This window comes from Pleurodeles waltl, chromosome 3_1, assembly GCF_031143425.1.
Source record: "Pleurodeles waltl isolate 20211129_DDA chromosome 3_1, aPleWal1.hap1.20221129, whole genome shotgun sequence".
NCBI classification, from domain to species: Eukaryota; Metazoa; Chordata; class Amphibia; order Caudata; family Salamandridae; genus Pleurodeles; species Pleurodeles waltl.
The window spans coordinates 675,020,606-675,164,784 of record NC_090440.1 but is presented as its reverse complement, the minus strand read 5'-3'; the positions used below and the strand labels follow the sequence as shown (position 1 = coordinate 675,164,784).

Genomic DNA, 144,179 nt, shown 5'->3' with positions numbered 1-144,179 from the left:
TTATGGATTATCTGAATGTTGTCCAGCACCCTTAAATGGTGACCGCCTGTCCTGTATGTAGGGACAGGTGGAAGTGGGGGAACTCCACCGACGTTGGGCGACGTGGCAGAAGGCACACACTGCCGTGCAATTCCTCATTGGCTAATATGGGGCTCTATGGAGTACAGTAGCCAATGGGGGTCAGCAGTGGTGGTGATGGTGTACACCACCGCGGACGTAGCCGCCATTTCCTATCTAAATCCTCACTTGATTCCTGACTTTCCATAGGACAACACCTACACTATGTGTGCTGCTGTGACCTGTGCCTGGAACCTACCATGGCCCGTGTGACTGAGATAAGGGCCCCTGCCTTCACTTTGGAGGAGTTGGACTGTTTGGTGGAAGGGGTCCTACCCCAGTATGGATTGCTGTACGGGCCTCCAGACCAACAGGTGAGTACACCTTGGGTACGATGCATGTGCCAAGGTTGCATGGAGATGTGTGTGCAAGCATTGTGTAATTTGGGTGGGTGGTACATCTGTTGGCAGTGTACATGGTGGGCGTCGGGTGATGTGTGTGCCAATGGAGATGGAAATGTAATTTGTGTGACAGGCTGGATTGTATGTGTAATGGTGTCCTTCCGTCTGTATTACCTCTGCAGGTCTGCGCACGTCAGAAGAAGGGATTGTGGCGTGCCATAGCCAAGGACGTGTGGATCCTGGGGGTCTACAGCAGGTGGAGCACCCACTGTCGGAAAAGGTGGGGTGACCTGAGACGCTGGGCACGGAAGACCGGGGAGGCCCAGCTGGGGATGGCCTCCCAACAAGGAAGGGGTGCCCATCGGAACCTGACCCCCTGATGGTCCGCATACTGGCGGTGGCCTACCCAGAGCTGGATGAGAGCATCACAGCAGCCACTAGGGGGTGAGCACAGTGTGCATAACTACAATCATTGGTAGGTGGCATTGTGTCCGGGTGGTGGTTGTGAGCCAGTGGGTGCCCCTTAATGCCAGGTCAGACATTGCAGCGTGACCCAGCTCAAAGGTAATGGGTGTATAGCAAATTCAGGAAACCTAGCTAGGTTGTATTTCATGTCAGACAGGGCTTAGTGGGTCCCAGGAGGGCTGCAGTTGGCAGTGTTTGGCCCTCATCTTGCTGTGGCACCTAGCCAATTGATTGCCAGTGTGGTGCATAGTGCTCAATCCTGAACCCTGTGTGTGATGGTAATGTGTATGCCAACTGTGGTGTTGGTGCTGTAACTGACCCAGTGTTCCCTTTCTCTCTCTCCCCCCTTTTTTCTTCTGTCATCCTGTCCATGTGTGCATTAGCATCATCTGGCAGAGGAGCAGAGGCACTGGCGACTGAGGGAGCTGCATCCCACAGGACACAGGAAGCAGAGTCCACTGACGCCAAGGGAACCATTGGGACGGAGGGTGAGGGGAGCACCACGGTAGAGACAAGAGGTGACAACAGTGACTCTGATTCCTCCTCCGATGGGAGCTCCCTGGTGGTGGCAGACACCTCTGGGACCACCTCAGCTCCAGGTACATCCACTACCCCCTGTACCAGCACCGCCCTCCCAGTAGCCCCCCACTGAGTTGCCCGTGCCTGCTCACCCAGGAGGGTGGGCATCTCCTTCGCCTCAGGCACCTCAGGCCCTGCCTCAGTGAGCCCTGCTGCCCTGAGTGAGGAGGCTATTGACCTCCTGAGAACCATCTCTGTAGGGCAGTCAACCATAGTGAATGCCATCCAGGCGCTGGCATCCCAGATGCAGCAATGCAATGTATTCCTGGAGGGCATCAACCGTGGATTGGCAGCCCAACAGAGATCGTTCCAGGCTCTGGCCTCATCTCTGATGGCAGCCATTGTCCCTGTTCCTATCATCCCCCCTCCAACTACCACTTCCCATTCCCAGTCTCCTCAACCCCAACCCAACCCATCCCACACACACATACAGACAAGCATGCACACAAAACAGACAAGAGTAACACAGTTAAACACAGGCAACTCACTTCAGGCCACAAGCACTCACACAAACACCAGACAGTTGCACACACAAGAACATCCACTGTCTCCCCCTCCTCCTCCTCCCTCACAGTCACATCCACACTCACACCTGCATGCACTGCTTCAACAGCCAGCACCACCATCACCACACCACGCAGCACACACACCTCACTAGCAGACACCTCCACAACATCCATCCATGCGTCCCCTCGGTCCTCTCCCGCCCTGTCTGTCCTCCCCCAAAGGGACACAAACACACGCACTCAGACACCCAATAGCCATCCACCTCACATCAGCACACTGCCCATGCACCTGCACCCACGTCCAGCAGAAGTACTCCTCCAACAACCACTCTCTCAACTTCCACTCCCATGCCGCCACCCTCATCACACCCCACCGTCCCTAAGAAGCTTTTCCTTGCCCAACTTGACCCCTTCCCTCCCCCTCTGCCCCCTGTCCTGCACGTAAGAGCAGGGTCTAAATGACCCAGCTCAGCACCTCAGCCAAACAGTCCACAGGGACAGTGGAGGCACCCTCTAGTTATAGAGGCAAGAAAGGGAAAATCCCACTCCACCTGCCAGGAAAGTGAAGGATGCCAGTCCACGTGCCAGGAAAGTGAAGGATCCCACTCAACCAGCCAGGAAAGGGAAGGATTCCACTCCACCAGCCAGGAAAGGGAAGGATCCCACTCCACCAGCCAGGAAAGTAAAGGATCCCACTCCACCAGCCAGGAAAGGGAAGGATCCCACTCCACCAGCCAGGAACGGGAAGGATCCTACTCCATCAGCCAGGAACGGGAAGGATCCCACTCCACCAGCCAGGACGGGTAAGGTTCCCACTCAACCACCAATGACAGCAGCGGTTCCCACTCAACCGGCAATGACAGTAATGGTTCCCGTTCAACCAGCAATGACACTAATGGTTCCTACTAAACCACCAATGAAAGTCAAGAAGCCCTCACCTCCAGCAGAGGCTGCCCAGTGGACACCACCCCCAGCAGAGACAATGCAGCCCTCACCTCCAGCAGAGGCTGCCCAATATACACCTCCCCTAGCAGAGACAATGCAGCCCTCACCTCCAGCAGAGGCTGCCCAGGGGCCACCTCCTCCAGCAGAGGCAATGCAGCCCTCACCCCCAGCAGAGGCTGCCCCGGGGACACCTCCCCCAGCAGAGACAATGCAGCCCTCACCTCCAGCAGAGGCTGCCCAGGGAACACCTCCCCCAGCAGAGACAATGCAGCCCTCACCTCCAGCAGAGCGCATGTGGGCCACCCTCCAGGGACTGTTGTACAAGAAGCCCCCTCCAAAAGCAGTGGGTGAGTTCCCCAATTCAGAGACTGTGACCTCGCACTCCTCAGCATTGGGAAATTGGCATGGAGCCCCCTCCAGAAGCAGTGGGCGAGTTCTCCACTTCAGAGACTGTGGCCTTGCACTCCCCAGCAGTGGGAAATAGGCATGGAGCCCCCTCCAGAACCAGTGGGCGAGTTCCCTACTTCAGAGACTGTGACCTTGAACTCCCCAGCATTGGGAAATGGGCATGGAGCCCCCTCCAGAACCAGTGGGCGAGTTCCCCACTTCAGTTGAGGTGCCTCCCACCCCCGTTCCCCCTAAGGTGCCTGGCCACTTCCAACATGTTGCCCCTGCACAGTTTGGTGCAGTGAATGTCAGGATCAAGTTGAGGCTTGGACGCTGCCCTGTGGCCATGTGGGCATTTTGTACGTTGGACTGGGCATTGACCCTTTCTGAGCAAAGGTTCATGTATAATATTTGTCATTTCGGTACTAATGGTGGTTGTTGTCATGTGAATACAAATTAAATTCTGCCTTACTATTGTCCTTGCATTATTATGAGGTGTGTCCTGTGACATTGTTTTTTGTCTGTAGCTGGTTGTGTGTATGGTGTGTGTTGTGCGTGTGTGTGTCATTCTTCTTTTTCTCCCTTCCTCCCTTGTGTGTTAGGCGGCTGTACTCACCGTCGTCGTCTTCGTCGGCGTTGGTGTTCCAGGTGGAGCATGGCATAGAAAAGCATCGGGAAGACCTGCAGTTCTGCTTCCATGGTGGCATTGATCTTCTGTGTGTCTCTAATGGTGAGTCTTTGGTCTTCTGTGTTGTGTTTCCGCCAGGCTTTTGCTGGCGTTGGTACCGCCCCTGAAATCGTGGTTGTGTGCTGTGTCATAATATGGTGGGTGGTACCTTGTCTTTCGTCTGGCTGTTGATGGCTACCGCCGTGGTCAGTGGTATTAACAGTCTGGCGGTTGGTGTGGTACATTGGCTGTCTATGGGAGTTATCACCGCCATGGTCATAATTTGGCGGTAATTACCGTCAGCCTGCTGGCAGTCTTACAGCCACTTTATCACTCACCACCAATGTCATAATGACCATCATAATGTTGCAATATGTATATATTTACTTCTGGCAATAGCTAGTAGGTACTTAAAGTTAGGACATAGTTTCCATAGGAAAACATTTATTGTTTTGTCTATAACTTTGGTGCCATTTGACAAATCTCCATGAAATATTCAAAGCTATTTTGCCACTTAGGTGTGCTGCTGTTTGGAAAGTTTCAGGGTGATTTGTTAAGCAAGGGCCAAGAAAAAGAGGGGGATCCCAAAACGTGTTTTCCCCATGCAATTTCCCATAGGGATTTTAAACACAACTACAGCCCGAGCTGCTGGGTGGAATTACACCAGAAAGCTAGATATTGGTCCAGTAAAAGTGCTTTTTGTAATTTGGTGTAAATCCGTTCAGTAGTTTTGGAGTTATTAAAGGAAAAAGAAATATAGATATCTAGGGACGCGGATCCACTCACAGAGGACCTCCAAATCCTGGGGAAAAGCAAGGTCTTGATTGGAAACTTACAGCCACCGTTTTCTTTCTCCCATCGGGCCTGGTTGGGGGGGGGGACAATGAAAAACTGACATAAGGGGTCAACATACAGGTATCCTAACCCCATAGAACACATGGAGGGGTCTCTGAGGGAACCTCATGGAAAAGAATTGCCCCAATTATTTTTGTTGGCCTATCCACGGAACCTCTATGGCGATCAGCGTGACCCCCCCCAGTCTGAATTTGTGAGGGATCTGTGGATCCAAAATCCAATGAAAAAAATATACACCCAGTCACACACCAAAACCAGCAGTGCACGGCCAAAGGCTGTGTATGGCGTGGGGTTGGGTGCATGTAGGGGGGTTGTGCCAGTAAGTAACTTTAGGCTACGGGTTATAGTTTCTTAACATAAAAGTATAACTATAACTGCTGAATTTCTATGGTTTTCTATGACACTCTATTCCACTCTATGCCGCTCCACTCTAGGACACTTTACACTTCTCTCTACCACTGCACTCTAGGCCAGTCTACTCCACTCTACGCCACTCTAATCTATGACACTCCACTTTACTCTACTCCATGTGACTGTAGACCAGGCCACTCCATACCACGATATTCCACTATATGACACTCTACTCCTCTCTACGACACCTTACTATGCTCTATGCCACTCCACTCTATGACCCTGTCCTACTCTCTGCGCCACTCTGCGCCACTCCCCTTTATGCCACTTCCCTCTAGGCCACTCTACTTCACTATGTGCCATCCCGTCATACACTGCCACAACCTTCTATGCTAGGTGTCCCCAACCAGTCGCTCACGAGCTACCAGTAGCTTTCAGACACCTTCAGAGTAGCTTGTGGTCCTGAGTTAATTTTTAAATAAGCACAGGGTCACATTTTCCTTTTAAAGTTAGGGAACAGTTGTGATTATTTTGCATTATCATCAGGTTGCAGATAGCAAGGCGCCATAATGATCAGTTCTCAGTCAGATTTATGACCCATGCTGCAGCTGGGGCACACGGGTGAAAAAATGAAGCACTGAGATATTTAACTCTTAAACAAAACTACATTTCAACTCAGTATTGGAGGGTAAGAACAAAATGATGTTCCCAAATGTTAATGATTAAGTTAACTCTTCAATGTAATGTTCTGCCATTTCAAAGTGTCAAATTTATAAACAGCAGGCCTCTTCCTCCAAATGGCCGGTAGACACTGTGCAATATGTATAACTGAAAACTAAATGGGAGAAATTTAAAGTGCAGAAGAATGTTCCATATATTTAGCATTTTTGCTGAACGTTTTTCTGCACTTTAAATTTCTCTCATTTAAAAAACAATAGTTGAACGTTATACATGTAACGGTGTCACACATGGTGAAAGGAATGTCCTGTGCCACAAGAACATACAACACAGGCTCTCAGTCACCCATACACATATATCCCTTTCATACATCCTCCAAAGATCACACTCTCGCTGATATACATGGTCGCCCTGTCATAGTGCCCCTAGTCAAAGTATTTTGTTCAAACCATAGTATTTGGCTTTATGGACATTAGGGTTAAAGTCAATGAAGCAAGTTGTTTAGCCTTCAGTAGCTCACTATGATTTTTACTGATCAGAAGTAGCTCTCACTTCATAAAAGGGTGGAGATCACTGCCCTATGCCACTTCACTCTATGACACAGTATATGATACTCTATGCCACCCTACGACACTCTATGACACTCCACTCTACGGAACTTTACTCTACTATATGCTACGCAACTCCACTCTACGGCACTCCATTCCACCCTATCCCACTCTACTCCACCCTACATCACTCTACTCCACTTTATGCCACTCCACTACACTGCACAAATTTCCACTTCACTTCACTCCAATCCAGGCCACAAGACTGTATGTTGCTCTGCTCTGTGCCCCTCGACTCCTCTCTGCGCCACTCTATGCCACTTCACTCTACTTTATTCTACTCCACTCTACACCACTCCACTGTATGCCACCCTACTCCATGCCACTCCACTCTGCGCCCCTCCACTCTATGACCTCCACTCTACAACCCTTCACTTTACAGCACTGTACTCTATGAAACTCCGCTCTATGCCACTTCACTCTGCAACACTCTACAACACTCTACTCCACTATATGCTGCTCCATTCTATTCCAAAGTATGCCACTCCACTCTGCGGCCCTCCACTCTAAGACTTTGTGCCCATCCACTGTACAACTCTCTGCCCCTTCGCTCTATGACACTCTATTCCACTTTATAACACTCTACTCCCCTCTACAACACTCTAATAACTCAGTGCCACTACACTGACATTTTATACCCCTCTGTGTACCTTCACTTTATGCCTCTCTACTCTACATACCTCTATTCAAAGCCACTTTAATCCACTCTGCATCACTCCGCTCCACACCACTCACTTGGTTCCACTCCACTTCACTTTACTCCACGACACTCAGTGCCACTCTATGACACTCCACAACCCTCCACAACACTCCACTCTATGCCACTCTCTGCCACTCCATGCCACTCTACTCCACTCTTCTTCGCTCTGTACCACTCCACTCCATGTCACTGTCCTCTACTTCAATAACCTTTAGGCATGCTGAACACCAGCCATGCTAGTGTACAAAATGGCAAAAACATATAGATAAAGCGAACAGCTCTTGCATATGGAGACCTAATGGCTTTGCCAATGTTTGTCAATGCTAGGGAACAGGAATGACATGGAATAGGAAATTATTAAACAGGAAGTAACCCTCAACTGTGATAGAATGTGAATTGGATGAGCTTCTAATTCATTTTAAGGTTGTATTCCCAGTGTAATTTGAGACATGGATTCCAATTTTATAAGAGGAAAGATCTGGATTATTTTGTAACAATAAATGGAAAGTTCTGTAAGGGGAAGCCATTCCATGCATATTCCAGGTACCTCTCCTCAAAGTTGAATGATCGAATAAGCGAAGGCGAGGCACCCGATCAATACCTAAAGGTAATGTGTTTAACATGCATTCTGCATACATTCGAAATTTCATAACCTGTAGGTGGCTGCGAGAAAACGATCCTTGTACTGAGTGAGGAAATCCTCAACGCCTGAAAGTGACTGCTTTTAAGCACCAACAGACAGACCTTCCAACAGTACAAAGTGGTAAGGGAAATGTTTGACTAGAACATCTTTTATTCCCAAATTTCCTAACATGTGGTCTAATATTGCCATTGAGGTTTTCTAGAAACATCATAAAATACACGGCCAAGACCGAGTGGTTTGTGAATGTCATCAAAACCCTGAGAACCTATCATGGAAATGTGTACCTAACTGAAACTGCCAAAACACAGCATAGCAGTATGCACATGCTAGGGTGTGTGATACTCACAATGTGTTTTACAATGGGGCATCATGAAAGTTGCATAGTAATGGCTGCCTAATTGTTTCGTGATACTGGTTTGGACACCTAACTGGGGCATTTTGATAGTGACTTGAAAACATCTGTCTAGTTGGTTCAGTGTGATACTGGAAGGGCACATTAAGTAAAACTAGCATATTTCAGTAACTCTACTGATATATGTCTTCATTAAACATCATACTATTACTTGCACTCTTGCAATGACGTATAATATTTATGCACTAAATAACTATATATGGAAGTGACCTACCATATGGTGACAGGAGCACCCTCCTATAAAATAGCATTTGTGATGCCATTTTACATTTTGGCACATTGATTCTGGTAGTCTATTAACTGGCATATGAACATTGATGTGCAATACATCCACGTTCAAAGTCAGTGATCTGTGGTTATATTGATGTAGCAGTTTTTCTGAAATGTAATTTATTGCACTAATGAAAAACAAGCTCATGCTAATTTAGAGAGTATAAGTGACAGACTCCATCTTGGCTGTGACGTCTGTTGCCAATGTTTTGTATCATGTAGAGGAACTTGTACTTTCATGTCTCAGTAGAATAATGTTGAATTTATCTTACATAGACAAGACAATGATTTCCCAAGAACATTAACTTGTTGTTGCAGTGAAATTGTAAATGTTCAAGGTCTACCCTAGCTGTCTTGGTAGACTTTTGTAAAAATGTAATCTTATTAGTTTTTGAACAGGTAGAATTCATGAGAGTCTCCATGGTATAGAATTATGGGAGACTTTTGAAATTAATTCTTCTGCAACAGTTTCACTTTATTTAATTCTGACTTATCCATGAGGTGGGAACCATGTACAACTGTGTTGAATGTGTTAAATCCTTTGTTCAGAATCTTATAAAAAGTGCAATATTTTTGGATGTATTAGGGCTGTTCGCTCCCTGATCCTATGAGGCGAATCTGTGAGTGTTTGCTCTCCCATTTCATATTGTATATTATGCTTCCCTGAGCTTTAATAAGTTATTTGATTAATTTTGTATTCTGACGGAGCTATGTATTCAGATCTATTAAATAATAGATTTGGCTATAATATTTAATATATATGACTAAAAATCTGAAAACAAACCTTTCAGGTTTAAGCTGACTCGGGGCCTCAGTTAGACTTTGGCGGAGGGGTATTCTGTCACAATGGTGACAGATATCCTTCAGCCGGAATATAAATCCCATAGGATATAATGGGATTTATATATTTCAGTGGATGGGATATCCGTCACCGTTGTGACGGAGTAATCCCACTGCCAAACTCTAAGTCAGCCCTCTGTCGGTTTTGTCTGTGAGCCGAAATGAATTTAACAAGTTATTTTTACCTGTTGTTTTGAATGCCAAATACGAATCAGGTCCAGTCCTAAGTACCAAAATACTACAGGGATTAACACTGCTTCCAGTTCATCAGTCGCACAAATAGAACCAGGTAGAATGTGACAACAAATTCTGACTGGACCTGGTTAGGTAAATTGGTCTTAGAGAGTGGGAACTGTACCTTTATGGTTTAGCTGGTCTTGCTCCTAGATTTAAATTGACCTTGATCCTGTCTACATCCCTGATTCCCAAATGCTGTGTGGACATGTGGTATCTGTCCTCAAGTTCCTGGGACAGTATTGGTACGTATCAATAGGGAAAAGCATTGCGCATGCGTTAGATTGTGAGAGAAGCAAAAGCAAAGTGGGTCATGTTGGGACTTGTAGTTCAAGAGAATGTGGTGTCATAAATTAGTTGGATTGTGAGTCTATGTAATATGTGGCTTTGAGTTAGGGGCATGTAAGGATCACAGTTATTATCATGATTTCTGAGGACACTATCTGAGATGTGACACAGAGGGCTTGCTCTGCATGTTTTGCTTGTGCTTCATGAGCCACTTAATGCAGTTGTGATATGAAGCTGTGGTTTAAGTTGGTGGATTAGTTGAAGTCTGTGGTTTTGAGATCCAGTAGTTTTGTTGAATTGTCTATTAAAAGTTGAGGTATGTGCTGTGACAATTAGCAACATCAGTATAAGGACATGATATCGAACTATTGTGTGATTGTACTAACCTGGATCAGTGTTCGTTTATTCTTTGGTGCATAGGAGTAGACCCACCAGATCAAAGTAAACTCCCACAGATTGAGAGTTTGTAGCTGTGAGATTCAAACTGCAGTAAAAAGCACACTCTGCATCTTTGAACTGGGGTTTTCCTTTTCTATTTAGGGGAAGCAGACAATAGTTGTTTATTTAAGTTCATTAAACGTTTTCTCCATTAAAAGTACATAGCATGCTGTGCTGATTGCATAATAAGGAGCCACACTGGGATAGATTTGTAAGTGTTCAGTGTTTTTCTGTAATTAATTGAACTTTGCACTTGTTGTGTTAGAATTGGCTGAAAGGTTGTAGAGGATGTACTGTAATTGGTCCATAGTTGTAAAGGTTTGCATGAGGATTGGGTGCCTCTTCTGTTTACATACCAGAAGAAAATATATATTTGTATTTTGTATTTGTAAAGTGCATTCCGGCCGTGGCATCGAAGTGCTAAGCAGCAACCAGTGGAAAAATGACAGAGAACTCGAAAGAGGAGACAGGAAGCAACTAAAGAAATAGTGAGTGTTACTGTGGAAAGAGCTACGTTTTTCAGCTGCCTCCTAAAGGCCATTAAGTTATATTCCTTCCTAATAGACAAAGGAAGAGTGTTCCAGCATTTGGCGGCTGTCACTGTAAAAGCTTTGTCACCCCATCTGGCCATCTGGACAGAGATCAAATGGAGTCCTGCTGACCTAAGCAGCCGTCCCGGCACATACCACCGTAAGGAGGAACAAAGATATCCAGACCCTATCGAGTGAAGAGCCTTGTGTGCCAGACAGAGAGCCTTAAAAGTGATACGCTTCCTGACCGATAAACAATGTAATTGCTTCAGACTACCGCTGGCCAAAGCTGAGCGAGAGAGATCTAATATCAGGCGGTTGGCAGAGTTCTGAATCAGCTGCAATTTGTCTAGTGAGTCTTTGTCAATGTTTAGCATCAGGGCGTTGCAGTAATCCAGTTTGGAGATCACCAAGGCAAGGGTCACAGTAATTCTAAGCTCCTTCTGAAGGTAAGGGAACATTTTCTTCAGGGTTTTGAGAATCCAAAAGCATACTTTCTTTGGTGGTGGAATTTACTTGGGACTTGAAGGACAAAGAGTTGTCGAACATAATCCCCAGATTTATGATAGCGGCAACGGGACAGGCAGTTCACCGCAAGATGGCAGTCACCAACGTGAACTCCACAGATCCCTACAAGAACCAAAAAAAAGGATCTCCGTTTTATCGCCATTCATTTTGAGCCAGTTGAAGCCTATCCAATTATTAATCTCACTCATGCAGCAATAGAATATGCCTGCAACTTCCTCCCAGTCCATATGGATGGGAATAATCAACTGAGTGTCATCCGCATAGGAGGTGGCTAGAATGACCGGATAAGTCTGGCTAATGGGGCAACATAAAGATTAAACAAAGTAGGGTTGGGGGAAGAGCCCTGTGGGACTCCACATGGTAATTGATATGGAAGAGCCCTGAAATCACCACAGCTTACTATGGTAGATCTGTCACCAATGAAGGATTTCAAAATGCTCAGAGCTTATCCTCTGACACCTGCTTAGTGGAGGCATTGTGCCATTAAATGAGATGAGATGGTATCAAAAGAGGCTGATAAATCCAATAGCACTAGAATAGGTCCATCCCCATTATCAACTAGTCTACGAATAGGATCCGATGTGGTGATGAGGGCGGATTCAGTATTGTGGGCTTTCCTAAAGCCGTGCTAGGGGGGATACAGGCAGCCTGAGTCTTGTAAAAATTGGGCTAATTCGGTATTAAGATGCTTTTAAAAAATGTTAGCCTGGAAAGGAAGCAGGGTTGTGGGCCTAAGATTTTTAAGGTCATTCGCCTCTCCACCAGGTTCAGGGTCTCCTGATACACAGGCTCAAAGGCTGATGACACCAACTCTGGAGCAAGCTGCAATACGTAATGAGGCCAGGGATCAATGGGAGAGCCTGACTTAACACTCATCAGAAGCTCTTTAATCCTCTCCATCCGTAGAGGCTAAAAATCGGAAGAATAGGAGAGTGACTGCTGACTGAGCTATTTAAGTGCTCATAGGTGTCAGGCGCCCCCCAAAATTGAGCAAAACTGGCTTGAATTTGAGTAACTTTGTTTTCAAAGAAAATTGGCGACCTTATTACAAAAATCTTGGGAGTTTTCCAGTTCTGGGGGGGGGCAGCTGGAACCGTAAGAGACCGTACCACTCTAAATAGTTCTCTAGGGGTGTTCTTCGCTTCCTTAATTTTACGTGAGTAGAACTTGGTTTTAGCTTTATTTATGTCTTCTTTATACACCCTGAGACCAGATCTAATCTTCTCCTTTTCCTTCAGATTAGGATTTTAATTTCCACCTCTGTTTCTGTTGACGGTATATTCTTTGTAGGCTCTTAAGGTCTTAAGGTACCAGGGAGAGCCAGCTTTGGGGAATAGTTCTTTGAAACCTGTAGATTCTATGTGCAAGACATACAAGTTGCTGCCCTGGGGTTCACCTGCCAGAAAGATGGGTGATTTGGACCTGCAGTTCTCCTTGCATGGCAGTTTTCATATAGGGAGACTAAAGTTTGCAATTGGATAGAACCAAAATGTAATGAGAGGCAATGAATCTGGTGTGAAGATGTCATTGATTTAGTAGATGCCTACCCTGCAATTGTGAGTGAAACTTCAGAATAGAACACATCCCCTACCAAGAAAAAGCAGGAGAATGATACTGGGACTGAAAGTGATGAGGATGATGCCTTTTTGAATGGCTTGTTTAGATCAAGACTGCCCCCTTACAATTTACTACAGCCTGCAGGGCAAAAACAACAAAGATCCCATTAGGAAGGGGCAACAACAACAGATCCCCTGTAAGTTTAAGTGCACCCCTGATATATACAGATACCAGGGCTTCACAGTCACCAGTAGTTCAAAGTGCCCTCCTGATATCGGCAACCCCAAGCACTCCCAAGATTTCAGCAAGAGCAAGTTTACCCCTGATGCAGGTCATTACAAGTTTTTTTCTAGGTACAAGCAATTGCCAGAACACCAAGATTTCAGCATGTGTAGGCGTTCACCCCATGCTAGGTTCCCCAGAGAAAGAATCTATGGATCCACTTGTCAGATAGGGCCAGGGCAGTTGCAACACCTGAAGAGTCACCTCAGCCTAAAGAGTCCCGCAAAAGATTAAGATGATGCAGTTCAAAACTCAGCTTGAGGAGATCCTGGAAAGACATTTTAGTATATACTCCCTGAAGCACTATGATGAGATGAGTTGGTGTACATAAGTCAGGAAGCTGCTAGAATTCCGTGGGAAACATGTGTAAGAATTGATATTTGGATGATGAGCTAGGGTTTGATTTGTAACAAAGAAAGAGGTTGCAAAAGATTTTTAGAATGACTATGAGTGACAATGATTTAAGTGTGATGAAAGTGAGAAGTTTGAAGATTCATGTATAAGAATCAGTGGATATTATCAAGAGTGGAGTGATTTGGAAAGATTTAGAGAGCAATGGTGGAAGAAGGAAGGGTTAAGGTAAAAAAAGAAAAGTGCTTTGTGAGTAGACAGGAGTGTCAGTGAGACAGCAACTAGAGAGTTCCATTTGAGAGAAGTACAGGTAGGAGCATATGTACATGTTCTGTGTTGACTTGAGCAGATCTTTTCCATTTCACAAATACCCATCCAAAGTCTATAGAGAACCTAGACAAATTGTACTCACAGATGGGTAGAACTGAGACCATCTCAAAGGTCTTGTGGGAGGATTTTGACATGTTCTTGGAAGCTATGGCTCCAAGGGATTTGTGGATGGTGTGCAAGAGAGCAGCAGATTGGCCTACCCTAGAGTATGCAAGAGTCATGAATACCACTGCCCCTTCACCTATGGCTCAGGCAAAGTCTGATGCTATAATTGTGGAATTAAAAACAAAAGTACCTCAGAAGGAAATAAACTGGCCAAAGACTTTGAGTATGGCCCATGAACTTAAAGAGTCTGTTCATGCTTTCTTTGAGTGACTAATATAAATGTATCGGAAGCACAGTGAAATTGATGACCCTATTGATGAGAACTTGAGTGGGTTAATTTGGACTTTTATTCATGGTTTGCATCTGGAGATTAGCTTACACATAAACCAAAGTGTGAGTGCAAAATACAGCAGCTGTACTCAAGATGAAAAACAGAGGAAATTAAAGTACATTATAGCGCAGACAAAATTGGCACGGAATGGTGGTTTGAGAGGCTCAATAACTGTGGATTCAGATCATAATACTGCACTTGGTGTGAATGCAAGCATACAAAGAGTCACTATTCATTCTGCACAAGCAGGAAATGTGGTCTCATGAGGGAAGGCAGAGACAATGTTGATGGTGCAAATATTAGCATAAGGTTGGCTACTGGAGGAGAGAATGTAGACTAATTCCTGATAGAGTGCAGTTTAATGCTCAAATACTGAATGCCATGCAACAAGGTGGAGCGGTGCATGTAGAAACGCTGATGCCAAAAGCCCAGTAAGATGCAAAACCAGAGATACATGGGATCAAACATGTCCCAAGTTGCTGCGAAACAGCCACAATTGCAAAATGGGGATTTCAACTTCCAGCCCTGTCCCAGAGTTCAACAGCATGTGTTCATGATCAACTATCATGTTTCCCAGGTTTACATGGTTTTTTAACTTCCTATCAGACAAGACAAGTCGCAACAACAGTACCAGAGGGGGGGGGAGGAGAATTGCATGCTTAGTGCAATTCTGGAGATAGACCAGAGTGGGCCATATCATTCTTGATCGATACAGGAGCTACTCTCTCAACTGTTAAACTGGTTGAGGTCCCAAACCTGCCCCTGTCGGGAAAAAAGTCACAGGTATCACCAATCAGAAAAGCACAAAGTTTCAGCCCTCACCCAAGTAAAAATATGTTTAATCAGAGGCAGTCACCTTATTTGTGATTTGCGATTCGAGTCCCATGAACCTATTTGGAAGGAATTTGCTCTGCCATCTCAATTGTGTGATTTACTGCATGCCAGAACATCTGGAGATGGAAACTCAGGCAGCTGATGCAGCATTCACAATAAGCCCCATGAGTCTATAACCCTTTTATACCCAGTCCTAACAAAGGAGAATTTGCCCCTTTATTTAAAGGAGGCAGTGAAGCAAGAAGTGTGAAATTATACAGGAAAATAAATTGAGCTGATTGAAAAAGCAAATCCCTTAAAAATCGAATTGAGACAAAACACAGTCTTTCTAAAATCACCCTAGTACAAACTCTCTCTAAAAGCAGTAACTGTCATAACACCTATTATTGAAGGCATGATAGAAAAGGGTGTTGTAAAGGAAGTTATCTGGAGTCCATGTAACTCTCTGATAATGATTCTTCAGAAACTGAATAAACAATGGAGAATGAGTATGATGATGAGGAAGATCTTAAAAGAACAAGCTGTCATGTGGATACAGAGGCAGAAGAGGGCACAAACGAAAGGCCCATTAGACAAAAAACTGAGTGCCACGATCATAAGGATCTGATGCATATGTCGGGCCAAAATCAAGATAAAGCACGTGGACTAATGGAGCTGCCAAAAGGGAAGTGGAAGCGTGCAAGAAAGGGGAGGAATTGTTACGCTGCTGGTCAGTAATCCGCCCGCAGTGCCCCATTCTCGCCCCGCGGTCCGCTTTTGGGCACGTCATGCCTGCTGCGGGCCGGTTGTTTTTCCACAGTGTCCAACTCTTGCGCAGCGGCAGGATCGGACCGCGGATCCTGCCACGGTCGCAGTGTGCTCTGCCTTTGAGTCGCGGGTGGCCCCTGCAACGCCTACATAATACTTATCTGTTTTCTTGGCTTTTGGCTGTCTGCCCTTTTGGTCATGGGGGCCATGCTTTCTTGGTCCCAGAATGCTTGTCTATCCTAGCATGCACGGCTCTTTCCTTTTACTAATACCTTTCCAAGATGGTGTTTCTCCTATTTTGTCCTATGATACTTTTGCAACTTAATATGGCGTTTTCCTTTTCCTGTTTGTTCACTTCCTGTTTTACTGGTAGATAAGGGGCTTGAGTTTTTTTCTACTTTGCGTTGCAACACTCTCGTTTGGTGGTCCTCGCTCCTCTTTGTTCCTGGTGTGGATTGCTGTCTGCTTGATTTTCCTTACAGACTCCTGATGTTCCAGTTCTTCGAGTCCTGAGTTCTGCTGTGCCTTTTCTGATTTTCTGGAGCTCCTTACTAGAAGTACTCCAACTACATCTGACAGAGGCGGTAAGGGAAAGGTGAATTGTGACAGGAATAGGGTCTGCACCAGATGCGTTGGACTCGCAAGTGGGTTCACTAGCGGCTATTGTGCACCATGCCATGCAAGTAAAACCCACAAGCCAGAAACCCCCTTAGAGATGAACGTAGTGTCGCACAAATCAGTTTTATTACCGAAAGCCCCAGTTGTGACTATGTAACATCTTTAAATCAGCAGCAATTAAACAAGGAGGGCATTCCTGAATCAGTTACAGCAAGAGGCAGATCTACGTCGTTCTCAACGGCTGGTCACGATTCATTAGATGAGGATAGTGTTTCAATTGCCACTAATCCGATCCTAACAAAACTTAGCGTGGATGCAAGTGGTGCAATATTAGCTGCAAGGGGCTCCAAACATGACACGGAGGAGCAAAATTTAAAGGAAGCATCAACTCAAACCATGTTATTAGCTGAGCAGAGTTCACCGGGAACATGACTGTAGCCAGATAAAAACAGGAATAGTACATGTGATGAAGGAGCATGCAAAGGGCAAATAGGCATAGCCCCCGGAACCTTATTTTGGGAAAGGGCCGGAAGGGCTCTGGCATCAGTGAAAATGGGCAGATTGTTGTCGGTGTCATAATGACCTGGGCCGTCGGCTTTTAAGGGTCCCAGAGTTCAAATCAAGGGGTCCACATGATATTCTAAATCGCTCAAGCATATTAAAATTCATAAAGGCTGTACCAGGGTTAGAACATGTGGTATCAGACGATATCTTACCCACAAGAGGGCAGCAGCATTCGGACCCCCACCCTTGTCCCCTTTGCATCCTCACAACTTGTGACCTCGATTTTGAAGAGGAACAAGCTGATTAAATCATGGGGCTTCAAACTAATAGCATATGAGGGGGATAGATACGCCCACCCATTAGTAGATGAACAGCAGCCAGACAAAAAGCCCGGCATTACTGCATCGATATTAAGAGGGGCAGTATAGGGTGTTCCCGTCTCAGGCCACACAGGTACCAAAACAACATTCTGTAAAAATTGAAGTAATAGAAGCTGAGGGGTTATCCCAACAGCGGTAGGTCTCGATAAATCATGTCATTCACATCAATTGGTGCTAGTTGCCTTCAGCGTTTTCTCAAAGGCGTAATTGTGGAGAATGAGCATTGGAACTCCCCGTTTGTTCTTGGAACATAGGTGGGTTATCATCAAAGGCTGGGGATCCAGATGTCTTGCATTTTTGGAAATGTTCGACATAATAATGTTACAGGAGACCTGGTCGCAAGACAGTGTACCACTAATTGGGTACGAGGAATTCAGAAACCGGCAGGGGAAAGTAGCATCTGTGACGGAGCGAAAGGTGGCTTTGCAACTTATATCAATATCAATCTGCAAATAGAAAAAAACAGAAATCTACACGGACGATCCAGGCCTTCTCGTTGTGTGACTGGATGGGTGGTCCCAGCATTTGAAACAATCCCTGATTCTTGCAAACATATATATTATTCTCGGGAGGAAAGTCGTAACAGCAGAAAGACTAGTAGCGAATGAGCAGTGCATAAAAAACATGTATGTTATACATTATACTGGTTCATTTCTTGAGATTTCAATCTGAACCTTTCCATAACCCAAGCGAGGAGCATGGGCAGTTGTGGGGGCCCTGCTGGAACAGAGTTTGCCCCTTTATAGCTGAAAGGATAACATAGGAGATGAATTAATTAAAATGTGCAAACTATATGGTCTACTCACCTTGAATGGATGCAACTCAGGTGACACTCCTCCTGTATGGACCAGAGCATCTGGAAAGACAGTCTCTTATTTTGATTACATTTTGGTGACACTTCTCTTGTATGGACTAGTGCAGGACTTCATAATATTGCAATTTAAGGAGAGTGATCACCATCCTCAGGTAGCCACGGTAGACACACCCACCCGCAAACATAATGTCTCGCAGGTCCTCCAGGATGAGATTCTAACTGATAATCTGAAGCGCCTGAAATGGACTGCAAGATCGGTTAAATCTCTGGCAGAAGAATCCATGGCTTATGTTGAGGGTATGGCTGGAGAGGACCTTAATAGGGTTTAAATATGGGAAGCTTTTGCCTAATAAGCAAAAGCCCACATAATAAGGTTAACAGAGGGATTAAGGGGGCCTAGCTCAGGCAACGCAAAATTATAGTGATGCCATGGTCTATTCATCCAAAAAAATTAACTATAAGTAGGTTTCTTAGGTAGCTGCGAAGAACACCGTAGGACAAAAATTTACTAAAAAGTTTGCGCAAAGGGAGACCAGGACCATCAGGAAATCTAAGCACGAGGAGTTGTGTGCCAAATTTTTATGTGCTTCAAAATCAAACAATTTGAAAAGCTTTTGGAAAATAATTAATGAAATGAAGAGGGGCCCAAGAGATGCCAACAATGCAAACATAACCGAATCAGACTGGGCTGAGCATCTGAAATTACATTTTAAAGGGAGTTCGTACAATGCAATTGGCCAAGATCAGCTCAAAAAGGAGGATGTCCAACCTGACTTTTTGGCGCACCAAGTGTAGACTCTCAGTGACGTAAGGAAGATTATCAAAAATTCATGCGCAGATTGCACCCCAAGACCGAATGGGCTGCGACAGACCTTGTTTAAATATTCAACCCTGAGATGGGCAGCCTTTCTGGTGGACATGTTTGAGTAGGTTTTGGTAAAAGTAGTAATATCTGAATCCTGGAAAGGCTCTCTAATCCACCCTATTTATAAAGGAGTTGCAGCTTCTTCTCCAAATAACTTTTGGATGTCGACCTTAAAATGTTTTCCACTCTGCTCCTACACAATCTGAAGTCTTGGGCGCTAGACTCTCGTAGACTCCTGTTTAACTAGGCTGGCTTCACAAGAAGCCAGGGTAATTTAACCAATGTAATGGCATTGGGACTGCTACTTAGCAGAGCAAAAGCCCTAAGCGTACCTCTCTATATGTGTTTTTGTCAATTTTAAGGCAGCATTCAGCTGTGTTCCCCGCAATAGGCCCTGGGCCAAACTACAACAATGGGGAGTAACCCCCTCTCTCCTGAGTGAAATCAGGCTGTTATACACAGATACGTGGGTCAAGATGAAGATTGGAGATGGCACACATTTGTCAAGGAAGATCAACACATCATCTGGCCTAAAACAAGGCTGTGTTCTAGTACCCTTATTATTTAATCTATATATTTCACACTTTTCTGCAGATCTAGATGCTCAGGTATCCCATGCCCAAGCCTAGGCGGTCAACATTTGTCAAATATTTTGTATGCAGTAACACAAGAATAGGCCTACAGAGACTGCCTAGAAGCATATACAGTGGATAATGAGCTGGAAATACAAACAAAAGTGATTCTGTTTAATTGCCGACCATCAAGCAAATGCAAGTGGAGCCTTAGTGGAAATACAATTGAAGAGTCACAAATGTATACATATTTGAGGCTAATAATAGACGCACGTGCTACGTTTGAACCCCAAAGAGAGGCTATCAAGGGGAAGGCACAGACAATCATGCCTTCTCCACACTAGCTAGGTTTGTTTACGGTCATAATTTGAAACCATTAGCTGAGGTAATAAAGGCCAAACTGTTACCCATGCTGTCCTATGGAGCTGAAGTAATGCTAGAAGCTAAGGCCGTACTTCTGGATAAAACGCCGAGTACAAAAATCTGAAGAAGGTATTGCGATGCTTGAGCTGGGTAACCTATGGAATACCAGTGTATCTGCCACAGCTTTTAAAATGGCAGTCAATAAATCTGTAAAACATGGTAGACGATAAACAACATGTGGCGAAGTGATCCCACAGGTGGCTAGTTTTGAAATCCTATACCTTTGCGAAAGAATCACCTCTCCTGGAAGCCACTTATCATTGGATAATAAAACTGAGTTTCCTTGCTCTAAGACTGGGGGATATCGCCACATTTGATTTCTGCTCGAAATGGAAGCAAGAGGGTCCAAGTATTGATAAGAAATGTTGTTTATGTCAACTGGCAGACAAAACGTTACAGCATATCATCTGTAACTGCCCTGCCTTGGCCACTCAACAAAGAGGACTGCTGAAAAAAGAAAAAGAATGTAATAACTTACGGATCAGGTCGTGCCGATCAGCTTTGGTGGAGTCATTAAATCCAAGGAAAACAATGCTGAACATTAGACTGACTCAGTTCCTGGAAATATTTAAATCACTCACTGAGGCCGTTGCATGCTCCTGTTCCTATTCCATCAGGGTGAGCATAAGTTAGTACCTCACCATCACTCTTTAGCCAGCAGTCGATTGAATGGAATATTATATGACTATTATTTGTCCAAGACAGTGCATGGTAATTTAAGATGGGCTGCTAGGGCCAATGCTGGTTTTGTGGTCCCCTACCCCACCAGGCCGAGTTATATAACACCTTATGAATATTCACCGGGCACCATCTCTAAGAATGACGTTACTTAATTTGCACTATCTGCACCATTTGCACAAGTTAAAAGTTAACGAATTAATTAGCTTGAATTATCAACACATTAAAAGGTTTTATTTCATGTACCTTGGGCGCTATTTGCATAAAATGAAATATCGAGATTGTTTGGCCTATCTTTAACTGCAACATTTTTATGCAAGTTCTACATTTATCAGACAAATTTAGGTTGATTTAAAAATTTGTATTTTTAACTCAAATTGATTTTGTTGTATGTCTGTTTTAATAGATGTTTATGGCTTACTTTACTAATAAATGAATTTACTTACTTATTTGTATAGCGAATAAACAGTTGAGAATAGTGTGGGACCTCAAAAAAGTTAATAGAATTGTCATTTCATGCAGTCCAACCGTACCGAATCCTGCTGTAATTCTCTTCCAAATTCCGCCACATGCTGAGTGGTTTACTGTTATTGATCTATGTCAGACATTCTTGTGCATGCCTTTATATGAGGACAGTTAATATATTTTTGCAGATTCAAAGACAAAAACCTTTTATGGTGTACAACTCCTCAAGGGTAAACCGAAACCCCCTCATTCTTTAATCAGATACAATAGAAAAATCTAGAGACCCCACAGTTGCTAGTAGGTCAACATCGGTGCAATAGTTCGATGATCTGCTAGTGGATCTGTGACCAAAGAGGTCTGTAGACAGGACTCCATTGCTCTGCTTAAGCATCTCGCTGAAAATCGGCACATAGTTTCCCCTGACAAATTGCAGTACTGTCAGAAGGAAGTTTTTTATTTAGGGCACTAGATTTAGAAAGCAGCGAGGAAAGTGTCTCATGGTCGCATTTCCGCCATCTTAAGGATTAAATGCCCTTCCACAGAGAGAGAGGTGAGAATACTTCTTGGAGTGGTGGGTTTCTTCGTTGTGATTGGATTTCCAACATTCCCCTTGCGGAGAAACCCATACAGAGGCTTATGCACAATCATGTCAGTGACCCGGTACCGTTTGACGCTACCTTCCAAGAGATCAAGAACTTACTATGCAGTGCACCAGCGCTCGGAAAGCTAGACAACCACAAGGTGTTTGTGTTGTATTGTCACAAACATGACGGGTGTACTCTACCTGTATTGACGAAGGCACACAGGGACGCGAAATGGCCAGTGGCGTACTTTTCCAGCTACGCTTGATCCCATGGCTACAGTACTCCCTTGGTGCCTGAAGGCAGTTCTTGCTAATAGTTTGAGCATATAGCAGATTGAGGGCATTGTGATGAGGTATCTCCTCATCGTAATGGTCCAGCATTCAATCGATATACTTCTGACAGCACTCAAACTCAAAACATGATGAGCACCCACCCTACTAGATACAAACTGTTAATTTTGTCACTGGAAAATGTTTCTTTGACATTTTTTTTATCTTTTAATTGTAGTGGGCACAACCCTGCCACTCTTTTGCCCGTGCCTATCAGCGATTTTGAAGATGAAGAATTTGATTATAGCTGTTTTGATATAATGAACTAAGATGAGACCAAACATGCTGGATGTGTGTCTCGAAGTATCTGATCACACACTATTTGTTGATGCCTCTTTTTTGAGAGACAGATGCAATATATTTAGAGCAGCATATGTTGTTTATACAGTAAATGGGGTCATGGAAGCCTCCTACTTGTGTCATGTAACATCTACACAAGTGGCCGAATTAATAGCTCTGACAAGCGCATGCTGTGAAACTGATGGGCTGAGATTTACCATTTATACTTATAGCCAATATGAATTCTGCATGGTGCACCACTTTCAGCTGCTGTGGTCATTGAGAGTTTTCGGGCCAGCTTCTGGTTCCTCTATTAGTAATCGCCTTTACATGATAAATTTGCTGAGTGCACTCTAGTTACCCAATAAATTGCAGTTGTGAAGAGTGCTACCCCCAAGAGTGGCAATGGTTTTGTCACCACTGAAAATACGTATGCTATTGAGATTGACAGGTATTGAGTTCTTCAGTCCAGCACATTTCACTTAGATGAACCATTTAATTATGAGAATGAGAGCCTATTCCTACAATGCTGTTAATGTGTAAGCAATAAGTGAGCTTCGAGAGATCCAATATGAGACACCTGGGATTGAGAAAGACAAATGGGAAAGGGCAGGCTGTGTGAAGATGCCAGTGACATCTGGGTGCCTATTCATGAGAAACCAGTTATTTCCTATTCCATACTGCCAGTCATGGTCCACCATTGGCATAGCCTGACTCTACTGGTTCAATGGACATTTCCATGCCATAGCTGAAAGTGTATGTCAAAGATTTGTGCGTCAGAAAGTCAATACAGGAAGACAAACTGTTGTGACCATGAGTCATGTAGGGAAATCAGATGGCTCATTCAATTGTGTCCAAATAATTTACTTTGAAATACCCAGCTGTAACCAGCTGCATTATATCCTGGTAGTTGTGTGCCTGTTTTCACCTTGGGTGGAGGTCTATCCAACTAAGAGGTGTGACAGTCTGACCATGACCGAATTTCTTCTGAGGGGGTTGATCCCGAGGTTTGGCACATCTGCTTATCTTGAATCATATCAAGGCAGTCATTTCAAGAATGAAGAGATGCGGCTGTTGCGTTCAGCTTTGAAAATTGATCAGAAATTACATTGCAGTTAAAGGCTGGAAGTGTCAGAAGTTGATGAGAGGGTAAATGGCACAATTAAAGCTAAGTTGGCAAAAGCATGTACCTCCACATCTCTCAAATGACCTGATATCAATCAATCAATCAGAGTTTATAAAGCGCAGCTTATCACCTGTTAGAGTCTGAAGGCACTGGGGGGGACAGCGGAGGCTGGGTGTAGCAAGTACCGAAGGTGGATTAAAAAAGCCATGTCTTCAGTTCATTCGTGAAGCTGGGGAGAGAGGCGGTTTGTCTGATAAGTATGGGTAGAGCGTTCCAGGTGGTGGCGACGAGGTAGGAGAAGGAACGTCCTCCTGTTCTGGTTTTCCAGATGCGGGGTACTTCTGCGAGAAAGAGCTAGGCTGAGCGTAGGGTCCTGTGGGATACGTGGAAGTTGAGTCACTGGTTAAGGTAGGCAGATCCGGTGTTGTGGAGGGCTTTGTGTGTGTAGGTGAGGATTTTGATTCTTTTCTCAATAGGGAGCCAGTGCAGTGTGCATAGGTCAGGGATCAATAATATGGCGGCAGCTTTCTGGATGTTTTGTAATTTGCAGGTGAGTTTTTTGTTGATTCCAGCATAGAGTGCGTTGCCGTAGTCCAGTCTGCTGGTGATGAAGGCATGTGTGACGGTCTTTCTATGCTCGAGGGGGATCCATTTGAAGGTCTTGCACAGGAGGCGGAGGGTACGGAAGCAGGTGTAGGTGACTGAGTTGATCTGATGGTTCATGCTGAAGTCGGGGTCCAGGATGATTCCGAGGTTGCGGGCTTGGCTGGCGGAGGTGGGTGGGTTTCCGAGGGTGGGTGGCCACCAGGAGTCGCTCCAATGCGTTGGGTTGAGGGCCCAGGATGAGTACCTCGGTCTTGTTTGTGTTGAGTTGAAGGCAGCTATCTCTCATCCAGTTGGCTACTGCTTTCATGCACTCGTGGAAGTTGTGTCTGGCCTTGTCTGGTTTGTTGGAGAGGGAGAGGATGACTTGGGTTTCGTCGGCATAGGAGATTATGTTTATTCCGTAGCTTCTGGCGATGGTGGCTAGTGGGGCCATATAGACGTTGAACAGCATGCGGCTTAGGAGGATCCTTGGGGCACTCCCCAGGTGGTGGGTGTGGGTTCTGCGAGGAAGGGGGCGAGTCTCACTCGTTGCGTTCTGCCGGAGAGGAAGGATTGGATCCAGTCGAGGTCCTCGTCTCTAATGCCCGCTTAGTGGAGTCTTCTTATCAGGGTGTGATGGGAGACTGTGTCGAACGCTGCCGAGAGGTCAAGTAGGATGAGTGCTGTCGTCTCTCCCTTGTCCAGTAGGGAGCGGATGTCATCTGTTGCAGACAGAAGGGCCGTTTCAGTGCTGTGGTTTGACCTGAATCCGGATTTTGAGATGTCGAGGATTTTGTGGCTTTCTAAAAACGTGGTGAGCTGGCTGTTGACTGCTTTTTCTATGACTTTCACAGGAAATGGAAGTAGGGAGATGGGCCTGAAGTTTTCGAGGTTGGTGGGGTCATCTGAGGGTTTCTTGAGGAGGGGTTGATCTCGGCGTATTTCCAGTCATCGGGGAAGGTGGCGGCAGCTAGTGAGCAGTTGATGGTGAGGTGGAGCTTGGGGGTGATGGTGTCTGCAGTTCCGTTGAAGACGTGATGGGGGCATGGGTCGATCAGGGCCCCAGAGTGTGTGGACTTCATAGTTTTCAGTGTATCTTCGGTAGCGAGGGGTGTCCAGGTGGAGATTGTGGGTTTGTTGGCATCAGTGGTTTGACGGGGGGTTCTGCGCAAGGGTTGTCCTTGTTGAAACTGTCGTAGATGGTCTTGATTTTGTGGTGGTGTTGAGTCTGTCGCATAGGTCCTGTGAGGGTGGGATGTCCATTGTTTCACTGTTGGATTGGGCGAACTCCTTGATGATGTTGAAGAGTTTCTTACTATTGTATGCTTGTGAGGAGATCCTGTCTTGTATAGCCTTCTTTCTGTTTTTTCTGATGAGTTGGTGGTGTGCGGTGGTGGCAGCTTTGAAGTTGCTGTGGGCTTCTGGGGATTTAGTGTTTCTCCAGATTTTCTCAAGGCAGTAGGGTTTCTCAAGGCGGAAGGTGTGCGGGGTCCGGGAGGGCTGTAGATGATGGTTCCCCTAATGGTGGATGTTGTGCTGGTGTGTAACTTGCAGTGGAGGTGTTCCATAAGGTTAGTGGCTTCTTTGGAGTCTTCAGAGTGTGTGTTCAGGCGGAGGTTAGAACTGTGGACGATTTCCCCCCCAGAGCGGCTGGTGTGATCTTTCCGGGCGATCTTGTACCACTGGGGGATGGTGATGGCGATGTTTGGGCCTGTGGTGTTGTTGGGCCAGGTCTCGGTGAGGAATGTGACGTCTGGGGGGGTGCATGGTCTTGATGGGGGTGCAGGTTTGATGGCAGCGGAGGCAGCTAAAGGGACCGTGTGTGTTGCCTGGAGGTGCTTGCTTGCAGTTGTTGTTGCGTCCTGGGTTGAGTACGATGAGTTCATCTGCTGTGTAGAGTTGGCGGTGGCAGGACCAGGGGTCCTGGCGCTGGTCGCTTATGGGTTGTGGACACGACCAGCACCAGATAATACACTCCTTCTGGTAGTTATGAAGATCCAGAGAACCCCCTGCAAAAGAACAGGACTCTCCCTCCATGCCATGAGATTATGATGGAGCGAGACATGCAAATCCTTCCCTTTCCTACAGCTGCACTTGTGAATACTACAGGTGACATAGTACTTGGCTACTGCAAGCGACTGACTGACGTGGTGTGTTCTATCTCTCATCAGGCAGACTTGGTAACTCCAGCTGTCAGACTTGAACATTGCTGCAACCAGAACCCAGGTGTTTGGGGCCTTGTTAAGTAGCATGTGTGCAGTCGTGTTTGGCAGAGCACGGAAGAGGGCCCCATCATTAAGTAATCCTTGTGACCATCACTGCAGTTACTTTCCAAACTGGATGCATGCCTCACAAATGAAAACAGTGGGATGAGTTGAAGAAGTGAGTCCAACTCAATTCAAAGTTACTAAGGCACCAGAGGAAGAAGAAGGCATTCTAGCTGAGAATCTAGAGCTCTACCTTCCTGAACAGCAGTCAGAGCAAAGCCCAGGAGAAGCACAAAGCCCTCCAGTTCTGAGAGACACACAGAGACAGTGATGAAACTTCACATCTGCCGAATCCCTGGTGAATTTTGGAGAGCAAAGAGCAATCAAACAGAAACAAGTGCACAGCCAATTGAAGATGATGCAGGAGAAGCGGAAGGCTTAAAATTGATGTTCCATGAATTAGAGGTGACAGGTTCCTCAAAGAAAAGAGTGCATTACAAAGACAAATGGCCGAAGAATGAAAATTCTAAAAGGAAAGTGTTGACAAGATCTAGAAAATCAGAGACCACCAAAGGTGAAAGAGAACTGGAAAAGCAAGAAGACACAGAACACATAGGGCTTGGTGACAGCAGCCAGCCCTAAAGAGGCCAACAAGATTGAGAAAACTGAGCAATAAGTATTCAGGCCCTGACTGGACCTACTTTGTGAAAGGTGACATTGACTTTGAGGGCTATCAGATCGTCCTTGAAGAACCCCCATGAAATGCATAGACTAGTTTATGTTAAAAAATGAAGACCCTCATTATGACATTGGTGGTAAATCCCACTTACCGCCACGCTGACGGCTGCCAACTTACCGCTGCAGCGGGGGATATCCGTTCACCCTATTATGACACACACACTCAATCCGTCAGTATTCAGCCACATACACAAATCCTCCAGACCAAAGGTCAGTGATAAACTGGCGGTCCCAAAACCCACACCGTTACGCCAACAGAACTACGCCCACCACATTATGACCCACGAATACGTACCGCTGCGCTCACAATGGACACCCACATACAAAACAACACCACATTGGACAATTCAAACAACACACACCTGACCCCCACACACACACCACACCCACACCACTATAAAACACCCACCCACATTACCCACAACCCTTTACGAAAACAAACCATTGCCAACAGAGAGACACCAAGACGACTGACACAGCTAGACCCACACACTACTCACATCTATACACCACTCACGCACTCCACATCACACACCCCAACACGTTACCAAACACACCCTCACCAACACACATCACTCAATACCCATGGCACCACAAAGACAAGCCTGTTTCACAGAGGAGGAGCTAAGGGTCATGGTGGAGGAAATTGTCAGGGTAGAGCCACAGCTATTTGGAGCACAGGTGCAGCAGATATATATAGCTAGGAAGATAGAGCTATGGCGGAGAATCATGGACAGGGTCAACGCCGTGGGACAGCACCCCAGAACTAGGGATGACATCAGGAAGAGGTGGAACGACCTACGGGGGAAGATACGTTCCATTGCAGCAAGACACCAGTTCGCTTTACAGAGGACTGACGGGGGACCAACACAACTCACAGCATGGAAGGAGCAAGTCTTGGCAATACTGCATCCTGAGGGCCTGCCCGGAGTCAGAGGAGGACTGGACTCTGGTAAGTCAACTCTCTACTATTATCACCCCCCTACTTGCATGCCGTCACATACCCTCACCCTCACTCCCATCACTCCACTACTTCCCAGACACCCCACCATCACATCTCACTCATCCCAATGCCAAACCCTGCATGCTCTACCAATGCATGGACACCACTCACAGCCCTGCATGAACACTCATCACAAAAGCATGCACACTAAAGAGAATTAACTATCCCACCACAAACTAACATACACAAGGGAAAGCTGGCAGGGCAAAACCAACCAAAGAGGGGAAGCCACGAATGTACAATATGTCAGACACAGAAACCATAACACATCATTTACATCCAACAGGTACCCCAGCCAATGTCAGCAGAGAGGAGGTGCCAGCACTATCCAGTCCCACAACTGAAGAGGCCCACATGGATGACAGCAACTCCGGTCTTCTGGATCTTCATGACCTACCTGGCCCATCAGGGACCACTGGACCGCCGGAAACCCAGGCCCAGTCACACACCACCACAAAGCCTCCCGCATCAGGAAACACCACCACAGCACCCACCAAGCGTACCCATACCTCTGTCCCCAGGACACATCAATCAGCAGTGTGTCCACCTCTACAGGAACCCCAGGGCACACCTTGCCCCCAAGACAATTAGGGACCTGGGGTCAGTGGCAGTGTGCACACGGTTCAGGGGACAGAGGCACAGGCCAACAGGGACACTGGGAGGACTGCTGTGCGCCGGGGGAGGAAAGGCCCAGGCAACCGACTCTCCAGGAGGCACTCTACGAGATCCTGGAAGCCTATCAACATTCGCAGGACACGATGGGCCAGATCCTGGACAATGTGCAGGAGAACAGGTGGCTGCAGGAAGGACAGTACCAGGGGATTAGGGAGGACTTGCAGGCCATTAACAACACCCTGATCTCCATAGCAGGGGTGCTGGCAGACATGGTCAACACTATGAGGGAGGCAGTGTCACACCAGCGGGCCCCTGCCACTAGCCAGACATCTGAAGTCTTCCACCTCCGCTGCCGCTAGTGGCCAGGAGGCCCCGCCACAGGACTCACAGGCCACCAGCACCCCTTCCCCTGCAGAAGGAGAACCACCCTGCAAATGTTCTGTGCGATCCAGACCGAAGCCAGAGACACTTGCCAAGAACCCTGCCAGGAAATGAGACTCTCCTGATTGTCACCCTTGTGTCCCACCCTGTCACCCTGTCCACCTTGAACTGCCATTGCTCCACTTCCTATGTCCCCTTGGATAATGCACCTGTGCTCCAAATAGACTGTCATGTATATCAAAATATGTATTCATTGTAACAGGTACAAACATTGCAAATCAAGTGTACAGAGAATGAGCATAGATTAATGACCTGCAGCTGGCTGTAGTGATCACACCAGGAGTACATATCAGGTCACCAACATCTGCAAAATGAATTGCCAGAGGGAACAGTAAGTGAGCTTAGAAGTTGAAAGTATCAGCATGCCATTGCCACACAAATTTAAACAAAAGTCATTGAAATGTGAAGTAACACTGTCCTACCTGTGTGTCTTTGGAAGTATTGCCGGATCACATATGTTCTGTTGTTCTCATCCTCTGCCTCTTCATCCTCACTGTCCACAGGCTCTACTGCTGCCACACAGGCATGTCCAGCCTCCTCTTCCTGCAGCAATGGGACATGACGTCTGAGGGCCAGGTTATGCAACATGCAGCATGCCACCACTATCTGGCAGACCTTCTTGCGTGACTAGCACAGGGATCTACCTGTTAGATGGAGGCACTGCAACCTGGCCTTCAGGAGGCCCAAGGTCCTTTCAATTATCCTTCTGGTTCACCCATGTGCCTCATTATAACGTTCTTCTGCCCTTGTCCTGGCATTCCTCACAGGGGTCAGCAGCCATGCTAGGTTTGGATAACCAGAGTCATCTGCAAATATTGAGGGACAATATTTAGCCACACACTATGCTACATGGTCTACACCATACCCATACACCAACATACACTGGGTAGGATCCAGGGCTCACTTTTAGCCACACCCTGTGCCTCTGTAGTTGGGCCATCACATTTGGGATGCTGCTATTCCTTAGGACAAAGGCATCATGCACCGACCCTGGATACTCAGCCTTGACGTGGGAGATGTACTGGTCCGCCAAGCCCACATCTGAACATTCATGGAGTGAAAACTCCTACGATTCCTGAACACTTATTCATTCTGTCGGGGGCGGGGGGACAAATGGAATACGTGTTCCATCAATCGCCCCAATTATGTTGGGGATATGTTCCAATGCATAAAACTAGGCATTCACTGTGGTCAAATCTTCAACCTGGGGGAAAACAATGTAGCTGCACATGTGTTTTATCAGGGCGGACAACACTCTTGTCAGCACGTTTGAGAACATTGGCTGTGACATTCCTGCTGCCAAGCCCACTGTCACTTGGAAAGAACCAGTTGCCAGGAAATGGAGTACAGATAGAACTTGCACAAGAGGGGGTATTCCAATGGGGTGACGGATAGCAGATATCAGGTCAGGCTCCAACTGGGCACACAGCTCTGTGATTGTGGCCCTGTCAAATGTATAGGTGAGGATAATGTGCCTCTCCTCCAGTGTCGCCAAGTCCACCAGGGGTCTGTACAAGGGGGTAGGTCTCCATCTCCTGTTCATCCACAGCCGTAGGAATCTAGGGACAAAAGTGAGAGGAGCCGGTCACAAACAATGGAGCTACAACAGTACTTTGCATCCTGTAAAAATGTAATGTGTCTTTGTGATTTGTCCAGTATGTGCTAATATCTCGTGTGACACAGCATTATTCCAGGGCCTGTCCCCACCCTCAGAAATGACGTCCGCCTGTCCTGTTTGGAGGGACAAGTGGATGTGAGGTAATTCTGCTGACATTGTGCGCTGTTGCGGGAGGCAGTCGGGAACCGCCGTGCAACTCCTCATTTGCTAACATTGGGCCCTCTGGGGTACAGTGGCCATTGGTGACCTACGCCAGCAGTGACGGTATGCACCGCTGCGGATGTGACCGCCATTTTCTATCAGATTCCTCACTTGCTACCAGACCTTCCATAGGAGAGGACCTACACTGCATGTTCTGCTGTGACCTGTGTCTGGAACCTACCATGGCCCATGTGACTGGGGAAAGGGCTCCAGCCTTCACTTCGGAGGAGTTGGAGAAACTGGTGGAAGGGGTCCTACCCCAGTACGGACTGCTGTATGGGCCTCCAGACCAACAGGTGAGTACACTGTGAGCACGATGCATGTGGCATGAAGGCATGGAGTTGTGTGTGTGAAGGCCTCGTGTAAGGGGGTAGGTAGATGTCCTCTTGGCGGTGTACAGGTTGTGTGCTGGGCAATGGGTGTGGAAATGGTGATGGAAAGTGGTATGGTGGGCCATATGTGGAACAGACAGGACTGTTTGACTAATTCTATTTTCCTTTGTGTATTGCCTCTGCAGGTCAGCGCCCATCAAAAGAAGGGTGTATGGTGTGCCATCGCCAAGGAGGTGCAGACCCTGGGGGTCTATGGCAGGCGGAGCACCCACTGTCCTAAACGGTGAGAGGACCTGAGACACTGGGCACAGAAGACGGCGGAGGCCAAGCTGGGGATGGCCTCCCAAAGAGGAAGGGGTGCCTGTTGAGCCCTGACCCCCATGATGGCCCGCATACAGGCGGTGGCTTATCCAGAGCTGGATGGGCGCTTGAGGGCATCACAGCAGTCACAAGGGGGTGAGTACAGTGCCCATCCATACAACTTATGCATGGTAGGGTGGTATCTGGGTGGGGTATGTGTGTCAGTGGGTGCCCCAAGGCCAGGCCTGACATTGCAGCGTAGGTCCCCTGATGGCTAGGGTTCTGAAGGGCTAATCTTGCTACCTAGCTCGTAGGCATCCACTACTGGTCAGGGCTACGTGGGTCCCAGGTGTGCTGCATTTGGCGGTGTGTGCCCCTACCCATGCCGTGGTGGCAAGCTATTTCTCTGGTAGTGCAACACATATTGCGTAGGCCTGTCCCCTCTGTGTGAGGGTGCTGTGTACACCAACGGTGGTGTTGGTGCAGCCATTGACCCAGTGTATCCTTTGTCTCTTCCCCCCTTTTTTATTTTGTCATCCTGTCTTTATGTGCTGTAGCATCATCTGGCAGAGGAGCAGAGGCACCGGCGACGGAGGGAGCAGCATCCCTCAGGACCCAGGAAGCAGAGCCCACCGACGGTGAGGGCACCAGTGGGACAGATGGGGAAGGGAGCACCACGGCGGAGACTGGAGGAGGACAGTTCAGAAACAGATACCTCCTCCGATGGAAGCTCCTTGGTGGCGGTGGACACTTCTGTGACCACCTCAGCTACAGGTACAGCCGCCACCCCGTACCAGCACTGCCCTCCCAGCAGCTCCTCATTGAGTTGCCCGTGCCCGCTCACCCAGGAGGGTGGGCATCTCCTTCGCCCCAGGCACCTCAGGCCCTCCCCCAGTTAGCCCTGCTGCCCTGAGTGAGGAGGCTCTTGACCTCCTGAGATCCATCTCTGTAGGGCAGTCAACCTTTGTGAATGCCATCCAGGGGCTGGCAGCCCAGATGCACCAATACAATGTATTCCTGGAGGACATTCACACTGGATTGGCAGCCCAACAGAGATTGATTCAGGTTCCGGCCTCCTCTCTGATGGCAGATATTGTCCCCCTCCAACTTCCACTGCCCAATCCCATTCCCCTTAACCCCAACCTATCCCAGGCACACAAGACAACACCCAAGAGTGTCACAGGCAAACACAAGCACTACACTTCATCCCACAGGCACCAACACAAACACCATCCAGTTGCAGACACAACAGCATCCACTATTTACACTGTCTCCCCCGCCTCCTCCTCCACCACCTCCCTCCCAGCCACGTCTTCACTCACACCTGCATGCACTACATCATAATCCACTACCAGCATCATCACCACACCCAGCAGAACACACACCTCACTGGCAGACACCTCCACAACAGCCATGCACATGTCCCCTGTGTCCTCTCCCATTGTATCTGCCCCCCCCCCCTAAAGTACACAAGTGCAGCACTCAGGCACCCAACAGCCATCCACCTCACAGCATACAGCCCATGCACCTGCACCCAAAAGCAGCAGACAGACACCTGCAACAACTACTCCCTCATCCTCCACCCTCATTACTTCTCCCTCTTCCCGCCCCAATGTCCCTAAATAAATGTTCCTATCCACTATTGACCTCTTACCTCCCCTTCCCCCCGTCCTGCACGTATGGCCAGGGTATCACAAACCCAGCCAAGCACCTCAGCCACACAGTCCACTGGCCAAGTCCTAACCGCATCCACTGGATGTGGAAAGGGATCCAGGCCACATGTACTGAACGGGAAGGAGCCTACACCAGCCAGCCTAAAGGGGAAACAGCCTGCCCCAGCAGGCAAGAAGGGCAAGGAGCCTGCACCTGCCACCCGAAAGGCCAAGGAGCCTGCACCAGCAGGCAGGAAGAGCAAGGAGACTGCACCAGCAGGCAGGAAGAGCAAGAATCCTGCACCAGCAGGCAGGATGGGCAAGGAGCCTGGACCAGGAACTGTTACTGAGCCCCCACCACCAACCATGGTTGTGCATCCTTCCGAGGGTGCAGGGAATGAGCAGGAGCCTCCCCTCACCTGCAGCACCACCACTGTGCATCCATCCAAGGGTGCAGGGGATATGCAGGAGCCTCCCCTTACCAGCAGCACCACCACTGTGCAGCCGTCAACTCCGGTGGACGCTATGTAATCCTGCCTCCATGGGCTGCTGTGCGGCCTGCCCCTTCCAGAACCAGTGGGTAAGACACCCACCTGAGAGACTGGGCCCAACACTCCCCAGGATCCAGCACAGAGCATGTTCCCTATGCAGAACCAGTGGGCAAGACACCGACATGAGAGACTGTGGCCCATCACTCCCCAGGATCAAGCACAGGGCATGTTGCCCCCTCCAGAACCAGTGGGCAAGACACCCACATGAGAGACTGTGGCTCATCACTCCCCAGGATCAAGCACAGGGCATGTTGCCCCCTCCAGAACCTGTGGTCTTGTTTAATCTCCCGGCTGAGGTGCCCCCCGTCCTCCTGAGGTGCCTACCTATTTACCATCTGATGCCCCTGCAGTGTTTTCTCCGTGTTGAAGCAGGTGACAAGTGTGGCCTTGGACTTTGGCCTTAGGCCATGTGGCCCATGCAAATTGAGGACTGGGCTGTGTCCCTTTTTCTGTAAATATGTATATTTCTATTATCTTGCCTGACTTATTATTTCTACTCTGTGTTGATCTTATTACAAACACTTTGGCAACATTGTTTTGTCCTTGCAGTATTCAGCCAAGTTACGGGGTCAAATTGTTTTGTAGTGCATCTAGTGTGTATGGTGTGTGCGTGTGGGGTGTGTGTTGTGCGTGTGTGTCACTCTCTTTTTCCTCCCCCTCCCTTGTGTGCTAGGCGGCTGTACTCACCGTCGTCGTCTTCTCTGGCCTTGGTGTTCGTGGTGGAGCAGAACGTAGAATATCATCGGAAAAACATGCAATTCGGGTTCCATGGCGGCGTGGTTCTTCCCTGTGTCTCCAATGGTGAGTCCTTCCACTTCTGAGCTCTGTTTCCGCCAGGCTTTTGATATCATTGGTACCGCCCTGGAAAAGGTGGTGGTTTGCAGAGTCTTAATATGATGGCCAGAACATTGACTTCCACCTGGCTGTTTGCGGCTACCTCCGTGGTGCCTTTGTTTCCACCCTTGCGGTCGGTGTGGTACATTGGCTGTCTTTCGGAGATCTTTCCACCATGGTCATAATTTGGCGGCAGTTACGGCCAGCCTGTTGGCGGTATTACCACCACTTTATCGCTGACTGCCAGGGTCATAATGAGGGCCTAAGTCTAGCAATTTTTGAGCTTGCAAAACCTCACTGAAAGAGGAATCATTACATTTAGGCTGAATGAGGGCTCCCTTAGGTTTCCAACTAAAGAAGATGACAACCACTTTAGATTGTTCCAGATAGGGTAGCAACTGCAGCACAGAGCGTGTAGCAAACTAAAACAAAGATCTGAGCTGATACTGAACGCTGACTGGACAGATTTTTCTATTTCACTGCCTTCAGCTGTATAGAGATTAACATGGCACTTAAGGCACAAGCATGCTGTAAAATTGTTTTAGTATTCTTGATTATTAGCTTTTTGATTTGTGTATTTGGTTTGTTATTAGACGTATACCTCCTGGATGTATATGCTACACCAAATCTTAAGGTAGACCAGACACACCCAAGTAATAAAGAGAATCTAGAAAGACTAGCATAGATCAAAATCTGATATTATTTTTAGGTATAGCGTTTATTATCAAATGTTAGCTGTACATATAAAGCTTGAAAGTGGAAAATTGTTTAATCTGTTTTTATTTGCCTGCCTCTGCAAATTTTATTTTCACTTTCCACTGTCCTATGCTTTTTCCTGCATCTTGTTTGTTAGACCTGACAGCTTTAGGGTGATCTCCCCCCATCTTTTTGCTTGTTTGCCTTACATTTTTGCTGTATTTTTTTGTTGGCATTAGGACTCTGAGCACTTTACCACTGCTGACCAGTGCTAAAGTGCATGTGCTTCTCCCCTAAAACCTGGTAACATTGGTGTATACACAATTGGCATATTTGATTTGCTAGTACGTCCCTTGTAGAATGGTATACCATATACCCAGGGCCTGCGAATTAAATGCTATTAGTGGGCCTGCAGCACTGATTGTACCATCCACACTAGTAGCATCTCAAACCAGTTTCAGGCCTGCCATTGCAGGGCCTGTGTGTGCAGCTCGCTGCAACTTTCACTTGGCACTCAAACCCTCATGCCAACCCTTAAACTCCCCTTCTATTACATTTAGGTCACCTCTAAGTTAGGTCCTAGGTAGCCTAAAGGGCAGAGTGCTACGTAAGTAAAATACAGGACATGTAGTTTAATGTTTTACATGCCCTGGTAGTGAAAAACTCACATTGTCGTCTTTTACTACTGTGAGGCTTACTCCTCTCAGAGGCCAGCATTGGGAATTCCTTAATATAGTTTTAAGCTGTAATTCCTGATGAGAAAGGAGTAGCCTGCTCATGTTTCATATCTTTGGAATGGTAATGATAAATCCTCTTTAATGGTAAAGTCGGATTTAACATTACTATTTTAGAATTGCCACTTTTAGAAAGTGTGCATTTCTCTGCCTTTAGTGTTCTGCTTGCAGCCTCTCTCAAATAAACGTCTGGGCTAGGTGACAGCCTTTGTGCATTCCCTCTAGACAGCCATAAACACAAGAAGGGTAGGTGTGACAAAGGCTCATCTGCATTCTGATGGGACTTCCTCAGCAGGAAGGGTGAAGGTGAGATGACACTTATACATGAATAGGAAAGTGTCTGCCCCACCACAAAGGGCTGATTACACCCTCCTGATAGTCTTGAGCCAGGGCTGGGATGAAAGGGGGGACCTGTGCACTTCAAGGAGCTGCTTTGAAGTCATCCCCACTTCAAAGGCACATTTGAATATTAGTACTAGGGCATGACGCTACCAAATCAGTACATTATGGAAAGAACTCTGCTGAAGTAACAGCTGCTGTGCTGTGAGGACTGTTACTCTGCCTGGAATGACTGTTCTAAGGAAATGCTTCTCTGCTTTGCTGAGCTGCCCTGCTGACTACTGATCTCTGCCCTGCTGAGGACAAGGACTGGATCCATCTCACTTGAACCCAGAGTGACTCCAAGGGCTTGCTGGCTTGATCACTTTTCTTCTGCAGTCTCAGGGACATCAAAGACTGCCTGCAATTGCCCTGGTGCTTCTGGACTCTGCCATCTGTGAGTCCTACCCTTGCCTGAGGTGCCTTCTCCAGCCTTGGGCCTCAGAAGTGGGTTTTGCAACTGCTTTCTGCTAAAACCCAATACATCGTCACCATTGCTGCTGTCGGAACTGACACATCACCCCTTCGACGCTGATGCAGAGGCTGTTCAACTACAGTGAATTCACAACCTTGGTGCCCGACGATGAGACAATACATTCAGCTCTACAGAGTGCGACGCCAACACGGAACCCGACTGCATGGAAAATATCACTCCATTGCCTTCGTATTTGTTCCTTGACATCAACGCTTGCTGCATTCAAAGTACTTTTTCAGAGGTCCCTCCGTGGGTTCTGTAGCTGGCCTACCTTCTACTGCAGTCAGCCTGAACTTTGGATTTGCACCAGTCCCTCACGACCTCAAGTATCTTTTTCACTGCTAGTGACTTCTGAGCATTATAGTTTAATCTTTAAAAAACCATATATCAACTTCTACTGTTTGGATTTTTGTCATTTTGGTCTTGTTTTATTCAAATAAATATTCTATATTTTTCTAAACACGTGTGGAGTCTTTTTGTGGTGTTTTCACCATGTTACTGTGTGTGTGTTGCACAAATACTTTACACATTGCCTCTTAAGTTAAGCCTGTCTGCTCTGTGCTAAGCTACCAGATGGTAAGCACAGGATATTTTAAAGTGTGTGTCTGACTTACCCTAACTAGGCTTGTGGTGCCTACTTGAACAGGGTGGAAACCTCTGCCAATGAGAGACCCAGTTTCTAACATCGGTGATCGGCGGTGAGAACAGGACTTGCGTTTGTACAATACCATATAGTAACTCAGCGTTCACTACAACTCTTTACTTCAGTCCAATTTGAACCTTTTTCAATTCTCCCTGATTGACATCTTTGATTTTCTCAAAAGTATTTTTGTCACATATTCATTTTCCCTACAATGACTGTGGCGTTATCTGGTAATATGGAAATTGAGCTGGTCAATCTGGAAGCTTACACAGTGGCCCAGATCATGGGCTTCTGCCAGGAGAGAAGGGTGTTCCATTAGGGAAGAGCCAAGAAGTCAGAGCTTCAGAAAGTCTCAAGAGCATGGGCAGCAGCTCTCCCAGACAGAGAAATAAATGAGGATGAGGGTTCAGAGTCTGAGGAGGAATTGGAGCAGGACCTGTCTGGAGGCCCAGTCATGCAGCCTACTGATTTGGGGGGGTAACATACTCCTAAGATTGGAAGTCAGCAGCAGACAAGGCAGCAGTGTGTCTTCAAGGAACCTGTCCCCAGAGGAGCTAGAGGATAGGAGGGAGGACAGAAAGCTAAAGCTAGAGCTGGCAAAATTGAAATTGGAACAGGCTCTTGCCAAACTAGAGGTGAAAAAGCTATCCATGGAGGAGAGAAAAACGACCCATGAGCTCAGCATGAGAGAGCTGGACATCAGAGCCCTGAGCAATAGTGGCAGCATACCTGCAGTGTCCACTGGTGAGTCCAGTGTCAGGAAACCCAAGGATTTTGTGCCCAGTCATGTGATGGGGGAATGACATAGACAAATGGTTTGCAGCTTTTCAAGAGAGTGCAAAAGGTTCTAGAGGAGTTGTGGAGTAGTGGTCTATAGAGGTATATGCCCACGGTGTGGAGGGACACATTCCTCACACTAGAGGTAGAGGACCATACATGCTACACTGCAATGAAGGCCATCCCCATCAGTAAGTTTGGACTGACCCCTGAGAAGTTCGGGCTCCGATTCAGGGGCAGCCACAAAATGTCATAATAAACATGGGTGGATTTCTTGGATTACACCAGTAAGGCACTGAAGGGCTGGGTGAGGGTCAGCAAGGTTGATGATTATTCAGTGCTGTACAACTTAATTTTAAAGGAGTACATACTTGATACTTGTTTTCAGGCCTTGCATCAATGCCTGGTTGATAGAAAGCTTACTGACCCCAGGAAGCTTGCTGACGAGGCAGACATCTGGGTCAGCACCAGAGTGTCCAAAAAGGCACTGGGGGAAATCCCAAAAGGGTGGTCATGGTTCCCACCAGAAGAAGGAGGGGGTGATAAAAGACAGGGTTCTCTAAGTGCAAACAAAACAGCTCACAGGGTAAAGGGTCTGGTTCTCATTCCCAATATTGCCACCAGAAGCACAACTACCCTCACAAACATCAGCAGCCAAAAAAGATCCCAAGTGCTCTGAATGCTACGAGTATGGACACTACAAAGGGGATCCCAAGTGTCCAAAAAGAGCACCAGCTCCCACTGGAGAGAAAACCCCAGGGGTGGTTAGTGACAGGGCAGGAGAAGTTTGTCCCATTTAATGGGGCGGGGGTTTAGTGGGGTTACCCTAGTGTCCATGGCTGACAGTGAGGTGGTTCCTAAACTCCATGTGACCTCACATACTACAAAGTGTTGGCAGCAGGTCACCATCAATGGCCAAGGTGTTGAGGCTCTAAGGGACACAGATGCCAGCATGACTATGGAAAGGAGTCAACTGGTAGCCCCAGAGAAGGTGATTCACCATGCATTCTACCAAGTTATGGTGGCTGACAACAGAGATGGTCAATATCCTGTGGCCCTTGTGCCATTTGAGTTGCGGAGTCAGGACTTCTGAAGGTTGCTGTGAGCCCTGCCATGCCTGTGGACTGTTTATTGGGCAATGTCCTTAAGTCTACTATCTCGAAATAAGTGCAGCTCAAGGCTCATGGAGAGATGTTGGGGTTACCTGAGTGGATATGTGCTAGCATAAGTTCCATGGCTACCTGGGAAGTGAGTCAGAAAGGCCTGGAGCCTGGAAGAAAGGCTCATACAACTGATAAAAAGGGGAAAGGCAGGGGCATGGGAAACCAGCCCCTGAGTGTACCCCTAGTAAGATGGATAGGGCACCTGCGGTGGCACTGCTTCCCTTGGTGACACTTGCTGGATGGCATGGAGAAGGAGGCCCCACCAAGGAGGAGTTCTGTAGGGCACAGTAGGAGTGTCCAACCCGTGAAAGCATGAGGCACCAGGCTGAAGACCAAGCAGCAGGTAATGTGTCTTGGGATTACCACATTTACTGGGAGGACAACCTCCTTTACAGTGAGCCTAAGGTTCCTGTGCATGGGACAGCAAGGGTCCTGGTGGTCTCCTAATGCCACAGGGCCTTCCTACTGGAGCTGGCTCATGAGATTTCCCTTGCAGAACACTTGGGCCAGGACAAGACCTTTGCAAGGCTTGCCCACCACTTTTACTGGCTCAAGATCAGAAATTCCTCAGATACCTTCTGTAGGATGCATGTTACCTGCCAGGCCAGTTGGATGACAGGGCAGAGGCTAAAGGCCCCCCTTTAATCCCTTTCCCATCGCTAGCACACCCTTTGAGTGGGTAGGCCTCTACATTGTTGGGTCTATGGATCCCTAGACTACCTCCAGTCACAGGTTTATCCTGGTCTTGGTGGATCATGCCACTAGGTACCCAGAGGCAATCCCTCTCAGGACCACAACTGCACCTGTAGTGGCAAAAGCCCTAATAGGGATTTTTACCTGGGTGGGGTTCCCAAAGGAAGTTGTGTCTGACAGGGGCACAAACTTCATGTCTGCTTACACGCAGTCAATGTAAAAGGAGTGTGGGGTAACCTACAAGTTCTCCACTCCTTGCCACCCACAAACCAACGGGCTTGTTGAGATATTCAACAAGAACCTGCAAAGGTGGCATAATGGGGGGGGGGGGGGGTTGGTTTTTCTCATGCCCCAAACTGATCAGAGGCCTTCCTGAGGCCTTGAGGAAAAAGTGAATATCCGCTTACCATGCATATTGTTTGCCTACAGGGAGGTGCCACAGAAGGGTGTGGGCTTTAGCTCCTTTGAGCTTCTGTATGGACACCCTGTCTGAGGGCCTCTGAATTTGGTCAAGGAAGGCTGGGAGCAAACTCCCAGGAAAATCACCTAGGATGTTGTAAGCTACATGCTGGCCTTTAAGAGCCAAATGGCTAAGCCGTGGAAGCAAGCTTATGATAACTTAGAAGCCAGCCAGCTGGTGATGAAAGAGTGGTAAGACCAGAATTCTACCACTGTGGAATTCCAGCCTGGGCAGAAAGTGAGGACTGCTAGATTGGGCCATGTGAGGTGACTGAGAGGAAGGGCGAGGACACCTACCTGTTGGACCCTAAGGCCCCTACGCAAACCCTCAGGGTGCTTCACATCAATCGCCTCAAACCCTCTTTGAAAGGTCTGAGATTTCCATGCTGTTGGTGACGGATGGAGGAGAGAAAGAGGCGAGTCAACTTCTCACTGACCTCTTAGCCTCCAAGGAGAAAGATGGGCCTGTGGAAGGAGTAATCCTTTCCCGCACTCTAATTTCTGAACAACAGAGCAACTGCCTTCAAGTGTTGGGACAGTTTACCTCTGTGTTCTCCCTTATACCTGGGATTACCCACCTGTGTACCCATTATGTGGACACAGAGGACTACCTCCTTGTCAAGAATAAGTCCTACAGGTTGTCGGATAAGGTGAGGGTCAGCATTATAAGTGAAGTCTCTAAAATGCTGGAATTGGGGGTGATAGAACCCTCCAGTAGCCTCTGGTCCAGTCCGGTAGTTCTGGTACCAAAAGCTGTCCCACGGGGCACCACACCTCAAATGAGGTTTTGTGTAGAATACAGAGGGCTCAATTCTATGACCAAAGCAAATGCTCATCCCATTCCCCAGGCTGATGAGCTGATTGACTGGTTAGGGGCTGCCTAGCACTTAAGAACCTTTGATCTTACATCAGGGTACTAGCAGTTTACCTTACAGTTGGTTCCAAGGGGAGGTCAGCCTTCTCTACAGCAAAGGTCGTTTACCAATTATGGGTAATATCAGTTGGACTCATAAATGCTCCTGCCACCTTCCAGAGGTTGGTGAGCCAGGTACTTTCTGGTATGTAAGCCTTCTCAGCTGCCTTTCTGGGTGGCATAGCTGTCTTCAGGAGCACCTGGAAGGACCACCTCTTTCACCTCCATGAAGTGCTTCAGGCTCTGCAAGAGACAGTCCTGAATATCAAGCCAGTAAGTACCAGATAGGGCAGGGGTCTGTGGTGTACTTGGGATACCTGGTGGGCAGGGGAAAGTGCAGCCCCTTTAGGCCAAGATGAAACTATCATGGCCTGGGAGACCCCCCCAAAACCCAGATTGAGGTCAGAGCATTCTTGGGCCTTAAAGGGTACCACAGGAGATTTGTCAAGGGATATGGCACCATTGTTACCCCCTTGACAGAGCTGACCTTGAAGAAGCAGCCCAGAAATGTGATTTGGATAGAGGCATGCCAAATAGCATTTGACTCTCGGAAATAAGCCATATGCACAGCCCCTGGACTCATGGCCCCTGACTTTTCCAAGGAGTTTATTGTTTAGACAGATGCCCTAGAGCATGGTATAGGGACAGTTTTATCACAACCTTATGAAAAAGGCCTGGACCAACCTCTAGCCTTCATCTCTAGGATGTTACTTCCCCGGTAACAGAGGTACAGTGCCATAGAAAGAGGAGCTTTTGTTGTGGTTTAGGCCCTGGAGAAGTTGAGGCCATAGCTGTTTGGCATTCACTTTCTGATACAGACTGATCCCTGGCCCCTCAAGTGGTTCATGCAAACAAGGGATAAAAGTTTGAATTTGCTGAGGTAGTCCATTTCTCTACAGGGTATGGACATCAGCGTGGAACATACTGTAGAACTGGGGTAGACCAAGCCAATCCAGTACTGATGAGAACTCCCTGGAAGTTAGGTAGCTCTCCCCACTTTCAGCTGGGGGACACATGGTAGACCTGACAGCCTTAGGTTGGTCTTTCCCCCACTTTTTTGCCTCACATTTTTGCTGTATCTTTTTATTGGCCTTCTGACTCTGAGTACTTTACCATTGCGACTAGTGCTAAAGTGCATGTGCTTCTCCCCTACAACTTGGTAACATTGGTGTATACACAATTGGCATATTTAATTTACTTGTTAAGTCTCTTGTAAAGTGGTATACCACATACCCAGGGCCTGTAAATTAAATGCAACAAGTGGGCCTGCAGCACCAATTGTGCTACCCACACCAGCAGCCTGTAAAAAACAGTTCACCACCACTATGACTTGGCACTTAAAACCTCTTGCCAAGCCTTAAATTCCCCTTTTATGACATGCAAGTCACTCATAAGGTAGGCCTAGGTAGCCCAAAGGGCAGGGTGCTATGTAAGTAAACTGCAGGGTATGTACCTTTAAGCTTCACATGTCCTGGTAGTGAAAAACTCCCAAAGTAATTTTTCTCTACTGTGAGGCCTACTCCTCTCATAGACCAGCATTCGGAATTCCTTAATGTACTTTTCAGCTGTAATTCCTGATCAGAAAGGAATAGCATGGACATGTTTCATGTCTTTGGAATGGTAATGGTAAATCCTGTTTAATGGTAAAATCGGATTTAACATTACTATTTTAGAAAGTGGCCATTTCTCTGCCTTACTACTCTGTGTGCCTCGCAGCCTGTCTGCAATACACGTCTGGGCTAGGTGACAGCTACACTTTGTGCTTTCCCTCTAGACAGCCATAGACACAGGAAGGGTGGGTGTGACAACGGACTCATCTGCATTCTAATGGACCTTCCTGGGTAGGAAGGGTGGAGGGGAGCTGACACTTACACTTGAATAGTGAAGTGCCTGTCCCCACGCAAAGGGCTGATTACACCCTACTGATAGTCTGGAGCCAGGACTTGGATGAAAGGGGGCCTGTGCACGTCAAGGAGCTGCTTTGAAGTCACCCCCACGTCAAAGGCACATCTGGGTATAAGTACAGGAGCTCTGACCCTACCAAGTAAGTAGACTACTGGATCTGGGAAGAACTCTACTGGAGTAAAGACTGTTGTGCTGTAAGGACTGCCACTCTGCCTGGACTGACTGTTCTAAGGAACTGCTTCTCTGCTTTGCTGAGCTGCCCTGCTGCATGCTGATCTCGGCAAGGACAAGGACTGGACCCATCTCACTTGAACCCAGAGTGAATCCGGGGGCTTGCTGGCTTGCCCCCTGTTCTCCTGCGGTCTCAGGGATATCAAAGACTGCCTGCAACTCTCCTGGTGTTGCTGGACTCTTCCATATGTGAGTCCTACCCTTGCTGAAGTGACCCCTCCAGTCCTTGGCCTCAGAAGAGGGTTTTGCAGCTGCTTTCTGCTAACATCCTATACATCGTCACTACTACGCCAGTTGGAACCAATGCATCGCCCCATCTATGCAAACGTAGAGGCTGTTCAACAACAGCGGATTCGCAGCCTGCCTGACCCGACGATGACACTCTATGATCAGTACTTCAATCTTGTCTGTGTTCAGCTTCAGCCAGTAGTTCTTCATCCAGTCAGCAATGTTAGTCATGCATCTGTGGAAGCTGGTCCTAGTGGTGGTAGGGTCATCGGTAACAGAGAGGATGACATGGGTGTCATCTGCTTAGTATATTATGTTGAGACCTCCCCCCAACGAACCCACATAACACCACACCTCAGGGAACTCCACTGGCCTCCCATACAGAAGAAATGCCAATTCAAGTTGCTGACCCACGTAAACAACCAAGGACCCACCTACATTAACCACTGCCTGAACTTTCACCAACCGTTGAGAAGACTATGCTCTGCCTCCTGTTCACTTGCCAAAACTCCCCGCATTCTCCTTAGCAGAAGAGAAGGATGCTCCTTCTCCCACATTGCTGCAAAGACCTGGAACTGCCTCCCCATGCAGGTCTAGACCATCACCTAATTTCCAGAATTCCGGCAGGCCATGAAGACCTGGCTGTTCGAATGAGCCTCACGGGACCTGCAAGTGTCTGAATACACTATTGGGTGATTAGCACCGCTATATAAATCTTGATTGATTGATTGCTTTTCATTGCTTGATTGATTGATTAATTGACAAGTGTAAGAAACTTACATTTGGTTGTAAAATTACATTTCGTGACCAAACCACTAAAATAAGCCTCGTTTTGATTGTAAGACAGGAGGGAGGGTACAGGGCCTGTGCCCAATTCCTGATGAGCTGTGCCCACCCCCTGCCAAAGGCCATGCACAGCTCAGGGTGTGTGGGAACTGTGGGTTGGGCTCTGGACCTCTCTCCAATGTGGACAGACCCCTGGGACAACCTTCGAGGTGCACAGCAGCAAGGAGTAGGCAACCACAATGGGTTGAAGTGCAGCTAGCCCATGCAGTATTCGGCCAAAGGCCATGCACAACGTGGGTTGAAAATTGGGTACAGCATTGAAAAAACACTATGAAATTGTGATGCTATTTAGATTTAGTCATCATTTGACCATCAACTCCATTTTGTGTGAGTGATTCCATTTTGTGCCCTGCTGCGGTTGCAGGGTAGCACAGGTGTTTTTCCATAAAGAACTTGTTTTTCTCTCCACGAGAACAGGGTCAGACAGTGCTGGAACAAACTATAGGGGATGCGGACTCACAAGGTTGAGACTATTTTATCAGAGGAATGTACCGTTCTGCCTCAAAATAAGCATGGGAGCCTGGCCAGCTCTTTTTCATGTTTTCAATGCAGAAGAAATACAGCCAGCGTTTAATTCCATAGCAGAGGGGAGGGGGTTCCTAGAATCTTCTTCTTGAGTTGGTTCAAGGTATAAAAGATGGGGAGATTTGGCACTAGAACAGGAACTCGCCTGTGGAGCAGACGCTCTGTCCAGGATCTCTTGATCCCAATCGGGGGACTCCTGCCTTGCCTGATCGAGGGTTCCCCAGTCTGGCTAGCCAGGATTATGTCTACCCCCATGGTGATGCATTTTAAATCTTGATTATTTAGCTTATGTATACATGCTCTGTTGATATATTGCATATTTCTTTTTAAATCATTACCACTTGATATATTTGTTTATCTTTGTTTATACACATGTTCTGCTGCATCTGAGTTATATGCTTATTCTCATATATTTGTGACTTTTATTTGATATTTGGGAAATGCCTTAATGAATTCATTATTTAGACTAAGAGTGCTGCATTCTTTTGGCATTGTGTCCTCTTAAATCAAGTAAGAGCAATACAGAAATCCACTGACAAAACAAAGGTGAAAACTGAGCTATGTTTCTGGCTCAAATGTGTAATAACAGTTAGTTTATGAACATAATTAACACATGACATAACTTGCGGTTGACCGCCATCCATAAACCAGCAATTTCCTAACTTCACAGATACACAACAACATAATAGTGGATGACCATGAGTTATGTGAAGTGTTTTGTGTGTTCATAAACATAACTGACAAATTTTGCTGTTTTTATTAATTGGAGCCAGAAACATATCTCAGTTTTTTACAGTTTTTTTCAGTGAACATATGATGGTAGAGTCTTTTGGGCCAATGTCTCTCTTTTTTTTTAAAAATAAAACTTACAAAAAAGTTTTAACTGTTTTTAATTTGTGAGAGCCTTGCAGCTCCACACTGTAGCAGGTCCCTCACTTGTAGTGTGCTACATTCAGTATGCACACTGCAATCGCTGACCATCTTTGAGTGGGCCTCAAAACCATTAAAATATGTCCATCTACGAATGTGCATGCACAGACGGCCAATGTTTTTTACTTTGGTAAAATAATTGAAGATGGCTAGCAGTATGTGATCATGCACCCACCTAAGCACTGTGTTTTAGTGTTTTTTGTTCAACTTTATTACAAAAACCATTTCAAGATGGCTGTCTGTACAGTATGTGCATGCTTTTGTGAATGTTTTTTAAATAGTTTAAAAAATGTAAACAAAAAGCACGCATTGGCAAAGCCAAAAGGTTAGCAGCCAATGGCAGGTATATTGGCATAGCCAATGCTTGTTGATCCTTTGAAATAAGCACTTAAAACAGGAAATACAAGAAATTATTTGAGCAGTATTTTAGAGTTGAACAAAGTATTCCTAAAATATTGTCAAAGAGAACATCGGAAGAATTGTCACATAACAAGTATGCAGAGGATTTTTTATAATTTCTAAAGTAGCAGTTCTATGAAGCTTTCTGATGCCAAAACATAGCAAACGGCCAGCATTTTTTCTTGTGAGAGGTTGGCTGTACTGCAAAAGCATTATTACTATTTGAGCATTACCACATTAAATAAATTGTGCACACAATAAAAACCCTTGTTGAGGTAATTGGTATTTATCAGGACAATAATTATCACCTGGCAGGAGTGCTTATATGTGGAATCATGGAAATTTGGGTACTTTTCACTCCAAAATCCACGCGTTCTGGTATTTGTTGGGCAGGTTCACCCTGATAAATGCTGACTGGACTGCACTGCTGAAATTTATCATATGAATACTTAAGTGCAAAATTCATGATTCCAATATGTGTGATAACAAGAGCTACTGCACATAACTGAGAATATTGCCCTAATTGTAGGCAGGGCACAAGTCCTAAAAAAAGAAGTGGGGGGACTAACCAAGTTAGGCCGTATACAAGTGACATCATAATGCATGTCATTACAGTGTGACATCACAGGAAGTAACATCACAACCCATGACCTCACAGGAACTGACATCTCAAGAAGTGACATCACATCTTAACACTTCACACACGTTTTGCAGGTCTATCGTGGGTACATTTGAGTAAATTATGAGATTTAATAGATGAGATATTGCATCTGGGTTGTGCCAAAAAAGTAAAGCAACCCGATACTAAATGTGGGCCTCAATTTATATATATATATTTTTTTAACTCTGTCACTAAAAAGTTGGCAACAATGAAGAAGATAGCACTAAATCTAGTCTGCAAAATTAGTTGCAAAATCTACATTTTCGAATATCTCATGGAGTTAAGGCACCTGTTGCGTCGATCTTGTAAGCCCAGTAAATCTTGGGTAATAATAATAAGATAACCTTCGAGGGTAACACATTTGCTGGAGAGACCTGTGTTTTCTCTTGTCGCAGTTTTGAATCAAAGTAGAGTAGAGGGTTAAATTGTGTCCTGCAAAGCACATCATGCAGATGACCGATTTTTAGGTTGAGCTTAGGCAGCGCGCATTCGCTGTCTCTCGGACTGTTGTAATTGCTCTGTGGGCTCTATGCCCACCTACTGGCTTTTTATTGGCTGTCTGCTTTTTCTTTGTTTGCTATTGGTTTGTGGCATGCATTTGTCATGCCTCCTTTCGTGTTTATCCCTCCCAAAGCTCAGCGACCAAGTACAATCTTCTTACACAGGTTTCCTTAATATTATGTTAGTGGAACTTTTTTTTTACTCTTTGTAGTTGCACTGTAGCGATCAGTATGTTTTGCGCTGGTTTCACTTTTTTTTTGTGATTTGCGCATGTTGCTTTTAACGTGTGTTTGCTCTGTTTTGGTTATTTTTTAAACGTGCTTAAATATAGCAGTGCGCACGTTGCTTTTATGTAATGTTTGCACAAATTTATCTTGTGTTTTCAATGTTACTTTGGTTTGTAATTTTCTAAACGTGCTTGTTTTGTTTTTCTTTCACACACACACACACATACGCAGTTTTAACCATACAAGCTCTCACGCACATATATACATCCTTTATTACATACACATGCGTTTTCTGTTACACACACGTATTCAGTGTCACACACAGCACTCACAGAGACATTCATATACATTTTATTTTTTAAGTTTTGACCATTTTAGGACAATACCGCTGCACGCGCTTTACCTATCATGTTGTATTTGCTCAGTTTCGGTTAACAATTACATCGCAGCCATATTATTCCGAGCTTACGTGTTGTTAATTCACAGATCTCAACTCTGCCAGCACAGTTTTAATTATACACTGACCTAATTGACCTAATTTTAAACCTTAATAGTACAGGCTTCTATTGCACAGTTTTTGTTAAACTTCGTTATTACAAAAAAAAACAGTTAAAGGATGTGATCCTTAAAGGCATTTGTCGCTATATTTTTCCCAGGAACAAAAGCAATTTAGTCACGAAGAGTCTGCAGTTGCCAGACAGGGTCCATTAGTTGGGTACTAATTTTATATATATTCATAACAGAACCAGTGTATGCGTTGTGTTTTACTTCGTCTTTGAACAGTTTTGTGACCCCATAGCGAGTCCCTGCATTCACAGGGATGGTGGCCTGCTGAAGACAGCAGACCTCCATGTCTGTGACTGCTTTTTAAATAAAGCAGTTTTTTTTTGTTTGTATTGCAGCCCGTTTTCCTTAAAGGAAAACGAGTTGCAAAACAAAAAAAATAACGAAACCATTTGGTTTCATTTTTTCAGACTAGGCAGTGGTCCAGTGGACCACTGCCTGCTCTGAAAAAACATTTTTGGCAACATTCACAAAGGGGAAGGGGTCCCATGGGGACCCCTTCCCTTTTGCAAATGGGTTACCACCAGTGTGACACTGGTGGTAACTGCGAATTGCTTTGTGACCTTGCAAAATGTGAATGAGCATCGCAATGAGCATTTTGCATGGCGCAAACTGCGATTTTCGCAGTTTGCACCATGCTAAATGCTTCCTACATCTGGCCCTTACTCTTTTTCTTACTTCAGCCTCCCTCTCTCTTTTAATCACACACACGCTTTCTAAAACATACTACCTTTCAGACACATACACACATCCTTTCTCCCACACAAACGCGCTCTCTATTGCACACACATCATTTACAAAGACTTGCACATAGATTTCATTGTAAGGTTGGACCATTTTGTATCAACACTGCAGTGTGCGCTTTGTCTTTATCTCGTGTTTGCACCGATATTTAGCTTAGAATTTTTTTAGACGTGTTTAAAGGTACAAGTGCGTGCATTGCCTTTTATCTTATGTTTACACACTCTCAAATATTAATTACATTACAGCAATATCAAGCACAGTTTTCGTACCGTTACATTAGTCATTATAACACATACATGCTCTCTCACACATATAAGCTCTCACAAACATACACTCATTCTCTCTCTAACACATACAGTTTTCCTCATTCTAAAACACATATACTCTTTGTTTTTCTTTCTATTTATCTCTTTGTATCGCTGTTATTCACACAGCACTCTCTCTCTTTCTTTCTCTCTCCCTCCCTCACACACAGCACTATTGATCTCACACACACACTGTCTCTCTTTATCATCTTCTCCTCCCTCTTACCTTTACAAATACACACAGGCTCTCTCACAAATACAAGCTCACATGCACATACACACATGTTTTGTTCCATACAAAAGCACACACTTTTACACACACGTACTCTCTCTCACAGACATTACTTACAAAAACATTTACAAAGATGTTATTTGGAGTTTTCGCCATGTATTTCAACACTACAGTGTGCAGTTTTCATTTTATCTCACCTTTGCACAGATATTTCGCTACGTAAATTTTCTTAATATGATTACATATAGCAGTGCGCTCATTGTTAACGATGTCCTGTTTGCACACCTTTGCTTAGTAATTTTCAAAACATTATTACATCTAGCAGTGAACACATTAGCTTTCAGATCATGTTTACACTGCTTTGAATAATAATTACCATGCAGCAATATTATGCAAAAATTTCGTGTTGTTGCATGCTGTCACACACATACACACATCCTTTGTTCGACACTTACGTTTTTTCTCTTTCTTTATAACACGTACACAATCTATTTCTCTTTCTTTCTGTCTCTCTCAATCAGTCTCATTTACACAGCACTCTCTCTCTTTCTGTCTCTCACTCTCCCTCCTTCATACACAGCACTATTTCACTCACACAGACACTGTCACAATTTTTTTATCTCAACTATCTCTTTTTATAACACATACACACAGTTTTCTCACACATACAAGTTCTCACGCACATACACACATCCTTTCTCCCATACACACGTGCTCTCTTTTAGACACAAGTACTGTGTCTCACAAAAATCACTAACAGAGACCGTTCTATAATCACAATACCATTTGTATTCTAATACAATAACATAAACAAGACCAATAGCTCTAATGATCACAAATGTGAGACCTATTGCATTGCAAATGCTTGTTGTTTTATGTAGCTAGGTAAGTGAGTTACTGCTTTTAACACAGAGATCTTTTTGTTACTTGCAGTTCATAAATTGTAATCCTAACATAGCACAGTGAGCTACAAAGGACATGAGACTCCTACACCTTGTAACCCTCAGTCTTATGTAACACATTTTGTAAATGTATTTACACATTTATATGATTTATTGTCAATATATATTATGTATGTGTGCTGTAAAGCACTTTGACCCTGTGCATTCGGATGAGTAGTGCTGTAAAAAAAAAAATATATATATAGTGGTATTTATATTGTTAATTGTGCAAAGACTGGAACAGACCAACACATCTGACATCCTTACAGTGCACGCATATCTCATATATGGGGATTGAACAAACTAAAAAGCATGCCCCTCAAGTACTTGTGAAGTGATAACAACAAGCTGTGTGCGTTTGTTTTCTTCCCTTGCATTTGCATCTAGGTGCGAGGCTCAGATAGCTCCCAGTCAGGATAGTGAAACAAAAGGAGGCCTAATGGCACCTTAAATTCGGCCCCAGCTGGAGTCTAAAATATGAAAGCTTCCTTGCTGCCTGCATGTTGCTGCTCGAAACAAAAGCAGACAATGTGCAGGTGCTGCTGAATGAAACCTGGTGACTCAAAATGACACCAGGGCAAGTTCAGCATATTTCAGTGGGGCCCGCTTCCTGCAGGGTGTGCACTGTCCACTGTGTGAAAATAGTGGGTGGACGCTGTGTCCCCCCCGACTTGTGCCATGCTTGTAGGACACTGTGCCTCAAGAACAAGAGGTCCCATTCAGTTTATTCAGTCTTGAAATGTTCTTTAAAATTCTGGAACTTGTAGTCAAAAGGGACTAGAGATTCTTGCAGGCAACAACAAAAATCTGGACCAGAGAGCCACTTAAGCATAGAATTCAGTAAATTCAAAGCCCTGCCCTGATAGTAGAAATGTGCTAATTCTATGTCAGGACTGGAGGCTTCGGATTATGCTTTCTCTTATCTTTACTAACAAACAGCAGCCAATCAAATACAGTCAAAACTTTAAACTACATATGCCATGACCATATGCTGTCCAATCATGGGCCATCTCCTGACCCTATGTAAGGCTCCAGCAATAATGTTGGTTCTCTTTCTTTGCTGCAGCCGGATCAGTGCTTTATGTTTGTTCTTTCTATATATCTTTCCTGAAGGGCGCACGTTTAAAACCTGCTTGTGTGGCAGCGTGTAGAGTTACAGGGATCGGCTAATCCTTGGCTCTGTTACAGCGGGGAGCGAGGCCAGCCGAGTTCTCTGCATTTCAGTTGATGTTCTATTGTGCTGCACGTGCATGCATGATGAGCCGTTTAGGAAATTCTTTCATTTCCGATTGGCTCTTCGCGTGCGTCTCTCGCAGCACAGATTCAGTGGCCTCAGGGAGTGTCCGACGGGGCTATAATAAACATTTTAGGGCTGTGCCCTAGGGGAATTTCATATTTATATTTCATACTTTTTTGTGGGCAGGTGCTCCCTCCCCTATCCGATAATCTGTGCTGGTCAGGCAGTTGTATTGCCGCCTTATTAAAATATTTGCATACCTGCCACAGGGTCCCCCTCTTCAAACTCTTCCACACCTTATCCTAAGTATGATAATGGCGTATTACACCGATGAGGAGGAGCAGTTTCAAGAATTCCATGAGGTGCCCATGGAAGATCAGATGGAGGAGAGATTAGTGGAGGCACTTGGTCAACATGTGCAAGACTTGGTGAATTGGGCCTTAATAAAAGCCTTGACGCATTCCACACAATCACTGACCAATTTTGGCAGGAGAGAATTTATAGACGAAGGCAGTCAGCAGACTCGCTCACAATATTTTGATGCCAGGGAAATATCAGGACTACCTATGTGACACTCAGGGGGGAGCATCTTCATCTGATATTTTGGCACAAATGGCAGCTTCAGTGCTGCGGGATCATGAGTTTGGAGGGTTATTACTCACTCCGCCTCAGGAAGAGGCATAGGAATGTTCGTATTCTAATTCAGAAACTGACAACTCACAAAAAGATTCCCCTCCACAAAAGAAAAAGCGTAAAACCCACCATGCTTCATCAGAGACTCCAGTTCCAGGTGGGCGCAATCTCCTTTTTGCCCCAGAGGACATTATACATCCCGGCTCCACAGAGTGGATCCCTGGTGCTGAGGTGGCTCATTATGTCCAAAATAACCAGCATGGTGACATTTCTTAAAAGATTCGCCAAAGACCCGAAGAAAGGGCTAGACCTCGCTTGGCGCAGCTGCCAGGATAAACTCCTTGCTGTCTCTGTACTATTAACAAAAATATTCGATTTAGCAATCCAGGCAAAAGAATCCAACACTGCCCTGAATCCGGAAGTAGTTCTGGAGCGGGCTGAGTACGTATTTGCCTTCTGGGCAACGCGAACAGCACCATGTCCACTGAACGTCGTCACTCATTCCTTATGCGCTTGGACCTTAAGTTAGCAGATTTGGCAACTAACGAAGCAGGATCCCTGGCTAATGGGATGCTATTTGGTGATAAATTTGTCAAAGACCTGGGCAAATACTTGGCAACCTTCAATGCACTTGACAAAGCCCAAATGTCTATTAAAAGGGTCTTCAATAATGCTTTTTATGCACAAGCTGGGTGCTTCAGGGGGCGAGTGCAAGGCCGAGGTTATCAGACCTCACGAATTGTACAACAGAGAGGCAGAGGGGTTAACTACGGTTCCGCAAATTTCTATCCCATCCAAAGCAGAGGTCCAGGCAGGGCCCCCAGAGGCTTCTGCTGTGACGGTTCTGGACAAGGGACCATTGCAACAGGTAAGGATTATTCACTTTTCAGAAGTGATTTTGGGGGGAAGAATTCCACTTTTTCCTTTAGTATGGCAAGGGATCACACAAGACCCGTGGGTGTTACAGACTATCCAGGGTTTTCACCTAGAGTTCTATGCACCGCCAGTTCAAAAGGTCTTTCCCCTCTCTCTGCAGAAAGGAGCTGTGGTAGAGTCCTCTCCTCATCCTCAAGGGTTCGTGAGCATGATTTTTCTGGTACAAAAGAAAGGGGGTGGTTCCCAACTAGTATTGAACCTCAAACAATTCAATTCTTGGATTGAATACCGCCATTTCAAGATGGAGGGCATACATTTCCTCAGGGATTTATTGAGAAACAGTGATTGGCTGGTCAAATTAGATCTAAAAGACGCATACCTATCGGTATACATTTTTGGACCCCACAGATGCTTCCTTCAATTCCAATGGGGGTCCAGTTGGTTCGAGTTCACAGCACTACCCTTCGGCCTGTCCTCGGTGTCTTAGTGCTTCACAAAGATTCTGCGTCCGGTAGTTCAGTATCTGAGGGAAAGAGGTGTAAGACTTATTGTTTACCTCAACAACATCCTGATTATGGCACAAGAAAGGGGACACGGTCATTTGTCATCTCAATTGGACAATCCAGTGATTACACGATCTCGGGTTCATCATCAACGCCGAGAAATCATGCATTGTGCCATCATAGAATATTGAATTCTTAGGTTTTCAAATAGATTCAGTCAAGGCCCTACTTTTGCTCCCTTTAGCCAAATGAATAACGATCAAGAGAGAGTTGAGGAGAGTCCTTGTCTCTCTGACTATATCACTGAAGATGTTAGCACGTTTAGTGGGGCTTCTGGCATCTTCGATTCAGGCCATTTTTCCAGGGCCTCTACATCACAGAGCTCTTCAGAGGCTAAACGTTTTGCACCTTCAGAAGGGCCTTCAGTACCCGGGGATGATTTTGATTTCAGAAGAAGCCAAGACCGAGATTTCTTGGTGGCTCTCCCACATGGGTGCATGGAATGGAGGGCAATTCGCTCCTCAGTTCTGGACGTAGTGATAGAGTCGGATGCCAGCTGTTGGGGCTGGGGAGCACATTGTGGCTCGGTGGAGATGGGCGTTTGTTTGTCCCCGGGATAGTTGAATTATCACATCAATTGTCTAGAACCCTTGGCATAGGCGTTCGCAATCAGATAGCTCTCTCCCCGCAGAACACATTGTGTATTCTCCTCAGGATGGACAACGTGTCGGCGGTCCGATATATCAACCGCCTTAGAAGGACCAGATCTCGCCTTTTGGCAGAGATCGCAAAGGATTTTTGGCATTATTGACTGAATCACCAAATTTCTGTGACAGCGGAATATATATTCCAGGTCGGTCCAATATGACAGCAGATTGGAATTCTCACTTCCTGCGAGATTTAAGAGATTGGAAACTCAATCCGAAGATTTACCAAGCACTTCAGAGGCAATGGGTGCCTTGTCAAATAGACTTGTTTGCCTCCCGGTTGAACAATCAAGTTCTGATTTATTACAGTTGGAGACCAGACCCTCTTGCAGCAGGGACGGATGGGTTTCTTCAACCTTTATATGCCTTCCCAGCATTTGCCATGATTCCGCGGGTCATTGTTCACATAATCTGTCAATCAGCTGAGGTAATCTTGGTGACTCCGTTTTGGAGAGCACAGCCTTGGTTCCCTTTGGCAATGACACTATTGTGCGATTTCCTGGTGATATTGCCAGGGAGAGAGGATCTTCTGTTGGATCCCTCTGGTAGAGCGCATCCTCTGATCCTGCAGGGCCAATTGTCCCTCACGGCGTGGAGACTTTCAGGAGACGATGGCAGGTGCCTAAAGCTTTGGAATCAGCACTGTTTTTCCTATCTCAATCCTGGGCCCCCTCCACTCATAAGAGATATGAGCAAGCCTAGAGGAAGTGGCTATGTTGGTGTGGTAAAAGGAGTATGGGTCCGTGGGATCAGAGATTCACATTATAGTAAATTTTTTATCTGACTTGGCCTCACAAGGTTTAGCTTACAGAACGATTAATAATTGTCGTTTGGCTATTTGAGCCAGTCATCCTCATATTCAGGGTAAACCGGTGGGGGAACATCCATTAGTGTGTAAACTTCTCAGAGGTATTTGCATGGTTGAACCTCCTCAACCGAGGTATTCTTTCATATGGGATGTTAATGTGGTCCTACGTTTTCTCAAAGCTTGGCCTTGTAATGAGGATCTTTCCCTTAAGCAAATTTCGGCAAAACTTACAATGTTACTCTGCTTACTTTTATGTAGACGTGTTTCAGATGTTAAAGCACTGGATTTAGGGGGTAGAGTAGTTAACTCCCTCATGAGTTTCCTTTTCCATTGCAAGACATACAAAAACATTGTCATGATGTATTACATACCCATCTTTTCCCTATGACAAAAAGTTGTGTGTGGTGCAATGCATAAAAGCTTATGAAGATTGTACAAGAGAATTTAGGCAAGAGGTTTCTGGTCAGTTAGTTATTTCTTTACAGAGGCCTTTTAGACCAGTTTCATCAGCAACATTGACTGGTTGGGTCTGCTGGTTATTAACTGAAGCGGGTATAGATACCTGTATATTTGGTGCTCATTCTGTTAGGGGAGCCATGGCTTTTAAGGACTTTTTAACTGGGGTGAGATTAGAAGATATCATGGCCGTGGCTGATTGGTCGAGTGATTCTACTTTTAAAGTATCACAAACCAATTGTAGATGTGGTGTAAGAGGTGGTGAATAAACTTTAAACTAGCGTAATCCGAAGCCTCCGGTCCTGATATAGAATTAAAAAATTTCTAGCTAGCGCGTCAAGAATTTTAGATTCTATTAAGGACACGGAGACGAGGATTATCCCACCTTAGATATTGATGTTACATGTAAAATGTATTTATGGTGTACAATGCAATTGTATTATTGATGAATTGCCAGTCCCTATAGGAGTTTGGATATCAGTTTTTTTGTTTCTTACTCTCATTAGGAGTGAACACTTCTACTTCTTGAATGATCTAGATGGATCGTTTGTGTGAATTCTATGTCAGGACCGGAGGTTCAGATTATGCTTCTCTTTCTATCCTTTATTATCAACAGCAGCCAATAGGAGAAGATTTTATTCAAAGAAAACATATCCCAGCATTCATGGGATTAACGTCATAACCATAGAGAACACAGCATATATAAACCTCTGAGGCAATAACACACCCTCTTTCTTTGCTGCTTCCGCAGCCATTTAAGTGCCTCTTATTTTACTATCACCGTATTCCTATTGTGCCTTTATTTTGTATCGTGACGCTAGCGCTTGCCGTGCTTCGCGCTTTTATTGTGGAGTGGGAGCCGGAGCCTTTATATTTATGGGGCTTCGCCCGTACTGTCAATTACGAGGCTTTCTGCCTTGAAGAGTAGAGCCCAGTGTAACACGCTCATATGCGCGAGCGCACTCCCACACGCTTTTTTCTTCTGCCGCCCGTTTTCCCCATTACTCTGGAGGATTGCAACGGTGCTGTGGGAAAGTTTAGCAAGCACGAGTGAACCCAGCCTTTTCAACCCTTCTAGACTGGCTCTACCTTGGCTTCTGACGCCCTGAGTCCACTGGTTTGGCTCAGGGTTGGAAAATTAATGCATAGACTTTGCCTAGAGTGCTGCAGGCTTCTCCCTCCACGCTTTACATATAAATTTTAATTTCACTAAGCCTGCTGAGGTTTTTACACTCCCCCTGACTGTAGCGTTGACTACCCCTGAATTTTACGCTCCTTGTGACGTACCCTGTATTATTATGGCCCAACCTTACTCCTATGAGAAGGATGAATATTTTGAGGATGAGTCCCCCTCTTTTTAAGAAAATCTGGTGGGTGCATTGGACAATAGCGTTCAGCTATCTGTGAATAAGGCGTTAGCGAATGCTCTCGGCCCGCTCACTCACCATTTTGAGAACTTTGCGCGCCATAAAGGTTGGCTTTCGCCCATTACTCCCTCGGAGGAAGCGCAAACGGCCCAACCCTCTACCTCCAAGGGTAACTGAAAGGCCAAGAAGTGGGCTCACACTGATATTTTTGACAAACTATCTGCCTCCATTCAAAAGGAACATGGATATAGTTCCTCGCATTTGCAGGACGTTTATGATACTGATCAGTCTTCTGACCATTCTTCCTCCAAACATTCATCTGATTCAGACTCGGATGTGTTACTCGGGGACCGTCCAGGCCCGAGCAAACGGAAGAAAGCAGAGAAAAACAAAAATCCTGTCTCCAAGGCCCCACGGGTGTTGACATTCAATCCAGAGGATATCATCCATCCTCGATCCTCAAGCTGGCCTCCACCCCCGGAGGTAGCTTCTTACCTCCAGGATCACATCAGGGCCGGGTTTGACAAGGATGTGAGGGCCAGATTACGTGCAGAGTGCCCTAGACCAGATCTTGAGGGTAAAGTCTCCGATACCTCAGACATTGATCCGACAATGGTTACCTTTATCAAAAAGTGGGCTAAGGATCCCAAAAAAGGGCTTGACCATACTTGGAGGTCATGCCAAGACAAGCTTCTTGACCTTTACAGGCCCTTAGCAAAAATCCTAGAACTGGCTTTTGTAGCAAAAGAGTTGAATACTCTTATTGACGCAGATGTCTTGATGGGCTGGGCTCAGCGAGCCATTTGTCACCTTGGGAATGCTAACGTAGCTATATCCACCGAGAGAAGGCACTCCATTCTCATGCGCATAGACCCTCAACTTACTGAACTCGGTACCTCTGAAGCAGGACAGGTAGCTCAGGGCCTCCTTTTTGGAGCCTCCTTCATTGAAGATCTTTCAAGTTCGCTGCTACTTTCAATTCCATGGACAAAGCCCAATTATCCCTTAAGAAGGTATTCATAGAGACTCTTTTTTGGGGGCCGGACATTTGCGAGGTCGCTCGTCAGGCCGCTCCTACTATCAAGGCAACAGATGTGATTCCTTTGCCCGCAGACGTGGGTATAACAGGGAACAACTTTAAGTTCTACCCCTCACGGCCTCAAGGAGGTAGGGGCCGTTATCGAAAGAACTTCCACAAGGGACAACAGGGAACTTCCCAGGACTCCTCCAACTCAGGTGAGACTCATTCATCCTTCAGATGTGATTCCTGGGGGCAGGGTTCAGACTTGTTTAGCAAAATGGCAAAAACCAACCAGAGATCCCTGGGTGTTAGAAACAGTTCAAGGTTTCAGATTAGAGCTTTATCAGTCCCTCCTTCAGCACTCCTCCACCCCCCCTTCTCCATTTTTCCTGTCACGTTCAAAACACCATAAGTCTGGAGGTTCATGCTCTGCTCAAAAAAGGGGCGATTTGTCATGCCCCATCCAAGGGGCTTTTAAAACCCTATTTTTCTGGTAGACAAGAAAGGCGGAGGCTCAAGGCTGGTTCTCAATCTAAAAGAATTCAATGCCTGGATAGTCTACAGGCATTTGAAAATGGAAGGTATTCAACTCCTGAGAGATATTCCTCAGGAAGCAGATTGGTTGGTACGTCTAGACCTAAAGGACGCTTATTTGAGCATCCCTGTCTTCCCTCCCTATCGTTGTTTTCTTCAATTTCTTCGGTGAGACCAATGTTTTGAGTTTCAAGTCCTACCCTTTGGGCTTTCCTCTGCACCTTGGTGCTTTACCAAGGTGATGAGACCAGTAGTGGAATCTCTTCGCGCCCGAGGGGTGCGCCTGATCGTTTACCTCGATGATCTGATCCTGATGGCTCAAGATCCCCAGCTCCTTCAAATTCACCTGACATGGACAATTCAGCTCCTGCAGAATCTAGGTTTCTTAATCAACCAACCCAACTCGTGCCTTCAACCATCTCAACAGATCGATTTTCTAGGTTTCCGGATAGATTCTGTGAAAGCTCAGCTGATTCTCCCTCTTCAGAAGGTTTGCAATATCAAGAAGGAATTGCGCCTTCTCTTATCCAGACAGAGTGTCCTTGGGGAACTTAGCCAGGATGGTGGGGCTTTTATCCTCTTCGATTCAGGCAATTTTTTCAGGCCCCCTTCACTACAGGGCACTCCAACGCCTCAAGACATCCCACCTGCAGAAGGGCCTGTCTTATACGGACATGCTCTGTCCGCAGAGGCCCGCTCGGTGGCTAGAGCATATGGAGGCCTGGAACGGGCGGGAGATTTTCGGCACTTCCCCGGATGTGATTTTGTAATCAGATGCCAGCAGATGGGGCAGGGGAGCCCGGTCCGGGGATCTGACCACAGGAGGTCGTTGGTCAGAGGAGGAACTCCACCTTCACATCAACTGCCTGGAACTTCTAGCTGGATCCTTTGCGATACGGAATGTCTCACCTCTGAAGTCGGATTGTTGCATTCTTCTGAGAATGGACAACGTTTCAGCGGTCAGATAATTGAACAAACTTGGGGGCACGAAGTCTCAGACCTTGGCTCGAATTGCCATGGATTTCTAGCAGTATTGCCTATGCCACCACATTTCAGTGATTGCAGAGTATCTACCAGGAACGAACAATACAGTAGCGGATTGGAATTCCAGATTCCTCCGTGATGGCAGCGATTGGAAGCTCCTCCCAGAAGTGTTTTCGGTTCTGAATCAGAAGTGGGGTATGTTCTCGATAGACCTTTTTGCTTTGAAACTGAATCGCCAGCTTCCCCTGTTCTTCAGCTGGAGACCGGATCCGGAAGCAGTGGCCACGGATGCTTTCCTTCAAGACTGGTCACCCCATCGGGGATATGCCTTTCCCCCCTTCAGCATGATCCCTCGGGTTTTGACTGGGAACCGAGATTGTGTTAATAACCCCCCTTTCGAGAGCTCAAGCCTGGTTCCACTTGGCTCTAGAGATGTTGTGCGATTTTCCCCTTCTGATTCCTCCGCAGTGCAAGCTTCTGCTGGACCCTCTAGGGATTCCTCATCCCTTAATTGTGGCAGACAAATTACGTCTGGTGGTTTGGAGAATTTCGGACAACAATGGCTCTTGCTAGGCATTTCTGAACAGGCTTCCAACTTCATCCATCAGGCCTGGTCTACCATCACTCATAAACGATATACCTCTGCTTGGAAGCGATGGGTTCATTGGTGTGCGGAACGGGACGCAGATACCTTTAAGGCTGATGTAAGTCTAGTGGTTAATTTTCTAGCATCTCTTGCTGCTTCTGGTCTGGCTTACAGATCTGTTAATAATTATAGGTCCTCTAAATCGGCTGGTCATCTACCAGTTATAGGTAAACCGGTTGGTGAACATTTAGTACTTTGCAAATTGAGGAAAGGCATTCGTATGACTAATCCTCCTCTTCCTCGATATTCATCTCTTTGGGACGTTAATGTGGTACTTTCATTTATTTCCTTCTGGACAGAAAATAGATTTTTGTCACACAAGCAGCTTTCAGCTAAACTTACTCTGTTGTTATGCCTCATTTCCTGCAAAAGAGTATCAGATGTTCGATCTCTCGACCTGGCAGGTAGGATTTTTTCCCCTACGGGAGTTTCTTTTTCTATTTCCAGGTGTACTAAGACAGGCACCAAGTCAGTGTCTTATCCTGCTTTTCCTCACAACTCCAAGTTGTGTGTGGTTCAATGTTTAAAAGCTTATGAAGCGCCTACAGAGGAATTTCGTAGAGAACCTAGGGGTCAATTATTAATTGCACTTCGGTAACCTTTCAATCCAGTCTCAGCGGCTACTTTAGCCAGATGGATCAGATGGCTTCTGGCTGAAGCAGGAATTGATGTGTCCATCTTCGGAGCTCATTCCGTTCGCGGAGCTATGGCCTCAAAATATTTTAACTTGGGAATGAGATTGGAGGACATTATGAAAGCAGCAGACTGGTCCTCAGAATCTACTTTTAAGGCTTTCTACTATAAAACTATTTTAGACACTGCATCGATTGTGGTTAACCAGCTTTGAACTAGCATAATCTGAGCCTCCGGTCCTGACATAGAATGAAAAATATTCGAGCTTCCGCGTCAAGAATTTTCAATTCTATTAAGGACACGGAGGCGAGGATTATCCCTCCCTAGTTTAGCATTAAGACACCGGCTTACGAGTTAAGCATCTTGTTTTGGTGGTTATGTCTCATTGCTTTACCCACCCAAATGTTATGGCATTATTAGCAACTTTACTGTTACCAGATATTTCTGGCCATATCCTATGATTAGTTTCTTGTTTCTCAACTTTTTTCATAGGTTTCGACCAGAAATGATGTGCCTTCATTCGAGGGATCCTTGATTACTCCTTCTCCCTGGAGTTGCTGTTTTTTCCTTCGATTTGGACTGTACTGGTTCGATCTTTAATAGACTTCACTGACTTTTATTGATTGAGTTTCTGTTACGCTCAGACATATAGTTTTGTAGATGAGCTTTATTAGATACCACCAACCCACAGCAAGCATAAACACGTCTTCACCCTCCACAACTGTCAGCTTCTCTCTCAAGATCCAGTGACATCATCTGGAAATTGGATAACCTATAAATTCTAGACAGTGCCCAACATTCCAGGTATCCACAACACATCCCCTTTACATACAAAAAGAAAAGAAAAGAAATCAGAAGGATAAAAGATTATAACATGGCAATAACTGTAAAGTGAAAACAACAATGCCTGTAATGCACAAAGGTAAATAATAACAAAGTTACAAAAAATTAGTAAAATACATAATCTCTCAACCACACTGGTCTGGAGCGTAATCTAGAAGGTGATCATCTCCCGAGTCAGGAAAATCTGCCACCCGGTTATTCCATTTCACTATTCTGGACATACTCCACACATCTCCATTGTCAAGGACCACCACATTCTTCCTGACTTCTTTAATGCAGAAAGGACCTTTGAAGTTTGACCTGCCCTTCGTCCTGAACCCAGGATCCTTCAGCAACACCATGTCACCAACCTTCCATTTAACACCTGAAACACCATATTTGTCATCATACCGCAATTTGTACTTATATTGATAACTCTCTCTACAACTAGACGCCTTACTAAGTTTCTCTTGATCAAGATCTCCTTGACCAAACTTATTTCTAAACCAGGCAGGAGACATTTTGGTACATCCAGACCTCCCCCTCATATATTCAAAAGGGGCGATACCAGTGATACAATTGGGGGTATTACGATATGCCCACCATAGGTCCCCCCAGAAGATCCGCCAGGGAAACTCTGGTATCAATTGCTTCTTGGACACAGGATTTTACCAATCTATTCATGCGTTCAGCAAGGCCATTGGCCTGAGGTAAATACAAGGCTGTTTTCAGGTGTACAACGGCTAGGGAATCCAAAAAGAACTTCATATCCTGAGAAGTTAACTGTGCACCATTATCTGTGATTAAATGACTTGGTACACCCACCCGCGAAAATTCTTCCTTTAAGAACTCAATCACAGTTCTAGTGTCCACAACATTCACACATTTAGTCACTACCCACTTCGAGGTATAATCTACTAAGAGCATGACATATCACTCATTAGCTGGTAAGAGATGGAATGGACCCATAAAGTCAAGACCTAATTTCACCCAAGGTTTCTCTGGAACTGCAACAGGAGAGAGTGGAGATTTAGACACAACTTTGCTTTTATCATTTCTTGCACAGGTCAAACAATCCTTGACCACCGCTTCAACATCTCGATCTAAACCTGGCCACCAATAAACTGTTCTTAGCCTAGATTTAGTCAAATTCCTGCCTAAGTGACCCTCATGAGCCAAATTGACAATTTTACTCCTCAGACTTATTGGAGGTATGGACTTGGTACCACAAAATAATTCACCCCCACTTAGTGACAGTTCATTCCTTACATTCCACTACCCCGTTAGAGAATCAGAAACGTTCTTGAACTCAGGCCAACCACTTACAATGAATCCAGTAAGATCACGTCTATTGGAATCCTGAGTGGCTGCAGTCTTCCATTCATCTTCACATGTGGCCATCTCCCTCACTCAATTAACTTCCACCTCATCTTCAGACTCATCATCACCATCAACCGATGTTCGGGACAAGAAATCAGCCACCATATTTTTTGGGCCAGGCACATATTCAACAGAGAAATTATATTCCATTAATCCTTCAACCCACCTTTTTATCCTGGGAGTCAATTCTTCCCCTTTCTTAGAAGAAAATATTTGAACAAGGGGTCTGTGATCTGTTCTTACAATAAAAGGTAAGCACCACAAATAGAATCTGAAATGCTTAACTGCCCACATGCACGCAAGTGCCTCTCTTTCTATCACAGAATACTGTTGTTCTGCCCCTTTGAGGGATCGGGATGCAAAGTCAATTACCTTCTCCTCTTGATTAGCCCTTTGGATCAAAACTGCTCCCAGCCCCTTAATACTGGCATCTGTGTACAAGAAGGTTTTGGCATGCGTATTAAAATGTCCTAAAGTGGGCATCTTCCCAATACAATCCTTCACAAAAGTGAAAGCGGCTGTACACTCATCTGTCCAAACAAATTCACAACCTTTCTTTAGGAGGGATCTAAGGGGTTGCGTCACACTCGAGAAGTTGGCAATAAATTTAGAGTAGTACTCTGCTAGACCTAAAAAGGATCTTACTCCATCCCTGTCTCTGGGTTGAGATGCCCGAATAATGGAATCAACCAACTCCAACTTGGGCTTAATTCCCTCACTGGAGATGGTATGGCCCAAGTAAGTTACCGAAGAGACTCTAAACTTACACTTCTCCCTCTTAACAGTAAGACCCGAATGGGCCAGCTTACCCAACACCTCTCTAAGAACTTTGTTGTGTCCTTCTACAGTACTGCCATGGACTAAGATATCATCTTGGAAAAATAGGAAACCAGAGACTCCCCCTAAGATCTTCTTCATAATTTGTTGAAAACAGGCGGCTGCAGAGGCCAACCCAAAGGGCATTCTTAAAAATTGGTAGGCTCCCAGAGGCGTCACAAATGACGTGAGATGCCTGGAATCTGGATGTAAAACGATTTGGTGATAGACTGAAGATAGGTCTAACACGCTAAACACCTTTGATCCACCCAGGCCTGACAACTCTTCAGAAACGTTAGGTAAGGGTTGACGATCTACCCATATATGTTTGTTAAGATCTCTCAGATCCACACACATGCGGATCTGTTTTCCACTGTCTTTTGGTGCAAGAACAATGGGAGACAACCTCTCAGATGATTCTATCTCTTCAATCACACCTTCGCTCAAAAGCTTGTTCAATTCTGCTCTGAGAGGTTCTAGCATTAACTTAGGAATTCTCCTCACCCTGTGCACAGATGGAATAGCAATCTTCTTAAGGATAATCTTGTGTTCAAAGTTAGCTAGACATCCTAATCTGTCACTAAATACTTGGGGAAACTCCTTAAGAATTTTAAGATCTTCATTCACCACCATAACCTGACACTGAGAATTGGGATCTAACTTAATTCCCATGTCACGCTGGTGGTGCCAACCTAGCAAATTGTTGCCACGCTTCGCTACATAAACCTTCCCCAAAGTGGTTTTATCCTGAAATTGAATCCTCATGACCTTGTACCCAATTACATCTATCTTAGTGCCACCATAACTAACAGGATTAATATCAGGTTCAATTAGAGACTGGAAATCCTCCCCAAAAATAGCTCGACAGTTCTTTTCTCCCACCATGGTGTAAGGAGATCCCGATTCCGCTAAGACTGTAATTGTTTTGCCATCAAGCTTAATGGCACACTCAGGCATGACGACAGGCCCAATATCCACCATGTTACCATTGTTCTCAATTTGGTTAATATCAGGTTCGATACACAAAACCATTTTGCTAACATTGTCAGTTACAGAATCTATGTTACATTTGTCACTATTGCAGACCCTGGCATAGTGGCCCTTTTTTCCACACTTCCTACAAAGGGAATTCCGTGCAAAACAATTTGAGCTGTTTGCCGTGTGTCCAGAGTTGCCACAACGATAACAACTCTGATGTTTAATTTCTCTTTTTTTCTCCAGAGTGGGTACTGGGGCTCTGCTGTCGTTGTTGACCCTCGAAATCTCTTCCTGAATCTGAGGTGCTTGGACCATGCACAATTTGTCCTCTTCATGGTCATTCATCTCCTTAATCCAATTGCTGGTACTTTCCATTCCCTCGACAATTGCAATGGCTTCTTTCAAATCAGGGTTCTTCGTCAATAACTTTTCCTGAACCCTCTTATTGTTTGTACAACGGACTAATTGATTGCGAATAAGGGAATCTGTGATATCGCCAAAGTCACATGTACGTGCTAATGTGCGTAATGCTGCAACAAAGTTTCCCACACTCTCAGATTTCCCTAGGGATCTTGCAAAAAATTTGTGCCTTTCCAAAACGACATTGAGCTTGGATTCAAAATGTGCAGCTAAAGTCGCTACTGACATTTCATAAATATCTCTGGGCTCTCCCTCTGCTCCTCCTACAGGTAGGGTTTCAAGGCTATTGTAAATATTCCTACCTTCGATTCCCAAGTTGTGCAACAAAATAGCCTATTTTCTGGCTGAAGAGAATTTTCCCCCCCCCAATTGCTAATAGGTAAGAGTCAAAAAGATTCTTCCAACGTTTCCAAGGAAGAATGGGGTCCCCCTTATCAGACAAAAAGGGGGGGCGGTTGAGACATCATGGGAGTAGCCATCATGAGCTCACTATACAGCACAAATGAACTAAGGGTAACAATACCTAAAACAGATGGTACAGGCAAGATATGGAACAGGACACCAGTAGAAACAGAATGTCAGAATTCTAATATACATAAATATATTCACTTCCAGCTTGAAAGTAGAACAACTCAGTACCTGAAGTTAAACTGTGAATGAGCATCAGAAAATAGAAATGCTAATGTTCAAAACATCTTCTGCATTACAACTTCACATAAAAGTGAAAATTCTATAATAAAATCACACACAGGATGTGAACAAGATACAGTCCGCAGTCTAGTGCTCCAAAAGAAGTGCACGACGCGAAGCACAGGAAGAAGCTGTTGGCTCCTCGCGAAGCCTACGCGCCTCCCTTTTCCAGGAAGAGGAGACGCGTCGCTATGGCTGCGTGTGCAGCTTCTCGCGCTCCTTGCGCGCTGGAAGAAGCTGTTGGCCGTCGCTATGGCTGCGTGTGCAGCTTCTCGCGCTCTGGAAGAAAAAGAAGCCGTTGACAAGTTCGCGCGCCAGGAAACAAAAACACAGGGATCTAAAAAAAATTTTTTTTGTAAAAACAGATCCCTAAATAAGATGTTACCAGTGCCAACCACGAAGATAGCGCTGTACTCCTCCAGCGCAGGCCTCTAAGGATTCAGGTTTGCCGAGACATTACAGCAGCAGGGGTACTGCCATTAGTTTACATCTGCCGCCGGTGAAGAATAATGTCACAGGATGGAGAATCGGTGCCACCAGGATTTCACCACTGCGATACCCATCAAAGTTTCCAAGCCGGGAACCTCCAATCAGCCGACCTTGACCAGAGCAGATGTCAACAGGTAGGAAATTTGTGGGTTCTGGGTTGGTGGTGACGCCCTCGTCGCCAGTTTTACGCTCAGACATATAGTTTTGTAGATGAGCTTTATTAGATACCACCAACCCACAGCAAGCATAAACACGTCTTCACCCTCCACAACTGTCAGCTTCTCTCTCAAGATCCAGTGACATCATCTGGAACTTGGATAACCTATAAATTCTAGACAGTGCCCAACATTCCAGGTATCCACAACAGTTTTGCAAAGAAAGAGGAAGTGTTATTGCCTCAGAGGTTTATATGTGCTGTGTTCTCTATGGTTATGACGTTAATCCCATGAATGCTGGGATATGTTTTCTTTGAATAACATCTCCTATTGGCTGCTGTTAATAATAAAGCATAGCAGGAGAAGCATAATCCTCGCCTCCATGTCTTAATAGAATTGAAAATTCTTGACGCGGAACCTCGAAATGTTTTCATTCAAGGAGCCTGGATGTTGATGAAGTTCGAAAGAAGAACTGGGCTAAGCGAGGCCATCAATGTTCTGGAATTGGATGGCTGGATCAGTTGATTGCAAGTTCTTTACATTTGACTTTATGTTCTTACTGTTATGGCAAAGAAAGAGGAGGGACATTATTGCTGGAGCCTTATATAGGGTCTGGAGATGGACCGTGATTGGACAGCATATGGTCATTGGATATGTAGTTTAAAGTTTTTACTGTATTTGAGTCCCTGCTGTTTGTCAGTAAAGATATCAGAAAGCATAATCCTCGCCTCCGTGTCCTTAATATAATCTAACATTCTTGACGCGCTGGGTAGGAACATTTTAATATCACAGTTCAAACGGCTATTCTGCTCCCTCCGCCTCTCTCGCTGTAACCGTGATTAATATGCAGTCCCCTTTCTATATCCGTAGCCAGTGTATTTCTTTTAGCAAGTTGTCAGTCCTTTTTCCATGTTTACTGTTGACAGCAATACCGTTCTCTGGCTCCGACGCTGTATTGGTTCCCATGGACACTGAAGATGGCGCCTAGAGGTGAGTGTTATACAGTTAATGGGCACCAAAGAAAATGAGTCGGGAGAAAAGGAGAGACAGCAAGAGAGCGTGCAGAGAGGAAGGGAGGATGAGAGGCATACTGGCCACAGGAGGCGGCAGCTGGAGCGATCATTAGATGGGCTGGAGTAAATTGCACTGAGAAATGGACATGGAAAATGGATTTAGGGTGAGCTGTAGAGTTTGAGGGGTCGAGTGAAGGCCAGTGGGATAGTGTTTATGGAAAGTTGAACGGGTAACTATGGGGCAAAGGCTATTTAGAGGAAGAAAAGAACGGATGACAAATTGAGGATTGCCGGTAGAGGTGCGGCGTTAAGTAAAGAGGGGACGAAAACGTCTGAAGGGACTCGAATTTTGAAGGCCAGACCTTTATTTTTGCTTCACATTATTAATTTATTGGGGCGACCCTTGGGAATATCGTTTGAGCCTAAGGTATTTCAATTACATGTTGAAGTCGGACCGTCATTACCTGTCAGGGCTTTTGAGGAGTAATCCTTGCTCAGATGCTCGTCTCATAAAAGTCATATTGCTCTAGTGCACGCATAACTAGCGCGTCCAAACTCTTAGCCAATGGTGTTAAGTTATTTTAAACTTTTTTCCACGCACCCTATACAACGTGTTGGTAAGTGGGACTGTATTGATCAACTTTACATTATAAGTTCACAGGTCACTTTGTGCTTAACGAAACACTTTGCATTCGGAGCCATCATGATACATGTCCCTTCCTTTAACCCCCTCCCCTCATTTGTGCGAGGGACTCCCAACCCTTCCAATGACCATACTGTTTCTCAAGACCTGCTCCCCAGTTCCGCCTTTGTTCATAAATGCAAGGCAGCCTTTAGGATTGTAAAATGGCTGCAGTTTATCATAATATATTGAGAGAGGCTTTACATGGTGAATAAACCACATAAAATGGTCATAAAATGTCCCATTAAATCCTCCTTAAAATCAAGAACATCTTGAGCTCTTCTGTCTATCAGCCAGTCTGCTCTTGGCGCCGCTCAAGCACTGCCTCTTTTCATGATGGCCTTCGTGGTCTGACACACAGCGTTTGGCAGCCTCTATGCTCCCCCCCCCCTTTGTTACTGATTGGAGGTCAGGGACTACAAGTGCCTTGGCGCCCCCCTGCTGCTGTCCCCCCTGTGGCCCCTTTAGCCTTCTTTTCCATTCTTTTCCCTGTCCCTACCTCAATGCATCCCATGGACCTTTCCTGCTCCCCCTTGTCCCTGCCATAAAGCATCCCAAGCACCATTTCAGAGCAGGGCTCGTTTGTTTTTTGTGCTTCAGGCCAACTAAGCTTGTCTCTGCTGCTCCGTTCTCTAAGCAGCCTTGCTCTGCCCGATTCGTGTAGCACAGAGGTCTTCAAACTGGGGGGTGGGCCCCTAGGGAGGCCTCAAGTAATCCCAGGGGGGAGCGCCAGACTCTGGCCAAAACAAGCATTATACAGATAACAGGCCTTTGTTTTAAGCAGAGGCATGTTATTGCATTTTTAATAAGGTAACAGTACTTAACTGCAATTTTTAAACAGGTCTAGACATATTCAAACATTGTCATCTTTATAAAATAATTGTAAAAAATTCTGAGGGGGGCCCATTTTTCAACTAGAGGGGTGCGGCATTAAAAGGTTGGAGACCACTGGTCTAGCAGCTGTGACGCCATGCTGTTTAGGGGTGGGTGGGTAGCTGGGCAAAGCTACTGGTCCTGCTGTTCATGATGATGCCTTCTGTGGCCCCCCTTTTGCCTCCCATGGTGCACCCAGATCCGTGGGTTTAAAGGACGCTCGCCAATCCTGGTGCACCAGTTTATGCAGTCTTTTTTGTAATTGTAATCGTATTTATACTAAACAATAGCTTACTACCCCTGACGAGGCGTCGAAGCGCTTTTCGATGAGTAGCACGCTACTCCGGAACCCAACAAGAATTAGTGATGGATTAGTATCGTTAAATAATGGGTACAGTTTTAGTATTATTATGAGTTAATTTGAGCCGTGGATATGAGAGTTTGTTAGTTAGACTGGAGTAATGGAGGGGTGGAGGAGGAAATAAATCCAGAGGTGTTAATTGGGAGTATATCCTTCATTTGCTCAACCCAAAGGATTGGGATGAGTAAAGGGGGGTGGAGGGGGAAGAGTATGTGGAAGGGTTAGGGAGAGCATAGTAGCAGGGTGAGATGAATGCAGGAGAATTTAGTAGGGTTGTGTGGGAGGTCACAGAAGTAGAGTGAGGTTTGGTGAGTTAGATGTGGAGGGAAGAGTTTAGGCAGAGATATTTAGGAGATGAAAGTAGTAGAAGGGATTTGGGATGAGTCAGAGTGAAAATGGAGGATAGTTTGATAGAGACATGACATAAGAGTGATGAGTAGATAAGTGTGATAAGATGAGAGCAGGAATTCATAGTCTTTCCACCCTCCGTCAGCTTTCGTCCCCACCCAAGGGAGGCGTTGTGTGCGGGCCCCCATCTGGTCCGTCATGCGTACCGCCCCACCCTTAAAGGCAGAATAAAACATCCTCTTTCTGTTAAGCAGCTATAACATCCAACCCAGAAAGTCAGCGTTCTAAACACCTCGTTGGAGCCCTACACTGGTACACAGTAGCACATTGTTGTGGTGTTCTTTAGCTTAACAGGTGTTGGGAAAATTACAAAAAGCAGACTTGATGCATGGCTCCTGCTCCAAAACAATTACTGCTACAGGGGTGAAAGGTGCCTCTCTGCTGCTGCCTGCCAGGCTCTGAGACCACAATTTATCTTGTCCTAGGGCAGGAGGTCGGCTGTAGGGATAAAACAAACAACATGATGATCAATTAAAAATAGCTGCCATTGCGTGCCTCCCCAAATTTCTCTGGGGGTGGGGTGGGGTGCTTTCTACTCAAATACATAAAATTGCAGATTTCCTCTTTCCATTGCATATTCATTTGAAAGAGAGTGCTATCTGCTCAGATACATACAATTGCAGATTCCCTCTTTCCATTGTATATTAATTTGAAAGAGACAGAGCTTCAGTCCACCAACTAGACCACCCGCTACTCCGGTCCATCTCAAAGTAACTCGACAATCATGAAAATGCAGAACATGAAGTAATGCAGATAGCAACAGCTGCAATCCATACATGTATAGAAAGCCTTTTCTGCTTGGTCACCCCAGATTTTTTGCTTTTTTCTGGCCCCTATTTTGCTGGCCTTAAAGCTAGAAGTGGTTGAGCCAACAAATTTACAGGGAGAGCTGAGCTAACCGGTGGTTCTGGCTTTAAGAGCACGAGCAGAGTCCCGAAAATATTTGCCATAAAAACCATACAACGGACATGATATGAGAATATAATGAAGTGTGTTCAAACTTAAAAAAGTGTATATTATTTAAAAACGCAGAAGCAGTTCACCTTAGTACATCAGATGATATTTCTGCATTTAAAAAAGTATTTATTAAAGTTGGGATTGTTTAAATATGCTCTAAGAATCATTCCTGTCCTGCCCTGATGTCAGTGCTCTTAGTGAACTAAGAGGCAAGTTGTCACATGCACCTTATATGTGGGCTAGATTTTTATCATAGATGTAGCAACTGTATAGACTAATAAATCAAACACAAGGAAGATTTTGTATAGCACACACACACACACGCACATCTTCAACTCACATATTTGAAGGTGCTCTCATATGTGATAATGAACAAAAAGGAGACTCAGTAAAATAAAGTATTTGCCTAGAATCTCAAAATTTGGTTAGTCAGGGAAGCTGTGATTGATCCCAGATTTTGCAGTTTCATGCTGTGCAATTGAGCCACTTGATAGATAACTTTTTATGACGTTAAATGTTACTGCATCATCCTTCATATTTGAAAGTGAGATCAGAGTATGGTAACAGACAGAATCCACCTTTTTAGTTTTAGCAAATTTACATAGCGTGAACCATGACCAAGGTAACAAATGGGGTTCATAACAGACACTGACTACATGAAACATTTGTTTTGGTTTTTCAGCAGAGAGAAATTTGCTGGGATTCGAACCTAGTTCCCCATGTTGCCTTGTCAACAACTGTAGACCCTGGCCACATTTCCTCCTGTGAAAGCTCGGCTTGAGGCTCCAAGAGGACATTCAGCTGAGCCAGAGCCAGGCTTCTGGCTTGAGCTTTCATTAGTGTAGAGAGCCACTCGGGCTCTATAATACTTTGTTGCCCGAGAGGTCGCGAAGGTGGGCTTCGGGCTGTGTTAATAAAGGAGGGGAGCTGCGACACGGTAGTCTTCCCCTAGACCTAAAGCAAGTGACTGTGTCCACGAGTCTCTGCTGCCGCGCTGCGCACGCCTTACAGTGGCGATGAGGCGGGATTGGGACACCACAGCCCACGGTGTCCGTGTCGGAAATCTCCAACACAACAAAGCAGCGCTCGGCAGCACGAACAATAATCGGCGCTGGAGAGTGTTTGAAGGAAAAAAAAATATATAAACCATGAACACAGACACGAAGCCGGCGCGGCCTACCTCAAAGATGTGCACCGGTCCACTGGACAGAAAGAAAGAAGGACGCATTAGCCTGCTGTCGGGATTTATCTTGCCTCAACATGGCAGAAGTGTCCTCTCCCCCAGGAGGCACTGAGCACAAAGACCTGCTGAGGTGCCCACACAACTGCCTGTGGGAATACCGGCAACACGAGGTGAGAGACAGTAAAGGCCCTTATTCCCTGCACTATGCTTCAGCACCCCATACAACCTGACTCTTAGGCCACCAAAGACTGGAACTGCGCCAATTAAACCCAGAGTGAGCAAGATACAACGTGAGGGGTCTCTGATTTCGGGCTGTGTACTGGCTATCGCAAGATCCCTGGAAAGGTGAGATACCAGAGAGGGGCCGCCGGTATCATATTCCGTACCACAGAAAATAAAGCAAGTCACCTGCAACGATGAGCGTGCCAGAGCAACAAACCCCACCAGCGCCATCAGGAGCTTATTCGTCGGTGGCGGCATTGCCACCATTTAGTCAGCTTGCGGACGATGGCACCTGTGGCTTGGCCGTCTAGAGAACTACTTTGGCTCCACGCAAGAAAAAGATGGCGCTGTGTGCAGGTCGTTGATGCTACATATGGGAGGTGATGAGCTCCACGAGCTATTTGACTCTCTACCTGACGCAGGAGACCTGACGGATTTTGATGATGTGGTAACCGTGAAACAAGCTTTTTGATCCTCAACTTAATCGCAACTACGAGAGGTTCAAACTGCACTAGGCCCAGCAGACTGAGACGGAGTCGGTTGACATGTCCTATGCGAGACTGCGAAAGCTGGCCAGAACATGCGTAGGACTGAACCAGCATGAGAAAATAAGGGCGCAGATAATTCAAGGGTGCCGGTCAAACCTGTCATGAAAACTGATCATGCGGCAGCCGGGGATATCCCTCGACGAGATCCTCATGCTTGCGCGCTCACACAAACTATCTGCTGTACGGGCAGATGCCATGGCAGCAGTAAGGGGACAGACCATGGTGGCAAACCCATCCTCAAGGACTGTAGCTGTCAAAGAAGAGCAGGTAGACGCTATTCAGACTCGCCCAAGCCCAGGACGACAACTCAACACTCCCAGACATGGGGAAGAGGCCTGTGGCAGCTGTGGGTATGAACACAAGACTCTAGGTAACTGTCCCACAAAGGGCAAAGTATGTAACAAGTGCGGGAAGGCGAATCACTTTCCGAAAGTGTGCAGGATGGGGAAAGGCAGGCCCCGAGATCCCAGAGGGAAGACAGCAGCAGTCAAGCACATAGAAAAAGCAGTGTATGCAATCCAAGTACAAGAAGACACGAAACCACCAGTGTATGACGAAGAAGAAGAGGAAGACGTGTTCGTCATATCATTCACAGGAGGAAAGCAGCGTAAACAACGACCACCCCCATGAGTACGGTCAAGATCAACAACACCCAGGCCACGGTACTCATCGACACAGGGGCATCAGTCAATGTGATGGACAATAAGCTATATCAGCAACTGTCTCCAAAACCACCACTATCACCAAAATTTATACCTATGGAGGACAAGACCCCTTCCCACTGCAGGTACTAGTCGCGAATGATGGGCACAGCACCCAAGCCAAACTGTACGTGGTGAAGGGAGATCGTGGCACTTTGCTGGGGTGCCATACAGCAGAGGACCTTGAGCTCGTATTTTTTGCAAGACAAGTGTATGAGTAATATGCTGAATCCATCCTTCAGAATTTTCCCCAGGTACTCACCGGGCTAGGAAAACTCAGAGGCAAGAAGGTGAAGCTGCATATCGACAGAACTGTGACACCGGTAGCCTTTTCATCTGCACCCAGCTATGGAGAAGGAACTAATGATGCTGGAGAACCAAGGTGTGATTGAGAAAGTGGATGGGTCCACGCCCTGGGTCTTGCCACTGGTGATTGCGCCGAAGCCAAAACAACCAGGGGCTATCCGTCTCTGCCTGAACATGTGCCTACCCAATCGGGCGATCAAGCAGGAACTCCACGTCACACCCACAATGGACGACATCATCGCGGACCTCAATGGTGCACAGTGGTTCTCGAAGTTGGATCTCAATTTAGGCTACCACCAACTGGAACTGGAGCCTGACAGTCGGAATATCACCACCTTCTCCACCCATGTCGGACTCTGATGGTTCAAACTGCTAAATTTCAGAGTCTCGTCCGCAGCAGAAGTCTTCCAGAATGCCATCCGAGAGACGCTGTCTGGGCTGGTGGGGGTAATCAAACTAAGTGATGACATTCTGATCTACTCGGAGACAAAGGAAGAGCATCACCTCTGCCTTAAAGCCACCCTGCAGAGACTCTCAGAAGCGGGCCTGACTTTACACAAGAACAAGTGTGCCTTCTATCGCTCATCCATTGATTTCTTCGGATATATCTTCTCAAAAGATGGGCTACAGGTAGATCCAAAGAAAGTGGAAGCTATCCGCCAAGCAACAACTCCACAAAACGCCACAGAAGTAAGGAGTTTCCTGGGTATGGCCACTTACTGTGGCAGGTTCATTCCCCAACTGGCCACGATAGCTGACCCGCTACGACAATTGACAAAGGTCAATCACAGATGGGAATGGACTGCTAAAGCAGACAAAGTCTTCCAGGACATCAAAGGAGCATTGCTAGATAAAGTAACCATGGCGTACTGCCACCCAGAGAAAAGGACGGAAGTGGTGGTGGATGCAAGCCCAGTAGGGTTGGGAGAAGTCCTCATGCAAGAGCAGAACCCCCAGAAATGGACCCCAGTTGCATACGCCAGCAGAGCTCTGTCAGCAGTAGAGATGCGGTATGCCCAGGTGGAACGAGAGGCGCTGGACATCAGATGGGCGTGGAAACACTTCCATCTCTATCTATATGGCCAGGGATTCCAAGTCATCACAGACCACAAGCCACTAGTGTCTCTGTTCACCAGCTCAATGAGATTGGCTCCCCCAGGAATAGAGAGGTGGGCGGTCCTGCTACAGCCGTACCGCCTCACAATCATCTACCGCCCAGGGGCAAGTAACCCCGTGGATTATCTGACGAGGCATCCACAGACAACTTCCAGGGGAATTCTGGAGAGCTAAGATGAAGAAAAGATAGAAACCTTCACCATTTTGTTAATACAGGTGGCGTGTCCAGTGGCCTTGACCGTGGCAGAGCTGGCGAAGGAGTCGAACAAAGACCGTGTCATCACCCGGGCAAAGGACGCCATGGAGCAAAATAGGTGGAAGCATTTCCTGGAAGGGCTGAAAACATATGATCCAGAAGAAAAGGTGGCAATGCAAGGATTGTGGAAAGTCCGGGAGGAGTTGTCTGTCGGCGGCGATGGTCTTCTTCTATGGGGGCAGAAGATAGTAATTCCCCACAGTCTGTGGGACAGAGTGGTGAAATTAGCTCATCAAGGAGCAGCAAAAAAAAAAAAAAGCGAGACTGCGAGCGAAGGTATGATCCCCGGCCATGGACACAAGAGTAGACTCCTTTGTGGGGAACTGCCACTCGTGTATCATAACATCCATCAACCCTCCCGTCACCCCAGTGATTACTGAATCACCCTGCCGCCACCCCTGGTCAAAAGTGAGCATGGATTTTGGAAGTTTTCCAGATGGGAAGCTCACAGTGGTATTGGTTGACTCATTTACAAAATTCCCTGTAGTAGAGACGGTGTCATCCACCTCGTTCGAGACTATGAGGCCAGTACTGGAGAGAGCCTTCGCCACATTTGGCCTTCTGGATGAGATCAGCACTAATAATGGGCCCCATTCCAAGGGCAAGACTTTAAGACTTTTATAGATGAACTAGCCATACGCCATCATAAAATAATGCCATACTGGCCGCAGGCCATTGGCAACATGGAAAGGTTAATGCGCACTTTGAATCGAGCATTGAGAATCTCCGTAGAAAGGGGTGATGGCCTCAAATGTAGTCTCCAACAAGTCCTGCGTGCCTATTGGCAAACAACACACAGCACCACAGGGTGTGCTCCCGCCGCCCTGCTGTTCATAGTTGCCCCGCGGGACTGCATCCAAGCAGGAGCTTGCTGGGAACCGCCAGCACTGGATGTGGCCATCACTCAACAATGGCAAAGAAAACTCAATTCCCGGGCCACGGCCCGAAGAAGAACACAGTCCCGGAGCTTCCAGGTGGGTGACAAGGTGTTGGTGAGAATACGACAACTAGGAGGCAAGTTCTTAACTCCGTTTGAACCTAAGGTGTGGAGAGTGGTGCAAACCCAAGGGTCCATGGTGACCGCCAGACGTGGTGACAGACAGGTGACAAGGAACATTTTGCATTTCAAATGAGCGGGAGTGCCTGCGGAGAACTATCCAGAAACCGAAGAAGAAGATACTGTTTGAGAATTTGAGGAAGGAGTCAATGAGGGGTCAGGAGACCAAGCAGCGCCCAGCCGGATGGTACCTCAGCCCGCTGAAGAAGACCAGGAGATAAGGTTGAGTAGTCGGAGTGAGAAGTATCATCTTCGGCCCAACCTGGCTCCCAGTCAGCGGCTTCTTGATTGTGTGTGCTGAAGGACACTGCAGTATAAGGTGACGTGTGCTCCTGCATGGTTGATGACCTGAAGAGATTGTGAAGTGCGTTGTCTACAACCGAGTTAGCATGGAGCTTGGCAAGCCATCGTGATGGCCCGGACGCAAGATGTGCAAAGAACATTTATCATCTCGTAGATATACCTCGGTCTATCTCTTTTCCTTTTTCCCCCCTTGCTATACTTTTCTATCTATCCCTCTCTCCACCCCTCTGTCCCTGTTGGTTGCTCCTTCCCATACACTAATCTCTCCAGCCTGATTTGACCTATTCTTCTGTCTCTATTCGTTATGCTTATATTATTGTGACAGTTGTAGTTGAGACTAGTTCAATTATGTTGGTTGTGCTGTGGAATAAAGTCCTGGAGAGATGTAGAGAGCCACTTGGGCTCTATAATACTTTGTTGCCCGAGAGGTAGCGAAGGCGGGCTTCGGGCCGTGTTAATAAAGGAGGGGAGCTGCGACCCAGCAGTCTTCCCCTAGATTTAAAGCAAGTGACTGTGTCCGCAAGTCTCTCTGCCGCTGCGCTGCACTCACCTTACAATTAGCTCGCCCACTTCTGCCTATAACTGTGCACTATCACCCTGCTAAACAGGAGTAAAGTGTGTGTGCTCCCCTTTAAATAGGGTTTAATTTGCTTATCCTCGTTTCACATATTTAACTTGCCTATAAGTCCCTAGTACATGCCTGTAAGTTAAATGCCACTTGTGGACTGCAGCACCTGATGTGCCATCCACAGAGTGGGCCTATGAAACATCGCTTCAGGTTTACCATGTGTATCCTAACTGCAACAGCCTAAAAACTGCTGTCAAAATAACCCTTTTGACAGACTGGATACCCTGCCTTTAAATAGTAATGTTCCCCCTAAGTCCATTTTGTTGCTCACAAGGTAGAGTGGTTGTTATTTAAAAATGGAACATGTGCAAAATTAAAGTTGGCATGTTCCTGCAGTGGCCAGACATTCTGCCAGGTATTTTTTACTGGCAGAATTGTAGCGGGATCCTGGAAAACGCAAAGTACCAATTATAAACTTAAAACTTAAATTTTAACAGGAACCTGTTAAAATGGGCATTCAAAAACTATTTTTTGTATTATTAAAAATCCAATTAATTGTTGAAGTTGGATTTTAATAAATATTTAGAAAAAAGTTACTTTTAGAAAGGTGCATTTTTCCTGAGGACCCTTGAGGCTAATTTTCATTAGCCTCCCAGAAAAAGCTTGACTTAATGAGGTGTGAAAACTGCTCCCCAAATGGGTATGGGGCATTTGATCCCTATCAACTCAGAAATCCAAGTTGGCATGGACCCAGGAATTTCATTAACTTGAATGGGACAGAGGTTAAGCCTGCCAATTCAATCATCATTCTTTATTTGGCATTTGCCATAGAATCACATAAAAGCATATTTAAATATTGTTTGAAAGAAAGCCTGCCATTTCATGATTTAGTGTAAGGAAGTATATGAATAAGGTAAAGCCTGTCTCCATGAGGCCCACACTAGTCAGTCTGGCTCCAAACCCAGTGGGAGGGAAGCTATCCCTAGAAGTGGTTTGGAGTGGACAGGAGAGGGAATGCTCATTTCCCTGGCTACACTTCGAGGTTGAGATGAGTTCTGCCCATGGGAGAAAGGCTTTTCCCACCTCAGAGTTTTAGGAGTTAAGGGCAGTGTTAGATTGTTTGCAGTAGGGCAAACAGGAACTGCTGAAACAGGGTATAGGGCTACCCTCCCTGGAATGTTTTTCTCTGCTGGTAAGGGAGCATCCAGTAGTCGCTGCCAGCCATTGGTAGCAAAGGGTGCTAACCCTTAAAAGTGGCACCCCAAGGAACCCTCCTCAGAGCACTTTGTAGACCTGTGAAAAATCAGAAGGACTGGACTTGCTGTCGGTGACCTGAGAGGAGCCATAAAGTACTGGCCTGCTCCCTCTTGAAACAAGGCCAAAGAAATAGACTCCAAGGGTCAGCTGGCTAACTTCCTGTGCAACTACATGGACACAAGCTGCAAGACGTCTTTGTCCTGAAGGAACCAGTTGACCAGTACTAAGTGGACTTGGATTGGCCTTGCTAGTGGGCTCTGCTAGAGGAAGTCAAGTTATGGAAGTGCTGTTCCTTAGGTCCTGGGAGCTTTAGAAGTGACACAGGAACTGCCCTTAGAAATCCTGAAAAGTTGAGACTTGGAAAATTGGTAGACTTCCAAGATGTACAAAATGTGATTATTATTTGGAGTGAGTGACTATCCTTCTTAAGGAACAATCGCAACCCTTGTCACAATGAACCCTGAAAGTCACTAAATTAACCTGAGCTCAAGCCACTGGTAGCTAAGGTGCAAAGTATACTAACATCCCAAATCGAATTAGAAAATAGAGTATATTAACAAACGAAATGACCCCCAAATGGCAAAAATCAAATAAAAGAACCGGAGATAAGAATTTTTAAAGTTTTAAGTAGGAATAGTATCAAGAAGCACAAAGTGCCAATGATAGTCCTTCACACATTACTCTCATTAATAAGCTATGTTTCTGCCATGTTGATTTTTTGATTGGATGTAAGCACCAGAGTGCCATATTTCAGTTCCTAATTACTGTAGTATAACGTCTAGTGCCATTTGGACAAAATAAACATTAAAAGTTCTTCTCTCCTGTTAGAAAGCTGGTTAATAATTTAGGAAGGGGGTGCAACCCAACATAAAAAATACACCCTTGCTCAGTCTCAAACTAATGTTCAGTGAAACTTTGCTCAACACCTGACAGCCATGACACAAGAATGAACTAGATCTCCAGGGATATAGGTGTTAAGTCCAAACAGTATACAACCAAACCAGAAGTCGTGGAAGCAACACAATCAAATGAATTCCGAAAACTACTTTAGAAAAATAGAACAAAACGCTATTACCCAAAAGATAAACTGGGTAGTTGGAACCAGCAATATAAATGTTTAAGTAAAAAGCACCTAGAAAAGTAAAGCACCATTGAAAAAAATATATCCGTTTGTGTTTGACTCGAAACTAGTCACGATTTCTGTCTGACTGTGATAGAGCAGAGGTCTGATGCACCTAATGCTCCCAGTGAAAGTTTTTACCTTTGGACTTAGCCTTTTTCCTGGAAATAAAAGTCTTTCAGCAGGGAAACATTGAAAGCTGAAGTAGACTAGGGTCCTTAAAGGCAGATATGTAATTGTGCTCAAGCTGTTGATTTTGGCCCCAGAAGCTCTGAGATGGCCAAAGCTGGAATTTGTAGCTGCCTATGTTACTGTATGTTTTGGCTAGTATGATCCAGACATATCTTTACTGCAGGGTATTGCTGAACCTGTTTTCAGTGAAGCATTAAGTTTTAAGTGGAACAAACCTGGTTTCCTTGTCCCAGTTCTCCAGAACTGTAAAAAAAGGACTAAGTCCCACTTTTCTCTCACTGCCGTGAAAGTTCTTCCTGGTCACCCATGCATCTCTTAGGTAATCAAGATAGGCATGTAGGCACTGGGTTTGTCCAGCCAGGAGTCTTGCAGGGCTCATTTGTCAATGGTCATCTGGGGCTTCTTAGAGTCAGAGTCCTTCTGCTTTTTGTATCCCTGGAGCAGGCAAATAGGAGGCTAGCCATATGCCCCTTGGAGAGCTGTTCTGTTCCCTGGGTGCCCTTAGGAGTCCTTGCATCTTCTTTCTTTCATCAGGGCCTTCACCTTTGGGGGTTGCACAGTTCCAGGAATGTTCTGAAGCGGTGGTATCTGTGCAGTAGTTAGCAATTGGAGAGGTTTTCCTACCCAATCCTGTTTACTTTATTGGTCCATGTCCACCTCCTTTCACAGTTCTTCCTCTTTGATTTACTGTAAAAAGAACCCCCAGAATCCCTAAATCCAAAATGGGTAACTCATTCCTCCATAAGAAGGTTATCTGGTTCTTCCTAAACTACTGCCCTATGTAGATGAGTTCTTCTCCATTGTTTAAAGCCACAAACTGGGTATTCCTTTTGCTGGGGTAGAGGCAGAGAGTCTAGTAAGGCTCTTGGAATGAATGGGAGAAGATCCTGTCAGCTCAATTAAGCATCTCCAAATCAAAAGAGCTAGTGTAAAGGCTGTTCTTTATTCTGCCAACAATTCCTGTGACACAATCCCAGATGGCTAATTCCTGTGGAGTGTCCATTTCTTGACAACACAACTTCCTTCCCTGGCTTAGAGGCCAGGCCGTTATCCTCTGGTGAGCAGTCATTAACACCAGCCAGGAATGCATATTGGGCTTCTGGAGGGGAGATGAACGGTCAAACAGTTTCTGAGCCAGTTTTGGTGCAGAAAGGACAACATGCATTCTTGTTAAATGTCACCATTAAATTACATTTTTAAAACCGAGGGGAAAATAGCATTGAATATTTCTGCTAGTACTTTCTCCAGACATAGGCAGAAATGAAGGGTTTTAATTTTACCCAAGCCTGTTTATGGGGAATTTTTGCTTAGCCTATGCAGTGAAAGGTGCTTTTGGATATTTAGTCAATGTGAACACACACTATTACTAACATAATGATATATTAATATATAAAAGTACGTTTTCCTAAAAATACTAGAGCATTTTTCTTTCCTTGTGTCACTGCAGTGCTTTAAAACTGCAGGCCAACCAGAGATCAGTGGTGCTAGCGGTAGCCATATATTTTTGTCACACTTATGTGTGTAAATACACACAGCAGCTCGCATATGACATTTACCTTCCACGCCATTTGTGTGTTTTCTACGCCATTTACCATGGCCTTACAGGATGTTAAATAGATGAAGTGGATGAACGCAATTTTGAGTGTATCATTTAGGGGTCAGAGCACACATACTGGAGTACTGAAAAGCAGTGTCAACGTGCACGGAGCCCTCATGCCAGCACAAATAGGGTGCAGAGGAAGGCAGGAAGAAATACATACACAGATTGCAGTTGATACAGAATGCTTTGATAAGAATGATATTGGGCCTTACTTAATGAGACCATAACTGTTGCATTAAGATCAATATGCTGATTCCCACTCAATGAAAGAGTTACATGCAAGGCTGTATTCTTTCTGTACACACCTCTGTACTCATTTAATGCTCCGCATTGGCTGAAAGATGTCTGTTTTAAGCCACTTAGGTGTTTAACCCAGTTCTTTGTAGAGCTTCCTATGTGGGAGGCAGAACCTTCTCAGTACCTTAAAACCACATCATTTGCCTCACCGAGGGCCAAATGTAGCAAGTTCCGAAATTGCGAGTTGGTGCGACTCGCAATTTCTGATTCGCAAAATCCGATGCAGAACGGTGTCTCAGACACCGTCTGCGAATCGCTATGGGGTTGCAAAGACCCACCTCATTAATATTAATGAGCTGGGTTGCATTTTGCGACCCCATATCGATTCCCTGCACTCACAGGGATGGTGGCCTGCTGGAGACAGCAGACCTCCATGTCTGTGACTGCTTTTTAAATAAAGCAGTTTTTTATTTTTTATTTTGCAGCCCGTTTTCCTTAAAGGAAAACGAGTTGCAAAACAAAAAAAATAACGAAACCGTTTGGTTTTGTTTTTTCAGAGTAGGCAGTGGTCCATTGGACCACTGCCTGCTCTGAAAAAAACTTTTTGGCAACATTCACTGTGACACTGGTAGTAACTGCGAATTGCTTTGCGACTGCGGTCACAAAGCAATTTGGCATCGCAGTGCGAGTCGCAAATAGTAAGGAAACACCCCTTTCTATTTGCGAGTCGCATTCACATTTTGCGAGTCGGTACCGACTCGCAAAATGTGAATGAGCATCGAGATGCGCATTTTGCATGGCGCAAACTGCGATTATCGCAGTTTGCACCATGAAAAATGCTAGCTACATCTGGCCCCAAATAACACAAGTATCCTGCCCAAGTCAATACAACACTCCTACATCCCAGTCTGCCATAGCTTCAAATGACCTTTTAACACGTGGCAGTCCAAAATCACATCACACCTATGACTCTCACACAAGGAGCTTAGCTACTCCACCATTACAGTACCTTACCAACACAATACAGCTCTACATGGCAAAGCTACAACCCAACATACCATAGACCAGAGGTCTTCAAACCGGGTTACTTGCCGAGGGGCCTGAATAGATCACAGGGGGGAGCGCCAGGCACTGACCAAGAGGAGCATCGTGCTGAAACATTGCTTTTCTTTTAGTTTAAAAAAATGAGTTTCGAGCTGCGAGAAGGTGTCAGAGGTGGGGCAGTTCTAAGTAACCTCTAGTGCTCTCCCCCCATCTGATAAAGCATCGCACTATGGATACTTTTACACATTTTGGGAGACAAGGCTGCCCATACCACGTTGACAATCATGTATTTGATTGCCTTTTTAAGAGGGGTATCTGAATATAACTGCAGTGTTTGAAATGTTAAATATGTTTGAATTAGTAAATATGCTTGAATTGTTAAATATGTTTAGATATCCCAATTTTATAGAATGTGGAAAAATAGGTTTGTAATTCTGTTTGGCTGTGGGGGCGACTAAGTTTTTTTTTTTTTTTTTTTTTTTTTTTACACGAGCAGGGTGCTGCATGAAAAAAAAAAACTTGAAGGATACTGTGGTATAATTACCACCTGGCAACACACCATACCATGTATTAGTACACCAAACAACGCAGCACATACCAAAGTACATCACATTATATGCACATCGTATCACAACACACCAAACATTAAAGGCATCTACAAATTACACACTAACATACTTCTAATCACGTTGCATCATACCACACAACACAACTTAACACTGTACTATTTAGCGCAGATTCCACTACATCTCATTACACAGCACTGTACTACACAATGGAATATACTGAACACTATAACAATTCAAGCATTATTAAATGCCATGCCTTCGCATACCAATCCTAACATAATGTATCCTAATGTGCCGGAATATATCTTACACCATGTGTTGCACCAGGACACTATGTGACACCCGATCACTACAAAACACCAGGTAAGCCATGCCATCCCATCCCACACCGTACCTTTTAACACCATACAACAAATTTTGGCACATACTCAGCATACCATTATAGTTCAATACATCTCCTAACATCAAGCCTCCATGAACCACACCAAACCAAGCAATTGAAATCCCACAAACCAAAGCACATAGGATTTTGCCATCATTCACTAGAACACAGAATGATGTGCCACATACTGCGCCTTGCAAGCCACTTTATACTATACCAGTCATCACCACTGTGCATAATCTGTTATAAATGTCTTGGCAGCAGGCACAGAAAAAATTATCCTTAAGGTAGAAATGACAGTAACAGATAATCTCTGCAAAAATCTAGAACCATTAGTCCTGATCGAGTATATATCAACACCAGAGTGGCCTGACATTTCTTTACACATTTCCTAAGACACCAGACTTCAATAAGATACCCACACCTGTGTTATGACTGATTGCTAGCCAAGACCATTGTTCTTAAGGCGGGTGAGTGGAAATGGGTGGGGAACAAGAAGCCCAGATAGTCCTTCACACAAGGCACTACGCCTGGGTTACCGGGGCAATCTGATATCAGATCTTGAATAAAGATGTATACATCCAACTCAACACCACATGGGGTCAATGAGGGATTTATCAAGAAGCTTCACATCACTGACATGGCCACTGTATCTCTCTAAAAATACCACAACACAGCTCCAGGTCATTGGCTAAAAAGTAATTGGTATTGTTGACATTTAGCTCCCAGTCAACCCCTGGTGAAACAATATGTTTCCATCCTGGACTAGTGTGTGTGATCCGCTTCTGAGGGTGTGTCTTGTTCACTAATTTGTCATTGTACTATAGTGTTGTCTGAGAGGTGTGGCTCAATGATTTTACTGATTACTTGTACTTGCCATCTCCTAAGTCAATAGATGTGCTTATTAGACATTGGGACACTTTTTTGCATTGACACAACCCCCGCCCCTCAATATTTATGTATTGCAGCACATGTATGGCATTCAGAAAACAAGCAGTGACAAAGCCAATAGGTTTAATTCTTATGTAATTTTATTGGGCATGATGTGTGCGCTTCCACTGAAAATGAGTGCTTGTATTGCATTTATTGAATTTTGGAAAAGCTTATACCATTTGTTATGGTGACTAGCCAATGATCAAGGCTATAGGTCTGATCTGCCAATTAGGAAAAAGTTACAATAAAGACAGTAGGCACGGCATATTTATTGTGAAAAGTATATGCTAAAGTCAATAGGAATTTAAGAATTGTTTTTTAATACTCTGTATCAAAGCCTGCAGAGAGGAATTTTGTCACATGGAATCTCACAGCTTACTGCAGTGGGCAAGGGTTTTTGTGTTGGTTACCTCCACTGACAAACCATGGCTTTCGAAAATTTGCACTGTGATAATCCCTGTTAGGCCCTCCTAGAGGCAGTAGTATTTTTCTTTGTCAGCTGTGATGTGGTATGCGTTTGTAATTTTAGGTCTGATGTTGCTTTGTGGTAAAGTTTATGCTCTATGCAGTAGGCTTGGCATGTTTATGGTGACCTGCCAGTGATAAAGGCTGTGGGCCTAATTAAATCACTGCAAAAGTTATGTCAAATGTAATAGGTCTGATCAGTTTATTATGAAAAGATATGGGAAATGCAGTAGGCATGGCCCATTTGTTGTGAAAAACATTTCAGCCCTTTACTGCGAGGCTATTTCACTCCAGTACTAAGCCATTTTCTGACTATTTGGGGTAAATCGCACTTAGGCCTCCATAATGTTTTTCCACATAAGTTATCCATACCAAATTTGCACCCTTTATTCCCCAACATCCTGGGGTTTTTAAAGGTATCAATGATTTGTGGATTTCCCTGGAGGGACTGAGTAAATAGCCAAAATATAGCTGTTTCCTAAACATGCATCAATGAGAGGTTTGCTAAAATCCCCATCTTCCTAGCTTTCAGAAACAAGCATAACTGAATAAAAAACAATTTAACCAATTTTCACATTTTTTTAAGAGATAGCCCACTTTTACCCATTTTTGTGCTTTCACCCTACTTCCAGTTTGTGGTGGAAACAGATGTGAAACCCATGAGTGATTCCCTAGTTCTGAATTCATCAAGGAGTGATTTGTGTAGCTCTCTCAAGGTTTTCACAAAAAAAACTGCTGAAATAAAATACTGAAAATGAATATGAAAAAGCATCCATTTGTGACAATGTTTTCACCTCTAAGTTCTTGTCATGATTGTTTATTTACAAACGGCATATATTCTTATGTTGCTAGACCCTTTTGGTCGTGGGTAGATATAGAGTTTATAGGTTTTTCAAGGACCTGCATTACAACGACTGAGCTGCACCTAGCAATGTTTTTCATTGGGTATCGACTATAGAGCAATTCATATGGTAAAATGAGTAAAGAATGGGTATGAAGAAAAAGAAACCTAATACTGAGTTTAGGAGCAGTTGTTATTTGTACATATCTGAATTTGTGGGAACCTATACTAGCATATGGTTAAGAGGGCATCTTGCAAAAATGTCTTATTTCTTACACACTGGTGTACATTTGGAAGGCACAAATGCAGAGAAACCCAATTGGTAATAACAAATGTTCTACTGTTCAATGCTCCCACATGTCTCACAAAAAAAATGGTACCCCACTTGTCTGGCTGGGCCTAGTGCCAGCAACACAATACACCCCAAAATGCGACCTGAATACAAGCATTTACATAATCCAGTCCCATCACTTGCTTGAAGAAATGTAAGAACGAAAGAAACTACTGCAGGACTCACAAGGTTTGCGAACCCTGCCGCGTCATAGACTAAAGATAAAGTGGAGGCAAATAAACCTCCCACGGTTCTCACCACTTCTGCGGGTTTGAGAAATGGTCAGATGCTTCCGGGTCTGAGACAAGATTCCCACTAATTAAGGGAGTTTTTTTGTATGTAAATTTCTGATTTTGAAGGATTTAATTCTAGGTATTGTGAATTAATCAACCAGCACCTAGGATAGCAATAAGGTCTCATAAAAAGGCAGAACACAATTCACGCAGCCAACGAGCCAGAGTGGTGAGGTGCATATTAAACAACAAGGGACCAGGGCCCGTGGTACTCCCATCAGCAAAGACCTGAAGACTGAGGTGACGTAGCCTCGCTGAGCTGCTTCAAATCGCTCTGACAGAAACAAAGTGATCCACTTCAAAACTCCTCCTCTGATGTCTGCAAGATGATGCGTAAGAATCTGGTGATCAATGGTGTTGAATGCCACTGATCTGATAAGATCAGGGTACCACTGCTGCCTCTTTCCACGGGCCATGCGGCACCGGAAGCACTGTATTACATGAACAAGAATCCTGTTTCAACAAGCAGAGAAGCAGACTCCAGTGCAGAGAACCTACCCCTTTTAGAATGTAGCCGGTTGTATAACCAGAGGTGTTGAATTCCTATAGCCGGATGCCCAGAACAAATTGGTTGGGGTCAAGGACAACAAGTTTATTTTGTCCTTGGGACAAGTAGGCCCAACCTCCTGCAGGACACACACACACTCTTTGACTGCCAGTTTACAGTGCATTATGAATCAGGGAAGGGCGTTTTCTGTAGTTGAAGTAATATTTGTGTCCGTATCTAAATACTGTTCAAACTTTTATAAATGGTTCATTAATGCAAAGTTTTTATTATTAGGGTGAGCGCTTTAAATAAAGGTTTTAAGCTTAGGCTGCACTGCTGACAGTGGTTACAGTCAAAAAATGTGAGCACACATTTACAAGTTTAATAATATGAGGCTACATATAATGCTCCCAGAATGCTCTCTGATTAGATGCATATATTTGCAGAAACTCGAGAGCAAGATTGATGAAACTTTGCTTTGAAAATAAAATGTTCACAAAAAATGCAACTAGGAAAAAACGTTTCCTAAACTAGTGTGAAAATTTAGTACAATTTCTTTGAAGCATCATCTAGTGCATGCTAGTAAATCAGTGCAACCAGTTTTAACAAGAATATGGTAGGGGGCATGGCCATGCCGATGATCGTAATGGCCACAGGGTACTGAAGCTCTGGCAGCAGACCTCCGATAATCAGCTGAATGGGTGCCTACCAGGCAACACCGGAATGAGGCATGCAGCACAGAGGCACCTGACCGTGGGGAGAGTAGTGGGAGCTGCACCCGATCTTCGGCCAGAGTGTGTGGGCGCTGAAGTTGCTGGGTGGCTGGCCAACTCCCAGCCAGTGCTCCTCGGAGGCCCCGCAGCAATAGGGGCAGCGGGTGAGGCTGAGGTCCGTGGCTGCCAGGGAAGTGTGGTACTGCCTGTAAAAATCTGCAGCGGCCCCCCGCTGCACCTCTCTCGCCCACTGCATCAGACCGGCCTTGGGTGCTGAGGGTGCTAGCGGCAGTTGCTCATCAACTATAGCCCTGCTGAGCCTACACAACCACATCGCGGTGCGGAGAGCCCGCAAGCGGCCTGCTTGTGCTCTACTGACGCATAGGTGCTTTGAAGGTAGGAGGTAATGTTTTTTTTTTCTGGGGTGCTTTTACACGCCATTGGAGGCACCTATCTGCGGCACTATGGTCTCCCCTGAGCCTCGCCGTGCCACAAGCGACATATATAGGCCTGTACACCCCCCCCCCCCCCCAATATTGCCACAGGCTGGGGAGAATTGCAACACCATGCGATACAGGGCAGAGGGGCGCAACCCACCAGCAGTGCGACCCAGCGAAGGGAAACACCTTCGCACTACATCCAGCCTCACATCTGCCTGTTTCCAGGGGACTCCCCAACCACCTCTTCCCCCTTCTTGAATATCAAGCCTTGATCCACGCCGTTTTGGACACCGTTTCTTCACCTCTGGCTATGCCTGCTGAGGAAGATAGCTATTCCCCACCACCCCTCCATTGACAGTGCTGAACGGGGACAATCCTTAACACCTTACTGCTGTCATGGTGCGTGGAGTCCTGAAGCAGTGCAAGCTCCCCTTTGAGAAAAATGTAGCAGTGGATGTGAACATCTTGTCGCCAGCCATTGGGGGGACCGCAGCTGAGGGTACTGCACCTGGACAAATAGTTGGCGCAAAGGCCATAAAGGCAGAGCCGTGTGCAGGCTTTCGTGCCATAGATGCCCGGTACGATACCAGCACTACTAGACTCGACAAAAGGGTGGAGCTTCTTTACGGGCAACAGACCCGACTGGAGAGAGCAGAGGAGCGCATTTCAGGGATTGAGGACGGTGCCGCAAGAGCAGAGAAAAGGCTGGAGCGGCTGGATTCCAGGACAGTTGCAATAAAGAATGAAGACCTGGCGGTCGGGGGCCGCTGTAACAATCTGCACACTTCTCGAATCGCAGAGAACATGAACACCAGCCGCATGGGCCTGTTTGCAGAGGGACTCCATGCAGAACTGCTGGGTCACCAGAACTTTCCATCTACTTTCGTGGTGGAAAGGGCACACCGCTCTTTGGGACCGTGGCCTGCACTCGGGGCCCTGGCCGACCCATCATCGCAAGATTACTCAACTACAGAGATTGCGACATGGTGCTTCACTTTGCCAGAGAAAGGGGGCTAATCCATTACCAGGGCACTGTTGTTTCACTGTTTCCAGAATTCACACCAGCTGTCCAGAAAGCCAGACGAAAGTTTATGGATGCCAAAGATGCCCTTCATAAATTAGGCCTCTGCTATGGCATGCTCTACCCAGCCGGACTGTGTGTTGATGTAAATGGCAGACCCCACTACTTTGACGTCCTTGCGGATGCCTTGGCAGCACGCCACAGAGAAGGTGACCCTGGAACTCGATCCCCCGGACACAGACCCCACTGCCAGTATGGAATTCTTTCCTCCAGACTGATGCTTGTTCCTCCACTGTTGAGGACGACGACTTTTGTTCCCTAGCCCAATTGCTTTATTATGCAGCAGCTCCTACTGAAATGTTGTCTAACATGGTTTGATTACTGCCTGAAATCTTAATTTGCCCATTCTCATTCCCTCTTACCGTACACAATCCTATCCTCGCAGGGGGTTTGCTGCCACAGCATTGTCGTGCCCACATGGTTGATACCAAGTTACTCATTATTGGGGTTAAATTGTTGTTATGTTAGTGCCTATGGTATTCGCTTGGCAGTTCTTTGCCTGGTGTGGGTGTCGGGAGGGAACCAATTGTTAGTTGGGATGTTTGTTTTAGCTTCTTCAACTCGATACAGTGCTGGTTCCGCTACACACATCATAGACCACAATGGTGTAAATCTATATGCACGTGACAAGCAACATACAGAATAGGAAGCAGACTATAGATATATAACCCTCATGTCCTGGAACATACAAGCCTTAACAACTTGCACTCAGGCAAAACCGGTACCTGGTCAGGCACAATGTGCAGGTGGCCTTTCTGCAAGTGACGCACCTTCCTGTGGGCACCAAACACACCTTTGCTTCCACATGGGGATTTCACCCATATTTTGCTAGCTACAGCACGTACTCCTGAGGTGTCTGCATTCTTATACATGAGAACCTTTCCTTCTATCTAAACGCCACTCATATAGATAGAGAGGGTAGATATTAACTCATAGCAGGGGTACTGGCAGTACAAAGAGTATTGTATGTAAACATTTATGCGCCTATTACTGACTCGCCCGAGTTTTTCCAGTCCTTACAATCCCATATAGAGCGTTTTGATGCCTATCATATTCTCTTGGGGGGTGACTTCAACATATTAGACCCTACATTTGATGCCACAGCTCCTGCTTTTCAGCCCCGTTTTCTCCAGATCCTTCAAACCATTCGTGAGAACTACACACTGCTCCTCCACAACGCTGACACACTGGCCTACACCTTCCATTCAGCATCTCATGGCACCGGGATGCGTATTGACTATTGGCTGCTATCAAGCACAATCACCCAGTGGCTTGCCTCCATTACGTTCCTTCCCCGCACGTTATCTGATCATTCACCAGTGCAGTTGACACTCAGTGTTCCTATGCTAGTAGTCTTGGAGAGGCCCTGGCGTTACCTGGACATGGCACTGCACAACACGCTCTTCCGTACTTTGCAATGCAATCACTGAGTAATTCAAACTGATGACGGATCAGTCGGTACCCAGGTGACTTTGTGGGAGGCATTCAAAGCATGTACCAGGGTTATCTGTATAGCCAAACACTCTGGGGTATTGCAAGACTTACGACACAGGTTGACACATGTGGAGGCCCAGTTGACAGAGCTTAATAGTGCTGCGGCGGTCCAAGGCACCGCTTCTCAGCTTCACAGGTGTAAAATACTCCTGGACACTTTCTGGAAGCTTGCGGACCGCGAGGCAAACTACATGAGGAAATAAGTCAAAGCCCGCAAATATGGCGAGCAGGAGCGACCGGGACGCACATCGGCTAGGCTTTTGCCACATATATAGTAGAGCTACAAACGAATGATGGTACTTGTGCTGTGGGCTCTACCACTGTAAGACAGAGTTCTTCAACTACTACACCCGTCTGTATTCAGCGCAACCCATCCCACCCCCATCTACGCTACAGCAAAACCTTGCATAAGTGGCAGTTGTCTGGTTGACCACTGCACAACAGCAATTCCTTAGCGACCCTTTCACCACAGGGGAAATAGTGCAAGCTATAGACACTTTGGGCAAGTCTAAGTCTCTTGGCCTGGACGAGTTCACAGGGGTGGTTTACAAAATCGATAAACACATACTGGCACCACTTCTCCTGGCTGTAGATGTGGAGGCCCTTGACTGGGTGTGCTACCACCAACACTACGAGGGGCAGTGATTACCCTCCTACCCAAGCATTGTGAGGACCCGCTTCAGTGCAGCTCCTACCGGTCCTTATCCCTGCTCAATTTTGATAATAACATACTTGCCAAGCTACTAGCAACAGGCCACTCCCTCCCACTATACCACCTTATCTCCTCTGTCCAATCAGCTTTATCCTCCATTGCTCTACATCCCTGAATCTCTGCACAGTCTTTTCATTACTGAATAGAGTATCCCCAACCACGCCGGCAGCGATCGCAATACTAGAAATGGGAAAAGCTTTTGATTCCTTTGATTGGCCCTTCCTCTATGTCACGCTCTGTAAGCTCAGGCTCCCACTGGGTTTCCCATCTCTGGGGCAAACTACTGTACACACACCTGACAGCTACTATGTGGCTAAATGGATCACTCTCCCCATCCTTTGCCATCGAGCGGGGCACCCAACAGGGTTGCTCTTTGTCGCCTCTGATCTTTATTACTGCAATGGACCCCTTGGTGCTCCTCTTGCAGGAGAATCACACTCACAGGGCACTGCAATTCACCGGAGGTCCACTACTGCTATCGTTATACGCAGATTATATTTTGTAATTGGTACGTCGTCTCAGTGAAAACCTCAACAGGGCTCTCAAAATGTACTCGACCACTCGCTATTGCGAGTCTTTTTTTAATCACGTTGAGCTATCTTTAGGACCTACTCGCCCCTTTTGGCGAGTTGACAAATAAAAGATGTTCTGTTCAGTCAGAAAGTGGAAAAGATGCCTTTAAATCATGTTCTTATTACATTTGTTCTGTGTTCAGAGACTAAAGTCAAAAGCCAATTTGTCTTTTTCCATTCTGACAGCAGAGTTCCAGGATTTTCTAAGGTGACCTGCCTGACCAGCTGTAAAAACTGTTAAATGGGAGGCTAGGTCGGTTTTTATAACACACAATATTTAAATAACTAAGTCAACTGTACAATCATTTCAAAATACATGTCAGTAGCTGTGAAAGACCATTTTTTGTTCTCAGTGTGATTGGAAAAAAATATATTTTAATGTGATGAAAACAAATAAGAAAACTTTACTTGGTAATGTGCAAATGATATATATGTTTCCGGAAACTCAGTTTTCATAGATTATAAATGCACTACATAGTTTTATCAGGAAAGCTGCAAGTTAATGGGAAGGTTTGTGGACATTTCTTGCAAATGTACTGTCTGTAAATGACAGTGTGCTCTCACATCATGCTTTAGTAAAATATTTGTTGAAAGTGAGTGTTTTAAACATAAACTGAGAAATACTTTTGGCCTGAAGGCAATGCTATTAGTAATCTATGGCAAGTCACAGATCATTTATACCATATATGTGGGCTAGATTCTTATTATACATGTAGCAAACATTTAGTCTATTTAACCAAATAAAAGAGTATTTTTGTACAGCAAAAATGCTGAGCTCGCATATTTAAAGGTGCACTCATATGTGAAAATGAAAGAAATGATGAATCTGTAAAATAAAGTATCTGCCTAGGATCACACAATTTGAGACCGTTTATGGGTCATTATAGTTAGGTTGAGTAGATTATTCATGTTACTCGACCTGCAGGTCTAGTAATAATTTTATGATTTTTCAAGGCCTGCTCAAACCAGTACTTGACAAGATAATCCGGTTTGATGTGCTTTCCAAGCTGCATATAAATTGGAGAAAATCTGAACTTTTCCCACTTACGTATATCATCACACTGCCACCTATGGTATACCCCTTAAAATGGTATGGCTCCCCGAGATATCCAGGCATCCACATACACCGGGACAGAGAACAAGTCATACGGCTGAGGTGTGGACCGGCCATCAAGAGACTGACCGCGCAGGTAAATCGCTGGCTGTGTCTCCCATTGTCAATATCAGGCCGCATCTCTCTAATCAAAATAGTGATACTACCCCAATTCTTGTATCTGTTTTTAAATATCCCCATTCCACTTAGAAATTCCTTCTTCGACACCCTTCATGGATTATTATTGCATCTCATGGGCAGATAAGCGTCCTGCATCAGATTAGTTTTTCTCAACCCTCCCGTATGAACGTGGTAGATTTGAAATCCCACATTTTGATTTATTATCTGACAGCACAGTGCCAATTCTCATTGGTTCCACCCTGATGCACTCCTACCCTACGCAATACCGTAGTGAGACTGCACCGCCCGACCCTGCTGTGTGTGCTGTTGCCATTGGGAGTCCACCTGGACCCCATGGTCATACAGACACTGTCCACCACTAGCTGGGCATGGCGAAAACATGCCCGTCTTCTCCGTGGGGAGCTGCTCTGCTCTCCCATGCTAACCCTTGCCAATACCCCTTTCCTCCCCATCATGTAGGAAGCATTAGTTCAGCGCACCCTGCTTGCCTTAAATATCCATACATTTGATGATGTATTCCTGGTCTGCCATGGTTTCAAGTGCACAGAGGATGAATGTTTTACCAATGCCACTTATTTGGAACACTTTTACTTCGCTGCCTCCAAAGCGCTCTTCATTTGTAGTTCCCTTCATGCCTGCTGGCCCCAATGGATTTCACATCTTTAACCCTTATCATTATAGCAGCCTCCGGGGCGCGACTCACCTCCAATCTCTATAGCACATGCATTGACATTGTGCCCGTCTCAGACATGAAATTTAGGACTACCTGGGAAGCGGACCTAGGGCGCATGCTATCCGAGAAAATATGGTCGGCCGGTTAGTGTCCTTTAATCACTTACATAAATTTGTACATTTTAAGTTCCTCTGCAGGGTTTACATTACACCTAGTGCATTAGCACATATAGACTCTTCACATTCTCTTAACTTCCCCAAATGACGCACGCAAATGGACGACTTTCCACATATGACATGTAGCTCCATAAACCGCTACTGGACTGATATATTTAGCAGACTCTCGCAGATGCTGGGTGCGGTGCTCCAACCTGACCCATTGATGGCTCTTCTGAGATACATGGGGGATTACGTTTGGTGTTGAACGAAGAGGAAGATTGCTCTGCACAGTGGCGCTAGACACTTGCCCACAACTCAACAGTGACTGTGAAGCCTTATCTATTGCAATAACACTAGTGATCTCTGTGCATCGCTCCGACCACCCTCCTCTAGACCTAAAGATATTTGGCAACCACTGAGGTACTACCTACACACCGTAGACACCATACCCTCAAGATTGAAACACCACGTGAATACCTGATATAACCCTCACCTGCTCTGTTACTTTTATTGCATCCATGTACGACTTGCAGGGCTAGTACGGCTATGTTTGCTTTCCTATTTCTTTTCACTACAATTAATAACAATATGTTTGTCTTGCTCCATTCCCAGAATGTTAAATAATGGCTTTTGCACTGTACATTGCTCTTTTGAAGGACTCTTAAGTCCTGTTCTCATTTTTGTATGCTATGAAAAATGTTTTTTTTTTTTTTTTTTTAAAGCGTATGGTAAACATGAAACTAAGCAGTCATTGGCAAAGCCAATAGGCCTGACACTGGTGGTCAGCCTTTTGGTTTTGTCAATGCATGTCTTGTTTTGACATGGTTTTTGTAAAACTTCATTGTTGTGGGAGCTGCAAGGCCCTCGCCATTATAGCAAACATTGGCCAAAAGCAATAATGTTTTTGGTCTCAAAAAGCACACATTGCCAAAGTAGTCCCTGGCACTGAAGAAACCTACTTTGTGTGCAGATATGCTCCTTGTGAACGGTCAGAATGCTGTCCCACACAGTGAAGCTAGCATACAGATAGAGGGGAAGGGAGAATTTTAATAAAAACAAAAAGTCTTGGTTAACTCGAGAACTAATTAGGGGCTCAGTTCTTTGTGGGATATGTCTTTGCATTAGTGCAGATTTACTGCTTTCAGGAATTCACAATAATTTACAGAAGTAGGCCAGGGAATTGTACTCTTAGAAAATATCTGTGAACTCCATTTCTGTTGAGTGTTTACAAGTTTACTTTACTTTTCCTCCAGCCACTTTTTTCCCTAACCCTGGAAGAAGTTTTACTTCGCTCTTTTCAGGAGTAAATTCCCAACCTTTCTGAGTAAGAGGAAAGATTTGAGAAGAACGGGTGAAAACCCCTACAACATGCAAGTTAGGTTTGCACAGACTCAAAATCATATTCCAACCCTGAAACTCTTGTTTACCCAAACCCCCAACCCCAATATGTAGATATGTGTAAAGGTAACACACTAAGGGAATTGCTAGTATTTAAGCCCTATTATAGTATTAACCCTGGCATAATCATAGAGGCTATTATCAGAGCTCTTATATAATGAAATTGCTGCTATAATTTGTCGCCGCACTACATGGCACCAAAGGGACAAGTGGATTTATTTTACAAGACAAGTAGTTTTATGAAGCAACTGTTTTAGATTCCGTCAGTCCAGAGTGACTGCATTAAGGTCAAAGGAGCTAGAGCGTCTGTACCTGTGGAGGTGATAGCAGGAGGGGTTGCACTTGAAACCATAGGAAGCAAGGATTTAGGTATGGGAGGCAAAGCATTACGAGGGATGAAGAGTGTACTGGGGACACATAAGCAAGAGGGACAGAACTGGAGAACAGAGAGCAGATAGGGTGGAACGGATGAACTCAGCACTAGGGACCAAACAAATGCTGACAGAAGCTAGTGAATGCACACAGCAGCAGAAGGGATTCTACTGTAGAAAACAGCAGCTTCAGCTTGAGGAGCAATACAGAGTAAACCCCATTTGTAACCCACCATATGAGTGATGGCTCTTAAGCAGCACGTGGGACAGCACTGGGGAGGTACAGCAACAGGACAGGTGAACCCAGAGTTGCAGTAGCATACAGAACCATTCCAGAATGGACACCGTTGGGCAGCACAGCAGCATAGCCATTGTGGGGAATACAGCTGCTGGATGACCATCACATGCCAATTCAGTAGCGGGGGTGGGGCTCCCCCACAAGCCCCAGAGGCAGAGGGGACAGCACCAGGAAACCACAATACGACAGCCAGCACATTGTAGCAGAACACCAGCATGGGAGAAAGGGGGAAGAGTGACACTTTTAAATGATCTCTGAGAAAAGCAGCAGGGAGACCTGACTGTAGAACGCTTTGCGAGTCAAACACAAGGTTAAAGTTGCCCTGCTCTTTTATACAGCCCCTGGTAAGGAGGGCAGAATCAATGTGCATGTATGCCACTGACCTTAGGCTTTAGGTTTTTGCCAGTGCCCCCTTGATGTCTGATGGGGACTCCATTTTGAAAAAAAACCTCCACAACCAATTCAGTTCAAGATGGAAAGATAGTAGCACCCTGACAACTGTTTCAGTAGCTTTTCTGCAAAAGACAGCCACAGGATGTATTAAGTTGGACAGGGCCACATGCTTTTGCATAAAGAAGGAGAGCACTGAGTGCGGCCTACATAGAGGGAGAGGATGGATAGTACTGGGGGGTCGAGGAGAATTGCCTGTGCTCTGGATAAGGAAGAGGGTCAGGAGAGAGACCTGAATGAGAGATCAAGACTCGACACTATTGGAAATCTAGGTAAGGAGAACTTATCAAATGCAACAGTTCTGGGGCAAGATTAGAATAGAAACAGAAACTTGACGATTTCTTAGGTTGCTGAATCAACTGTGTGAACCAAGAGTAGGAAATCTCGACGGACAGCAACCCTTGAAGTGATAACTTGACCCATGGAGTAAATCGGTTGTCTCTCTCCACCCCACACCCACCCCCAAGAATAGGCTAGAGCAAAAGACCGCACATAGCAAACCTAGACAGAAGGAGAGAGGTAGGAAGAACAGCACTGTTGCACACCTGGATACTGAAAGTATTGCAAGGATGGCAGGTGCTTGGCAGACCCGGACAGGAATGGAACAGGTATACCTAGGTTGATACATTAATAAGGAGAGCGGCTCTAACATGTGATCATCCTTGTGTTTTTTGTTTTTGTTTAGGACGACGGGGAAGAGTTGTATCCTTTAACTGGTGCTGCTGTCTCAGCAGTAGAATAAGCACAACAGCAGGAAAAGCAGGATGAACGCTGACAGACACAGCCCACCAGCCCCTATGAAGGAATATGCCCACCATATTTAATGGAAGTAAATGCAGTATCGAGGGGAGGCATTTGCCGAGTCTTACAAACAAGGTTAGACTCCACTTTTCAGGTAACGGCCATGTTCCTGCTGCAGGCGTTGCACGTTGACTGTTAAGCAACCACTACAGCTTGAGACAAAGGAGGTAGCGTTAATTAATAGAGGAAGGCAATGAGGAATAGATAAGAGAAGCACAGTCAGATGCTAGTTGAGAAAGGCCAAATTAAAGAGAAAGTTAGAAAGAAGGTGGCAGTGAAAGTAACGCATGGGAAAGCCCACAGGGAAAAAGTCTTGTTAGGATCTTAGTAATGCTTAGAGAGTACTCTTTTTAAGCCTGACACACTCCTTTGCACTCAAACAATATCCCAGTGTTTATATTTTAGCTAAGGGTGGGGAAATCTACTTTGGGAAGGGTTGGGCCACCAATGGCTTCTGTTATATCCGTTTCTATGTGGATATGTGTGTATTCCACAGTATTATGAGTAGATATACTTGGCATATTAACCTGCAACCATCAGTTATTAACAATGTGACATGTATATGATAAACAATAAATACTAAATGTATAGTTTGCATGGCCACAGCTCCAGAACAGCCCTCCAACTCACCCTCCCCTCCAAATTACTATTATTGTAGACTGCAGTGTGCAGCAAAGTACAGCTACCTTATGCCAACAGTGCTGAACCTGGAACTCTTCCTTTCTTGTCTCTCACATGCAACCTAATCTGGGATGCCAGCAAGGTGATACCCTACCTGGCCAAGGCACAGGCCACCCAATCACAGTTCACAACCATAGGTACTTCTTTTGCACCCTCTAGTCCACACTCTTCTCTGCTGGAAGGAAAATCCCAGGTAGACTTCAGTATTGGCTCTGCCTCTTCCAGCCTGTAACATCTGCGCTCATTTAGCCACTACCTTACTATGACACTTTTAACTTTATTTTGAACTGTGCTGTTTACGTTAGTTTGTTTGGGAAACCATGCATCAATTGGTTGTGGCACATTTGCTTGTAAACCTCCTTGGAAGTATACGACGCCCACTACAAATATTTGTACCTATAAGAGGTTCTACAGTCATCAAATAACTTTGAACCGTAGAAATTTGATCCATCTCAAAAGAATTGAAGCCTGAGCTGTTCCGACTAAGTTCTGGAAATGAAACTCCTGTTACATATAGATCTCTGCAGAAAGTGCATTAAAAAGAAACTGGCAAGCAAAATATGTTTTAGAGACACTAACCCTTACCTATGTCCTGTTCCTCTTATTGGGTCCTGATGGGTGGGTGATAGTGGGGAAAAGAGAAGAGGAACTGCTAGAGGAAATGGACATTTTGTGAAGGAATGTAGGAATATATGATAGGAAAGGATGAAGATGATAAAAAATAAAAGAAGGAATATAATAGGATGATGAAAAAAGAGAGAACGTGACAGTGGAATGGTAAAGAAACAATAAAAGATGAAGGAAGGGATCGAGGAATGATAGTAGAGTCAAAGAAATATACGGATTAAAGAAAATAATAAGAAATATAAAGGGTTAAAATGAGGAAGAAAGGAGTGTTTGAAGCAATAAAGAAAAGATGTAGAGTAGTTTCCTTCCATGTGAAGAAAAGAACGGCATACTACGAAACAGAAAAAAACTAAGAAGGATGTGCAAATGGAGGGGGTAACAATGCAAAACATAAGGGTGAGGAAGGTGGAATTGAAGAAAGAATGGTTAAAGGAAGGAAATGCCCAGTGAAAGTAAATGAGGGAGTCAAGACAAGCAGGAAGTGAAGTTATTGTCACCTTATTTTATTAGTTCTTAAGGTGTTCAATGTTCAGGAACACTTAGAAACATATTGAGCATAAACCTTAGTTTCCATAACTAAAAAAATATTTGAAGGAACAATGGCTGGTACATAATTTAGCATGTTTATTTCTGTCCTTCTATTTAAGTTTGCACTGTCACATAATTCTAAGTTGAGTTTCTTAACTAACAGCTCTCTTCTACTCCTCTGGAGGTCCTCCTCTTTTTGAACGGCTGGTATTATGCAACCTACTTTGTGATGGAAATACTCATGTTTGCATACAAAGGTGAGTCTCTAACTTAAGCTGATCATTCAGTTTCAACAGTACATCCAGTGCCTCTGTTCCATCACATACAGTCCATAATTTCAGTATCTGCCCACTGAAGTGCAATCTTAGGTGTAACAGTCTCCTCTTAGGCAACAGCAGGGTAGAAACCATACATATTCCAAACTCTCTTGTACCATAACAAAGCAATGTCTACTGTCTTCCTTCTTTATTTTCTGTACCAATGATCTCTGTCACTCTTTTCAGTGCTGTCTCCAGGATATTAACTCCCATTTACTGTTGCAGCCTCCTATCAAATAACTTACTTATCAATGCCCCCACACTCCTCCTGTCCAGTGCCATATATGGATTGATAACTCCTCTTCTAACATGTTGCCTCTGCTCTGTGGCAAGTGTGGTTAATATCACACTGTACCATAGTACCACCAATCATCCCATCACTAGCCTAAAGGAGGCAGTCCCACTAGGTTGACCCGTATATTGTACAATAATTTATGCTTGTCTGTTGTATTAAGTGTTTGCTTGAGTTAGATCACTGCAAAGCTATTGTACTGTACTTAAATTTTCTGTCTGTAAGCCCATCAATTTGTGGGCTTAGTTTTGCTAGTGGCATCACATTTGTGTAGTCATGTGTAGTCATTTCACCATCGTAAATCTGCAGCTGCAGGTCTCTTAGTGGCAGTGAAGACCGAAGAGAGGAGTCTAAAATTGTAATGCATTTGCAAAACCAGACCCACAAAATTGTACCATCACTCTATGCTTCTTAATGTTAAAAACCTTCCCTTTTCCATTTTGATGCTTTCCTATGGTACCTTGGGGCTAATAACAATGCCTTTTCGTTTCTGGTGCCATTACCGTGTTGGCAGCGTCCCCCTCTCAAGTGCGAGTGTTGTTCTACTGTCCTGCTTCTTTTGCCTTTTTTAAGTTGTTTTTGTATTTTCTGTCTTGTCACCAGTGCACCCCATGTTTCTTTCACACAATGTAATATTCCTTTCTGCGCTACCAAAACCCCAATCCAGCTTGTTCTCACTGCCCACCCTAGCACTTCTCATTATGTGTGTCTCAACCCTGCAGGTCTGCTCTTACCTTATCCCACGGCGAACCTGACATTGGACCTGGTGATGCTGTTCCTCTACCTTGCCATTGAAGTCATCCGCATATTTTTTGGTGAGAAATACATTAAGAATTTTACATTTTATTAATCTAAAAGAGGCACACATTGTAAGGTTGGAATTACAAAAAAGGTTAGAGAGGAATGGGGGAGAGAAAAGCCAGACTGAGTGGCCATGAGCATGTTCCCTCATTTGGTGTGTGAGGGACTAAAAAAAGAGATCAACTCAATAAAATCCAACGTATTTTTTTTGCATTCTTGAATTACACACTGTCAACAAATGTATGGTCTATTGGGAGATCTTTGTTAAGGAAAGTAATTATTTATTTTCTTGCAAGATTTCTTTGGTGATAAATCACTGCTAATAGGCTTCTCTGAAAGGGCAATAGTCTTCTTTGATAACTTGGAATTATGGCAATGAAGTTGTTCTAATTATGCTGCATTGCGCACATTTCCTTTGTATATCCTACCCTGTTCTTCCTGGAGAGTTATTTGTGATAAATAAATTACTCTTTTAATTGGAAGGGCAATCGGAACAGAAATTGATTTGTTTCGGGTGAGACTAACCTTTGGCAGGTTTGGTATTCTTATTTCCAGAGATTACTGGTTTCCTGTGCTCTGAAGGAAAGAAACAGTGGGGATCTGATGACGTTGGCATTTGAAGATTATTGTAACCCATAGCCACCTGTAAGTGTTAAGTCCGGGAGTAAGTGTCCACCAAAGTCCTCCGTACCTGATTCTATGTGACCATAGTCCCACATGCAAAACTGTCATAATTACTCATTTACCATTAAATGCTATAGTATAGTAAATCCTGACACCTTGTGTTATTACAAATAGTATTTATTTTTTAACGCTGTTATTTTTTTCTTTCTAATACATTTATTATTTTTCCATCGTAACTGAAACTATACAAACTGTGGCAAAAGAAATAGCTCTTCATATACATTCCTTAACTATGCTTATTTAATTAATTAGAACCTCTGCTTATATAACCACTTTAATTTCTACATTAGTGTCTCCATCTGGGAGAACAAGATGAGGTCTAGGCTCAGGTTATTTTTCCTGTGTGATTCTGTACCTCATAGGGTTGGTAATGTCTGTGTCCAAAATATAATGCATCTTGTATGTATGCTCTCCATTCTGTTAAGTTCTTTCCTACTTTATCATTTCTAGGGGTCTATTTTTAATGGCTGTCCTCTACCAATGACCACTCCTCAATGTCCCTAATCAATCTCTCATTATTGGAGGGTCTGCCCAGATCCAACCTATCGCTATTCTGTACCCACCTAGTAGAATTATGAATTACTGGTCTCTTTCTCATTTTGATTTTTTTCCTCAATCTTCATATACCAAACAGGTCAGGCAGTTTAGTCTGTTACTGTTCGCTTTCTCTTGGCACTATTTTCTGTCTCTTCAACGCTCTCCTAGTCCTCTTAAATTGTAAGGCATGTCCAGATCATATGGCAGAATATATTTCCTCTCAATTTGCATGTGAGGCATAAATCTGATTTACTCAATCTATTTTATGTAGCACGACAGGTGTTGCATATATGTGAGGTTTGATGCTAAATTGTATGAGTTAGAATCTAGCATTGCTTTGGTTTTTCTAATGCATGACGGGGCTTTATTCCAGTTTCTCTGCCTGAATTCGTTATCTCAGTCTCTATTCCATATGCATCTCACAGGAAGCATCTACCAAGAGTGTTATGTTTATTTTCATGATTGCACCTTTGGTTTCTTTTTGTCTAGCACTTTAGTAAGTGTTTGTCAGCTCACTGATTCCTGTGGAAACATTGCCTAGGTATCCCTGGCCACCTCTGTGAGCCTGCTTGCAATACAATGTAAGAAGTGGGCTTACCTAGAATGTCTCCTGCGCTCTCTCAAATGTAATGAATTTCTCATTTTACATTTATATTGCCAAGCATGTCCCTCTTTTCCATTGTGTCATGCCCATGACCTGTGCACCTCATTAAAGTGATGTAAGCTTGAGAGGGGCATCTGTATTGCCTGTATAATTGGCCTTTTACGTAATCTCGCAATCCTGCTCTATTCTTCTTTTCCGTTTGTTGTGAGGTGTGGGTTTATTGTGGTTCCACTGTTTGTAAATAGATGAATTGTAAGGTCCTTCACCATCTTGGTTATCATAAGCAGGCTCTTGTATGTACCAGACCCCTTAGTCAGCCACCTGTCTTGGAAAGTCAATTGACAAGCAAGATAACATTTTATGACTGGTACCTGAAGCCCCCACTTCTCGTGGATCAGTTGCAGTGTGTTCTGCTACATTTGCCACCCCAAGTCAACTTTGTCCTTAAATAGTGTTCTGAGGTGCAGGTACTTTCAGCATATGAACAAGTAGAGGCATCTAGGTATCAAGACCATCTTGGTCAAGGCATCCCAAAGGGCCAGGGTTAGCTGTAGTGTTGGCCAACTTGAATTTCAGAGCCTCTCCAACATTCTCCCCTTATTCAGTGTGAGCCATTCTGCTCTCATTCATGCTGACTTCAAACCGAGTTATCTAATTTTCTGTTCAGTCTATTTAAGGTATTTGCTTGCCTGATTAAATGATTTTCTTAAAAGGTGTACCATCGATTTGTCTGGATTTACAATTAGGCTGAACTTTTGACCATCTGTTTTCAGGGTTGACATTAATATTCTCACTGTTTCTTTCTTGCGTCACATGTATGCACATCGCCTGTAGGTAGTGAAGGTATGCTTTTTGTACTTCCAATTTCAGTTAGTTTATACTTCACAAAGCAGTGGTGCTGTTGGTTCTCTCACCTATTGCAATGGAGAAGTTGCTAAGTCTATTGAGTACACTACTCCAGCTTTTAGAGTTTTGAACAGCTTTCTCAACTATGCTGATGGTTGAGGATATAGTAATATGATCCGTTTTATAAATAATGGGCCGAAATTCGTTTTGCCTAGCACTTTCAACAGAAGATATTGGGCCTGATTACAACTTTGGAGGAGGTGTTAATCCGTCCCAAAAGTGACGGTAAAGTGACGGATATACCACCAGCCGTATTACGAGTCCATTATATCCTATGGAACTCGTAATACGACTGGTGGTATATCCGTCACATTTGGGACGGATTAACACCTCCTCCAAAGTTGTAATCAGGCCCATAGTGTCCAACGTCTTTTAGGATCTAGCAGTGTCAATGATGCAGGTTCTCAAGACTGTCCCTGTGCTCTTCTATTACATGTGTTCTTCTTAGTATGTTCATTGCCGTCCTTTCGCTTGACATGAATCTACATTGATCTTCATGCATCAGTCCTGTCATTGTTTTATTATCTACCTGTTAGTTAGCATCTTGTCTAGAATTTTGTTTGTGTTAGTCATCAAGAGATGATATGTTCTGTTGTCCAGTATATCTCTGTTTGGCTCGGGCACAATTATGTTTATAGCTTCCCACAATGAAGGGGAAAAGGGGACCCATTCTTCTGCCTCTGGGAATACCTCCTATAATGTATTTACCATTGTATCTATGAACTGCTTTTAAAATTCCCCTTGCAAAATATCACAGCACGGTCATTTACCTGAGTACATGCTATATATCTCTATCAATGCCATCTTATTGCTCTGTTTCCTGAGTTAGTCACACTGTTGCCTGGTTAGACATGTAGATCTTTAACCTCCATACATCTTCCCAAGTCTATTCTTGTCTTAAATGGTAGTGGTTATTATAATAAAGTGGTTGCTAAATATATAGTGCATAATTTCCTGGGAATAAACAACCCTAACTTTCCTGTATCATATTGATGTACTGTGTGCAGATTTGTAGAGCACACTATCACCTGGGAGGGTATCCTGGTACTGAACAGGTGTGTTTCTAGGATTACTCGAGAAGCCAGGTCTCAGCTTCTTGCAGAATTCAAGAAGTGAGGAGGGCATTCCATGCTTTAGGAGTGCTGTAAGAGAAGGCTCAACCGCCAGATCTGTTTTTCTGTATGCATGGGATTTGTGCACGTAGTAGACTGAACAAGCGGACATACCTGGGAGGTTTGTGAAAGCAATGCTGTTTAGTTGAGGTATGCTGGGCCACTTTTAAGTAGTGCCTTGAAAGTATGGGTGAGGAGTTTGAATTATGCTCGTATGTGAATGGGGAGCCATTGGAGCTCCTTCAGGTGTGGTATGTTGTGAGTGTGGCGTGGGAGGTTGAGTGATTCTGGCAGCCAAGTTCTGAATGGTCTGCAGCCTTCTGTTGAGTTTTTTGTTGATCACAGCATGGGGGGTGTTCCCAAAGTCAAACTTGGCTTGTGACCAGGGCATGTGTGACTATTTTGAAGGTGATGATTGGGAACCATTAGAAAATCTTCCTTTGTGTCTTCACTTATGAAAGCATGAGGTGGTGACTGCTTTGACTTGAGCGGTCATGTCAGGGTTGCTGTTGATGATCATCCTGAGGTTCTTGGCATGGGTGGTGTGAGTGAACATTGGTCCTATCTCTGTTGGTCCCCAGGTGGAGTCCCACAGTGATGTATTCTTCCCGAAGATCATGATTTCTGTCTTATCAGCATTTAGCTTTAGACAGTTGGTCTTTATACAAAGGGTGATTTCAGTCATGCAGGAACTTAACTTGATCAGGGTCCTGGGTGTCTTGTCCTTGAGGGAGAGAATGAGTTCCGTGTCATCAGCATTGAAGAGGATGTTGATATCGTGAGAGCGGATAATTCTGGCTAGCAGGATCATGAATGTGTTAAAGAGGGTTGGGCTCAGGGAGAATCCTTCTGGAACTTTACTGATGAGATCACTGGCGTCCAAGGTGTACGTTGCCCGGTGACTAACTGGATCCTTCCAGTCAGGAAGAAGCAGATTCATTCAGAGTACGTGTCCTTGAATTCCGATGTTGTGAAGACGTTGGATAAGGATGGGGTGTGAAACTGTGTCAAATGCTGTGGAGAGGTCCAGGAGGATGAGGGTCGCTGTGTGTCCTCTGTTCAGATTCATGTGGATGTTACCCATGCCAGCAATGAGGGCCGTTTCTATGCTGTGATTGGGTCTAAAACCAGAGTGAGGGGGTCATTCTGACCCTGGCGGTCCAAGACCGCCATGGCCACGAATGACGGAAGCACCGCCAACAGGCTGGCGGTGCTTCCTAGCCCAATCTGACCGCGGCGGTAAAGCCGCGGTCAGAAAACCGGGTCCGGCGGTTTCCCGCCGGATTTCCCCCGGCTGGGCGGATCCGCCAGGGCAGCGCTGCAAGCAGCCCTGCCCTGGGGATTCTGACCCCCTTCCCGCCAGCCTGTTTCTGGCGGTTTTCACTGCCAGGAAGAGGCTGGCGGGAACGGGTGTCCTGGGGCCCCTGGGGGCCCCTGCACTGCCCATGCCACTGGCATGGGCAGTGCAGGGGCCCCCTAACAGGGCCCCAGCCAGCTTTTCACTGTCTGCTTAGCAGACAGTGAAAAGCACGACGGGTGCAACTGCACCCGTCGCACCCCCGCCGGCTCCATTCGGAGCCGGCTTCTGTGTTGCAGGCCTCCTTCCCGCTGGGCCGGCGGGCGCTAACATGGTTAGCGCCCGCCGGCCCAGCGGGAAGGTCAGAATGTCGGCAGCGGTCTTTTGACCGCGGAGCGGGCAAATGGCGGTTCCCGCCAGGTGGGCGGCAACCGCCGCCCGCCGGGGTCAGAATGACCCCCTGAGTGGTCTCAAGTAGCTGGTGGTCACTCAGATATTCAGTGAGGTGTTTGTGGATGATTTTCTCTAAGATCCTGGCTGAAAATGGTAGAAGGAGATTTATCTCTAGTTGACAAACATTGAAGGGCCAGCAAATGTTTTTTTCAGCAGAAGGAGTAAAGTTGCGTGTTTCCAAGCATCTGGTAAGGTCGTGTCGTGCCCGGTCCTGTTTGAAAGGAAGGTCAGGAGACCAGTCACGGAGTGACCACTATTCTTCTTTATCCAAGTCATCTGGACATTCAGGTAAGAAGAAAAGTCGAAGAAGGCAAAACGTTCTTCGTTGCAGGAGAAAAGCATTGATGCTCTAGACCTCCATCTTCAGAGCCTCAGCCTGGGCCTGCTCTGCTCTGCGCCTTCCTGAATTTCCGGGAGCCGGGGCTACCCCTGCTCAACTAAAGGAGTTCTATGAGGCTATGCACCTCATATTTGGGCAGCCTGACCCATCCTGGGCGCCTTCGGATCCAGGGAAGTTGGTGAGTGCCCCCTCTGGTTCAAAGTCTGCGACTTCGGTCCCGACTCCGGAGGGCACCTCAGGATCCGCTTCCGGATCGGTCCCGACGCCGGTTGTGCCAACGCGACCTTCCCCAGCATCGGGTCAGATGTCGAAGCTCCCGGCGCCGATTGGGCCCACTGGTGATGTCGACCCTATACTCATTCCTGATGATCCGGAGCCGGAACGATGTCGCTCGATGCAGATACCATTTTCCATGGGCTTTTCTGTGCCCAGGGTTGATCCTGAACCCTATTACTATTAGTATGAATATGGGGATAGTGTAGAGGGGTCGCTGGACCCTTTAGAAGACCAGCTTGAACATGACCTGGACTGAGTACAGGATTTGGGTGATGCCAGTGTGTTGGACACCTCCCCCAACACTGGCATGTTCTCTCCCAATACCGTGGCTACGGAGGAGGAAGCCTCGTCTTAATCTATGGTGGTGAGAAGGGCGGCTGAGGTTTTCAAACTTGAGCTTCCTTCTGTGGAGGTCAGGCCTAACTCCATGACTGAAGTGCATCAGCCGGGGCCCTCCAACTCGGAACCCCTTCTTCCCATCAGCGAAGCACTTACAGACATCCTACTGGGTACTTGGTCCAAACCCAGCACATGGGCTCCTGTGAATAGGATGATAGCCCTCCGCCATCGGCCTGCCCCGAATGACCCAAATTTCCTCACCCAACACCATACGCCTGAGAGTCTTGTAATCCAGGCTTCCTTATCCTCTGGCGCATTCCCTACAGCTCCTTTGAACAGGGAATCAAAAAGACTGGACAACTTAGGGAAGAAGATGTTTTCTTCTGCCAGTCTAGCGCTGCAGTCCATGCCTTTTGGGCAGCTATTTCCATACTCTCTTAGATATGGTCGCGCAAGTGCTGCCCCAAGTTCGGAAGAGGCCCGGAATGTTCTCTCCCAAGCCATGACAGATGGCGGAGATGCAGCCAAGCTCATGATCCTTTGTGGACTGGATACGACCGACTCAACAGGCAAATCGGTTGCATTGACGGTGGCACTGAGACACGACACCTGGTTGAGGACGTCTGGCTTTTCGGGGGACGTCTAGAAATCTTTGATCGACATGCCCTTTGATGGCACTTGTCTCTTCGGAGACAAGGCGGACTCAGCGTTTGAGCGCCTTAAGGATTCCCGGACTACGGCTCCGTCCCTTGGCCTCGCAGCCGCTCCTCGCCCCCCTCAGTCCGCCTGTCGCTCCGTTTGTGGCTACGGAAGGAGTACCCAACAGCGTCCAATTCCACTGAGCCACCGACCCGCACATGCTCTACTGCCCCTGTGCGGTCGCGGGATCCACTGACCTCGTGGATCAGGGAGTCATCAGGCCGCCCAGTTCACCCCCGCCCCCTCCTCTGCCTCAAAACCTTCCTTATCCATTGGAACATCCAGGACCAGTTGACAGCAGAATTCGCCATCATCTTCCCCATTGGGAATCGATTACTACGGACAGGTGGGTGCTACAAATCGTCAGTAGGGACGCAGCAAAGTTGATGACCATTCATAAAATGAGGTATAAGATACTTTGGGACTTAGCTATGTTGATCATAAATTCCAGCTCAATCATAAACGGAACAAATCTATCCAGTAGCCTCTGGAGGCCCAGACCAGTTTTTGATAATAGAATTGTCATCTACATAAAACAATGCAGGGAGACTGTCTTCCTAACCTGGGTGCATCTGTCTCCCCTAGTGGTAAGTATGTGTCCAGGCCATTAATATATTGACAGAAAAGAAGGGAGCCAGCACACACCCTTGTCTCACTCCACGCTTGATTTTAATCAGGGTAGTGCCCTCATCATTAGCCCCATATCTAATAAATCAAGTCATATCTTCATGTAATTTGGCTAAAAATGCACTAATTGGGCCTCCACTCCCATTTCCAACACCTTCCCCCATAGCTTTTCTTTGTTGACACAATTGAATGCTAAGCTAAATTCCGTGAAAGCTAGATACAGGCAGCCCTTTTTCGCCTGTGTATATTTACTGATGATTAACTAGATGTTCAGGCATTGGTGAACAGTCCCTAGGTGCTTACTTAACTATACTGGATGGTGGAAAAAGTACCCGTTTCTGCAACCCAAACCTCCAGCCACTTCAGTAGAATCCTACCCAGAATCTTTGCTATTGAATCAATTAGAGAGATAGGCCGGTAACATTGCAGGTTGGCTCTATTACTCTTCTTATAAATTGGGACGATGATAGAATTTGCCCATGATTTCTGTCGGCCTATAGGAGCTACACTTCTTAATACGTTGCCAGTCTATATTGCCTGTAAAAAAAAATATTAAAAAACAATAATCAATTGGGACCCCATCGGGGCCAGTGGACTTGTTCCTTGCACTCTGTTCAATCGCAGATCTAACCTTCTCCAAGGTAATGGGTTACAGCTCCAGGCCACCTGGTGGGAAGCTAGCCATTACAATATCAGAGTAGTTATTTCATTCAATGCTGCTGTCATAAACCTTGGAAAAATGGGCAACCCATGTATTTGGTGGTAAGGTTGCATCCAATACAGTATTATGAGTATCCCCCAAAAAAGGAGCATTTACTATTTTCCAAATCAGGTGACAAATGTTCTTTGTGCTAGTCTTGCGCAGCTGCTCCCAGGCTTTCTGCCTTACCGCTGACTTTCTGTTAGTAATGGCCTGTTAATAATTCCATCTGCATAGGTTCACTTACCACTTCCTCCACATCTCTATGTATCCGTTTGAGGGCACGCGTTAGACATCTGTTTTCCTGTGAGCAGGCTCTATCAAATACCTTCTGAGTGTTGGGTTCCCTATGAGTCTTTGTTAGCTGTAACAGCTCCATCACAGTATTACCGATTCCAGAATACACAGGGTGGGGTTCATCACTGCCCCAAGACAGATCAACATCTGCTCCCCATTTCCACTACAAGTTTGGCTAGCAAGTGTCTGGAGTCCACGGTTGCTCATTTGTGGAGGATCTCTGTGTTCTGATTGACCTCTAGTAGTAGCATAGAATGTGGAACCTGATGCGGTGAATTGTCCAAAGACAAAATGCCAAAGGGTTATGATCACTTAGACAGTTCTCTAAAATGGAGACATCAGTAACCTTATTTTATTTCTATCCTTCTCAGACAAGGCACTAAAATCAGTCCGACTGCCCAAGGCCTTACCAGGAAAGGTAATTTAGTTATAGAATATAGCTGCAGAAACATCTAGGATAGCAGATGAGAGTTCTTATTTATAATTGCATTTTAACGCACCACCACATGGGTTGTGCTCCAAATGGGAGTAATCCTCATTGTCACGTCCTAGCGCACCACAGACAGATTTTCTGGAAATTGGGCAAAGACTGCTGTTAAGTCTCTTCCCCCCCCCCCATAATTGCCATAAAATCTGCTTTAATACATTTAGTAACATACTGGGGGTCTGACCAAAGGAATCTACTATGTCTTTGTGAAAAGGATTAAAATGATTACGATAAAAGTTGTTATAACAAAAGCTTCTTTGCCTTGAAGTAAAAGACATATAATTTGATAGTGAGGTGATTCAGGGAAGGTTTTAACAATCCTGCTATCTAGCGCAATGGAAATCAAAGTTATCAGTCCACCCCTGTGATGCCCCATTCTGTAGAAAACGGCAGAGGCTGGAACTGAAACAAACACATTAATATGTACTGTCTCACAGGCCCAAGTCTCTTACACACACATAATATGAAAATTCTTTATCGAGTCAATCCATTCAACATTGTTCAACTTGTCTATAGGGCCAACAACATTCCAAAACAAGCAGTCAAAATCTGACACAACTACTGCAGTCTGTGCATTAGTAAGTGATGCATCTCCAGTTCGTAATGGTTGATCCACAGCCATAATAGAATTTTCACCAAGGTCATACACCTCCTTAGTGGCAGGAAAAGTAGTGTCATGATGGGTAGATACTAGAGTCTGTAACCCATGATGCCCGGTTCAATGTATGCATAAGACTAGTAGGTGCACAAGCCCTACTGATCACATATGCCCCTCTATGTCTAACTTGGACTCCTATCTCATTAGTTGATTCAACCTTGATGCCATAACTGTCGGCAACCCAATCCTGGAGTCAGTCTACCTGCTCAACAGGTGAAAAGCAATTGTGTGTCGGAATACTGAAAGGTCTGGTCATAAAATTATGTGAAGAGTGGATCGGAGGGGCATAGCATTAAACGGCTTCTAGCCAAGAGGGACTGCCCTAATACTGGTGTAAGATATTCCTGCAAAAGACAACCTGCTCAGTAGAGAACCTGCCATCTGTGCATCCCTAAAATTGATCACCACACAGTCCACGCGTTTTCTTTTAGGGCTGTTCCCCACCCAACTTACTCTTTGGATGTAATGCTGCTGCTATATAGTGTCACATTTATGAGGTTCCAATGATTTGCCCAGTCAGTGCACAACTTTATATTTTTAATTGAGTACTATCCTCAGATTGGTTAATGTGCAGGGTAGGAACGTTTTTATACACCATCACAAATGGTATTACTTCCATTTGTAACTGTACAATCTTATTGTGTGACCTATACACAAAGCCCTTGCTCATGATGTCATCTGACCTTGTCCCCCTTGATCCTACTTCTGTTGTGTAGGCTTTCATTGTTTTAATGAGACTACTGGATTTGAGCGGTAGAATCGCCTACGGTGTGTGAGACTGAGTCTAACCCACTACAGGGGACACCTGTCGCCCCAATCTGAGTTTTGCTCCGGCTAACTAGCAGTGCCTCATCTCTACCCGAGAGCAGGGATGATTGGGCAGCCGAGCGTATGATGCAATTGACTCCTCAGGGAAATCGTGGTCACTCAGATCTCATCCGTTTTCTCAATTAGATTGGTCTCACATATACAATGACAAACAGGCAGTATATGTTTCAATAAGGTTTTAATGAAGCAACTGCATCTTAGATAATAAAGCATGTATTGCAATAACCAGGACGATAAAGCATGACAGGATACAAATAGTGACAAGCAGAGTAAAGCATAGAAATAACGCTACAATATTGTCACTAGAGTCTATAGACTAATTCCTACGTAGGCTATATTAGAGCACAGAATGTTAAGCTCTAGTTCTACCCGTCAGGTTCCCCTGGGAAGACATCATCTCTGATACTTGAGCAAGGGCCTGAAGTCTGCATAAGCAGCTGTAGCGAGGCGTTTAGCAATCAGCATACAGTCGTGGTCACCTGGCTGAAATCTCCCTCTAACGTGTAAGGAACAGGGAAGTGTTTTTATAATAAAACAGGTGATGTTCTGAGAAAATGTCCCTACGCAAGGATGTGTGTTTCTATGAATACCAGAGACAAAACGTTTACCATGTCTACCGGCAACCTATCTCACTGAGCCTTGAAGGAAGCATACAGTGAACAAGAATGTCTTGTTTGAGAACGTAGTGCTGGCCTAAGCAAGAACAGCTAGATGGAGAGAAATAAAACAAGATCGCAAAAGTGGCTATTTGTTAAAAAAAACAAAACAAAGCTGAATAAAATATATCTGAGTTAAGGTGCACAGCGGCAGGCCTAATGTGCTAAAATAACATGCAGGGTGCTAAACTAAAATGGCTACGCAACACTTCTGGGGGGCAAGGGGTTAGTGCCATACTCCTTGTTTGAGGACTTGGGGGGGTCAGTGTAGGGAGATCATTATGTAATAAAACAACACCTGTGGCTTTGGCAGTAATCTGTACTGACATGGTGTCAGTCACCATATTCCCAGTGCTTGTTGCACAACTAGGCCCTGTTCTGGAAACATTAACATTGAATAAAGGACCTGCAACTCCCATGCCCCTATGTGCAACCTTAGGAACCCCCTTGGTCTATTAGTCGCTTAAGCGAGGTTTCTATACTCTTGAGTAAACCACAAACAGGATCAAGTAATTTGACCAGAGCTGCTTCAACGACCTTGATAAGCACAGAGTGTATTGAATATTCTCCCTGATTTAGGATTGGTGCATTTGTTAGCAAAGACGCTACTCCACAGCCCCTGCTCGAATGGAGCTGCATTAGTCACTGATAAAGGTTCTGTTACAGAACTGTCATGTAGTCTTCTGGTGGCCAGTCAACTGTTACCTTTTTCCCTTAAGTGCAGGGTACCACATCCTTTTGACACGATCATTTTGGGTAATACTACTGTCAGTAACTGAATTCCCACTGAACACACAAAGGTTAGAAGCATCCTTTGCTGATTCATTAATTAAAGCACAATGTGGAGAGGCAGAGCCCTGTGTGGTACCAATAGGCACATCCAAGAGTGCTTTGTTGTTGCTCTCAACCTCTCTGTCACACACTGTAGTGTTCAGAGCACCCATAGCATTTTTAAGAAAACTGGTTATGGAAGCTCTAGGCGTGATCCTTGGATGGTAGTGATAATGTTGCAGATTTCCTCTTACCCATGACGCATGGGCCATTAAGCTCTGAAAGTGTCCCGACAAAGTCACAACATGAGGTGAAAGGCCAAGAGGGGTGGTCCAGCTCAGCCTCGGATGACCCCGAACAGGAGCAGAGGGGTCCGGTCTTGGCCCCGCACATGCTTGTTGATTAACTCCCCCACCTCCTGGCATGTGGGGACCTGGGTGTTGTTGTCCGACAGCGGGCCCTGTGGCTGGGAATAAAGCACCCGCATGGTGCATTGTTTTCCGTCGCCCCTCCCGTTTCCTGGAATGTGGGGACCTGGGCGCGGTATTCTGGCAGGGGGCTAAGGTTCATTCTCCATTTGTGTCCAGTTGTTTGCAGTGACGTTTCATCAGTCCGAGTTCCTCTGGGTACCAAGTGGCCTGGGGTCTGGATCTTGTTGTATTGCTATGTTTCAAGGTGGGGGGAGGGCAGGGAGTTGACACAGGGAATGATCCAGTTGTTGACATTTTTGATGGCTTTGAGAAGGCTGTTGCTGTGTTTGTGTTGGTGGATGTTTAGAGTGGTGTTCCAGACCTTGTCAGTGATGCTGTTCCAGTTTTGGCTGGCTGGTCTGGCGGCGGTACGTGTGCCTTGGACTGGGATGGGGATGCTGAACCTGTGGGTGATGTTCACATATAACCAGTTTAGACAAGCCATTTCCTGTCCTGTATCCCTCTTATGCAGGAGAGGTTGATATACAGTACAAATGTTGTTTATTTAATCAACGCCTATTATTTTCTCGACAAGATGCTAAACAGTTGAATAACTGTCTAACATCAGTAAAATGCAGGTACTGCAATTGATTTGGTTGTGATACTTTGGTTCCTTAGCACTGAGAAAGAGGGAGTGGTGCTTCATTTATACTGTTAGCTCCGTGTACATAAATACAAAAGTAATAGAATAAAATCGCGAAAGGTACAAGTCACTACTAAGGTTAATGGTGAAATATACTTTACATGTAGGGTTTAGAATAGATGAAGGAATAAAAGAAATGGGTGGGGTTCTGGTTCTCACGGTTAAAAAGAAAGGCTAAATACAATTACGTATGGAGGACAGAAGCAGTAGAGATAAGAGGCCTGATTACAACTTTTGCAGAGGGGGTTAATCCGTCCCAAATGTGACAAATAGCCCGCCCACCGTATTAAGAGTTCCATAGGATATAATGGACTCGTAATACGGCAGGCGGGATATCCGTCATATTTGGGACGGATTAACCCCCTCCGCCAAAGTTGTAATCAGGCCCAAAGTAAGGTTCAGTTATGAAGAAAAAGAAATTCAGAGATTAAGTTGGGAATTATTTAGAAAATGCTCTGAGGTTCTGTTAAAAATAAAAATGAAAAAAATTATAGTTGTGAGAGATTAATCCCTCGAGATTAATTTTGAAGTGTTTAATGACCCTGAACAAAAAAAACATGCAACTGTTGTAAGGCTATAGTCACAACACTACTAATTTGCAGCATGATGTCAAGTGCTCTTCATTGCTTTTAAATTGAAAACAAGTATTGGTAAAGCCAACTAGTCAGGCTTTGGCCACCAGCTTTCTTGGCAGTATTCTGTTTTGTTCTGGTTTTTGCAAAACTTTATTTTTTGGGGAAGCTGCTGTTCGCTCCTAAATCTATAAAAAATAACAATTGGCAAAAAACAAGCAAGATGGGGTACATCACAAGTGCCAGCATTTTTCCTAGTGCAGTATAAGAAAACTGGGGAAGAATGGCAGAGCGACAGACCCATTCCTGTAATGGACGAGCCCCTGCACTAAGAGCCCAGAGAAACAGTTCAGATACTGTAGTTTAGCAATCACATTTTCTGCAGACATGCTGTCTTCCGCAAGCTGGCTGTGACAGTAGTAGTGGCTCAGTGTGGCCCTTAGTAAATAGAGCTTGCATCCAACAAGGAGACTGTTATATATCCCGCAAGATCCTTGTAATCTCCTACAGAGGTCTCTTCTTAATATTAGTAGAAAGGATACCAGCCACCAAGGCTTGAGCTGCTGCTGCCTGCCCTTTCATCCTACTTACCAGAATTTGAATGCTACATCAGAAGCCAACAGCAAATGGAGGAAAAAGCAATAAGCCATAACATAGCCCCTGCAAACTCAGTTTCCCTAGTCTACTTTGGCCAGAGCTGCTGCCCATGCGAGCCACATGTAGAGGGGACCTAACACCATTTGTCTCCCATCATAATGTGTTGCCACTTTCAAGAAACCCAGGCTGTTAGTTGTCTTGAGATTGTTAAGATTCACACACACCCACGCTGTTGCAGCAGTTTGGCGGACGAGACTCAATTTCTACTGTGGGAGACTATTTTTTCCCAAGCATGACGTTATTTTACCTTTCAGTTGTGTAAGTGTTCTAACCTTTTGCTAAATATGCCAATACACTTCAGTCCGGGTTTATCTAGTATGGGAATCAGGGATTCAAACACACGGCTAAAAGATCAAATATTGTCAGACTCGGGTAAAAAAAAAAATGTACATTTGTTCTCTGTCCTGCTGCCCTCTATGTCATTTATTTGGAGTAGTAGTGGTGGCTGGAAGGTCAGGAGTTCGAGGTGCGCCAGCTGGACTCATTATTCCATTCTCCTGATTGCACTTACAGTGAATATCATAGATAGAAGTTGTCTTTTTATAGGATATGAACAAGCAATCGCTCTCTCTCTTTCTCATGCTATATATATATATGTGTGTGTATATGTGTATATATATATATATATATATATATATTTATTGATTTAAAAAGATCTGATTTCATTATATGTTATGTATAGTAATGGTATGGCTTGGTGAACTTGTCAATGACAACATTTACGTTTTGAACTAAAAAACACAGAAATTCGCCAGTTATAGTTAGCAGCACTAACTAGAACTTGCCTGTCTGCCATGCACTCCATAGAACATGCCACAAGTGATGTCATATGTGAGGTCATAAGCAGTGCTGCTAACTATCACTGGTGAATTTCTGTGTTTTTAGTTCAAAACGTTAATGTTGTCATTGACAAATTCACCCAACTATAACATTACTTTAACCATTGTTTTTGTCCAGTGATTATTTTTTTTAAAACATAAATTAATAGTTAATTACCATTTGTAAAAGCCACCCTCATGTCGCGCATCGCTCGGAAGGTGTTGGCTGCAGGGTCTGGCCTGCAGCCAACTCCCCCCCCCCCCCCCTCAATACAGCTAACCACACACTGTGTACGGCCGTGCGTAGTAGGTGATTGTCCATAAGGGCCTTGCCCTGGGGACCCCATCCCCCAGGGCCGTTTGTTTTTTTAATTAAAGGGGATGAGGGTGTGCCCTGAGCCTCTTCAGACCCTGGGGACCCTATCCCCCAGGGCCGTGTATTTTTTTTAAAGGGGAGGCGGGCTACACTGTCCCCACCCCTAGCCATTATCGGCCGCAGGGACCCCTCCTCCCCCAAAGCTTGTCATTATTTTAAGGGGGAGGGGATGCGCCTGGCCCCTTTTCTTGATTTCAGCCCCAGAGACCCCATCTCCTGGGACGTAGCATCATTTGGAAGGGGGTGGGTGGCACGTAGCCCACCTCCCAAGGCCTATTTTGGCCCTGGGGATCCCATCACTCGGGCCCAGTGTAATTTTGAGAAGGAAGGAGGCACATGTAGCCCCTCTTCCCTGGGCTGATTTCGACCCCTTCCATTGGGGCCTGGCAGCATTCTTAGAGGGAGGGAACCGTCGGCTCCCCACATACAGCAAGAGTCGGCATTGCTCCCACTTGCAGGGAGCAGCTAACAATGCTTCAATAATACATTGTTTCACAGCTCTGTAAGCTGACCTGGAACTTATGAATGTCCTTTAAAAGCAAAGACATAGAAGTATTACACACGAAAGTAGCAAAAATATTGATAGGCAGATAAAGAGATGTGTTCTAATTGCTAACTGGACAAATTGTGAACCTGCTGTTCGTGAAGGTTTTTTAAGTTGCTGGCCCACAATGCACGATTTACATTCAGACTACTGACAAATGCTGTGACCTGAGTTCAAACTCCATCATTATCTATTTTACCAAAATTGTGCTACAAACTGCTCCTCCCCCTTAGCCTCGTGCTAGGTATACACTCAAATGTATATGAATAAAAATATGCCCTTTTGGTACATCCTCCTCTTTGTAAGTTTGTATAAAAAAAAAATGGCTTCATTTTGGATGCAGTAAGTGCACAGCATAATGGTTTGATAGGTGCTTAAAGAAGTGCAGCATGTTTGGGGGTTTTGCTTTTCCTTTGCAGCACATACCAATATACTTTTTGTGGGGCTCGGGCAATGAGGATCCCCATAGGAAAGTCAAAATATTAACAAAGCTGAAAGCCCGAGAGACAGCTTCCTATCCCTTCACAAACACACAGAAGCGGTTAGTTATATACTCAGTCTGCCTGACTCGGTGAATTGTTGGTGAAAGAACAAAAATCATGTCTCATTAAATCTCTTTGAATCTTACATTTATGTGTACTTCATGCTGAGCCCATGTCTGATTCTGTCGACAAAAAAGGTGACTTTCCGAAATGAAATAACTTTGAAAACGTTTTTAGCTTTGACATCCAGTGCATTTGTGCTTATTTTCAAACAATATTGGAATGTGTGTATGTATGTATCATGTTATGCTGTGATATGCTGGTTAGTGGGCTTTGAGAGTAATGTGCCTGCTGATCGAATGTGTGTACAATGAAGGCCCCAAACTCCAGTCTCATCGGGTTGAATCAGTCATTCATGCGCCCGAGGTCCATTAATGAGTGCCGCTGCCAGATGTATGGCTGCCTCCACCCCAGGCCTATTGGCCTATGGGAGGCAGAGGACTGTGGGGATATATTCATATGTATCTGACTCACATCTCCCATTAGGAGCACTGTTGAATAAAAGATGGACTAGAAAATTAATTGGTGACATGTAAAACAATGCTATTTCCCTCATGTTCAAAAGCCTTCTCTGGGTGCCCAACTGAACGAGCTAGGATCTGGTTGACAATCCTTTGATTCTCCTGGTACCAGATTAGGGCATTTCAACATAGAGAAATACGAACGAGGTGTCGGAGAGATGAAGATGGCCTAACACCTGCCATCTTTAAAACTAGGAAACAAGGTTCTAGTCCCGGCTTCAGCTCAACATCCTCTGATTCTTGGCTAATCACTTAATCTCATTGTGCTTAATCTCCCTGTGCCTAATGCCTTTGGGCCACGCTTCCAAAGTGCAAAAAACAAAAACAATCTACTCAGGCGCTGCTCCTCATGTCTTTAACATGTCCTCGGGCACTGCTTCTCATGACTTTAAACTGCCATGGTTGCTGAGCACTCTAAATGCCAGTAAGAGTCCAGTAGCATTGTCGGCAAAGCTGCTGTACAAAGAATTAATATAAAAAATAGGAAAAATTAAATAAAAATAAGAAGCTCATATTAGGCAACTAGTCACTGGCATAATTAATCATTAGAAAATAGGTTAGTCCCTTGTTTTATGGGTCTCCAAATTTTCAAATTCAAATTGAGTATTGAAGTCCTTAGGTCATCATTTTCTTGTATAATAATAATCAGTTGATCTTGTGGTTTTTGATGGTCTTGAAATTGAAAATTGCATGGCGTTACAAAAAATACCCAGCCAACATGTTTTTCTCCCCATGCGGTGTGTACGCCTGGGGTTTTTTCAAGGTTGCTTATGCATTCCAGTAGAACTCACAAGAAAACATTCAAAGCACATACAATAACCAATAACATAAGAAGCATTCAGGGCATTCATTGTACCCAACAAATGATACATTTTGGGAATAGCCAATAAACAAAAAACATAAACAAACAACAAGAAAACAAACAGTAAAAACAGACATAGAAATAGATAACAAAAATATGTCGGTAAAGATATTACAATGCTTTGTTTTTACTTAATAATCTGTATATGGGTCCCATATAAGAATAATGATGTTTAGCACATGAAACACCGTATAGATATCACACTACCATTTTAGGGAAACAGTGCATATGTGCTGGTGTGCATGCAGAAGATTAGCTCAAGTCATGCCTAATTTTGTATTCTATCATTGTTCATAATACTAAAGAAAACAATATATATATATATATATAGCAATTTCAGAAATGGGGACACCAGTGCCACTCAGGTAGAGGATAATAGGGCAACAAGCTAAATATTTATATAGCATACTGCTCAAAGAGTTTAAAATTTGTGCCTGCCAAAGAGGTATTACAGATTCAAATCTTCAAATCCGGTTTACGGGAGAAGAATGGTAAAAATAATATTAGAATAATTATAAGTTTCCCATACCATGCTAAAAAGGACAGGGGTGTGGAATTTTATAAAATATCTACTTGTCCACGGGACAGGTTGCTTCTTAAATCTAAGATAATCGAGAGCCCACATTAAGAGAAACAAAGTTATGATAATGTGTCAAATTGTATTCAAGCAATGATTTGTTGAATCCGCATGTTCAATTCAAAAGCATTTATTGATCCTTGGTACGGAAATTGTTTTGGAAATATATGAAGAGAACAGCCGACATGTGTTTCGCCCCATGTGGTGTGTTTACCTGGGGCCTTTTCAAGGCTGCAAATGATAAATCGGGAATCAGATCAAAGTAATAATGCTATCGGAATTAGATAGGTATAGAATATTAGTAAAGACCCAACAGAAAATTCTTCCATTGGTGCACTGTGAAAATTGTGCTAGAGGGAAAGTAGAAAGGTGTTAAGTAATAATCATATCCAAGTTGTAGTCCCATAATCTAACCGAAAAGTAAGGAAGGGTGAGTGGATGAAGAAATCATGACGATTAATATTTGAGAGTATAAATACTCAAGCTGGTGTCATTAGTAGGAAAGTAAAAATAAAAGAAAAAGTCTTAAAAGAGATTCAGGATTCAAAGTGAGAGTGCATTGTGAAACATTAGGTAACTAATCGATTAATAGTTTTTAATGATCATCAAACATTGGAAATATGTGCTGATAGTTATGGTAAAAAAAATATCATACCATATACGTTGTTGTTCAAAAAGAGATCATTTCTAAATAGACTTGGTCTGGGTAGGAACAAAAGGTTGAATAAATACATTGTTGTGCATTTACCTAAATATTAATGAGATATAGATGAAATATACACAAGGTATACTAATGAGTGGAACAAGCTCTAAGAAAAGAAAATTGCAGATGCTTTTTTAGTGTAAGTCACAGATTATATTCGAGCTAATCAGATAGAGGCATGCATACGTATACAAATAGATATACAGGTTCTCCATTAAGTATTCATAATATTGTTGGTCCAACAGTGTGAGATATTCAATATCCAATGTTTACATAACTGTTCAGAGTAGAAAGGCAACAGGTGTAGTTCAACATGAGAAGTCAAGTACATATCCAGAAATCCAATGGGTCATTCCCCACCTAATTGAACGAGTACATATAACTCGGATGGACTTTTTTGGTGGCAAGTAATATATGGAGGGGAATATAATCTATAAAAGAGAAGAAAGAGGGGAAAACTTGCCAGGTCTATCGTTATTGCCCGTGAAAGGCAATATCTATTTATACAATAGTGAGAGTTGTATAAATCGTAACCCTTTCCTCAAGTGACTAGATTACATGAAAATAGCATTTCCAAGAAGGTCCACAGGAGCGACTTTATGGGTGTAAGTGATATTATAGGATGTCGTCCCTTACATTATTATAAAGGGTAAAATCCTCGACTCAATAATGAGGTCGAGATCGCAGTGTTATAGACGGGCGCCATGTTGGGAATGCCAAAGATGCCTTGGTGGATTCTACTGCTATTTATATGGTAGGACTGTGGAGAAATGTAGTCCTATTTTTATTTTTATGTCATGTTAAAAGAAATAGCAACTTGCCAAGTCCCTCATCTCTTTTGGGTTTTGATGCAGATGAGAACATCAACAAATACGGATTTGAAAAGTATTTAAGATTTTTCACTCTGTGAAAACCCATTTGTGGATATTCATCATTGCTATGTGGATTGTTCATCAGTAGGTACCAATATTTTTTGAGAACCTTTCAAATGTAGTGATGACCATTGTGAAAGTCAATCAGAAATCGTGTATTAGCTCATGTCTTTTTGTCTTCTCAATTTCATTTACTCATGTTTGGTGATGTTTCCTGTGATATCCTCTCTGTTCCAGTCAATCTAACACAGTTCTTTTGATTTTATACAATAGAGATCATCTTCAGTACAATTTCTCCTTATATGCCTTAAGTTCCCCTTTTGGGATGTTCTTAATTGTATTTTGGGGATGACAGCTGTCTGCTTTTAAAATGGAATTAGCAGCAGTGGGTTTTCTGTATTATTTAGTGTATAGCCTTTCTTCTTTGATGTAAATGGTGATATCAAAAAAGTCAATCTCCGTAATAGATATGTTCAATCTAGAATGAATGTTCCAATTGTTAATGTTAATTTCCGGTAGGTATTGTCAGTAGTATTTTCGGTTCCTCGCCATATACAAAGAGTATCATTAATGTAAGGATCCCAGAAGGATTATGTGAGGTGTATCTTTGGCAAATTTGTTGTCCCATAGCCAGAATTTCTCTACCACTCCAATAAGATACAGGCGTATGGGGATGAAATTTGGGCCCCATCCCTGTCTCTTTGGTCTGAAGATAGTAATCAGAATTGAAAGTGAAGTGAAGACATGGTTAGTAAGGCAGAAGTGAAGCATTTCTAAGATCATTTGATTAGATTCCAAGAAATGGACTGGCTTAGTTGCTAGTGTCTTTCGTATCGCATTGATGCCATCACTATATCTAATTGAAGTGTATAGGCTAATGATGTCTGTGGTTGCCAGAACATGTTCATCTTCCCATTAAATTTTGCCGAAGTTTTGTAATATGTCCTTCATATCCTGGATGTAGGAGGGAAGATTTTTCATGAATGATTTCAGGTAATGGTCAATATATTCCCTTACAAGGGAACAAATAGAATTATTACCAGCTGTAATTGGTCTCCCAGGTGGTGGGAAAACATTTTAATGTACCTTGGGTAACAGATACAGTGCAGCCTTCATTGGATTTTCAATCTATAAGTAGTTTTGTTCTTCCAAAGTTAGTAGGTTCATGTTGTACCATACATCCAGCTTCGCTTTGAGTTTTAATTTTATTTCTTTTGTAGGGCTTTCATTTAGTTTCCTGTGCAGTCTTTGTTGTCTTGTTGCTTCTGAAATGTAATCACCAGGGTGCTTCCATTGCCCCCTTTATTAGGTTCTTCCATCAATAGACCTCGTTTTTTTTGGGTGTTTTCAGGGCTGCTTGTTTCTGAACACCTACATTTCTAGGGGAAATTGTTTTCTTTTTTTGATATTTCTCATGTTCCTTTTCTAGGTCTTGAGATACTGCGGTATGAAATAGATCTGTTGTATTTCCTGCTGGTGATTGAGGACAGAAAACTGATTTTTGGGGTCACAGTATTGCTCCAGGATATGTTGTATCAGTTCCCAGATCCTGGGCTAGCATGAGGGAAGAAGATTGTGGATCGTCGGATGTTGAAGAGAGTAGTAATCAATTGTTTTTCTTCTAAGTCATGAAAATGGATGGTAATGTACTAGTAAGGATTGGTCTTTTTTGATGCAGTTTTGGGTTTATTATTATAGTTTTAAAAAAAATTAGTTTTAACCTTCTGGAAAATTTAAATAAGTTGATCCGAGTTCTAGTGAAGTCCCAAAATGTCATAAGGCAAAATGATAGGCCTTTGTTGATGACCTCCCCTTGGTATTTGGTTATATTGGTATTGGAAAGATTTACCATCGGTTAGTTTGATTCTTGGTTTCTGTTTCCTGTTTTCGCCTTGCTCATGTAGTTACTCCTGGAGTCGGTGTCAGTGGTGGTGTGTTCTTAGGAACCTCTCTTTTGGTTCTGGTATGGGGGTTGTTTTGATTCTGTATACTGAGTCGGTGTCTTAAAACTTCTTGGAAAAAATTAACACCTACCTTGGAGGTTGAAGCTACTCTTCTGATCCCTGGTTAGTCCACATCAGAGCTGGTTGCTGATTCTGATGGACGACAGTCCTGTTGTGATGTCACAGAGATCCTAGAGATTTTGTAGTAGCGTTTGGTAGAAGTATTGACTCGTCACAGCTGATAGTCTAATTGGGCCTGCCAGAATTTTCTGTTTTAATTCTAATCAGATTGTTTTCATATTCATCAATTAATTTGTTTAGGATCTCATAATTTTTATTGGTTATGTCACCCCCAATTTATGTCTTCTATTCTTTTAATAAGATCCTCAACTTCAGTTTTCTATTTTTCACATTCTTCCTACGCAATATCTGTTTATTGTTGTATCATATTTTTTAATTCTTCTCTAAGACTTGTTTCTCATTTCAAGATTTGTTCTGGTTTTGTAATCTACGGGAGGGAAAATTAGAATTCGTAGGCCTCTCGGTGTTCAATCTGCTTCTAGGCATAGTTTAAGGGAGGCTTCTTCTCATCATTTGGTGATTTCCTTTTTTAGTGCTTTCCCCAAACCTTGAAAAGTTGCTTTGCTGATAATAGATTAAGTTTAGCCTGGCCTGATATCCCAATAGCTGCAGAATTGAACATTTCTTGTATTCTGGTATTACAACGTTCTCTGCAATTTGCCATTTGTATAATGGAATTATAAAGACCACATTGTGCGTAGAGTAACTGTAGACAAGCTTATTAAGTAGTAGCCTAGGAGTGCGGGGGAGGGGTGAAACATGTTGGCTAGGAAAGTTTTGTAACACTGTGTAATATTTAAATTTAAAGGTCATCAAGGACCACAAGATCAATTACTTATTATACAAGAAAATGATGACTTATGGACTTCAGTATTCATTTTGAATTTGACATTTTGGAGACCTGTAATACAAGGGACTAGCCTATTTTCTAATTATTAATTGCACAGTGGATTTAAGGGGTATAGTCCATCAATAGGTTGGCACACTTTTTAACATAAAATTTAGCCCTTTCCAAGTTTGTGGAGACCCCCTGGACTATTACCCATATGCACCTAGGCTATGACTACTTTGCTCCTTGATGTGCACATTGTGCACATGCAAAATGCCGTTATTCAAGTGAGCTCAGCTGAGTGGGCTGCCACTGTGGCCAATACTGTATGCCGTGGTAGTAGGTGGATAATAACATTTTACTGCAGACCAATGGATGAAGAAACCTAACAGAAAGCCCCTGTATCTGTAAACATATATATCGTTTTAGCAAAAACAAAAGGTCCTGGCTAACACCAGACCTAAAAAGAACCCTCCATACCCATACTACGGGACCAACTCCTCTTTACTGACACAGAGCGCAGCTGGAAGTTAACCTCTTCTGTGTCATCAATATATAGAGTAGAGATCTGCTGTTTTGCCTTTGTATGCTATGGAGGTAAACCCATTGTAGCTGTCAAAAGGTAAAAAAAAAAAAAAAAGTCCATTCCCCTCCAAAAAGGATGAAAACAGATGACTCTAAAGGAAAAACAACATTCACATCATCTCACTAGTCACATTTGATCTCATCAGATGAGAACAGGACCTTTGGGAATCTACTGCAAGTCTTGTAGCCCATCATTGCTAAAAGGAAGGACATTCACCTTCTTAATTTTGGTAAAGGCAACAAAGGGGGTCATCACGTGAAAGCTCAATAAAATAGTTTGCTACATCAGAGAAAATTGAAAACTTATCTCACAGGATGGAGTCCCATGATATGTTGTGCATTATACAAGAGGCTGTTGTCCGTGCACCATGAAAAGGGGTCTATGATAATTTTAAACAGCTGTAGCTTCCTTATAGTGCCCATAAACCATTTTACGGTGAATTTTCTAATTAAACCTGCATCCTTACAGAGTTTTGTTTGATGATGCTCTATTCAACATAAATTTGTTTGTTTGTTAGTGTCAAATTTGATTGTGTAATATGACACACTGGCATTCAGAATAAATGCCTTTACATGGGTCCGAAAATTGATTTGCTGATAATGTACTCATCTACTATTTTTCTTCTCTTCTCCTCCCCATCTATATCTTCTACTTGTTGCGTATGGGCCATACTTTATACTTTCTGTGTTACAAGATGCTCTCCTCTTTGCATGATACAGGCTCAAAAGGAAACTTGACTCAGAGAAAACTACCTGTAGTCATCAGTGTGAGTCTGACGTTCCCAGCTGCCATGATGGCTTTGTACTACCTGCTCCTGCAGACCTACGTGTTACGTCTTGAAGCAGTAATGAACGTCATCCTCTTGATCTTCTATGCTCTAGAAGTCCTGCTAGACATTGTGGCGCTCGTCTCCTTCTCCAGGTAATGGTATGCCTGTATTCTGGGGTCTGGTGAGGGGAACAAAACTTCTCTCAAAATGTGAACATCCTTAAAGACTTACATGATTGAAGGGGCATTGAGAAGAGTTAATGCCAGATCCACAGATCACTAATAGAAACAACAGTAAATGCATCACAGAGACCTGAAGATATATGGTCAGGGCCACCTTTCCTTATGTGATCTCTTATCTGCAGTGCTTACCGGGAGTGAATATAGATGTACCTGTATGTCTCTGGGGTTGACTCGCCACATAAATGGGGGGTACGGGGAGGGAGGTAAATGGGGATAATGAGGCATTTGTCCTTTGGCTCTTACCCAGACTCCATCTCTTTTCACAGGCTGGAAACATACTGATGCTGTTGTCATAGATGAAGGACACCTGAGACTTTGTCACCCTACTGCACCAGAGGTTTTGAGATCCTCATTGATAAGCAGACAGAAGCAGCTGTGCACAGCAGATGGCTGCTCCTCACAATGCTTTGCGGTGAATGTGCACATTCCTTGCTCATGGCACCCGTGGTTGGGGCTGTGCTCCACTTGTATTCAAGGAGTGCCTTCGTGATACAGAGGAGGTGCTTGCTCCAGCAGAGAGCAGAAGTTCATTATCTGTGCAGTGTGACTGTGTGAGTTTGTCACGTGTGGCCCTGTGTGTACTTGTGTGTTTCCTTGATAGTCAGTATATGCCAACACTATTGTTATTCTTGTGTAGCTCCCTGAAATGATGATTTCTGTGGCTCTTTAGGTGTTTAGTGTGTGGTTATTTGCCTTCAACAGTAGAAATTCATTGTCCTAAGGAAGAGTTTGTTTTGGAAGAATATCAGAGTAGGATGCGGCTCACCCAGGACTCTCAGCATGAGCCTCCCACAAGAAAGTCAGCATCTGTAAACAAGTATCCCCCCATATAGGCTCAAAAGCTCTAGAAGGTGTGTCCTCTCACAAGTCCAACTTCAAAAGCAGATCTACCTCTGATAGGATAACATTAGCACTCCTTCATCCTCCAACCACAGTCCAACTGGTGATACATGATTTAGTTGGTCGCAGACTAGTCTAACTTCAGTTGTGGCCGCTGGGTCTTCATTCACTCCTGCATAGACATCTTCATGGATGGTACTGCTAAGAGAGTTGATGTGTTTGTTAGAAAAAAACATTTTCTTTGGTTACATCAACTGGACGGGATGGTTTCATGAAAATCATGTTGTGGAGAATGTGACTTAGTCAACCTTAATACAACGTGGTAGCTAAAATATATTTCTGGTATGGCTCCTTTGGATGAATTTCTGTGAGTTAATCCTCAAATCAGAGTGCCAGCAATGTGGTATGAGGGAGGACAGTATTTGGAAAAGATCACTATTCTGTTTCATAGAGCAATTTGTGGACTGTGAGAAATGCCATTCATGTTGGATTCCACCTGTAGAACATCAGAACAAAGGGGATGGGCAGAGCGATTCTTTCCACAAACAAAGAAAGCCAATACATGGTAGTGATAGATGACGGAGACATACTAAATATTGCAGACACAAGATACCTCTTTTATGTAGCCCAAGAGTATTGGGCTTTCCACTTGTTACATAGTGGTATGCAATTGGTGATGATTTTGTATACTTTTCAATTGTGCAGAGAAAATCTCTGCCTTTGGATAAAAGTTCTGCTATTAGTAAGAAAGAACTAGTGCAGGTCACTTGAGAAAAGATTACAAATTTCCAGCAAACATATGTTCATTCCAACATTGCAGAAACTCATTGCTCGTGGATAGCTACATGAAAACAAAGTATTAATAGTGATTTGGGTGTGTATTGATGTTCAGCATTGTAGCTAAGAATTATTTATCTTCCTGTCTTTTGTTGGAACCACTTTGTTGCTTATAGGTAAGAAAACATCTGTAAAGAAAGCACATCTGTGAGACCAAAACAAAAACAGCCCAGTCTAGGAGTTTGTGTGGGATATTTTCACACTTCCTTCTGCACTCAAGAGCACACATCCTCCACAATATAGGGTTCAGTACAAGAGGTGTGATTATTTGGTATTTCCTAAGACCAGGTCTCACCTCTTAGGTCATATGTGTTGTGGGGAGTGGGTAGGCAAGAGTATGCAGATAATATATCCCAAACACTATAGGTCTTTGAAGGCTAGTTTGGCCAGCTTGAATCTGGCATGGGAGATTATAGAACTGTAAATCAAGCAGGATAGAATTTACACTCCTGGAGCAAGTGATTTGCCACAGCATTTGAGATTCTGCATCTTCAGCAGCTGGAGCTTTCTTGTGGGGCCTTAGTGTGAGCTCTATCTGAAGGGTTTTTCCATTGTCCAGATGTGAAGCATATTGGTGCAGGTATCACGCTGCCAAGATTGGAGACGATCCCCTATGTGTTCTCAGATAGAAACATCTCAGTACAGCCATTAGTGCAGGTACTATGTCTCATAAAATAAAAACAAATAAAGAAAAGGGTCCGGTCCAAACATCTTTGTCGTAAGTGAACAAGAATAGATTTGTGTTAGAAATCGGAAATATGCCTCTTTTCAAATATACATGAAACCTTCTCTTGATGTACAAGATACATCAAAGACTTATCTTAAGGAAGTTCCTGTTTTGCCTACATTATGCTCTTGAAACGTTTACCTAGGTGGTAAGTGGAATTTGTACATGAAAGATGCAGGGGCGGTTTCTCCATAGAGGCGTTGGGGCGTTGACCCCCCTACTGCGAACCCCTACACCTGAAATGAGCAAATTATTGTCCCCTAAATACTTCCCCCGTACTGCTGTTCATTTTTTCTGCATTAGGGGCAGGGCTCCAGTGCTCTCTCTCCTGTATCGATAGTGACTACCAGGAGCAGCTGAGGCAGTACTAACTGAACTGTGCTTGTCAGATTGACTGGTGTTTGTGCTGTGGTCAGCCTAACATGCGCAGTTCAGGCTTTTAAAAGAAATAAACTAGAGTTTGAACAGCAAGGTACATCCACATGTGGTTCCGCTGGGGCATTGTGCTTGGCTGACCCAGCCAATTCTGGCACTCCTTTAATGCTGTTTACTATTGCAAGCAGCATAAAAGCAGTGCTTGGTGCTTACTTCCTGTGTGACCAGCAGGCACATATTTACAAGGAGGCAGTACGACACAGTAGAATTGAACACTCATGGGTTTGCAGTAGAATGTGCCCTAATCACCTCTGCATTGCAGAATGGAATTCGTTATGCATATGTGATTAGGGCACATTCTATTTGTAAAACGGTTACCGTCCGTTTTAAGCATTTCTAACTTCTTGCAAAAATCACCAGTCACCACTGGAAAGATGCTCGACCTTTCACAGCTTCAGTAAAGAAGAGCTCCTTGGGATTCTGTCAAAAACTGGTTGCAGCCTATTTCAGTGCGGCACCCTACACAAAGACTCGCACAGAAATAGCTTGAGAGCATCCTCACATTATGTATGGCTTTTCCTATGGCATGAAAACTGAGGCTTCACATACTAGCATGGGGTTAGTTTAAACACACTAGCTGATAAAATAGATAAATTGGCCAAGACTGAGGGTCAGACTGACTTTGTTATGTTCCCCTGTGCAACCTGTGTACAAGGTGATAAGGAATTATATGGGAACAGAGATCTCAAGTACACATCACAAATGGCAGTTCTGTTTCTCAGCTCTAAAAGTGTCTCCAGCCAAGATTCCTTTGCCCAAGGGTCCCACAAATTTAGACCAGTAACCCAGGAGATTAAGTTATGCAGTTTAGGAATTGGTGTTGAAGTGCATTTAATACTGCATCTAATATTTCTATTAATTGCAAACAAATGCATGTCAGGCCAATGCGGTGCTTTTTTTTTTTACATGAGGGAAAAGTGCTACTGCTGAGCTTTTCAGGAATGTGTTACTAGTGGTGATGTGCAAAGCCTCTATGGATTCATTTGCTGAGTGTTGTCATGTGACCTGTGACTCCATAACTGATATCCAAATTAGCAAGGAACCTTTACAAAGCTTTGTTATGCAGTAGGCACTGCACTACCCCACTAGTTCTCTGGCTCTACTGCTTTAGAAGTTGATTCAAGTGGGTACACTACTCCTTTTGAATTAAAAGAGATGGCTGATGAAACTTGTCTTTTGGAAGCTGTAAGTCTGAACTTCTGAGAAACCAGCATTAAATTGTCATTGTACCCTACCTCCTCCACATGGCACATACGGGTACATTTCATTATCCTTATACTATGATCTTACCAATTTTGTAAAAGAAGAAAAGGGGAGGTAGGAACAGTTGTGGATATTCTTCTAGGTGACAAAATGAAAAAGGAAATAGCATTCATTTTTAATGCTTGTACTCCTATGGAGGAAATGAATAACATTTTTAAAATGATAATCTGATGATTTGTTTGGTATCCCACAAGATGCTGGTGAGATGTTTCAAATAATGTGCCCAAGGTAGCATTTCAAGGATAGTTTAACCAATCCATGTTTTGGTGGTGCTGATTCTTTTAGAGGGGGGGAATGTGTGTCTGTCCTAGTTGCTTCCCCACTGATTGAAGATAATTTAGTTGCATTGATTTGTTGTTCTTGTGAGGATAGGTAACCTCCAGCTGTTGCTGTGCTTGTAATGAGAGTGATTTTCCTGGTTTTACTGAGTGGAAATTTGTTTTTATATCACATAAACGTCTTCAAACGTAAAGGTTGTTCTCCTGGCTTGCTAGCTGAGTGGAGTGCCTGAAATGGTGGTGGATGAAGGTAGCCTTGGTTTGAGGAGTGCTGTAGGTGATGGTGCTTTTTCATTCTGCCTGCTGAATCCAGGAGGCTAAGGAGATGTTTGTCTTTAGGTTGTCTGGCTGCAAGTGGATTGGACATCTTTCCAGGTTGTGTGAAATCCGTAAGATCTTGAAAAATTCTCTTTGCAATAATGTATCTCTGAAGGGGTGCAGATTCTTCCCTAAGTTCATAGGGACCTCAAACAATATGTATACAGTGTTTTGTGATTTTCAATTGTATCATGTTAATTCCCCAATCACCAGCTTTCAAAAATGGAATTTTGAAATATTTATAATAAATCTTTATTTTCCATAACAAAAGTTGTTTTGATTGAACACTTCTTCAACATACTTTGTGAAATTCTCTGTGGTTCTGGACTCCCCTACACCTCTGTGTGTAGGGCCTATTGCCTGGTTTTCAACTTGGGTAATAACAGACTCTTAATAAATCATGTTTGCTGACAACATTCTGTTGACCCAGCATGAATCTGCACGTCCCCTTTGAGCCCTCACAAAAGAGTTTCAGAAATATAAGGGATCTTGGGGTTCAGAGTGCATATGGATACATTCTAACTAATTGATCTTCCCACGGATTCCTCGCCTTCTGAATACTTCTTCCAGACTTCAGTATGGTCTTCAAAGCATTTTTCTCCCAGCAAGGACTCTACAGCACCACCAGGTGAATCCAAGTAACTCCAGCCATGACTTGTCCTCCGGACATGACATCCTCAGAGTATCTTAGGTGCTGCCTGCCTGCTAGTGTCAATTTTTGTTTATTGGTGTCTTGTTGATGCTGTTTTTAGTACTCTCAACAGTTCTTCTTAAAAATATATTTTTGGTAGAGGTTGCTGCAAGATGACGTCCCTTTGGATCCCACAATGAATGTTTGTGGTGTCTGAGGCTGGGACCCGACACTATAGCATGCGGCTGTTGAACCTGCATGTGCCTGAAAACCATTAGTGAGTGGGAGGAAACCTATTATTGACTAAGGCCCACAGGGGGACTCTCAAGTGAACTCCCATCCCAAAAGGAAAGTCACCCTCGAGGGAACATTCTCCTGAGACATTCTCCCACAAAAAACACAAAAAGTGCCATAGGAAGCAGAAGTCTTTTTCCACCTTAAAGAAGTGGTCCCATTCTTGTCACTGTACGGTGTCTCAACACTGTTACCCAATGCCTGACACTTCCTCAATGCCAGGTGTCCTAAAACTCACTCCCTGACCCCCACTAAAAAAAGGTTATGATTGATGTTTTGGGGTTTTTAACCTGTCACTACACAGGCAAAGACCTTCCAGGTAGAGATTATGGATCTTTTGAAAACAATTGTGCATGCTTCTTCAAATTATGCGAGGCCCTTGCTTCTGTTTAATGAGTCTCCCCAAGACCCAATAATGGGGGCCTGGGAGAAAGAGTTCTCATACCTGTAGTCCACAAGCAGATCACCAGGCACCATAGGCCTGCTCTGGGTAGCTTGCTCTTTTTTCCCCTTCCACCTGTCACTGAAGAGTGTGGTGGTTCAAACATCATCTTCATAGCAGAATGGGCTATAGCAGTGGTGCCTCTGGAAGAGAGGGGATGAAAGATTTTACTCCCTTAACTTCTTGGTCCCCAAGATGGACAGGGACCTAAAGTCTAGCCTAGATATCTGCCTTCGGATCCTGTTCAACCATCAGGAAAATTTCAAAGTGGTGTTCCTGAGCCAGATCTTATTGGTTGGTGTCCCTGGACTTCCAGGATGCCTGATTCTATCTTCCAATTCTCTATGCCCTCCGGCGGAATTTGAGATTCATGATTTTCAGTTTGATTCTTCACTTTTGTACTAGCAATAGTCTCACATTTTTACAAAGATGCTGGCAGCTGCAGAGGCTTTGCTTATGGTTAGAAGACCATGTGTTCCTTTACTTGGATAACTAACTGCTGAAGGCGGAGCCCCAACTTTGGTCCATGAACATCTCCAGGCACCCGCTCTTTTCCCCAACCTAAGCATTATCATCGATATTCAGAAGTCGCACCACACTGCCACACAGAGGCAGCCCTTTATTGGGGCATGGTCAACGCAGCTTATGAAGGGCTTTCTTTCTTCTCAGAGGATCGTGGCGTTTTAGGTGGTTTTTCTAACTTGTCTGACTCCAGCTCAGATCCAGGTCTGCTGGGCCTTATGGCCTTGTGCAACCTGTTAGTGCCTTGAGCGTATTGATGGATAAGAGTTTCTCAGTGGTCTCTGATGAAGTAGTGGCTGCAGCCCCAATTAAATATCTTGCCTGTGGTGAGGATATTGCAGTTGGAGCATCAGGATCTGCTCTAGTTGTTGAACCCTCCATCCTTCTGAAGGGTGGCCCAGTCAGCCCTTCTCAGGCACTGGCTGTTGTGGCAATGGTTGTCTCCTCACTGAGCTGTTCATCTATACAATAGTATAGGGCCTTTGGTTAGAGATGGGTCTGTACATAAATGTACTTGAGCGTCAGGTGGTCCCTTTTGCCCTGAAGGCTTTTCTCCCTGCCATTTCAGGGGGAAACTTCCATACTCTGTCAGACATCACAAGCATCCATTATATCACAGGGTAGTGTGGGGTCTTAGATCATATATTGGGAGGCAATTTGTCTGTGGAGATGGCGGCAGCCCTTCAAGTCTTCCAAGTAGTGGCTTATCTCACAGGCCTTCCTCATTATGAAAGTGGATACCCTCCTTCATCTTATTGGAGGACTGTGAGTGGGAGCTACACACCCGGGTGATGGAGATGATCATCTCCACATTGGGTATCTCTTTGACATGGCCTGGGGTAGAAAGTGCCCTCATTTTTTCCCATACACTGCCTACCGGATGATTTCATGGGTGATATCTTCATGTTCAGCTGGTCACAGGCTCTGCTGTACGCTTCCCCACAGATACCCACTTCTGTTCAAATCTCTGTCCAAAGTGTGGGCAGATGAGGAACAATTTATTGTGATTTCTCCAAACTGGGCAAGGAGAATATGGTACTTTAAGCTTTTTTTGCACTCATAATGTGGCCACCTCTTCCCCTCCAACATAGAGCAGACCTGCTCTTGCAGCAGGATGGTCATGTCCTCCTCACTAATCCCCAGTCACTGCAGCTTCATGCATGCAGATTGAGCAGTGTCAGCTAGAATCCTTTCACCTTCTTGACTTTGCAGATGTCATTTTGGCAGGTGTCACCAGTTCCATCTATGCCGGCTGCTGGAACACAGCAGTGAAGTGGTGTGAGTCAGAATTATCTTAACATCTAGCCTGGCTAACATCTTGAGGTTTAACCAGGACCATGGCTGCTTCCACAGTGCTTTCTTGAGGCATCCCGGTTGCTGACATCATCTTGGCAACTATGTGGTCATCCTTGCATACTTCTGCAAAGTACTGATTCTGCATGTCTAAGGCACACTGAGATGACTAATTTACCTGAGCTGTGTGACACTGATTAGTCTATTATTCATCGGAAGAAGATGTTTGGTACCTTTGGTAATGGTATTTCTGTACACTAAAGCCTTCCTTCAGATTCATCACTGCACTTCCTCTTGCTAGATGAGCTAGTCCTATGATTAATTATATGCCAAGGTATACAGTCGTGCTATGTGATATGTGTCATAGCTTTCTTAGTTCTTCTATGCTTGCCTTGATGAGGCTTGAGGAAAAAAATAAAATCAGGCACTGACACTAGCGTGCTGGTTGGCACCTTATATACTCTGGTCATATAACGCCTGGAAGTAAAGTTGGGGCTGGAGCTGCGTGGCATTACCCGACAGAGCTGGAAATGTATTGTTAAAAAGGTTTTTCAGACCAACCTGGAAGGAGTATTCCTAAGGTGGGTAATATGTGGGAAGATTATATATCCACCAGAAATATTGTCACCTAAGGAAAGGTTTTCTTCTCAACTCCACACTCCGTGTGGAAAAGATTTCCAGGTTGGCAGGTTTATTTCCAATAATTGGTCAGAAAACTCATCTAATACATTGGTATTCCACTGATTCCAACAAACAAAGACCTTTATGCAGCAAAATATTTCAAATTATTTGAAGAACAGCAAAAACACAAGAAAATCTCAAAACACTTAGGCCCTGATTAAGACCCTGGCGGATGGCGGAGGCCGTCCGCCAAGGTACCGCCGCCAAATGACCGCACCACGGTCAGAAGACCGCGGCGGCCATTCAGACATTTCCTCTGGGCCGGCGGGCGCTCTCCAAAAGAGCGCCCGCCGGCCCAGAGGAAATGCCCCTGCAACGAGGACGCCGGCTCAGAATTGAGCCGGCGTAGTTGCAGGGGTGCGACGGGTGCAGTTGCACCCGTCGCGTATTTCAGTGTCTGCAGAGCAGACACTGAAATACTTTGCGGGGCCCTCTTACGGGGGCCCCTGCAGTGCCCATGCCATTGGCATGGGCACTATAGGGGCCCCCAGGGGCCCCGCGGCACCCCCTACCGCCATCCTGTTCATGGCGGGTTTCCCGCCATGAACAGGATGGCGGTAGGGGGTGTCAGAATCCCCATGGCGGAAAGTCGGCGGGAGACCGCCGACTTTCCGCTTCTGACCGCGGCTGAACCGCCGCGGTCAGAATGCTCATGGGAGCACCTCCAGCCTGTTGGCGGTGCTCCCGTGGTTGGTGGGTCAGAATGACCCCCTTAGTTAGGGAAGATTGCAATATGTATAATGAATCTCCTAACCCCGAAAGTGTGTGGCAAAATAAGATATCTGTATGTAACTAGAACGATGAAAAACTTAACAAAATGCTTAAGAACTATTTAATTCATCCTTAAGAAAGAAAATGGAGTCACTAGTCCTCTCCTGACTACTATCAGATCTCAAGGTTCAGCTATATGGTTAAACGGAGCAAAGAAAAAGGGTAGGAAAACGGAGCAATAGCTTTGCATCCATCACTATTTGCCCCTTTTTTGACAACCTAGATTTTTCAGTGGTGTTCACTTTGTAAAGTAGTACAAGGGTGTTCTTTACTTACTGTGAAAACAACTTTGACCTAATTGAACTGGAGTGATTCCAGTATTCACTAATATCACAATGTTGTTGATGCTAATATATAGGAACAGTACCACTAGGGTGCTTACTACTTTGAGCCATACACCCAGATTACATGAACAAAAGGCCACACCTTTATAATCTATAAAATCCTGCGGTCTTCTTCAACTTTATATTTGGAATTATCTGGTGTGGACTAAGAAATTACAAATTCAACTGACAAAGATCGAAATGAAATGAAGGCAAGGGCTAACTTAGACCTCAGTACCATATATGAAATGTAAACCCTACTGAAAATCCTCTGTTTGTGGCATGTGTAGCTGTAGATACACATGCTCTGCATATTTTCCTGCTATCTAGTATATGTCCTTCAACCTGAAGAACTCCTATTTTCACATTCCCATTCATCCTGTGCACATTCGCTACCTCAGGCTTGTGGTAAATGGACAGCACTTCCAGTTCAAAGTTGTGCCCTTCAGGCTAGTCTTTATAAAATGCCTTGCAGTGGTAGCCGCTGATCTCCAGAGGAGCGGCATGCACGTCTTCTGTTACCTCAATGACTGGCCGATAAGCAAGCAGTCAGCAGTGCTTGGCCCACACCCAGATCACCTTAGATCTTTTACACAATCTCAGTTTTACTAGCAATGTGGGCAAGTCTCACATCCAACCACTTCAGATACAGCCCTTCATAGATCCAATTCTCAGTTCAGTCTCTTGTAAGGCTTATTCTAACTCTGCACAGGTTCAAGACTTCCAGATTCTGCTGGCTTTTTATCAACAAAATCGTCAACTAACGGTTAGGACAGTAATGCACCTTCTTGGCATGATGGCATCCTTCATCCCCATTGTTCCCCATGCTCAAATACATAAACGTCCACTTCAAGAATGCCTTGCGACATGTCGGTCATAAGCGGAGGGTCTCTGGGAAGATCTAGTGTTTATTTGGCCCAGCACCCCTCGCTTTCTACACTGGAGAAACAGCAACAAATGTTGTAGACCAGGCTCTTCCTAGTCCCAGTCCCCAAGTGACCATTACCACAGATGCATCTCTCACAGGCTCGGGCCGCACTTACAGGATATGACCCTTCAGGGTTGTGGACACCACTTCGCCAGAGCTTCCACGTCAATTACCTTGTTACTAACAGTCCATTTAGTTCTAAAAGCCTTCTTCTACCATGTACATCACAAAACAGTCCTGATTAAAACATGAGTCATCTACTACCTCTGGAAACAAGGAGGCGTGCATTTTCCCCAGCTTTCAGCATCAGTACGAAGCATTTGGTGTTGGGAAATCTACCACAGAGTACATCTGTTAGTGGATTAGCTTCCGGAAGTGGACAACAACTTTGCAGACCTGTTCTGCAGGATACGGCAACATGTCCATGAGTGGAAACTCCACCCTCAAGTCCGGCACTTGTATTTCTAATTCTGGGGGTTCCCCCACGTATATCTATTTCAACCGAATGCCCAAGCTGCAAATACAGGTTTCAGCTCCCATCATCTATAGGCAAAGCACTATGGGTGAACTGGTTAGGGATATTTGCCTATGCTTTTTCACCTGTTCCACTACTCCTATACCTGGTTCAGAAGCTATGGCAAACTGCCTCATCGTGGTGGCTTCCACATTGGCCTGACCAGCTTGGTTCATAGCCCTTCTGCAGTTTTCTGTAGTCTCTCACGAGAAGCTGCCCAACTGGTTGGATCTCCTCACTCAATACCAGGGCACAGTGAGGCACCCCAAGCAGCTCAATCTTGCGATTTGGCTCCTGAGGTCCCAGAGTTTGGTTATCTCAATTTACCTTCGGAACATATGTCCATCTTCATGGAGGCTTGCTGTCCCACTACTCGAGCCTGCTCTGCAGCAAAGTGGAAGAGGTTCGTTTGATACTCCCTACCCACACACATTGAGCCACTAACTCCAGAAGGGCAAGATATTGCTACCTGTTTTATTTGCAAAGCTCAGACCTGGCTTACACATCTATCTGTTTTTGTTTGGCTTCAGCTTCAGCATACCTACAGAACAGAGAGCACGCTTCACTGTTCATAGTAAGTGTCATCAAAGCAATTATGAAAGGACTTGAGGGTTATTCCCCCAGGTTACCACTAGTCCCTGCCTGAAATCTCAATGTAGCCCTCACTAGGCTCATGGAAAGCATTTTTGAACCCCTTCATTCTTGCCCTCTCCAATTTCTAGCTTAGAAAGTTAGGCATGTATGTCAATGAGCTTCAGGATCTCACATTGGAAGAGCCTTTTTTTCTAAGTTGTGAATCTTCAGCATTGCATGTCACAAACAGATGCTAAGAGGGTAACTAGCATTTTCCATTTATAGAGCTAGACTCAAATATTAGGAATAATCTATTTTGGAAGGAATGCATGGACAGGGGTGATTTGAGGCACCTGATGCTGCCCAGCATTTTCTGCCAATGGAGAATCTTTTATTCCTGAAAAAAGATTCGTAAATGGGGCATTTACTGCCTAGAGACCCAGGTCATGTGTCACTAGGTCATGCCCCGTCCACTACAAAGAGGGCAACTATGGACTCAAATGATACAAAAAGTCAAATAGTCCCTGGGGCAGAAAGAGCCTCACTCAAAACCCGTCACGGAATGAGGTGTTTGGAAAATTGTTGGACCTAATGGCAACAAAGAACTCTCCCACGTACCTAATTATCGAGGGAAACCTCTGGCCACATGGGAGCCCGTACATGAGTACGCCAGCAGGTGTCATGTCGAGTGCACCAGTGAGTGCTGCAGTTCCAAGTGAACATACTGTAGAATATCACAATTAATAGCTCTCATGCATAGAAATGGTAATTGCTTTCAATACATATAATGCCTTAATGTCAAACAATATTGAAAAAGGGAGGGCGATTGTTGGACAAATCACACATTGCATAAACACTAAGGGTCTGATTTATGTAAAGTTAGCGCCACCTTTGTGTTATTTTTTTGTGACACAAAAGCGGTGCAAACTTAGAAAATATAGTTATATTTTGTAAGTTTGCGCCGCTTTTGTTATATTTTGTAAGTTTGTGCCGCGTTTGTGTCAAAATAGGACGGCGCTAACTTTTCATAAATCATGCCCTATGATTGTATAAGACTGAAGTGATGCATTAGCTTATATGGCATTGTCAAATTGAGTTTTTATTGATATAAATATTTTGTCATACCCTATAGCTTTCGGTGAACAGTCTTTCTGATAGGAGCTTTTCATAAATTTATTGATGCTGACTTACATAGCTCGGAGTGTTTAAGCACTTCTACCAGAACAGCTTCTGATATTTTCCTTCATGCCTTGTCAAAAGAGGATTTGTGGTATCTGGAAAGCTACATGGCCTTGGGATAACTTTATATCTTTTTATTTGTGTTTATTTATTTTGTTTATTTATGTGACATGTTCGTTGTTTCAGATCCAGAGTACACAAAATGTAATTCACAGTCAAACTAGGAATGTCTGGTCTGCACAAATATGTTCTAGAATGGGACTATGCCTGACCAAAGTGAATGTACAGCTAACACCTTATTGACCCTAAGCCTAGATAATGAATGATGGGAACAAATGCTCTGAGGGCTAGTGGATAGAAAAGTGTCTGGGAGTCCGTGGAGGACCGTCCCAAAAAAACAAATAAGAGTGATGCTATTGAGCTAATGCAAGACATTGGAGGCAGTGATCAAAAAGAGAATGACCAGCATTACCACAGCTGGAAACAAGCATTTGCTATGCAGTGGGTCTCACGTTTGCTCAAGATAGTGCTATTAGTGTTGTAAATTCCTAACTGGACTTTTCTTGCCACATAAATTGAAAATGTAAAGTAAATCAGTTGACATAAGCAAGTCAATTCAAAGCCCCACGGCCGCCATTAGCACCATGGAGAGACACAAAAGGAAAAATAAGTTTTTCTTGCAGTTAAATATATCGGCAAAAGTGCAATTCTCTATGCAATAGTGTTGGTCCCCAAGGCGGTAACAAAACCGCCCCAAGGATGGACAAACGTAAAGCATTTACCAATGATAACAACGGATTTTTGAAAGGCAAGCCCACGAACAAGTGAAAGTGTGAGGTGGGTGTGGTTAAAAGCCCACATAGATACCAGCACGTCGGAAAAGTACCTTGCTCCACGTAAAAGAACGTGAGAAAAATGGTTCAAGATATATTGGAGGTAGATCCAAGGGAAATGGCACAAGAACATAAAGCCTTTCTTTGAAAATGAAGAAGCTTAAGACTAAGAAGGGTCAAGTATGCCAATCAACAAAGCTGAGAGTTTCCTACTTCCACTCAAGCAAGGGAGTAAAGCTGATGATTTATGGAACTAAAGACTTATGGTGAATTAAAATCTAGAAACAGTTTTATAAACTCCTGGAGGTCTCTGGGCATCCTCAGAGCTTTTATAGCTTCCCAAGGAGAGGTAAGAGAAGCTTCTGTACAAATGCTTTAAAGGGGTTAGGGTAACTGCTCTGAAATGGAACCGTAAGGAAGAGATGGGGTGCACAGATTCTAAGGAAGTTGTAATAGCCGCCAATAGGCAAGGCAAATATCCAAAGCACAAGGACCAAATGCCCCTCTTGTTTAATATATGAAGAATTCCTTTCCGCCCTGGAATGTCCCTTATCTTAACTATTGATCTCCTGCCTTACCACGAGGATAGAGGACTATATATGTAACTAATAAATAAAGCACTGATACTCAAGCCAGGCAGATATTGTAGCTGTGCCCTCTGAACGGGCCATTCCATCAATAGACTTGCGTGGGCCACAGCACTGGGGGCATAGATAAGCCAATTACACTTTACTGTAGGTAAGTCACTGGTATATTCTTAGAAACAACGAATACATCCTAAGCACAAAATTTATCTCCCCAACCCATTGCCTACGTTAAACTCCTAAATTCATTGTTAACTGGACTGGGTTGTGATTGCCTTGCCTGCTCTGTTGTTTAAGTCTTTGAAAAAAAAAATGCTATTTTTGCAAGCCTAGCCTCATTAGGTTGAGCATAGCAGTGCACAAGCGCTGCTTTTCTGACGTGTTGGTATGTGTCTGGGCTTTTAACCGCACCCACCTCACGCCCATCACTATCACTCGTTCATGGGCATGCCTTTCAAAAATCCTTTGTTTTCGTTGGTAACTGCTTTACTTTTGTCTGTCCTTAGGGCAGTTTTGTTATTGCCTTGGCCATCGCCCCTGTTACCTGGCTAATTGCACTTTTGCAGATAACTTTGACTGCGAGCGAACTTCTTTTTCCTTTAGTCTCTCTCTTTGTGCTCATGGCTGCAATTTTAATTATGTCAACTGTTTTATTTTCTGTTTTCAGGTTGTGTGGCAAGAAAAGTCCAGTTAGGAATTTTACAACTCTAATAGCTCTAACTCGAGTACACGTGAGACCCATTGCATTGCAAATGCTTGTTTTGTTTACAACCATGCGCTGAGCTCGCCCTGCTTTCCCTTTTCACTGGGTAAATGTGGATCTTTATGTCGCTTTCATTTCCAAGAGTGCACATACCTTACCTTTGATTAATAAACTTGTTTTCTGTGTAATGTAATATACTGTGATGTAGCCGTTCGTCATAAACCCGGACCCTGGGTCACAACAACTGCTCTCGCATCGCAAGGCACTCCACTCCGAGAAAGAACCTGCAAGAGCCACTATCTTCGAGACCTACAAGAAACAATCACCACCTGCACCCCAGAATGGGCCTAGGGGAGTAAAACAACCTTGCTAACAATATATATACCTGGGCTACTATGTGATGTCCATTCTGAGGCTTTCCCGCACTTGAAACCTCCGGAACTCAAGCGGCCTATAATCATCATTAGTGGAAAACAGTCTACAGTAACCAATTCAGTAATGTATTGATCGTTACTTATGTTTAAAAACAGAAAAGATAACAAGTTATGTTTTCTATGATGGATGGGGGCTGTTAGTACCCTGCCATCTACAAAGATCTACATGTTTCAGTCATCTCTTTAGAGCCTAGACAGTTTTACGGCTTTCGTCAGGACCGATGTTAATCTCTGGCCTAATCTCCAAATTATTTATATATAAAGTCTACTTGACCAAAGCATACACGGCTGGTGCCCTAACACACTGGTCACCTATTACCATAATAAAGGAAAATCCTCATCAACTTTCTTCTGTGAAAAGGAAAGAAAGAGAAAGCACCCCAGCAGCGCATACTATTAGAAAATTAAAAAAAATATGGTACTTTCAAGGAAAATAATGTCAGCAGGTTTGAGCACAGTAGACAGTGATGGCATTCCATTGCATACATGCTAAGTGTAGATAGTGATCTGTGGTATATATTAAGTTCATCCAGTTCCTAAAACTTAAAACAGCACTAATGATTCTTGCTGGTAGGGTAGATAAACTGCTTAACCTGAGGAAGAGAAGAGGTGACTCGCTGTAGTCATACACTTGAAAAAGAAAAAAGAAGGGATTATACATCATCACCATAATAAATATTAATTTGGTTATAATTCTAACCATAAAAACTAAGGCAGTATACACTCAATGTGAATAAAAATTATAAAAAACTGCAGATAAACCATCCCATAAAAACACAACCATAATGTTTCTTATATGAAAATCCTCCTATAATAACAGTAAAGTTAATCACCAGGTCCAGAGATCCTCGTTCTCAGCGCAGCTCGTAAAAGGCAGGAAAAAGCTAATAAATATAACGTACTTTGGGTAGGAGCTGAAGGAACATTAAGAGCCGAGCGAACTTGCATAAAATGCAGTGGTTTAAGTAGCGTGATAATTAACAGTCTTCTAGGCACACTAAAATATTTTCAGAACATAAAAATGTAGGGTATCCTGCAGAGACGTATGGTCGCAGCTGCAGGGCCCCAAAGTGCCAGGCAGGCTGCATCCACTAGTAGATGCCAAAAGATAAATCCACTAGTAGATGCCAAAAGATAATGCAACAAATTACATCCGTATCTGTCCAAAAGGAATCTATCCCTTTCCCTTAGTCTGGATGTGATTTCCCATCTTGAAAGTTTTCAAACTGGTGGACCTCGGCCCAACTACCATCATGTAAGACTTGGTAAAGTTTGCTGTGAGGTCCAAGCTAGCCAAAGGTGATCCATTTATCCACTAATTACTAATGACTGTAGTCCCTTTGTGGTCTGGGTCATGAGGACCGCATCAGTGGCATATAATAAAACCAGTAGCCATCTCGCTCCCACCCTTGGACAGTCAGCATACGCTTAGAGAAAAGCTTGTTCCGAACCATTAATGTAGAGGTTCAAAATAAAAGTGCAGAGCATACATCCCTGGCAAACTCCCCTGCTGGTTCTAAAGGTCAGAGTACAGACCCCGCCCTGAGAGTACCAGACCGAGGCTGAGGTATGAGTATGTAAGTCTGATAAAAGAAACACAATGTCTGGATCCACCACCATTGCAAGAAGCAGGCCCCACAGCTTCCTATTGCTGACCCTGTCAAAGGCGGACTTAAGGTCAATAAATGCGAGATGAAGGGACTTGGGCCGGGCAACAGTACACTTGTTTATAATTGCATATACGTTTAGACATTGGTCCGTTGTCGATCTGCCCAGCCTGAAGCCGTATTGTACCTCAGAAAATGTCCTACTCATCTGCTCACAACATCAGCTAAAGTACCCTCCCCAAGACCTTCACCACAGCATCAATCAGTGGTATCGGCCGATAACTTTAGGGATTGTCCTTGGCCCCCTTCTTAAAAACAGGGAAAATTACAGCGGTGGACAATGAAGGCGGTGCTCCTTCCCTTGCCACAACATTAAGGACCAGTGTCAAAGCTGGACCCCAGATCTCGATGTCAGCCAAAAACAGATCAGGAGGTATCCCATGAGGTCCAGGGGCCTTGTTGTGGGATATCGCTTGGCTGCCCTTGGTAACTTCACCCAGCTCAAAAACTGAGTTCGCTCTCTCCCCTGCTAGAATGTCTAGGTCCTCCTTGCCTCCACTCAACAGAAGTTGTATACCCCATCTAAATGCTCAGTCCACTGTTGCTGAGAAACGTGATGGCATGTGGCCGGGCCAATTGCTTCCGCAAAGCAAGGCCTGTTTATCACCTTCCAGAACAGGAACCTATCTTTGGTTTCACAGGCTTGAGCTAATTCGTGCCAGGCCCTCTTACTTAGAATGAGTTTGCGATCTGCAAGTGCCTTCTTGTATCCCCTTCAACAAGAGGCAACATAATCCCTATCTCTGGATACCTGCTTTAGAGTGACCTTCAATTGTCGTAGTGCCTTAGAACAGTTCCAATCAAATCACTTAGGTTCCTGCAATCAATTATTAGTCATAGGGACCTTCAATAGCGCAGAGACCTTCTGTGCTATGCCAGCAAATGCAGACGATATCCCCAACAGAGGAGCTTAAATCCAAACACATGGAGATCTTGCCTGCACCCAGAAAAAAATGCTTGCGCTGCATGGGCTCCACCTAAGACCATCTCAGCCTTCTACCTAGTAAGAGAAAGTAACCTTTGTGCCTCTCCCGAAGCTCTGACACCCCTAATTAGTTCACTGATTACTTGGAATAGTAGGTTGTGATCACTGAAGGGTCTATGCTGAAATTAGAAATGAGCAGAAACAGATGGGAGCCAGCCATCACCATCAGGTGTAATTGGAACAACAAAGCAGAGGCAGACTGGACCCTTTCCCTCAGATCCAACCAGCCTACCTGCGCCGGCGACCTTCAGAATGACCTAACCAACAACTGGATCTCAGACTGCCACATCACTTTTACTCCCGTGAAGAAAATCAGGCAAGCAAGAACTCATGCCAAGCATG

The 144,179-nt window shown here is 44.6% G+C and overlaps 1 protein-coding gene across 5 annotated transcripts; it reads left to right on the top strand.

Moving 5' to 3' along the window:
* Positions 1-67,869: 67,869 nt before the first annotated feature.
* TMEM216 (transmembrane protein 216) lies at positions 67,870-128,853 on the top strand. 5 transcript variants are annotated; one of them, XM_069223259.1, is made up of 6 exons: positions 67,870-67,948; positions 97,543-97,733; positions 99,679-99,751; positions 100,826-100,918; positions 125,491-125,692; positions 126,049-128,853. In XM_069223259.1, exons 2-6 carry the CDS (start codon positions 97,665-97,667, stop codon positions 126,062-126,064), a joined length of 453 nt encoding a protein of 150 aa, XP_069079360.1. In that variant the 5' UTR covers positions 67,870-67,948; positions 97,543-97,664; the 3' UTR covers positions 126,065-128,853. The 5 variants fall into 5 exon arrangements, with proteins under 5 accessions (XP_069079360.1, XP_069079358.1, XP_069079362.1 ...); XM_069223257.1 differs by having other exon boundaries at positions 99,658-99,751; XM_069223260.1 differs by having other exon boundaries at positions 67,887-67,948; positions 97,543-97,559; positions 99,658-99,751.
* Positions 128,854-144,179: the final 15,326 nt, after the last annotated feature.

Bases quoted from the DNA above. Each gene is read 5' to 3' on its own strand.
- TMEM216 (XM_069223257.1), top strand. From the start codon at position 97,665: ATGCCCACCATATTTAATGGAAGTAAATGCAGTATCGAGGGGAGGCAT. The intron at 97,734-99,657 runs GTTAGACTCCAC...CTTAACTAACAG, and splicing joins TGCCGAGTCTTACAAACAAG to CTCTCTTCTACTCCTCTGGA. The intron at 99,752-100,825 runs GTGAGTCTCTAA...TCAACCCTGCAG, and splicing joins ACTCATGTTTGCATACAAAG to GTCTGCTCTTACCTTATCCC.